The sequence below is a fragment of the Salvelinus alpinus genome, chromosome 5 (assembly GCF_045679555.1).
Source record: "Salvelinus alpinus chromosome 5, SLU_Salpinus.1, whole genome shotgun sequence".
Taxonomy (NCBI): Eukaryota; Metazoa; Chordata; class Actinopteri; order Salmoniformes; family Salmonidae; genus Salvelinus; species Salvelinus alpinus.
Window position 1 is genome coordinate 27295278 of NC_092090.1, and position 144179 is coordinate 27439456.

The following is a 144179-nucleotide window of genomic DNA, read 5'->3' on the forward strand; positions in this document are numbered from 1 at the left end:
GTGGTAGGCTACGCTGACTGTGAGTGTGTGCTACTGTTAACCTGTCCTCGGGGCAGATTAGATGCTGGGTCGTCCTCCACCAAACCCTGCTGATTAGACAGGAGAATCGGCACTATTTACAACAATACCACTGTCACACTCACTGCTATATAATGAAATTGTGTGTGTGTGTGTGTGTGGCAAAATACCCCTGTAACAGATGTGATGGTGACATCTTAGACATTTATCATCATTTATCAGTCTTTGATAATAGAAGGGGATCTTACAACCCATGATTAAACCACCCAGAAGATCATTATGTCGTGTTAAGTATAGAGACATGGTGTGTGTGGACAGGAATGATATATGAAATGTCAATCTTGTGGAGAGCACACACTAACAAGCCAATACTGGTAAAGGATACATGACAATATGTTCCATATCTCTCCAGTGAGGAGAATGCCCTGAGAATATTTTATTTCACTGATCGAAGATCTACATTTAAATTACACCAGAGAAGCAAGAAATCTCTACCAGTATGATGACAGATATAAGATATACACACAGCTCACTGTACACATGACCAGCACAATAACCATCAGTGGAGCTTTATAGGCTACTGTGTATTTCCAAATATACAGTGTAATACAATTTTAGATACAGTATGTCCAGAATTTCCCCTTTACTTTATTGGCTAATTAACCTTAGAGACAGGCCAGCTCTGTTTGAAAAATGTATCAATGGATTGTTACAGTGCGTGGCGATGATATCCCAGCAAATTAAATTTTTCATAGGTCAATTAGGTCCTTTGCTTCTCGTTGTACAAATTTTGCTTCTTTACTGGAAACCTGGCTGCCAATCTTAGAGTAATATCAATATCAGTGGTCATAGATCATTTATAACGTGATACACCACAGCTGTGTGTTGGGTTTACACACAGAGACAGAGAGAGACAGAGAGAGAGAGACAGAGAGAGAGAGACAGAGAGAGAGAGACAGAGAGAGAGAGACAGAGAGAGAGAGACAGAGAGAGAGAGACAGAGAGAGAGAGACAGAGAGAGAGAGAGACAGAGAGAGAGAGAGAGAGAGAGAGAGAGAGAGAGAGAGAGAGAGAGAGAGAGATGGGGGATGGGGAGAGAACACACCATTGAATGTCCCAAGCCATTAGAACAAGGGATATTTCTGGTTGACTGAGCAATTCATTCTCGACATGTCACATTGAATTTCTTCCATTATAAAACACTGCTGCCTTCTCCACGCTAAAGGCAGATTGCCTGCTCCTGTTTCACCCAGTAAAATATTGCCTCTCCCTCAAACAATATTTTTTTATCCTAGTTATGAGGAAATTCAGAACATAAGATTGATCTGTCTGTGTTCATAATGTGGACGGATTATTTGAAAAAGTCTCACATTATTTTATTAGATGGATAAATATTGAAAACCCTAATGTTATCATGCCATCCTTATGAAATACATGTATACCATTCTTGTATAAAAATATAAATTGTAAGCCTTACATTTGTTCACATTTTAAAAGAAATAAGCAATCCAAATCCATTTACAGTAAAGCCAGTCTGTGTACTGTCATTTTATGACATGGTTTCTGGTGTTGTACATCACACACCTGTCCATTTTCTCTGTTATCTGTGTTATTGGACATCAAAAAGAGAATCCATCTGTGACTGTCACCATGTATGGGGCTTTAGTGCTAAAGTCTGTTTTTCACTGAACCTGCCCCATGACACATGGAGTAAAGAGTAGGATTGAGTCTCTTCTATCTGTCGACCAGCGGTATCATATCCTCTCATCCTCAGCAACATCTTGTGGTTAGCTGTTAGCTCCACCACTTCACAGCATCTCTCTTTTAGGAGCCAGGCTTTATTCTGTGACTCAGACAGTTCTGACAGCCCTGCAATACAGATTGATGTTGCCCAGATCGAACCGGGAAGGAAAGAATGCCAATTATGTCTGCCTCAAAGAAACCTATGTCTGTGTGTGACGATACAAAGGCCTCCTCACTACATTGTTATCATTCTCAATAACCCAAACAATGTTTGGGAGTAAATTGACTGTCTGCAGACATCTTTCCCTCTATCGTCTTCTCCTCCTTTCTGTGTCTTCCACCTCTATTCTATAATGAATCTTTCTTTCTGTTGCTTTGGGTAACATGAAGTCTTTCTGTCTACAAGAAATTGAATCACTGTTAAAAAAAATTATAGTTGTTGGACACGAGTTTGCAGATTGAATACTATTGATACACACGCAAGACATCGTTGTAAGAATTGGGTTTGTATACAGTAAACAAACATGTATGCTTAAACCTGACCACAAAATGCTTGAATGGTTGTCTTTATCTACAATAAGCCGATACATGAACTAAGATAAACAAAAGAAGTTGTTAGTTCTGGATAAGTACAAGCCCTTTATCTGTGGGTAGCTGACAGCATACTGTATATGGGATTTCTGATACATTATGTTCTAAACAGAGAATGATCTAAAAGCTATTATTATTCCAAACCCCAGATTCCATCAGTTAAGAGCACATTTTGGATAGTGTCCAAGTTGTAGTCGGAATATGCTCTCATCTCTTTTAGTCGTCATTAGAATAACAAAGGAGGTCACATGAGATAGTTCTGCGTGATATGTACACTATTCAAATGACTAGTCAGAAGCCTATAGCTGATTACTGAAAATATAATAAACCATAAACATCAAATCCTGTACTTGTCCAAATAACACACTAACACACAATGGGAAGGGTGACTGAATGTATCTGACTGAGCCTCTGATCCTTCTGTGCTAATGGAAATGACAGTTGGGAGAGACAGACAGAGATAGTAGCAGTAGGATCCTGGCTAAGATCCAGATCCATCCACCCCTCTGTCTGCATCCCAAATAGCACCCTATCCCCTAAATAATGCACTAATTTTGACGAGAGCCCTAAGGGTTCTGGTCAGAAGTAGTGCACTAAATAGAGAATAGGGTACAATTCGGGACGCTACCTCTGTTGTTCCCCTGTCTAAACATGGCTGCCCTCCCTCTCTCCTGACCGAGCCAGTTCTCACAGAGCTTAATATGACACTCCACTGGTGTCATGGCAACCCTAAAGCCACACGGTAATTACTGCTGTGGAAATCAAATATCTGTATTGGGTATCAGATTAGATTGGTTGTCATAGAAAAACACTACCAATTTGTACTGACTTGTTAGTTATATTACCATACAAGATACAACCTAATCTGTTTGTGCCCTCAACAGTGTAGCTACTATTTACCTCAGCATGTTGCTTGTGTTTAGGAGCGATACACATAGAAATAGAATTACAGATGTAGGATTTTAATTTGATCACCCCGTTGCAGAACAACTTTCGTGCCAGTCCATTAATTATAATCCACATAATAACTAATATTTCCTGTTGCTCCAGGATTATTTTGCTGCTGTAGCAAACTGGCTCAAATTAGGATCCTACATCTGTACATCATTTGAATAGAATGACAGTCAGATAGAATGACATTAGTCAAATAGAGTGGCATGAGTCCAGAGGACAGGATTCTATTCCATTCTATCAGTAGGAATGACAAAATGTTGAGTTAAACGATAGCACGCCGGATTAGGATTGAAATTAACTACTTGCTACAAATCAAATATGTGTCACTCAAACAGGGACAAGTCTGGGGCTTTCTTCTCTGGCAGACTCATCGATTTCAGCAAATGACACATTTACATACAACAGAATATGAATTCACATTTTGTTTTACACTTGTGTTGACATTTAATTCAAAAGACAATGGGCCAAGAGGACAACTCCATTCTCAGGCTACTGTTTAATGTGTTTGAATGGCTATTGTAAAGACAAGCCCTGATCTCATTGAGATAATGGCCAGAAAAGTGGATTCATAATTGGTTTGTAGTTTAATGTATTATGTTGTCAAAAATGTGGATCAACGCCAACAGGAAAACATATCAAGATGAGACATTTATACAACCAAGTAGGCAGTGCTATTCTACTGCTCTTCTATCTATTGAAACAGTACAATTAAAGGGTCCCTTTCCAAGACCAGTGTCCATACCATATCACATATAATTTCCATGTGATCAGATTGCATTTCATCAATGCTCAGGGACCAACACTACAGTAATAGTCAAGGCCATGGTAAAAGCACAACATAAATACACTATTCAACAGCTATCGCTACTGGACACCTATGGGTAAGATAAAGTCTTCATGTATTGTTTTAAATGAGTTTCAGATTAAGCCAGCCTACAGCCGCTAGACTCCTGTGAGCTTTTCTATCCAACGGGCTATATGTAATATTCAACGTACAAGGCAGAACAGCTAACAGCAAACAGCCCTCAAGCTGTGCAATAGTGAGGGGTGAGTAGTGTTCAACTGCAGTGTTGCATAAATATTGATGAGATTCCTAGCTACAAACCTATGATATAAACATCAGAAAATGACCAGTGACAGCCATTAGAGAGTGGTCACACTGAATCAAACAGAATAGCCTGTCTTTGATGCCAGTTGTCAGCATTATCACTGCCATTAGTGGACACATAAGAGGAGAAAATGATTTTCTAAATAGACTCTGACTCTGGCACTCTAGCCTTAGATTAATGTTTTTGCAGCACCTTTCATGTGTGCTATGGAGATGAGGGGGTTTAGCAGCCAGTGACCCTGGCAACTCTTAGGAAAAAAAGGGTTCTTCGGCTGTACCCATAGGATTACCTTTTTTGGTTCAAGGTAGAACTCTTTTGGGTTCCATGTAGAACCCTCTGTCGAAAGGGTTCTACATGGAGCTCAAAAGGGTTCTTGCTGGAACCAAAAAGGGTTCTCCTATGGGGACAGCCGAAGAACCCTTTTAGGTTCTAGATAGCACCTTTTTCTATGTTAAAGTGATGCCAACACGGACTATTTTTATTTTACCTTTATTTTACCAGGGAAGACATATTGAGACCTAGGTATTTTTTTCAAATGTGCCCTGCACAATACAACAGAAATATACACATTATACACAAAATATACACATACAGTACCAGTCCAAAGTTTGGACACACCTACTCACACAAGGATTTTTCTTTATTTTTACTATTTTCTACATTGTAGAATGATAGTGAAGACATCAAAACTATGAAATAACACATATGGAATCATGTGGTAACCAAAAAAGTGTTAAACAAATCAAAAAATATTTTATATTTGAGATTCTTCAAAGTAGCCACCGTTAACTTAGATTACAGCTTTGCACACTGTTGGCATACTCTCAACCAGCTTTATGAGTTAATCACCTGGAATGCATTTCAATTAACAGGTGTGCCTTGTTAAAAGTTAATTTGTGGAATTTCTGTCCTTAATGCCTTTGAGCCAATCAGTTGTGTTGCGACAAGGTAGGGGTGGTATGCAGAAGGTAGCCCTATTTTGTAAAAGACCAAGTCCATATTATGGCAAGAACAGCTCAAATAAGCAAAGTAAAACGACAGTCCATCCTTACTTAAAGATATGAAGGTCAGTCAATCCGGAAAATGTCAAGGGCAGTCGCAAAAACCATCATGCGCTATGATGAAACTTGCTCTCATGAGGACCGCCACACGAAAGGAAGACCCAGAGTTACCTCTGCTGCAGAGGATAGGTACATTAGAGTTACCAGCCTCAGAAGTTGCAGCCCAAATAAATGCTTCACAGAGTTCAAGTAACAGTCTCATTTCAACATCAAATGTTCAGAGGAGACTGCGTGAATCCGACCTTCATGGTCGAATTGCTGCAAAGAAACCACTACTAAAGGACACCAATAATAAGAAGAGACTTGCTTGGGCCAAGAAACATGAGCAATGGACATTAGACCAGTGGAAATCTGTCCTTTGGTCTGATGAGTCCAAATTTGAGATATTTGTTTTTTGTGAGACTCAGAGTAGGTGAATGGAAGATCTCCGCATATGTGGTTCCCATCGTGAAGCATGGAGGAGGAAGTGTGATGGTGTGGGGGTGCTTTGTTGGTGACACTGTCAGTGATTTATTTAGAATTCAAGACACACTTAACCAGCATGGCTACCACAGCAGTCTGCAGTGATATGCCATCACATCTGATTTGCGCTTAGTGGGACTATAGTTTGTTTTTCAACAGGACAATGACCCAACACACCTCCAGGCTGTGTAAGGGCTATTTGACCAAGAAGGAAAGTGATGGAGTGCTGCATCAGATGACCTGGCCTCCACAATCACCCGACCTCAACCCAACTAAGATGGTTTGGGATGAGTTGGACCGCAGAGTGAAGGAAAAGCAGCCAACAAGTGCTCAGCATATGTGGGAACTCCTTCAAGACTGTTGGAAAAGCATTCCAGATGAAACTGGTTGAGAGAATGCCAAGAGTGTGCAAAGTTGTCATCAAGGCAAAGGGTGGCTTCTTTGAAGAATATAAAATATATTTTGATTTGTTTAACAATTTTTTGGTTACTACATGATTCTATATGTGTTATTTCATAGTTTTGGTGTCTTCACTATTATTCCTCAATGTAGAAAATAGTACAAATAAAGAAAAACCCTTGAATGAGTAGGTGTGTCCAAACATTTGACTGGTACTATATATATAGTGGGGAGAACAAGTATTTGATACACTGCCGATTTTGCAGGTTTTCCTACTTACAAAGCATGTAGAGGTCTGTAATTTTTATCATAGGTAGTTCTCATATCGTAGTTCTGGGCTGATCCCTCACCTTCCTCATGTTCATTGATGCCCCACGAGGTGAGATCTTGCATGGAGCCCCAGACCGAGGGTGATTGACCGTCATCTTGAACTTCTTCCATTTTCTAATAATTGCGCCAACAGTTGTTGCCTTCTCACCAAGCTGCTTGCCTATTGTCTTGTAGCCCATCCCAGCCTTGTGCAGGTCTACAATTTTATCCCTGATGTCCTTACACAGCTCTCTGGTCTTGGCCATTGTGGAGAGGTTGGAGTCTGTTTGATTTAGTGTGTGGACAGGTGTCTTTTATATAGGTAACGAGTTCAAACAGGTGCAGTTAATACAGGTAATGAGTGGAGAACAGGGGCTTCTTAAAGAAAAACAAACAGGTCTGTGAGAGCCGGAAATCTTACTGGTTGGTAGGTGATCAAATACTTATGTCATGCAATAAAATGCAAATTAATTACTTAAAAATCATACAATGTGATTTTCTGGATTTTTGTTTTAGATTCCGTCTCTCACAGTTGAAGTGTACCTATGATAAAAAATTACAGACCTCTACATGCTTTGTCAGTAGGAAAACCTGCAAAATCGCCAGTGTATCAAATACTTGTTCTCCCCACTGTATATGTACACATTAAAATAAAAAAACACAGTCATGGGAAGCACAAGTAAAACATTACAAATCACCTAGAAAAAACAGTTACTTTCCTCCACAAATAAGTCCCCAATCAATACTCTAAACTGCCCGAACTGCGCCAGAACATTAAGATGAAATGTATTTTTGAATTTTGTTCCAGCAATACAGTGCATTAAAACTAAAAGCATATTACCTAGCTCGGTGTAGACCCTAGGAACCTCAAGAGTTAAGCAATCCTGTGAACGGGTTAGGCAACTCAGGTGTCTATACTTCAACAGGAAAGTTATATAAGACGGAAGTTTATAAAGTAGGGCCTAGGGCTGTGGCAGTCATGAGCCGGTGATTGTCAAGCAAATAACTGCCAGTCTCAAGGTAATTTACTGTATTTAATATAAACTCATTTAGCATCTCCTGGCTTCCACGCATAGCCTACAAGCCACTGATGCAGACCTTTGGAACATCTACATTTTAAAAAGTAAAATCCATTTAATATAGTCTACACCATAACAATAAATCCATTATTTATTTTAGAAATGTCTAAAGAAACATGATATTGTAAGGGTGTGAACTGGTGGCAGAGAAGTCAGACGCAGGAGAGAAATAACTGTGTTTCCAACGGCTCAGTTTATTTACAAAAACCCACCGGAAAACATAATAAAAAAAATCAATGGGTAACATAACCCGACGCACACCAGTACAGATGTACACATACACAAAACAATCACTGACAAGGACATGAGGGGAAACAGAGGGTTAAATACACAACAAGTAATTGATGGGATTGGAACCAGGTGTGGTGGAAGACAAAAACAATGGAAAATGCATTTTTCATTTTCCATTGGTTTTGTCTTCCACCACACCTGGTTCAGCGATCAGCGATGGCTAGAAGGTCGGTGACGTCGACCGCCGAACACCGCCCAAACAAGGAGAGGGACCAACTTCGGCGGAAGTGGTGACAGATATGAAGAAAATGTTGTCTATTTCAGAAGAAGAGAATAGAATACTCTGACTTGTCCATGTGTTAGGCCCTGATCTTGCTATGCCATGTGGTTGTGGGCTACACTAGTTCATTTAGCAGTCAAGATTTGCGTAGAAACACAAAAACAGACACGTAACATCACCACACGTAACAACTAATAAGCCCGCACAAATACTAGCGGGCAAAATGAACCTAAATAGTACCCATCCCAAAACCCCAACAAGGAACAGGTGAAAACAATTAGACAGACATAAACGAAAAGGAAAAAAGGATCGGTGGCAGCTAGTAGACCGGCGACGACGACCGCCGAGCGCCACCCGAACAGGAAAGGGAGCCACCTTCGGTAGTATTCGTGACAGTTAGGCTCTAAACCAGTTGTAAAGCGGATTAACTTCTACTTGGTCACAATCCCGGATCCGGGAGCACCCTCATCAGTAAAAAAGCTGTCTAGCATAGCCTAGCATAGCGCCACAAGTAAATACTAGCATCTAAATATCATGAAATCACAAGTCCAAGACACCAGATGAAAGATACACATCTTGTGAATCCAGCCATCATTTCCGATTTTTAAAATGTTTTACAGGGAAAACACAATATGTATTTCTATTAGCTAACCACCATAGCAAAAGACTCAACCGCATATTTTCAAAAAAAAATTACCGCATAGGTAGCTATCACAAATTCGACCAAATAAAGATATAAATAGTCACTAACCAAGAAACAACTTCATCAGATGACGGTCTGATAACATATTTATTGTATAGCATATGTTTTGTTCGAAAAATGTGCATATTTCAGGTATAAATCATAGTTTTACATTGCAGCCACCATCACAAAATCTCACCAAAGCAGCTAGAATAACTACAGAGACCAACGTGAATTACCTAAATACTCATCATAAAACATTTATGAAAAATACATGGTGTACAGCAAATTAAAGACAAACATCTTGTGAATCCAGCCAATATTTCAGATTTTTTAAGTGTTTTACAGCGAAAACACAATATAGCATTATATTAGCTTACTACAATATCCAACCACACAACAGCATTGATTCAAGGCAACGCTAGCGATAGCGACAAAACCAGCAAAAGATATGAATTATTTCACTAACCTTCATAAACTTCATCAGATGACAGTCCTATAACATCATATTACACAATACATATATGGTTTGTTCGAAAATGTGCATATTTAGCGGCACAAATCGTGGTTGAACAATGTGAATACGTAGTGAAAATGCAGAAATATTGTCCGGAGAAATCTTGGAGAGGCACCTATTCTAATCAAATAACTAATCATAAACTTAACTAAAAAATACATGTTGGAGAGCAAATTAAAGATACACTAGTTCTTAATGCAACCGCTGTGTTAGATTTTTTTAAATAACTTTAGTACGACATACAGCTTACGTTATAGCGAGACAGCGCCCAAAATCTGGGCGGAATATCCGTCTAAACATTTTCGACAGAAATACGAAATAACATCATAAATGATTCCTACTATTTGATGAGCTTCCATCAGAATCTTGTACAAGTTGTCCTTTGTCCAGAATAATCGTTGTTCGGTTGTAGAATGTCGTCTTCATCTGTAGAACGCTAGCCAACAGTAGCCATGCGGCACAGAAGTGTCCAACTCACCAGAACGCATAACAAAGAAAATACAGAAAATCGGAATAAACTTATATAAACTGATATAAGTCGGTTTAATATAACTAGTTCATGATGTTTTTAACACATATATCAAATAAAATCAGAGCCGGATATATCTAACGCCTATAACGAAAGCTTTTCAGAACGCAATCCTGAGGTCTGTCTCGCGCCAAGCCGAACGGTGAAAAGACTACACCCACCGTTCCAAGAGCTCTTGTTCGGCCTCAGATAGAGCTATACACCCCATTCCAATTCTCACTGCCTACTGACATCTAGTGGAAGGCGTATGCAGTGCATGTAGACCCATAGATTCCATGCAAATTGATAGGCTGACCCTGGAACAGAGCCCCCGATTTCAGATTTCTCACTTACTGACAGGAAGTTTGCTGCAAAATGAGTTCTGTTTTACTCACAGATATAATTCAAACGGTTTTAGAAACTAGAGAGTGTTTTCTATCCAATAGTAATAATAATATGCATATTGTACGAGCAAGAATTGAGTACGAGGCAGTTTAATTTGGGAACAATTTTTTACAAAGTGAGAACAGCGCCCCCCCCTATTTAATGTGCTTAATTTTAAGAAGTTATTTGGCCACTTTTGTTGTGATACAGACCTTATCAAATAGGCTTATAGGCTAGGCTACATGAGGTGTGCAACTATGATTTGAGAAAGTCAGGGAATAAAGGTATGTGCTGTTTCTTGCCTTACTGCACACAAGCTGGGCATCATTCACAAGTGATAATACATAATTCACTAGTGATAGGCTTATATCACCCATCAGCATATTCTTGATTTAATCTTGTCTTTACCTATACTAAATAATATATGTGTGAAATTTGTTTTGATTTAGAATGGACCATTATCATGCACCTGTCTCTAAACAGGGGCAGGGGGAAAAAATAAATGTAATCTATGCACTTAAATAGCGAATGGAGGACACTTTTCCCGTGTTTCATTTTCATGCTAGCCAGGTAGGCTATACTCCTGTTGTAAAGAGAAGAAACCTTGTTTCACTGCCATTTTTTTTAACCATCTAGTGTTCAGCAAAATAACAACACAATGTCCAATCACATTAACCTTTACTCTCTCATGTGAAACCTTCACTCTTGCACAGACATTTAGAAACCAAACATGACAATTTGAAAAATAAGCCACGGGAGTTTTTTGAGCGAGAATAAAGATGACATTCAAGTAGTAAGACATGTATAAAAACAACAGATACCATTACTATGAAGGGTCTAGAAGCGTCTTAAACATATTTTTGGGCTATAGTTGTTGCACCCGTGAGTGAAAGTGCTGTACCAATTTAACTGATATGTGGTAGTAGTGCCCCATCAATTTAAACTATATAGGGGACAGATTGGAGTGGCAGCAAGTCTTAAACCTTTAATGGTTGAGCATTTTGCCATGTCCTTGGTTTGTTTTGCACTGTAGTCGCTTTTCTCCATCGTTGTATGTTTTTTGTGTGCAAATGAACTCAAGCTTACGCACAATGTCAAATGTGATATAGCAAAGCACCTGAGTGAGCTGGGTGCTCAATTACTCAGGTACTTTCCCGAAACGGATGACACAAACAACTGGATTCGCTATCCCTTTCATGCCTTGCCTCCAGTCCACTTACCGATATCTGAACAAGAGAGCCTCATCGAAATTGCAACAAGCGGTTCTATGAAAATCGGGCTGTTAAGACACTGATGCCCTTTGCAACCATGTACCTATGTGAGAGTGGATTCTTGGCCCTCACTAGCATTGGAACTAAATACAGGCACAGACTGTGTGTGGAAAATGATTTAAGACTGAGACTCTCTCCAATACAACCCAACATTGCAGAGTTATGTGCATCCTTTCAAGCATACCCTTCTCATTAACCTGTGGTGAGTTATTCACAATTTTTTAACAAATACGGTTTTATATGTAAGAAGGCTAAAATAAAGAGCAAAATGATTGATTATTGTTATGTTATTATTTGTGCTCTGGTCCTATAAGAGCTCTTTGTCACTTCCCACGAAGTCACGTGTGCTCCCTCTCCGGCCTCTAGGTCACCAGGCTGCTCATTATGGCGCACACCTGTCACCATCGTTACGCGCACCTGCGTGTCATCAGACTCACCTGGACTCCATCACTTCCCTGATAACCTTCTCTAAATATTGCACTCCCTTTGGTTCCTTCCCCAGGTGTTATTGTTTCTGTTTCAGTTTCATGTCTGTGCATTGTTCGTGTCTCTTGTTTTGTATTATGTTGTGTTTATTTATTAAAGCACTCACTCCCTGAACTTGCTTCCCGACTCTCAGCGAAATCGTTACATTGTGACAAAAACTCACACTCATTCTTATGTTTCATAAATGTATCGTATAGTGTGTGTGCGGCAGGCTTACAATGATGGCAAAAAACAACATTTGAGAGTGCACTGACCCTGGTGCTAGAGGGGTACGCAGCTGGAGGTTGAATGTTTGAAGGGGTACGGGACTATAAAACGTTTGGGAACCACTGGATTAAGCGATGTCATTTACAAAATAGCCTCCAACACTCTACTCAGCAAACTGGATGCAGTCTATCACAGTGCCATCCGTTTTGTCACCAAAGCCCCATATACCACCCACCACTGCGACATGTATGCTCTAATCGGCTGGCCCTCGCTACATATTTTGTCGCCAGACCCACTGACTCCAGGTCATCTATAAGTCTTTGCTAGGTAAAGCTCTGCCTTATCTCAGCTCACTGGTCACGATAACAACACCCACCTGTAGCACGCGCTCCAGCAGGTATATCTCACTGGTCATCCCCAAAGCCAACACCTCCTTTGGCCGCCTTTCCTTTCAGTTCTCTGCTGCCAATTACTGGAACGAATTGCAAAAATCGCTGAAGCTAGAGACTTATATTTCCCTCACTAACTTTAAACATCAGCTATACGAGCAACTAACTGATCACTGCAGCTGTACATAGCCCATCTGTAAATAGCCCAACCAATCTACTTACCTCATCCCCATATTGTTTTTATTTACTTTTCTGCCTATTTGCACACCAGTATTTCTACTTGCATTTCATCATCTGCACATCTATCACTCCAGTGTTAATTTGCTAAATTGTAATTACTTGCTACTATGGCCTTACCTCCTCATGCCATTTGCATGCACTGTATATTGACTTTCTTTTTTTTCTATTGTGTTATTGACTGTACGCTTGTTTATTCCATGTTGTAACTCTGTGTTGTTGTTTGGGTCGCACTGCTTTCCTTTATCTTGGCCAGGTCGCAGAACTTGTTCTCAACTAGCCTACCTGGTTAAATAAAGGTGAAATAAAAAATAAAATAGAGGGACAATAGAGTGCTGAGTACCAGGCAGTTAGCAAGTTTGGTAGGCTACTAATGACCATCAGCAGCTTCAGAGCTTGGAGAAGCCTAGTTACCACGACTAAACGGTCACGTGGAATTTGACTGCGGTCATGACTCGTGACCGCCGGTGTGGCGGTAATATGGTCACTGTAACAGCCCTAGTAGGGCCTTGTCATTCTTTTAGCACTGTTGTACAAACTGAACAGCAACATGTTGCCATGAAAGTCACTAGCAGAATGCATTGCTTACCATTATGGCAGAAAGAATGCGTTGACATGACATACTTGAATTATAGACAACAATAGGATCAATGTAGATGGGTATTTATGCAGGAGGGTGACAGCAAGCCTGTAAACATGCTAATTTGCTTAGTTAACGATGAGATGAAGAGAATACATTTTCATTCAGAGCACTGATGGGGAACAGACTACACAAAGACGTGCAAAGCAAATTGTGGTAGAATAATTGATTTAATTTACCAAAATGGCAACCCCAAACTATCCATCAAAAGAGGATGTGGGTAGAAATCGTATTATGCTGCAGCATTTGGAAAATAAGCTCTTTGGGAGATAGCTATTTCTTATTTTACCTCAAGACAATCTTTGGTTTCTTGTATCTGTCAATATTGTGGGTAGATTAGATTGTATACAAAGAAGTGCAGGCATTACCCTTATACAAAAATACCATGTAAAAGAGTCAGATAATAGGATTCTTTAACTTTAGTATCACGCTGACATTAATATGAAGTCCTTGTGGAGGGTTCTCACAATTATATGTTTTACACACAAATTGCTGAAAGCCTTGTGAAATATGAAATTATTATAAAAACACTGAAGCATATAATGTAATTACTTCCCCGAGTTTTTACAGAATGTCAATCAGCATCATATCTCTGCATCATTTAATGGGATATTGAAATATCCTCTTACAGCATGAGGCACTGGAGGCTGCTCTACTAATTAGTATGAATGACGAGCGCTAAGATGACTAATGCTGCTGAGGAAAGGTTTTAATTGAGAATAATATAATGAAGTATCCTGTAGATTTGTCAGAGTTCTCTAGATGACTTTTCATTGGTCTACTTGGGGGTTATGAGAGGGGTAGCTAGTGTTATTTAGGTCCTGTATACAGTAATAACTGTATAATAACAATATTAACAGCAACAGTGGTTACTGTGTAACATGTTACTTATAAACAATATTTTTGTCATTGTTTAAAAGGGCAGGGGAAATCAATTTGTAGAGGTTGCAATTACAATCTTCTTAATGTACTCGAATAGGGGATGGCTTACTTTGAATGATTAAACTGTCTCTGAAAATAAATACAATGCTGGCCACTTAGGAGGGAACTCAAGTCATGCATATTAATTAGGGTGCTAGTATGCACTGTATTTTGGGATGGGGTGGAGCTGAGTGGAATGGAGTTTCAGCACCTTAATATAGAACATCATTCAATGAAAATTGAATTGGTTTCTGGTAGACATCATCATTGAAAAGCTACATATTCTAGAGACAGATTCATCTCCCATTTCATGTTCATGTTTGAACATTTCAACAACAGTCAATGAAAATAACTGTTTCAGTAACAAATAGTTCCTAGAAACTGTCCTTTGAGGCGTTAATGGTATTACATATGTTCAAATGCAAATGTAGGCTCCGCGGATATGATTCAGCATTGAAAGACATGTTACACAAACATGCCCTGTAACATTACCGCATAGGCCTATCATCTTAGAGGAAGGGGATGGTTCAGTTTGGCTTTAATCTTTAATCTTCTCATCATTACCGAGTAGTGTAATAGAGGCAATGGTCCCCAAGAGCATGGCATGACACGCAAACACAACACAGCACATCTAAATCTATCTCCTGCAGGATGAACGATGCTGGCTGCTAGATATACTCAGGCTAAATGGTACCCTATTCCCTATATTGTGCACTATTTTTGACCAGGGCCCATAGGGCTCTGGTCAAAAGTAGTACAGTATATAGAGGATGAGGTGCCATATGGGACGTCGTGTACCAGTCAGAACCAAGTCCTCCGGCTGCATTTAAAACAGACAATCAGCTCAGGAGACATTCAGGTTGGACTGGAAATATTACAGCCGTATGATAGGCAATGAGCTCATGTCAGACTGCATCACGACCAATCTGATTTTAAAAAACACACATTCCTTTTTTTAGAACACTGTAGCTGCATTTACAAAGGCAGAGCAATTCTGATCGTTTCCCAATTATAGGCAAAGGATATGATCTGATTGGTCATGGCACAGTATCTTCTTCTGTGGTGGAGGTATTCAAAAGGAGCTAGGGATTAGAAAGATGCTTAATGACTTAATGACTGTCCACAGCTCAGGAGGCTGTCTCTTTCTCTGTGTGGGGTTTGGGTCTGCATTATCCACTTCATGTTTACTCCTCAGTGGCTAGCTGCAGGCCACTATTTATCTCCTAGGAGTGTGTGTCAGGGAGGTGTATATGTGTGTGAACTGACTGAGTGATCACCAACAGTGCACTGTAATAGAAAACTGTCATTTATATGTTAATTTTGGGTATAATTAACAGTAAAATACAGTGAAACGGTGAACTGCAGCATTCTGTAAAGAATTGCTGTATTTCAAATGGTACTGTATTCAAGCCCACAGAATACAGTACCATACTGTATTATTGGAGCAGGAAAAACCTTTGACCAGTAGTGGGTGCATGGTATTGTTGTTTCTGGGTCATTAACATATTTTTGGGCTAAATTTGTTGCACCCGTGAGTGAGAGTGCTGTACCAATTTAACTGATATGTGGTAGTAGTGCCCCATCAATTTACATTGTATAGGGGACAGATTGGAGTGGCAGCAAATGTTAAACCTTTAATGGTTGAGCATTTTGCCATATCCTTGGTTTGTTTTGCACTGTAGCTGCTGCCAAGTGGAAGCTATTGTTCAGGCCTCTAGTACAAGTGATATAAAACACCAAATATCCATTGATATGCTGTGTTAACACATTACCTAGCAGCCAACCTGCTTGCATCATTCAATATAATTAAAGTAAAATACTGAAATACAAATCTCCTCTCAATGAATTTCATTTATTCATCCATTCATTAATTACAATTACAGTAAAATGAAGTCCCTTCTACAGTATTACTAGACACTACTTGTTGTGATACTACCGAGATTACAGTAGGTGTCCTACAATATAAAATACACAAACTAACTTACCACTAGCTGCCTGTAACTTACAGTAAAATTCATGGCAACCCCTTTACAGTGTGTACAGTCACCTTATGCATGTCTTACAGAAGCACTGCTAGCTCATGGGCAGCCAATGTCCTCTCCAATGACAGACTCTCCTGAACATTTAGTGTTCTCTTTCTGTAAATGAACACATTGTCCTGGTGTGGTGCTTCTTAACCAAGCATGTCCATTCTATGTTACACAGCATGTACAGTTGAAGTCTGAAGTTTACATACACTTAGGTTGGAGTCATTAAAACTTGTTTTTCAACCACTCCACAAATTTCTTGTTAACAAACTATAGTTTTGGCAAGTCAGTTAGGACATCTACTTTGTGCATGACACAAGTAATATTTCCAACAATTGTTTACAGATTATTTCACTTATAATTCACTGTATCACAATTCCAGTGGGTCAGACGTTTATGTACACTAAGTTGAATGTGCCTTTAAACAGCTTGGAAAATAACAGAAAATGATGTCATGGCTTTAAAAGCTTCTGATAGGCTAATTGACATCATTTGAGTCAATTGGAGGTGTACCTGTGGATGTATTTCAAGGTCAACCTTCAAGCTCAGTGCCTCTTTGCTTGACATGATGGGAAAATCAAAAGAAATCAGTCAAGACCTCAGAAAAAAATGTAGACCTCCACAAGTCTGGTTCATCCTTGGGAGCAATTTCCAAACGCCTGAAGGTACCACGTTCATCTGTACAAACAATAGCAGACAAGTATAAACACCATGGGACTGATTGAGAACCATACTTAGGTAGCCTTTTCCCACCTGTGTTCGGTGGGTAATTATTTTCCGTGTGTGTTTGTGTGCACCTCGGTTGCGTCACGTTCTTTGCTGTTTACCTGTTTGTTTTTTGGTTGTTTCGGTTTCACTTTCATTAAAAGATGTGGAACTACATGCACGCTGCGCCTTGGTCGATTTATGACAGGGAGTTTGAGGATAGCGAGCGTGACATATCCACAGTAAAACAAGTCCTTTATTGACATATCCTGAAAGGCCGCTCAGCAAGGAAGAAGCCACTGCTCCAAAACCGCCATAAAAAAGACAGACTACGGTTTGCAACTGCACATGGGGACAAAGATCGTACTTTTTGGAGAAATGTCCTCTGGCCCGATGAAACAAAAATATAACTTTTTGGCCATAATGACCGTCGTTATGTTTGGAGGATAAAGGGAGAGGCTTGTATTCCGAAGAACACCATCCCAACCGTGAATCACGGGGGTGGCAGCATCATGTTGTGGGGGTGCTTTGCTGCAAGATGGACTGGTGCACTTCACAAAATAGATGCATCATGAGGAATGAAAATTATGTGGATATATTGAAGCAACATCTCAAGACATCAGTCAGGAAGTTGAAGCTAGACCGCAAATGGGTCTTCCAAATGAACAATGACCTCAAGCATACTTCCAAAGTAGTGGCAAATGGCTTAAGGACAACAAAGTCAAGGTATTGGAGTGGCCATCACAAAGCCCTGACCTCAATCCTATAGAAAATTTGTGGGCAGAACTGAAAAAACGTGTGCGAGCAAGGAGGCCTACAAACCTGACTCAGTTACACCAGCTCTGTCAGGAGGAATGGGCCAAAATTCATCCAACTTATTGTGGGAAGCTTGTGGAAGGCTACCTGAAATGTTTGACCCAAGTTAGGCAATGTAAAGGCAAAGCTACCAAATACTAATTGAGTGTTTGTAAACTTCTGACCCACTGGGAATGTGATGAAAGAAATAAAAGCTGAAATAAATAATTCTCTCTACTATTATTCTGACATTTAACATTCTGAAAATAAAGTGGTGATCCTAACTGACCTAAAACAGGGATTTTTTACACGGATTAAATGTCAGGGATTGTGAAAACTGAGTTTAAATGTATTGGGCTAAGGTGTATGTAAACTTCCGACTTCAACTGTACATTAAGATCCTATAGTTCAACTGAATGTCCACTGAGTATACACACATTCAGAAAAATTTGCTCTTTCCATGTCCTAGACTGACCAGGTGTATCCAGGGTGAAAGCTATGATCCCTTATTGATGTCACTTGTTAAATCCACTTCAGTCAGTGTAGATGAAGGGAAGGAGACAGGTTAAATAATATTTTTTAAGCCTTAAGAAAATGTAAACATGGATTGTGTATGGGTGCCATTCAGAGGGTGACAAAAGATGTAAGTGCCTTTGAAAGGGGTATGGTAGTAGGTGATAGTTTGTATCAAGAACTGCAACGCTGTTGGTCCACCACCCAAAGGACATCCAGCCAACTTGAAACAACTGTGGGAAGCATTGGAGTCAACATGGGCCAGCATCCCTGTGGAACACTTTTGACACCTTGTAGAGTCCAAATTGAGGAAATCAGTCAATTGAAATAAATAAATTAGGCCTACAACTTTAATCAAGTAAATGCAATTGTGTTCATTGTCCATAGATTATTCCTGCCCATACCATAACCCCACCATGGGGCACTCTGTTCACAACGTTGACATCAGCAAATCGCTTGCCCACACAACCCCATACAAGTGGTCTGCGGTTGTGAGGCCAGTTGGACATACTGCCAAATTCTCTATAACAACGTTGGAGGTGGCTTACGGTAGAGAAATAAACATTAAATTCTCTGATAACAGCTCTGGTGGACATTCCTGCAGTCAGCATGCCAATTGCACGCTCCCTCAAAACTTGAGACATCTGTGGCATTTTGTGTGTCAAAACTGCACATTTTAGAGTGGCCTTTTATTGTCCCCAGCACAAGGGGCACCTATGTAATGATCATTCTGTTTAATCAGCTTCTTGATATGCCACCCCTGTCAGGTGGATGGATTAGCTTGGCAAAGGAGAAATGCTCACTAAAAGGGATGTAAACACATTTGTGCACAACATTTTAGAGAAATAATATTTTTGTGCGTACGGAAAATGTATGGGATTTTTTATTTTAGCTCAGGAAACATGGCACCAACACTTTAAATGTTGCATTTATATTTTTGTTCAGTATACAAAGAGAAATCAAATGGATGAACGCTATGGTGCACATGCACAAAACAACCATTGGCTGGATAGATAGAGGGTTAACTAACCAATGGCCCGACAGAACAACCACAAAGCACAGGAAGCCTCCAGGTGTCCCATGTCAAGGTGAGGTTGTAGCCTTGGAAATAGTGTTACAGTAGGTTGTGGATTTAGTAGAATAGTATGGAGATAAAACATTTGTATATTGTTATTGTGTACATGGTGCCCTTCAGTAAGGATAAAATCTTCTGCAATGAAATCTACATTTTGTTTTGCTGTACATGTAACAGTATTATGTTATATGTTTTGATACAATCATCTATTCTCGTCTTAGCAGATGTAGCTTGATAATACATGTTCTGCACATCACATTTGGTCAGGTGTTAGGGTTGCATATCTTATGTCCAACGTATGTCAGTAATTCATATAAGTTCTCCACTTTCCTCGAATAGATTGACATTCTAACACGTATGCTGATGCAGCTGTATCCATCATGCACAATATGTTCTCTATGGGTGAATGAGATGATAATCATAACAGATCTGGGTATGAAATGTACCTGAGCTGTTTTTAATATGAGATGGGAAAGAGATGGGAAATAATGAGCATTTGATTTCACTAATGTAACACAGGATGAAAAACAAGCACGAGAATTCAGTTACAAATATCCAACAGCAGTTATTTGTTCAGGTTGCCGCACAATGGAATCCCATACTTAATATGAGGAGGATCATAAATAAAGATTATTAGGTTAATTAATTATTTTGCATTTATTTCTCTTTTGTACCTCCACATAATTACTCAGCACTGATTTAATTGAATTTGAACGAGAGCCAGCGGAAGATAATTTGTTTTCAGGTTACCAAATGGTTCCAATGTTGCCTGAGAGAGCTGAGAGAGGGAGAAATGACACATGATTGCATCCCAATTGGCACACTATTCCCATCCCTAGTCAAAAGTAGTGCACTATAAAGGGAATAGGGTGCCATTTGGGACATATCCATGGTAGCAAGGCATAATTCATCAGGCTGGGACACTGACACCCAACCAACAATACGGAAATGAATTCAGCTCCGCAGCTGCATGGGCGAACAACATTAAACACAGAAATAAATAACAACACCAACCCAAAGACCTGCCGGAGCCAGAGCCGTGCTTTATTCAAAACCAAAACATATCTAATAACCATGAGCTATTGAATTAGAAATGTAGTGTGGCGGGCGGTGGCACTCTTATCTGATAGATTATGTGGGAGATTGTGTGGGTTTTTATGTGTGTGTGTGTGTGATAGTGAAAGAAATGTGATTGAGTGTATATATGTGGGTGTATCTGTATGTGTTTATGCATAATGCTTTTTTAGGCATGTTTGCAGTTTAATCATCCAGGAACATAACATAAAAACATCCACCTTGGGTCAACGTATCCATAATTGCAAAGTATATTTTCTTTGCGAAGCTACATGGATTTTTTTACATTTTGTTAACCATCTCAAAGCAAGCGTTGGATCGTTGGACAGCGCTCAAAACAAGGATTATCTTCTAGCATGGGCATACAGTGATGTACAGTATTTCTTTGATTCAGTCTTCAATAACACATGCTGAACACCTCCCACATTCAGAATATCTTATCAAATGAAAACATACACCAAACCTTCACCCACTTGGGACCACAAAGGAACCTTAGATCTGAGATGTTCAATAACGCAAGCTCTCCATTTCTTTAACACGTATGGCAGTACTCCATGTTTAGGTATATGTGTAGGTATGTGTTTACATACAAGAAGAATACTTTGTCCTTAGATGTTTATGTGTGTGTGTGTGTGTGTGTGTGTGTGTGTGTGTGTGTGTGTGTGTGTGTGTGTGTGTGTGTGTGTGTGTGTGTGTGTGTGTGTGTGTGTGTGTGTGTGTGTGTGTGTGTGTGTGTGTGTGTGTGTGTGAGTGAGTGAGTGAGTGAGTGAGTGAGTGAGTGAGTGAGTGAGTGAGTGAGTGAGTGAGTGAGTGAGTGAGTGAGGGATAGAAAGGTAATAGAAAGCCCTTTGTCCGGGGTCTCTTTGTGGTTGCTAATAAGTGATGCCCCTCATTTTCATCTCTCCACTGGTCAGTATGTATGCAGCAGGCCTACTATCCTGAAGAGATAGATGTGCAGGCAGGTGGTTGAAGTATCTAATAGGCCATGTCTCTACATGGGGCCGTATATGTTTGACTCGGCCTGACAAGAAATCAGGTTATCATTATATACATAAGAGGCCGAGCACACATAAAGTATATCTCCTCCAATCCCTGTAATGGGAGATTGACTGTTAGTTCAATCTTTTCAGAGGAGAAAATAAACAAGTAGGGCTACACATCATTGAGACATGATGATTATTGTAAATAGACTGTTTGTATTCATTCTACTGTCCCATGTGGTCATATTAGGGAGGGGGCCAACAAGCTGCTTCAGGCTATAGCGATCCCTAAGATTGGATTGGCTTTCAAAACCAATGTTTGTTTGTTTTGAAGAGATTTTCATTAAGAACAATGTTTGATTTAGTTAAGCACATATAAACAATTATAGTAATACGGTTTATAAGGTTAATAAGGGTTTTGCTGCGGCAGGTAGCCCAGTGGTTAGAGCGTTGGGCCAGTAACCGAAAGGTTGCTGGATTGAATCCCGGAGCTGACAAGGTAAAAAGCTGTCGTTCTGTTCAGGGGTAGGATGTCATTGTAAATAAGAATTTGTTCTTAACTGACTTGCCTGGTTAAACAAAATACATTTAAAAAATATGACCAGTATTACAAACATAAACAATTCTCAATTCGAGCAACTGCTGTAAAAACGTGTATATTGCTGATTAAGTATTTTTATATAAAATCTGTCAATCAAAGTATCCCCAGAGACTGAAAGCAGTGTAAAATGTAACTATCTAGTGTTTTCATTGAAACAGATGCTGGCTAAATGGGAGTGGCGTGCTGTGTTCGGGGAGTAGCCCGGGTTGTTCACACATTGTTCATCAACAGAGCCAAAGACTGAACTAAGCATCTATCTAGTGTTGTATAGCAAATCTACTAATTCCACATTATTGGTTGACCGCACAAATTTATAATTTTTTGTCCCGAAACCCCACTCTCCACTGGTGGAACGCTGTAGCAGAATTCCAGGGAATACAATATCCTCACTGCTTTATGCTACCTTCGCCAACTACTGTCCAAACTTGAGGAACAACAACTTTTGCGGGGAAACGAGCGCTTTTTACGTGGATAGTTACTCTCCTGTGAGCCGGACGTCTTATTATACACATATTATAACGTTAGTTCTGTTTTCAATTTTGTTTCGCAAGCTGAATAGGGGAAAGACGATTGTGCAGTCTGTCCCTGCCGGTCGCGTGGCTTCTTTGTGTACAGCAGCTGCCTCTAAATGCATGGGCAAACATCACGGCTTGGCGCAGATATCATAAACCTTGAGGACGAGCTTGGACATAGCTCAACCGTTATTTGGGTTTCAAAACTATGAACAGCTTCTTCAACGAGAAGAAGAGGAATAACAAAACTTCCTATTTTATCCCTTACCTCTTCTTATCCCGCTTTCTATTTCTTTGATTTACGGTCCCGAAAAAGCTTGCGCGTCTCGCCGCCTTTCTCTCACTCTGTGCGCGTGGATTGTAAAAAGGTAGAAACAAATTGAGCTCTGTTCACAGTACAGCTGCGCTGTTGCCTGATACATCATGGATGTACGGTTTTATCCGATTGCCGGAGGAAATCCTATTCCAGGAGACCCACCAAACCTGGATTTTCCCCACTGTTTGGGCTACTACAACTATAATAAGGTGAGCTATTGCGTTCTACATTGTTTTGCGTACTTCTATCTTGTTTCTGCACACTGTATTCAAACCCCATTCCTCTGGAGTCCGGACAGACTAATATAATGACAAATGGTGTTGTACACGATTGGGAAGGTTTTCTTTGATGATTAATTAGGCTTCTCCATCATCTAATCCTATTCTGCATTGGCATTACAAAGCTTTTATAAAATAGACAGAATAACACAATAAGACAAGAGGCAGTTTTACCAGTGCATTACACACTTTTATCAATTAGGCAAGTTACCATCTTCCTTTGGTGCTGGAGTTCTGCATGTCATAATGTTTACACGTTGAAATGCTTTCTCATATAGCACATCTCTCAATTGGATGAAGTTTTGGTATCCTATCTCTTGCAGAGTAAGCTATTCATGCCAGGTGGCAGTGACACTGCTACTTTACAATGAGTGATCAACTTGATTACATGTGTGACAGAGCCTTTAAAAAGTGACTTGATCCATAATCATTTAATCATTTAATGGGCAGTGTTTATAATTTATAATTCCATCATCATCAATCAACATGCAGTTCATATGTTTTAGATTCACTGAAGACACATGATAAAGTGATGTCACTACCTATAGAGCTTGTCATATTTCAGGGCAATTCATGAATTGTGAAAGGCATTAATTATCCTTGAAGTGAGCAGGTTGTTTATGTTGATATCTGATGTCTGATTCAACTGCAGTTGTTTCAGATCGGGATCCCTTCTTTTGCTCACAGATAATATGTCCCTGTTTACTGATGTGTTGCAGTGTTTTGAAAAAATGTCATACTGTCCCTAGTAGGGTTATCCTATGTGAGATATCCTTACACAAACAGTCCCAGACAGACAGGTGGTTTGGTACACAACCAGCAGCAGATATTTGGTATTTTTGTATCACAAGCACAAATGAGTATTTGTTTTGAAAAGGATAATGGCTCTATTTGACAACATGTTCAGGATGTGGAAGCATGGTAAGCTGCCAAAAGAGAGAGACAGTCCATATCAAATGAGTTTCCAGACTTTTCCCCAGAACATCCTCTAAAACTGTTCTGAGAACCAATAGAAAACATACTATAATCCTGTTCTGAGAACATTCTGAGACCAGAGCAGTGTTTGCGTCTGCTTGGCCAAATAGCCCAGGCTTGTTAAAGCTCCCAAGTGCAACCACATTTGTTTGACTGTCCTATAATAGATAAAGTGTGGTTTTGTGTTTGCTTGAAAACTCCCCGGGCCAAAGATTGAGAAAGGAAATAGTCTTTCTGTCAGGGATAGGCCAAAATGCAATTGTAGTCTGAGAGGGAGAGGAAATGAAGCGCTCCCTCTGCTACATGTCTCATCACAAACCACATATCACATGCCAATTCAGAAGCCTCTGCATACTGAGTGGAAGGGAGATTTGCATGTGTTTGCATAATGCAAGACACATCATCCCCAAATTGATTCGACCAAACTCATTGAGAGGAAACATTAGTCATCCAGATGATGTGTCATGTTTTCAAGTTGTATAGACTCAAATTAACTTGGGTTGATAACAGAGTTATTTATTATAGCTTTCATGTCAAGTTCCCACTCCAAGAAGCTGTGACAGTGCCTTGGTCAATGTCAATGGGTACTCAATGTGATGTATAAACAGTAACACCCTCAAAATGTTGTCTGAGGAAATCATTCAGATTTAATCACAATGGGGCCCAGAGGCACTTTCAAACATCACAGATTTTTTAAATCTACAGAAACATCCAAACGAGTGGCACAAACTTAATTAGGTACTACAGTCATCATGATTCATGCCTAATGAATCCAGCCGTGATTTGGCAATGAGATAAAGGGAATATGTTAATATCATGTACTTTACAAGGGAACATGAGCTGCTAGTAATCTAGTAGAATTGAACCTCAGACCTTGATGATGAATGTCATTAAGAGCTGATTTAAAGCACACTTCATATAGGCTACATATTATTCTATACCTTTTTAATATTTAATGGTGTGGATTGTGTTCAGGTGTATGACAGGGCAGTCTCAGCAGGGTGCCTTTGGTAAAGTGCTTTGATTTAACTGGGACACAAGGCAACTATGTTTAGGGGTATATACCCACAGGGACTCTTTTTAGCCACTGATTGGTTGGTAGTTGGTACTTCAGAAATTGTGTGCAGTCTTACATTCAATTTATCTGGGATAATGACTTGGCTTTTACTGGCTCTTTGGTTTATACTGAGCACATGTGGTCTTAGTCAGTGAAATTTACAAGAAGCCCGGCTTCACTTCTGAAACCTTATGAATACACGCCTAGATTATTTTTGGTCATCAGGGTGTATTTTCTCTCCTTTTCTGTCACAAAAGTTGAATATTTTATATGTCCCCCTTGGTTTAAAATGTGGGACATTTTGTGGTCTACATAACTGTGCATGCTCTTCAGGTTGGACACTACTAAAGGCTTTGAGCTTTTTGGGTATTTTCTCAACTGTACTGGTTTACATTTAGCATGTCTAAATGATTTGACCGTTTGATTGACTGAAATGCCTTTGTTCATGAGTGTGCAATTCATGAGTGTGCCCCCCCCCCCCCCCCCCCACACACACACACCTCCCCTGTTACTGGCACATTTATAGTCCTGTGTTATACTCCCCTGAAGTTTAATAATGTTTTAGATGTAATATACATTTCATTAGCTGCACTGGTAGAGGTAATTAGTTGGTTGTTACCAGATGTAACTGAGGAATGGGTTGCACCTGCAGCACTGCCACTACTACAGAGCTTCAGTTTGTGAAACTATTACTAATACTGCCAGTAAGTGATTATAAATTGTGGATGGCTATGTTCAGATCCAAAGATTATGTAATATGCATTAGCATTGTTTTGACTGTGATTGACTGAATTTTTCCACTGTTCCGTAGCCATACTTTTCTGTTGGTTTAAAAGGTGTCATTACGGAAGAGTGATTGATTGTCTTCCAAGAATCCTTTCAGTGACAACCGCTGTAAACAGGAAGTCTGTTTCACTAAGTAGGGTTGATAGTAACAGCTGATTGGCTCTGATGACAAATGGCCTCTGAGACTACCAAATATATATGTTTCCTCTTATTCAAGGAAGCGCTTATCAATGGATTATATTTCAACTTTGAGTTGTATCAACCACTCGTCTGTCATACGTAATAGACTACATACACTGTAAGAACAACAAATGGGAAGTTATTCACAGCATAACACATGAGGATGGAAGGCAGCAGCTGCAGCCGGCATACTCTAGGACTTTATTGAGCCTTTAAATGAGTCATGTAGGTGAAACAAAAGCCTGATTGAGGATGGGTTGGATCCTATTGTTCCTTGCATATGTATAGGAAACAAAGCAGAAAGGACATAAATGGACTCAGAGATGCTACATTACAGTCCCTTCACACCAGAAAACCCTTGGGGCAATATCTCCCCATTGTCCCCTACAGCCAGATTGGCCTAGCCTCCCGTGGTCTTTGTTGTCCCGTCTGTGGAGTGGTAGTGAAGGGGTTAAGACTCTCTTCAAACACACAGTGGGCCGTGTGCATCTTGTCAGTGTACACAGCTGGTGCCATTTCACCACACACACATTGTAAACATATCCAAACACTACTAGGACTCTAAATCGCTGGTACCCCGAGAAGCTGCTTACTTTGCCCTTTTCTAAAGTTGATGGATGTAACCGAAGTTATATGTTTCAAGGTTTAAATGTTGAGGAAGTGAAAAGCTGATTTATTTCCTGGGCATTTTAATTGCAGTTTGTCGGACGCCTAGTTCAACAGATTTATTAAAGACCCGGTTTTCCATTTGAGATTGGGGAAGTTCATTTTTAGCTCGCTCACTTGAAGTACAGCACTTGGAACCCCTGAGCTAATGGATGCTCTGTCCGAAAGTGAGTTACTCTGCAGATTCAGACAATTTCCCCAATTCATCTGGTTCTATCTACATTAATTAAACTGATGTGTGTATGTGATTAACTATGTAGTGTTTACGTTTTTGTCCTAACTCTGAACTTTTATCAGCTCAGTAAAGCTTCCTGCATGGAAGACCCTAATAGTTGTTGCTATGGAAGCTGTGTCCGGACTGTGAGTCATATACTGTATATTAGAGGTGGCCTTGTGGTGGAACATTAGTAGATCATACTCTCTGTTTTCTATGGCTGTGCCGTAGATGATCTAAGTTATTACACACATCATTCCTTGCAATGTGCACACACACACACGCACACACACACACACACACACACACACACACACACACACACACACACACACACACACACACACACACACACACACACACACACACACACACACACACACACACACACACACACACACACACACACACACACACACACACACGACTAGGGAGTCCTCCTGTTTGTGTTTGAATCTCTCTGCGGTATGCACTTTTGAATTTTACATTGACGTAAATCAACACTTAAGAGGCCTCGTCTATATGTCCACTGAACCTGTGTGCAACATTGGGACCGATTGACTGTCTTTACAAGGTGGATTTGGATAGAGAGGCTGTGGTTGGTGTTGAATATGTAAATCTCATGCTGACACAGTCCATTACCCTGATCAGCTCTCATGAAGACCATCTTTAATCCAACCACCACCCAGTGCTCATGAATCCATTCCATCTCCTCTTCTCACATCACCATCATCAGCCAGCAGGCTGCATGTAGATAGAGTTCACACAGTATTGCTACATTTTAATATCCACACTAGCATACTACTTAGAATGAAACGATGTAATGGGCATGCACGGCAAGCGGTACCGATGCACCAAGTCTGGAACCAGCAGGACCCTGAACAGCTTCTACCCCCAAGCCATAAGAATGCTAAATAGTTAGTTAAATAGTTAACCAATAGCTACCCGGACTATTTGCATTGACCCTTTGTGCACCAACTCTTCTGACTCATCACATACACTGCTGCTATTGTTTATTATCTAACCTGTTGCCTAGTCACTTTATAGCTACTGATATGTACATATCTACCTCAATTACCTCGTACCCCTGCACATTGACTCAGTACTGGTACTTCCTGTATATAGCCATGTTATTACCTCGTACCCCTGCACATCGCCTCAGTACTGGTACTTCCTGTATATAGCCATGTTATTACCTCGTACCCCTGCACATCGACTCAGTACTGGTACTTCCTGTATATAGCCATGTTATTACCTCGTACCCCTGCACATCGCCTCAGTACTGGTACTTCCTGTATATAGCCATGTTATTACCTCGTACCCCTGCACATCGACTTAGTACTGGTACTTCCTGTATATAGCCATGTTATTACCTCGTACCCCTGCACATCGCCTCAGTACTGGTACTTCCTGTATATAGCCATGTTATTACCTCGTACCCCTGCATATCGCCTCAGTACTGGTACTTCCTGTATATAGCCATGTTATTACCTCGTACCCCTGCACATCGACTTAGTACTGGTACTTCCTGTATATAGCCATGTTATTACCTCGTACCCCTGTACATCGACTCAGTACTGGTACTTCCTGTATATAACCAAGTTACTCATTGTGTATCTATTTTTCTATTATCTCTCTTTTCTTTCTCTCTGCATTGATGGGAAGTGCCCATAAGTAAGCATTTCACCTTTTGTTTACCAAGCATGTGACAAATAAAATGTGATTTGATTTTGGAATGTCCACACTAGCCTACTACGTAGAACACATGCCCGATACATTGCTTCCTTTTAAGTAGTATGCTAGTATGGACATGGGAACAGAGAGACTGTCTCAGAAGGTTCTGTTTTCTCTCTGGACAATCCAACAGCCGTGTCACTGTTACAGCTCCACAGCACTCAGATATAATAGACGGGTAGTAGCTCAGAGCTGAGGTGTCATGCTCGGTGTAGGGTTACGGTCATTTATCATGACACACCTGCAAGTGAATGAGAGAGAAAGGCCTCATTTAACCAGTATTGCTTAAACTGTCAAAGTTCTGAATCATTTAACAAAGGTGTTGTACCATGGAAACTTGAGCTGTAGCATGTCCTCTGCCTAAGGGTCCTAGATGGACCTTCTTTAGGCTTCAGAACCACAGCCAAGCGTTTGCCTGGCTACCCATCCACATCGCTCTGGCCAACTGATGTTTCTTCTCCACGTTGAGTCTGGATTTGCCTCTCTCCCCAACAATTTCTAGAATGTGAACACATTCTGTCCGTTCTAATTGGTCTCAGAAACCGATGGATTGGTCCAGAGCCGGCCTACATGATGACATCATTAACTTTGGTACTCTGATTGGTTAGACTGTTAGAGAAGATCCAATCGCTGATTAATTTGTTCTGTACAACGCCCCTCATTTTGAAGTCACACAAACAACAGTTTCAGACTGAATGCATAGAGCGATTGATAGAGCAGAGGAATTAAATTCAGGGTGAGTCGTTAGGCAAGCCTAACATGTCTCTTTATATCACACCAGGGTCTACTAACTCACCATGAGACCTACTTTTTTCACCAGGATCAACCATTTCAATCTGTCTTTGTCTCGCTACATCTCTGACAGCATCAACCTCACTGACTTATTAAAGATAGAATCTGTTCACCCCAGCGCCATTGTTATTGTTTTTGTTTTGTCGACTAAACGGAGGTGAGCAGCGTCCAAATGGAAATGAGCAGCGTGGTACAACAAATTGCGCTACATCAGTGGAGACTGCTGAGGGGAGGACGGCTCATAACCATGTGGAAACCATGTGTTTGATGTATTTGATACCATTCCAGTGATTCCGCTCCAGCCATTACCACGAGCCCATCCTCCCCAATTAAGGTGTCACCAAACTCCTGTGCAGTACATATTCTGCTGTTCTATCGAAGCGTGCAGTGATGTTTGAGGCAAAACAACTGTGTTCGTTGTTTGCTGTAACTTCTTGTGTGTTATAGTATCCCAAATTGATGTGGCAGTTTCACCATTAAGGATTCCATCTTTAAAGAGAATAATTTATTCTCTATGTGCCACAGAAACTGCTTTTACTGTGGAATTAAGCAGTAGGACCAGTCAATCAGTTCTGGCTGGGTGATTCAATAAATTGTGTCCTATAAATGATTAGCCTTGCAGTTAAGACACCTACATTTATTTTTAAAGCGCTGTTGCAGTGAGGCAGCCATCACATTTTTCACATAACTACTTTCTAATGCCTCGTAATGGGCTGACGGAGGACTCTATCAAAACATTTAACTGATCTCCCCTGGATTTAACCTTTAATCCAACACAGATTTAATTAGTAGATAGATTAGAAATGTGACGTTTTACAAAATCAAATATGCATGACCCCCTTCACTCAACACGTGAATATGAGGTCCTGTCAAGAAAACGAGACTTAAAAGTTCAATTGTTAGAATTTCTGCCTGTGCTATTTTTCAGACCATCCCTTACTGTTCAGAATGGAAGTATTTTCCATCTCATCAAGGTATTGCTGACTGTTATTATGACGTTCATTTGCAGGGCAGTGTGTTGTCGTGACTGTAAGTGTGAAATGTCACCTCATTAGTGAGCTATGTGCTGTAGGGACTGAGAGAGAGATATTACGCACAAGGCAAAGGAGATTTATGTGCATCCAAAATGCCACCTAATTCCCTTTGCACTACTTTTGACCAGGGCCCTGGTAAAACAATGTGCACTATATAGGGAATAGGGTGCAATATCAGACGCAGCCATACTGTGGTGATTAGTCCAGCTATCCTTTGTTCAGCTTCCCGTAGCGCCACCACGACCATGCAACGTTCCCATAATGCTCAGTGTGTGTCACCACCAGGTCGTCCTTTAAGGAGAAGACAATGGCAGCAGGTGGGCAAATATCCATCAGACCTGCTGAACAAAGAGCACAGAAAATGTAGTAATACAACAGCTATTTGAATGTTTAAATGGGAGACTGAAATGAACCACAGTAACAACGTACTGTTTTTCGATAGATGATTTAATGTGACTTGGCCCTATGCCTTGGTTACTGTAATACAGTAGTAAACAAATCATCTGTGTCACGTTTAGAACACATTGACTTTAACGGCTATGTTTATCTTAATTTCCAAACTGTTTTCTTACATTTTCCCAACCAGTGTGGAGGTCCCCAAGCCAACAGCTGGAGTCAGTGTTATGGAAATAGGGGAGCCATGTTGGCCTCAGAAGGTCATAGTCATTGATCGTAGATCGCCGCTCCCCCAACGTTATATATGTGGTAACAGGGTAAATGTTAAAATCTCACTGCTAATCCAATTTTACTGCAGCGTTAATACTGTAGCATTTAAAGTCATCTTCACCTAATAAATAAACTTTAATAGTCTCCTCAAAAGCTAATATAAATTGGAAAAGCGCCATCACACTCTGCCAGATTTTAATTGGATCTTTTATAGACGTGCATTAGAATGATAAGAATATTCTATTGCAGAAAAGTCCTTTGTTTTTCCTGGAAATTTAATTTGCCATCATTTATGTTAGAATTAAATGGTAGCAGAGATCTACAGTACATAGGCACTGTTCTGACATGGGCTTGTCTGTCTCTCTTCTCTGTGTAGGCCTAGCTCTGAGAGTTTTGAAAGAGCTGTTCTTGGGAGAATGTCGCTGTTTCTTGTTGTTTATTTATGGGTTTAAATTGTTGATTGTGTCCATTGTTCTTTAACTGGATAGTAATGTACAGTAATATTCATAATTTATCCACTCTGTCAGAAAGAGTTCATCTCATATATGGATACTTTGTATTCATTTCTTTGTGTACAGGTACACAATTCTAGTTACAACTCCTGCCTGTAGTTTCCAAAGCAGTCAGTTCACAGTGATGTCTAGAATGTTTTTCTGAATAAAAATGCTTGACTGTACAACCCAAAACAATTCATCATTATGCCAACATATGAAATTAGACACATGGTGAGTGAGCCCCAATATCAAAACAGGGAAAGAGAAAAACCGAGAGAGAGAAAACAATATTTTACTAAAACATCAAACTCTCTCTAACATATTCAATAATCATAAAGTTGTTGTCAGCCTATGGGGTGCACCATTAGTCTCAATAAAATAACACGTCTGGCAACCACACAAATCCCTCTCACATATCCGCTCTGAACCCTTCTTTTGAGATGTAACATACTCCCCCCAAGTAGCATTTCCCTATCTGTTCTCAATGTACCACACATTTACTGTAAATCACTATTTAGTTGGAGTGCATTTTTATATATTGGAGAAAAGATAAAGACATGTAGTGTTTTGTAGAAAGCACAAGCCTATGGATAGATTTTTTTATCCACCAAGCAACATATGGTTTCTCTCATGCTCTGGCTCGGCTCTAATATTTATTTCATACGCATATTAAAACTGGAAAGTGATCTCTTTGTAGATGGTTTCCAAAAATGGTACAGTGATTGCTTCATTGCTGATTTTTATTGGCCTCAGAAGTACTGTGTGTTAAACAAAAAGCGTGCCTCCCCTTTCCCCTGCCGTAATTCAATGTTGGTTTTAGTATGTACCAATAAAGGCCCAATAAGGGGACACTTTGCTGCTGGCCTCCATCTGGATCTCTGAAAGCAGTATTGATGTGGAGGGAGAAGATTCTGAAAAGTAATCTGCTAGTTGGTTTAGATCTCTTTTGTCTCTTGGCAACCATTCTTGTGGGGTTTAGAGGTCGCTGGTTGCAACCTCCAATTGTTTGCAAACTGATGACTTGATGAGAGGGTTCTACCATGTATTTGTCTTATGAAGACTCCCCTAGTACATTTGGGAAAAGAGCTGATATTTTAGGCTTTTTGTTGGAGCTCATCTCTTTGTGGCAGTGCATTGCAGGGGGACTTAATGCACTGCCACTGCACTGTGACCCGGTGAACACTTCCTCACAGGTGGCTGTGGTGTGGGATGGCAGTGGTAGGAACCAGGCCAAGGAGAAAGAGGCCTCAGCATTGAGGAGTCCTTTAGTTTCCTCCTGAGACTACATGCTATTGACAAGTCTTTCATACTCCATTCCTTTCTAGGAAAACGATCTAGTTTCTCTGACAATAGGCAATAACCCTGAACCTTCCTCTCTCCTCTTCGGAAGCTTTTACTTACGTGTGTCTTTCCAGACACATGCAGATCCTGGAAAAGGAGCTTGCTCTCTTTTTCTCTCTTTCTATAATGAGACACAGGTACGTTTTTCCTTCCTACCCGCTGATAAATGAGAAGTAGAAGCAGAATGATTACATTGTATCAGAGACATTACAGGCAGTTGATTAAAGCGTTAGTTGGGGAGTTAGCCAAGGTTAACAATCCATAATGAAACACTGTGAAAATAATGATACGCTGCATGGTTTTATGAAGGCTTGTGGCTGCTCAGCAGAGCTGCGTTGACCTTCAGCAGTTACACAAGCTAATCGTGGTGAACCTTCAGCCCCCCTGTAGTTTCCAGCAGACTCCATTAGCTTCTGATATGCATCTTCTAGGAGAGCAGCCTAGACCTTACAGAGTTTTGGCTTTGGGATTGGGATTGTTCTAGTGACATTGAGATTACGGGCTATTCTAAAATAGCTCTTTTAGGTAGTATCATAAGTTGTTCTTCTGACGTATACCAATACTTAGGGGTTTACCCTTGATACACCACACTTCCTTTTACATGGGTGTGGCTGGCTTGAATGGCAACAGTTATTTAAATGAATCAAGTATTTCTTTGTTGTGGTTTGTTTTCAGTGAAGTCTATTAGAGTGCCATTGATTCTCCTGGAGAGAGCCAGAGATTGGTCACTGTCCAATGTCAGATCCTTTGTGTATGTTGAAAGCAGTTGTCTGGTGTTACTAAAGTCTCAATTTGTGATGCTGTCAAAACAGCAGCATATCTGTATGCTTTGGACAGTAGCTTGGATCATGTTCCTACTGCTTTATCCAGACCATTTGCTACTCAACAGGCCATAGTGCTAGCGGCCTAGCACCATTAGCTTTGATCACTGACTAATAAAGCGTTCTACTATCTAGGGATCCTGTTGCCACAAAACATTGAGGATGTCAGGTGATGTCATATTTTGATTGGCCTGTAACGGTAAGTCTTTCCTATTGGCTAATGACAACATTAACCTGTTGCTGACCAAAATAGTAACTGTAAGACATCATGGATTACACCTACTTCTCCTCCACAAACTATCCTCCAGGTGCTAATAAGATATTTAAGCAATACTTAGCCTATATAGCGATGAACTATTGCTTCAAAAGATAACACATTTTCTCGGCCCAGATGTGTGAAATCACAGAAACACGGCATTGTTTACTGAAGCATGTTCCAAGTGAAGCTTCATGCATGCATACCAACATCTGTGAGAAGTGAGTATTGTAATAAACTGTGGATGAGGCGATATGCTAAAGTTAGACGGAGGAGCGTGAGTTACGTCTATCTTTCTGTAATTACCTCAGTGATTGTCCGCTCCTTTGGTTCTTATCAGACATAAACTTGAAGCACATTCCTCTGTGTAATTGTGCTCGCCATTATTACTGCAATTACTGTAAGTTATTACTCATATTGTTCTCTGTTGGACTGGTAGTTTGCTAGTTGCCAAATATGGACTCTAGGGTTGGGGAGTATTCAGGTTTTCATACATTCATACCGTTTCTGTAACCTCCCAAAAACATTTATTTTATTTTTGACACAAACAATTTAGGCAACAGGGATCTTCATCCAGGGGGGAATTGAATGCCTCTGCTGTAACCAAGAAGCTTGATCTTGACATCTAGAGAATTAGCCTGCAAACCAAATGCATAGCTGGAGCCCTGAGCTGGATATAATTTATTTGACACATCTTAGATTTCTTATAGTTATACTAAACGTATAGTTATAAGCAGTGGTGTAGCATGCACCCCCACAGCCACCACGAGGCAGGGATGCCCCCACGTTTCCACTTCACAATAACAGCACTTACAGTTGACCGGGGAAGCTCTAGCAGGGCAGAAATTTGACGACATGACTTGTTGGAAAGGTGACATCCTATTTTAGTGCCACTTTGAAAATCACTGAGCTCTTCAGTAATCCCATTCTACTGCCAATGGTTGTCAATGGAGATTACATGGATGTGTGCTCGATTTTATACATGTGGCTGAAATAGCCTAATCCACTAATTTGAAGGGGTGTCCACATGCTTTTGTATACATACAGTGCCTTCGGAAAGTATTCAGACTTTTTCCACATTTGATTACGTTACAGCCTTATTCTAAAATTGATTAAATAAAAGAAAATACTCAGCAATCTACACACAATACCCCATAATAACAAAGCGAAAACAGGTTTAAAATTTAACAGACACCTCACAAGTCCTCAACTGGCACCTTCATTAAATAATACCCGCAAAACACCAGTCTCAACGTCAACAGTGAAGAAGCGACTCCTTGATGCTGGCCTTCTAGGCAGAGTTGCAAAGAAAAAGCCATATCTCAGACTGGCCAATGAAAATAAAATATTAAGATGGGCAAAAGAACACAGACACTGGACAGAGGAACTCTGCCTAGAAGGCCAGCATCCCGGAGTCGCCTCTCCACTGTTGACGTTGAGACTAGTGTTTTGCGGGTATTATTTAATGAAGGTGCCAGTTGAGGACTTGTGAGGTGTCTGTTTCTCAAACTAGACACTCTAATGTACTTGTCCTCTTGCTCAGTTGTGCACCGGGGCCTCCCACTCCTCTTTCTATTCTGTTTAGAGCCAGTTTGCGCTGTTCTGTGAAGGGAGTAGTACACAGCGTTGTACGAGATCTTCAGTTTCTTGGCATTTTCTCGCATGGAATATCCTTAATTTTTCAGAACAAGAATAGACTGACGGGTTTCAGAAAGTTATTTGTTTCTTGACATTTTGAGCCTGTCATCGAATCCACAAATGCTGATGCTCCAGATACTCAACTAGTCTAAAGAAGGCCAGTTTTATTGCTTCTTTAATCAGCACAACAGTTTTCAGCTGTGCTAACACAATTGCAAAGGGTTTTATATTGATCAATTAGCCTTTTAAAATGATACAACTTGCCATTGGAACACAGGAGTGATGGTTGCTGATAATGGGCCTCTGTACGCCTATATAGATATTCCATAAAAAATCTGCCGTTTCCAGCTACTGTAGTCATTTACAACATTAACAATGTCTACAGTGTATTTCCGATCAATTTGATGTTATTTTAATGGACAAAAAAATAGCTTTTCTTTCAAAAACAAGGGCATTTCTAAGTGACACCAAACTTTTCAACGATAGTGTATATATATAAAAAAAAGGGGGTTGTGGGCTGCCTCGTGGGGGCTGTGGAGGTGTGTGCTACACCACTGATTATAACTATAAGTTATGTGTAACTATATGAAATCTAAGATGTGTCAAATAAATGAGATCCAGTTTCGGGCTCCAGCTATGCATTTGGTTTGCTAGTTAATATATCATTTGTTTTTGTGTTTTAGAAAATAATACCGTCTGTATTTCAAAATACCCCAGTATATGGTGTAAACGGTATATCGCCCAAGCCTAGTGGACTCCCTCAAAGAATTAAAGCATCTTTCCAATTATTTACAGATTGGACATGCTCAAAGAATTCAAGCATATTTACATTTTTTTTCTCCAATATATATATATATATTTTTTTTGTTGCCTGTGGATAGTACATTCAGCAGATGGACTAATGATTACTTATACAGCATCTAGTGGCTGCAGGTAGCCTAGTGGTTAGAGTGTTTGGCCAGTAACCGAAAGGTTGCTGGATCAAATCCCTGCGCTGACAAGGGAAACTTCTGTTTATTCTGCCCCTGAACAAGGCAGTTAACCTGCTGTTCCCTGGTAGGCTGTCATTGTAAATAAGAATTTGTTCTTAACTGACTTGCCTAGTTAAAGGTTAAACATTTATTTTCTTATCCACCATACAGGATGTGTAATGTTTTCATAACGTTAACACATTTTCCACCAGTGTCCACCACATACCAGGCCTATTTATTAAATTCCAGGATCTCTTTCATTTTATGAACTAGCCTAATGTGCAGGGGGTTTCAGATCACGTTAGCGGATCAAAGCACAAATTCCCTTTCTATGTTTTTCTCCAGCATGTCTAACTACAAACAAGCTCTCATATTTTCCGGTTGCAGTTTTATTTTGTTTACTCAAAACAGATGAAGAGGTCCGTGACACTCCAGCACGAGAGTGGGCTGTGCTAATATCTCTCCAGGCTAAAAGGATGTCTGATAGAGCCATGATATTGAGGCTAAATCACAAGTGTGTGCACTCACATTAGCAGGCTACAGTTGGACAGCCACAAGGTTGAGTACTAATTAGTGTTTTCAAAAGCCAATCAGTTCCGCACGATGGCTGCTTACTGCCGTCCAAAAGTGCCATTTTATTTAATCTGGGTATCAAAGTTTATCCAGCAATGGAGTGTCATTGCAAATACAGGCAGATTGTTTTTGGTTTAATTGTGAGAAGGCGGAGACTGGGAAATGATAGGACAGAGAGAGAGAGCCTTATGTTCAGACTGGCTGTTGTGGTGTATTGTGGGTATTGACATTTTCAGAGAGAATATATTTTTAACAGGAGCTAATTAATAAATAAGAGTAAATGCTCCATCCGCATATTCATCACCAGGCAGGGTCATCTCTCTCACAACACAACAGGCAAGCCTTAAGCAGGAAAAACAAAGTAGTACATAAATCAAAGAGGTTTTCTCTGGCAAGGCGGAACCCCCTGGGACCTACCTTGGTGCTTCATTAGACTCCAGAAGGATCATGTTTTAAGTGGAGGTGAGCGAGTTCTGAATAACAATGACAAATCATGCTTCAGAGCATTGGGTGTTTAGGGAACATAAAAGCAACATATCCCTTTTCCTAAAAGTGAATAAAATATTATTTGAGAGAAAGGATATTCACTGCACTACATCATATACGTACAGTAGGGATATAGACTATAGTTAACGTAACGGCTACTATTGCTGTTTCTGGCAGAGTTTCCCAAATTGAGGTTGAGCATATTCCATTCATAATTAACCATATGGGATTACAATGAATATATACTCTTTATTAGACTTCAGTGTGATGGCTTCACGTTTTAGTAATTTAAATTGTTGTCCTTTTTTGCATCTCGTTATATTTGACCACATAATTCTATTCACTTAACTCACCCCACATACAGTACTTATGTGAGGAAACACTCATGGATAATATATGATCAGTATCACGTTTCTCTTTTAATTATAAAAACATGATGTTTCTCTGCAGAAAGTGATACTAACATAACTGAGAGAATATGCAGCACTCTATGTAAAGCTTGTAAGATAAAATACATCCAGAGTTTGTTACACAGGCTTTCAAACCACTGTGTGCTGACATAGAGGCTTTTAGAGCCCAGTCAGGCAGGCCTCTGGCTATTGTTGTTCCTGATCTTTGAATTCCTGGATCTGACAACTCTACACTGACCGGCCTAACCAGCACTGATGTCTGATGGTCTGTGGGCTAGAGAGAGCCAACAACAAATCTGAGGGTAACAAATCATCATATAAAAATGATATGGATTAAGGATATGGATTCAGATGATGCTAGTGAGAAAGAGTCACTGAATTATAATATATCACAATTTGCGATGTGCGGCTGCCTGTTAAGAGAGGCCTTTACAAATAAGTAATACATTAAATAGAAAACCTTGTGTAGCTGAGTTATAATAAGAAAGCCATTTCCAGAGTATAAATCTGCTCAATTACAGACAGACAGGAGAGATATGCTGGAGCAACATTCCCATGGCTATTCAGTCACACTGAATATCCACACATGGCAGATTTGAATAAAGAGATCGGGATTATTATTGCTTCCCAGTGTGGTGGTAGCCTCGTTTTCCAATCCAGGCCTTTATTTTGATTTTGGGGCCAGCATGATAGCAGTAATGCTCCCGATTTAATAAAAACTGTGAAATACAAGGAGCTAACAGTCAATACTGTTGGAGAGCTGATTTGGTCGATCTCTTCAGGTTACATGAATGAAGTGATGAATTATCTCTGTGTCCATTGAATCTGCCCCTCTCTCTCCAGGTAAATTGGCTGATGACAGGCAGGGTGACAGCTTGTTCTCTCCCTCTCTCTCTCTCAAAGAAAGTGGCATTTTCTCTCCACCTGTCCAGCACAACTGTTTAAAAGCCTCTCACTCTCTGTGTCTTTAAAGAAGGACTTCTGTGAAGGATAGTGAGTAGGACAGTGTAGAGTAGATGAGATGTGGGCTGCTACAGTATGAAGGAGCTGCAGCTGCTCCCAGTAGACCCTATACTTACAGAGATGTGGAGAAACAGTTCAAACACAAGCTTAATGAAGACGAATGGAGAGGCATGTTGGTACACACACACACACACACACAGTGGGGAAAGTGCTTGGGTTCGTTGTAGAACGTATGGTGGAACCCGACCTTAACTGAACTGTCTCATTTATTTTGGTGCAGAAACTCACAGCGCGGTTCCCATTTGCCCCTAACATAGAGGTCAAGGCTCAAATACAGCATATGTCACTGTCTGACCCCTTTCTCATCTTCCTGGACTGTTAGAAATTGGATAAAACTGCTCTGAGGGAGTTGTGGTCAAAGGAGGAAGTCAATTACTTATTTTTCTATAGACACTTAGCAGACCTTGCTGCCTCAGAGGTGGAGTAGTGTACAAAATCAAATGTGCAGTGTTATTTTTAAGCGTGGAAAAATTGATACTTCCTATCTTAGAGTAGTTGTTTAAAACAAAATGTACACTACTTAATCTCTGTAGTCAACTTAATTAATACCCAGCATTAAACTGTCCATTAAAGCACCTCTACATTTCAATAAGTAGATCCTCATGTTCTAGAACAACCTACCAAATCTAATTGAACCATGATCTTAATGTAATGTATTTCACTTCATCTAGTATACTCAGTTGAAAGGGGTTGGATAGACTAATGACATTACCATGACTCTCCTACTTTCCATTCCAGACCCAGATGTTGGTTTATGGTTGTAATGTACTGTATGCGCACATGACTGACTTTATGAGTTATACCATTGGCTCATACATTAGTCGTAAAGGCAAACGCTTAGTCTCATATTATCCAGAGGAAAATCCACACTTTTAAGTGTCATGGCTGTATTTGATAGGTCACATGCTTTTTACGTGTCAGCCTCACCAAGGATATTCTTGAGAGAGAGAGAAAATCACACAGACACACAAAGAATTTGAAAACAAATCAAACATTGATAAACTCCCATATCTGTGCAGTCATGGCAGCAAGATTCGTGGCCCGTTGCCGTGAGAAAAGGGCAACTAGTAGAGCACAAACAACATTGCAAATACCACCAATATTTATCTATTTATCTTCACCTACTATTCGTACTACAACTATTTGCACATTACTAAAACACTGTAAATAGCTGATAATAAAACACTTGAAAAGTATTTATCTTTTTGAAACCTTTTTGAGTGCAATATTTACTGTTAAATTCTAATCGTTTTTTGTTAATGTTTTGTGTCTTCTCACCTTTGTTTATTGTTTATTTCACTTGCTTTGACAATGTAAACATATGTTTCTCATGCCAGTAAAGCCCCTTTGAATTGAATTGAGAGCGAGAGAGACGATGAGACAGACAGAGAGAGAGGTATATTTTCTCCTTCACCTTTTTCAATGCTTTCCTAGCTAAGTTTAGCTTCTATTTTTTCCTTCCCTGTAAAAAAGAAATCCTCTAAAACATAGTGGGGTTCCATTAACTCTGTGGACTGTCATTTTCAGGTTCACTTTGATCTCGCTGTTCTTTCTAACATTGAGGAAAGGAATAATTTTACATTGTGTCTAAACAGATGTGGATTTCTTCTTAAGCTCTCTAAATGTCACTGGCTGCTGTGATGTGAAATAAATAGTGAAGATTAAGTCTTTGTAATTATTCAACAGTAGGTATCATAATCTTACACTTCCTTTGAAAAGTGAAATGTTAAAATGGCACTTCAGGTGTAAATAGAGTGAAAAGCATGAACAGATCATTTAGTCTTGATGGCTCCTGTCACATAACGAAAACAATATCTGAAACTCAACAGACGCTTGTTTTTTTTGTTTTATTGGAGGCCCTGTTGCCAAGAATTGTCAGTCAAATTGCTGAATGGAGGGTAGTATGCTGGAAAATACATACTTGAAATAGCTAATATGCAGGTCTAAACAGCTGTTTTTTGTCCAGAGTTGTCTTTTGCAGCTGTCCTTTCATTGTGGAATACAACAATTAATAACATGCTTGGCAGTGCACTAACATTGACTCTTGTGCTATAATGGGTGTGTATGTGATCTTACACACCAACCCCCAACGATTGTGTAGAAGAAAGATACTGTAACAACTAACAACGACTGGCAAAAATGGCAGGCAGGTATATGTCGCTCGACAACCCGAAAGAAAACATCATTATCCATAGTATTTCCATAATTTCAGCCAATTTGCTCCAGTCATTGCGTTAATCTGTGCCGACCTGTTGATTGTCAGTTTTCCAGACACATTTCTGTAGCCGAACACAAACAGTATTTGCAGCAGGACCTCTCTCTGTTCTGTCAGTAGTGCCAAGCAACACAGCCACAAATTGGAATGTGGTAGAGCTCTGGGAAGGCAGCCAAGATTGAAATTAGACAATAACCTTTGCTCCCCTATACTGGCTCTCTCCTCCAGCTGCAGGCAGATCCATTTGTTTAATACAGTCAGCCCTGTAGTGTATAATAGACTGATATATGAGTCACCGCTCAGCAGTTTGTGTTTCTCAGATTTATAGAGATTGAACAACTGGTCGGTTTCTACTTACTGTAGTCTTATGGAGAAAAAGACATGGAAAGGAAGGATGCATGCAGCCAGCACAACACAGGGTAGATAGATACAGTACACCCACGCCAGTTTACAGCTGTATCTTTACAATACATGCATGGAGATAGACACAGGTATTTACCTAATCCATTACTAGCCTAAAGAGTTTTGTTTTTGCGAGTAAGAAGAAAAGCATGAAAGCTTAACAGGTAATACTACAGATCCTACTGATTGTACACAATGAATTTGCTGTTGGAATAATTTGTTGGTACATCAGATCTATTTACATAAGCATTGGATGGTAGAATACTTTCATACTGTCACTTTTAATCCAGGAAGCTTTTCTGCCTGAGTCAAATTATAACGGTAGCCTGGTTTATAAACGTTGTTTCAACCTCCTGAGTTAAATAGAATTTTCATGCAATTACTCTCAAAGAATTAGAGGATTAGTTTCCAGTGAGTCCCTGAAACAGTGACTGGTACCTGAGTTTTGCAGTGTGTACAGAGGCAAAACCGTTCTAATGAGTGTGTTAACCAGTAATAGATAGTGTCCAGGGAATAGAGAAATGTGTCTGTTCTGCCAGCGCAATAGGAGAAGACTCCATTCTCCGCAGCCTTCAATAGGGATGGGTCCAGGTCACTGAGCCCATACCCACCTGTCATATCTAGTACAGCAACACCACCATCAGCACTAATACCACTGAAACAAACCCATCTACTGTGGTGAAAAGCTTTCCTGTATGGCGATTAAACAATGCATTATCTCAGATAATGACACCTAAAACCACAATAGCTGTAGACCAGAGAGCTAAGAGTGCAGTAAAAGGAAGCCTGGTTTAAATGATAGCATCTTGGAGCTGGAGTTACTTCAAAGTTGTCCCAAAGTAAACAGCATCTAGACATTCAAGGTTTAGAGGCGAATGCAAGACAACACCACCACCAAGTTGATTTGGACTACTCTCATGTCATTTCCTTAAAGGTCCAATGCAGCCGTGTTTATCTCAATATCAAACTGAAAACTAGCTGTTATTGGCAGAGAGGTTTGGAACTCTCTTTCTTATTGGTCTATTAAGTAATGTACATCCTGGCCAAAACTTCATCCAGCAAAATAAGCTGAAATTTCAAGTGCTCTTTTCAAACAGCTCTTACACTAAAAGGGCATTGTCATCATTGTCACAATTTTACAGTATTATTCCAACCTCATAGTGTGGAATTACTGTATATATATAAAACACAGGAAATCACATTTTTGACTGCACTGGGCCTTTAACGACTTGTGTGTCTGTGTCTGTGCTACTAACAGCAGGCATTGTGGGAAAGCTTCCCCATGTTTCTGAGGCCTTATACTCTTCTCCTCAGCCCTAAGCCCCTTTGTGGCGGCGGGTCAATGGCTTTGCACCCCGCTAGATCAAAGATGAAACCCCTCATTCAGCTACTGCTTTCTTTTAGGGTTTGCTCTCGGGAGTGTGGACCAGACCAGACTCAGTGGCAAAGGGAGAAGAGGAGAGGGTGGTTCATCTACATAGTATGTAGACTAGCTGGATTGGACCCAGGCTAAGGACACAAGTCCATGTTTACCTAGTGCTAGAACAGATGCTTTTGGTCATTATTGGTATCAACTAGGGCTGTGGCGGTCACGAAAGTTTGTCAGCCGGTGATTGTCAATCAAATAACTGTCGGTCTGACGGTAATTGACCATTAATTAACATAAACACATTTAGCATCTCCTGTCTTCCACACATAGCCTACAAGACACTGATGCTGACCTTTGGAACATCTACATTTTAAAAAGTCTAATAAATCCATGTAACATAGCCTACACCTTCACAATAAATATATAATTTGTTTTAAACAGGTTTAAAAAAACATAAGAAGAAAATGTAGTCTATTTCAGAAGAACAGAATAGCATACTCTGAGTTGTCCTTATGTTAGGTCCTGATCTGGCTATGCCAAATGGCTGTAGGCTACACTAGTTCATTTAGCAGACAAGATCTGCTTAGAATTCCGTGCCATTATTTTATAGTATGAAGAATACAATTGAACATAGCTGAATAATTCTCCAAATGATTTGACGGAGTGCGCTCATGCGGCTATTCTGTATTGAACGGTTAACAAAGCAATAGTTATTCCTATATGCTTAATTTAAAGTTATTAATGTAACTTTAGTTGTTCAACAAACGTTGGGCGATGTGTTTTGATTTTTAATACATTGTAAGGCGGCATGATGCGACTTTAATGATGATTTGAAAACAGTTGCTTGAAAGGCATGATCTCTGCTTTGTTTTTTTGCGTAGGCTGTACACACTACATCAGTCACTCATTCACAATTTGACAAGCACTTGATAATGCCTAGAATTTAATGGCGGCATCGCCTTTGTGTGGCCGTAATGCACCCTAAAAAGATCCATGCCTTTTGCAGCCGGTGGCTGTTGTGCCCTCGCTGCGTGCGACATGCTCCATCACGTGAGTTGGTCTTTCTCACAGGCTACAAGTGAAGACAAACACATCGGGGACGCAACTGCGTGCATCCTTATCCAATTCCAAGGTGCATATTGAAGATATTGGAAGAACTGTCCACATTTACTTTTCGTCAGCTAACAAGATGAGTAGGCCTGACGAACAGCAAAACCACGAGCATATGTCAATCTACTATTCCCCATAGTACAAAGGTCGACCTACTCTATTCTGTGCAAGAAATAAATATTCCGAACATAGTCTGGGACAGTTGTGGGATGCGATAGATCCCAAATTAATACAACCACTACAATCAAAAAAACATAGCTGATGCAACAGCTCAGAATGTTTAGCTTAAAATGTTGATAAACTATTAGGCTATTTCTTCACATTATAAGCGCAGCAAGGCTATAAGCGCGAATGTTCCATCAGTGCAAAACACCACTATCAAAAGTGACCGCAACTGCAATTATGCATGTAATGCTTTTATTATAAAGGTGCATTTTTATTGTGAAAATTATCTTCCCCAAACTTGAAACTCACGTGCTGCTTATGTATGGCAGTTAGGCTCTACACCCCTTGTGAAGTGCAATAATGTGCTTAATTTTAAGAAGTTTGGCAACTTTAGTTGTGATAGAAACCTTATTAAAACATATAGGCCTATGGGCTAGGCTACATGAGGTGTGTGACTATGATTTGTTTTCAATCGCAAAAAAAGTCATTGTTTCTTATGCTGGGCATCATTCACAAGTGATAATATATAATTCACAAGTGATAGGCTAATATTGTCACCCATCAGACTATTCTTGATTTAATCTTGTCTTTAAATATACTAAATAATACATACGTGTGAAATTTGTTTTGATTTAGAATGGACCATTATCATGCACCTATATCAAAACAGGGGCAGCGGAAAAAAATACATGTCATCTATGCACTTAAATAGCGATTGGAGGACACTTTCCCCGTGGTTTATTTTCATGCCAGCCATGTAGACTATACTCCTGCTGTAAATATAAGCAATGTGCTTAATGTTAGGAAAGATTAAAAATAAATATAGTAGGCCTAGCCTATAGACAGCTGATCCTCCTCTTTTCAGTAGAGGCCATCACTCTGTTTTCTCATGCAATTGCATAGCCTATTGAAATGTGTGTTTAGTTTTATTTTCGAATACATTTGCATTGATGTCAGAGTGATTAGAGGGACAATAAAGTGTTGAGTACCAGGCAGTTAGCAAGTTTGGTAGGCTACTAATGACCATCAGCAGCATCAGAGCTTGGAGAAGCCTAATTACCATGACTAACGGTCACGTGGAATTTGACTGCCTTCATGACTCGTGACTGCCGGTGTGACGGTAATGTGGTCACTGGAACAGCCCTAGTATCAACTACAGTGTTGAGGTTTTGGTGTGCATCTGTCACAGATCCAATGAATTTCTGACATACTTTGTGAATTGTTTTGACTGTAATGGAAGTAGCTTTGTGTCATCATAATTCCGAACATGTGGTTGATTGATACAGCCTTTTTATCCACATATTCCATATTCCTGAAAGATCAGATCAAGCATGGTTTGAGTCATAGGGGACATTTTTGAATATGTGACACCAGTAATAACAAGCAAAATGTAGCTACCTTTAGCACTGGCCGTCATACGGAACCAAACCACAACTCTCCTCGGCCCAGTGTTTGTTATGTTTGCTCTGCAGAGAACATGACAAAAGATGTCTGCGTCACTAACCTCAGACTTTTACTTACAGTCTGTCTCTCAACACTACCAAAACAAGCTGGACCAGAGAAGAAACTTGAAAACGAAGTACACTATAATATCATTCAATCTCATTTCCTTTATTTTCTTAATTGACCACTTCAGTTTGTTTCCAAGTGTAGCCCATGTTCCTTAAGCCAGCAACAAGGAAGCAGTAATGTTCTTAGTTATGCCATGTACTGTAACATAGTACCTGGGAGGTTCTACTTAGGTTTAACTCCCGTCCCAAATAGACACATCTATATTAGGTGCGCTCACATTTCAGAGAGAGCACCCTTGGGACTGTATCTTTCATATACGTTAAAGTGAGCTTACACAAAATCTTTATGCCCATGAAGTCTTTCTGAGGGGACCTGCACCTGAGACCTGAAACTCAGTTTTATTAATACACTCAACCCCACCGAGGCTGCTTCCCAAATGGGACCCTATTCCCTACATAGTGCACTACTTTTGACCAGGGCCCATAGTGCTCCCATAGGGCTCTGGTCAAAAGTACTGCTATATAAGTAATAGGGTAATATTTGGGACGCAAGACATCAAACACTGGTAGAGTATAAGTGAACAGTGAACAGGTGGTCTTTTATAGCCATGTTGATTTCCCAGCATGGGGTTAAACAATTCCATCAGGTCTGGTCCAGATTTATTAAAGCAAACAGGGCAGACTCACAACACAATGGGCATGTCCCAAATAGCAACCTATTTCCTATATAGTGCACCACTTTTGACCAGAGACCTATGGAATAGTGTTCCATTTGAGACGCAAACAATGCAGTGCCAAGCAGAAGAGAGTGGTCAGGCTGTGAAAGAGAGAGACAATCAGGACACAGACTGAATAAAACTGTCATCTCTTAGATCCAGACTTCTGATAACACAGACTCTTTCTCTCTCAGACCTGTTCTACTGCTCCGTTTTAATCTAGTGAGGGGTGAGAGATAGGCTTGAATGGTATACCGTATATACCGTATACCGGGGTATTTGAAAATAGCCACGGGATGTTTATTCGATACCGTGAATACCATTGAAACTTTCTTTTAAGTTTTAATACATTTAAATATTTGTAGCTACTTTTTAAGTAAATACCTACGGTCAACTTGTACGCTACGTTAGGAGATTAAGAAGATGGTGTTCTTCATTTCAACTGTCACGTAATTTTTCATTATAGTTCCCAGTCACGTGGTGATTGTTTACAAGCACACAACAACGAGAGACTGGAGCCTTGTGAGTCACTCACTGGTGTGCATCATGCGCCAGGTGATCTAGTTACAGCATGGAATTCACAACTAAATGTTTGCCAGCTAGATATCTTATAACTATTAAGTTAGCTGTCTAAAATGTTTTAAATGCTATGCAGTTGTGCTTTTCATTTGCTAATTTAGTAGCTAGTTAACTATCTAGCTAAGTGGTTAGCTTATTCCAAAATCAAGCTAAGATTGGTAACAGCAGAGAATCCCTTGTTGGAGCCATGTTGTCTATTATTTGTTTTGTGCGTGCAACAAACTGTGTAGCATTTTTTTGTATAACTTTATGAGCTGGGATGTCTGTCCTGCAAATAATTTAGGTCAGAGATTGTATAAAATGTTCGCAATAAGCTTTTTAGCATTCTCTATGCAATGTTACAGTTGAAGTCGGAAGTGTACATACACTCCACACTCCACAAATGTCTTGTTAAAAAACTATAGTTTTGGCAAGTCGGTTAGGACATCTACTTTGTGCATGACACAAGTAATTTTCCAACAATTGTTTACAGACAGATTATTTCACTTATAATTCACTGTATCACAATTCCAGTGGGTCAGACGTTTACATACACTAAGTTGACTGTGCCTTTAAACAGCTTGGAAAATTCCAGAAAATTATGTCATGACTTTAGAAGCTTCTGCTAAGCTAATTGACATAATTTGAGTCAATTGGAGGTGTACCTGTGGATGTATTTCAAGGCCTACCTTCAAACTCAGTGCCTCTTTGCTTGACATCATGGGAAAATCAAAAGAAATCAGCCAAGACCTCAGGAAAAAAATGGTAGACCTCCACAAGTCTGGTTCGTCCTTGGGAGCAATTTCCAAACGCCTGAAGGTACCACGTTCATCTGTACAAACAATAGTACACATGTATAAACACTATGGGACCACGCAGCCGTCATACCGCTCAGGAAGGAGACGCGTTCTGTCTCCTAGAGATGAACGTACTTTGGTGCGAAAAGTGCAAATCAATCCCAGAACAACAGCAAAAGACCTTGTGAAGATGCTGGAGGAAACAGGTACAAAAGTATCTGTATCCACAGTAAAACAAGTCATATATATAGACATAACCTGAAAGGCCGCTCAGCAAGGAAGAAGCCACTGCTCCAAAACCACCATAAAAAAAGCTAGACTACAGTTTTCAACTGCACATGGGGACAAAGATCGTACTTTTTGGAGAAATGTCCTCTGGTCTGATGAAACAAAAATAGAACTGTTTGGCCCTAATGACTATTGTTACGTTTGGAGGAAAAAGGCTTGCAAGCCGAAGAACACCATCCCAACCGGGAAGCACAGGGGTGGCAGCATCATATTGTGGGGGTGCTTTACTGCAGGAGGGACTGGTGCACTTCACAAAATAGATAGCATCATGAGGTAGGGAAATTACGTGGATATATTGAAGCAACATCTCAAGACATCAGTCAGGAAGTTGAAGCTTGGTCGCAAATGGGTCTTCCAAAGGGACAATGACCCCACGCATACTAACAAAGTAGTGGCAAAATGGCTTAACTTCTTATGGCTGCAATCCTGTTAACGGGATGATATGACAACAGCCAGTGAAAGTGCAGGGCGCCAAATTCAAACAGAAATCTCATAATTAAAATTCCTCAAACATACATGTATCTTATACAATTTTTAAGGTAATCTTGTTGTTAATCCCACCAAAGTGTCCGATTTCAAATAGGCTTTACAGCGAAAGCACCACAAACGATTATGTTAGGTCACCGCAAAATCACAGAAAAACACAGCAATTTTTCCAGCCAAAGACAGGAGTCACAAAAAGCAGAATTAGAGATAAAATGAATCACTAACCTTTGATGATCTTCATCAGATGACACTCATAGGACTTCATGTTACACAATACATATATGTTTTGTTCGATAAAGTTCATATTTATATCCAAAAACCTCAGTTTACATTGGCGCCATTTTCAGAAATGCCTCCAAAATATTCAGAGAAATTGCAGAGAGCCACGTCAAATAACATAAATACTCATCATAACATTTGATGAAAGATACATGTTTTACATAGAATTAAAGATACACTTGTTCTCAATGCAACCGCTGTGTCAGATTTCAAAAAGCCTTACGGCAAAAGCACAATATTCAATAATCTGAGAACAGCGTTCAGCCACAAAAGGAAGCCATACAGTTACCTGCCAAATTGTGCAGTCAACAAAAGTCATAAATAGCATTATAAATCTTCACTTACCTTTGCTGATCTTCGTCGGAATGCCCTCCCAGGACTCCCACAAGAAATTTTCGTTTTGTTCGGTAATGTCCATCATTTATGTCCAAATAGCTATTTTTGTTAGCGTGTTTGGTAAACAAATCCAAAGTCAGGAAGCGCGTTCACTAATAGCAGACAAAATGTCAAAAAGTTCCGTAACAGTCAGTAGAAACATGTCAAACGATGTATTGAATCAATCTTTAGAATGTTTTTAACATAAATCTTCAGTAACGTTCCAACCGGAGAATTACATTGACTTCAGATGTGCGATGGAACAGAGCTCCCTCTCATGTGAACGCGCATGGTCAGAGCATGGTCAGTTCATGGTAGACCTGACTAATTCCTGTCTCCTTCGGCCCCACTTCACAGTAGAGGCATCAGACAAGGTTCTACAGACTGTTGACATCTAGTGGAAGCCGTAAGAAGTGCAAACTCATCCATATCCCACTGTGTATTCAATAGGGGCTGGGTTGAAAATCGACCAACCTCAGATTTCCCACTTCCTGTTTGGAATTTTTTCTCAGGTTTTTGCCTGCCATATGAATTATCTTATACTCACAGACATCATTCAAACAGTTTTAGAAACGTCAGAGTGTTTTCTATCCAATACTAATAATAATATGCATATATTTGCAACTGGGACTGAGGAGCAGGCAGTTTACTATGGGCACCTCTGGGCACCTTTCATCCAAGCTACTCAATACTGCCCCTGTAGCCATAAGAAGATATTAAGGACAACAAAGTCAAGGTATTGGAGTGGCCATCACAAAGCCTTGACCTCAATCCTATAGAAAATGTGTGGGCAGAACTGAAAAAGCGTGTGCGAGCAAGGAGGCCTACAAACCTGACTCAGTTACACCAGCTCTGTCAGGAGGAAGGACCAAAATTCACCCAATTTGTTGTGGGAAGCTTTTGGAAGGCTTTTGTAACCAAATACTAATTGAGTGTATGTAAACTTCTGACCCACTGGGAACATGATGAAATAAATAAAAGCTGAAATAAATAATTATCTTTACTATTATTGTGACATTTGACATTCTTAAAACAATGTGGTGATCCTAACTGACCTAAAACAGGGAATTTTTACTAGGATTAAATGTCAGTAATTGTGAAAAATTGAGTTTAAATGTGTTTGTCTAAGGTATATGTAAACTTCCGACTTCAACTGCACATGTACTTGTTAGCATTGCTAACCTTTGGATTTTTTTTATTTTACTAGGCAAGTCAGTTAAGAACAAGTTCTTATTTACAATGAAAGCCTAGGAAGAGTGGGTTAATTGCCCTGTTCAGAGGCAGAATGGCAGATTTTTACCTTGTCAGCTTGAGGATTCGATCTAACAACCTTTCGGTTACTGACCCAACGCTCTAACCAATAGGCTACCTGCCGCCCCGGATTATAGAGGCGCAGTGGGATTTTGTTCATTGCCGGTATTACAGAATATTCCGGGATGGCACATGGTCGGTATGAAAATCTGGATACCGCCCAAACCTAGTGTGTAAGGGACAGAGAGAGTGGGTAAGGGACAGAGAGAGTGGGTAAGGGACAGAGAGAGTGGGTAAGGGACAGAGAGAGAGAGAGAGAGAGAGTGCGAGTGTAAGGGACAGAGAGAGAGAGGTAGAGAGAATGAGAGAGAGAAGGAAAGATGGGAGACAGACAGACAGAGAGAAAGAAATTCACTTTCATGTTACTTCTTGTGTAGTCCTGGACCAGCAGTCAGTTACTTCTGATGGGAGGGAACAGTCTGCTGTGCTGTGAGAGTAATGATTTTAGCTTTAAACTGAATTACGGATCGATTCTTCCTGCAGATCAGAACACGGCTTGTGAGCTGACTGTGTGGACACGCTGTGCACTGGAGTCGCTTTACACATTGACTGCCGAACACATAGTGAGGAAAATATATATATCTATATGTGTCAGCTTGGCACTGCATGTATGGGGGCATGCTGGGGGTGAATAGCCCCTATAATCACAGGAGGGTCCAGCTGCAGACTGTTTACGCTGAATTGGGTGGTAAATGAGCATGTATTTGGTGATGAGGACCCAGGGAATCAGAGATTGGTGTTTACCCAAGCTGCAACTGGCCTGGTGGAGGTTGGGCAGAAAGGAAAGTGTTCCGTTTGTATTGCTAGTCTTGGTCTCCTCCCCTTCTGCTAAATGAAAGGGCCAAAGCTACAGTGGCTGGCATCTTAATGGAAATATTAAAATAAATAAAAACAACAGAGCAAATTACTTGTGGTTATACTCTGGACTGAACTGGAGGCGTAGTGTATTTGCAAGTTGACTGGTGTTTTATCCTTCTTACAGAGAGATGACTGGACTGGAGAACACATTAGCATAAGCATTGTGTCCCGGAGAACAGAGGCTATGCTGTGATTACTGAGCGCATAGTTGAACTGTAAAATTGCTTGTCAGCAGCTGATATGTTTCTGGCAAATGTCTGCTCTTGATTGAATTAGTTTTTGGTGTTTCTGTGAGGAGGAGGGAGGAGGAACACGGCCAAGATGCTTACCTGCTGTCAAGTGGGGACTGATACTGATGGCTTTGGATTGTATTGTGTAACCTAAGTAGCCTATATTCTGCTCATTCTGTGTCTCGTCCATCACAGAGTAGACATTGTTTTTTTTACATAGCCAATCACTTATTGTGAGGTCATTTCATTTTGATTTATTCATGAGAGTCAACTTTGGAATTGAATAGTCTAATGTGCAGATGGAAAAGGAAGATTCTAGACCCTTTGTATTAAATTTAGTATGGAATTTTGCAGTCCAGGACTTAAGCAGAAAAAAAATACTTGATTTATTCTTAGAAAATTATGTATTTTCTCTCTGTTCATGCTCTTGTGAATCTGGACTGTATGTTGACCAAACCAGCACAACAGTCCAAGCTGACTATACCAAACAGTTGTCTTATTTTATCTCCACATTTATGAGCATCATCATATGACACTTTAAACAGGTCAACATTCACAAGGCCGCAGAGTCAGACGGATTACCAGGACGTGTACTCCGAGGATGCGGTGACCAACTGGCAAATGTCTTCACTGACATTTTCAACCTCTCCCTGTCTGAGTCTGTAATACCAACATGTTTCAAGCAGACCACCATAGTCCCTGTGCCCAAGAACACAAATGTAACCTGCCTAAATGACTACCAACCCGTAGCACTCACGTCTGTAGCCATGAAATGCTTTGAAAGGCTGGTCATGGCTCACATAAACACCATTATCCCAGAAACCCTAGACCCACTCCAATTTGCATACCGCACTAACAGATCCACAGATGATGCAATCTCTGTTGTACTCCACACTGCCCTTTCACACCTGGACAAAAGGAACACATATATGAGAATGCTATTCATTGACTACAGCTCAGCGTTCAACACCATAGTGCCCTCAAAGCTCATCACTAAGCTAAGGACCCTGGGACTAAACACCTCCCTCTGCTACTGGATCCTGGACTTCCTGACGGGCCGTCCCCAGGTGGTAAGGTTAGGTAGCAACACATCCGCCACACTGATCCTCAACACGGGGGCCCCTCAGGGGTGCGTGCTCAGCCCCCTCCTGTACTCCCTGTTCACTCATGACTGCACGGCCAGGCACAACTCCAACACCATCATTAACCTGTTTAGGCCAGGGGTGCCGCTAGCGGCACTCCTCCCACATTCCATTGAAAAGGCAGAGCGGCAAATTCAAAAAAAAAATTCTTTGAAATATTTAACTTTCACACATTAACAAGTCCAATACAGCATTTGAAAGATAAACATCTTGTCAATCCAGCCAACATGTCCGATTTTTTAAATGTTTTACAGAGAAAACACCACATATATTTATGTTAGGTCACCACCAAATAAAAAAAGACAGACAGACATTTTTCACAGCACAAGTAGGCTGCAGGTAGCATGCACAAGCCAACCTAACTAACCTAGAACCAACCTAAATAACCTAGAAAAAACTACCTCAGATGACAGTCCTATAACATGTTACACAATAAATCTATGTTTTGTTCAAAAAAATTGCATATTTTAGCTATAAATCAGTTTTACATTACTGCTACCATCATAGCTACAGTCAGAAATCGCACGGGAGTAGCCAGAGAAAATACAGACACCAACGTCAACTACCTAATTACTCATCATAAAACATTTCAGACAAATATATGGTGGATAGCTAATGAAAGACAAATATCTTGTGAATACAGACAATATTTCCGATTGTTGAAGTGTTTTACAGCGAAAACACAATATATCGTTATATTAGCTTACTACAATAGCTAGCACACAGCAGCATTGATTCTAGTCAAACGGTAGCGTTAGCACAGTTCGACAGATATATGAAAAAGCATCCCAAATTGGGTCCTTATCTTTGTTGATCTTCCATCAGAATGTTCTCCAAGGGGTCCTTTGTTCAGAAACGTCTTTATTTCGATCCAGAACGAACAATTTCCCTCTTGAATTAGCAAGCACACTTGCCGTGCGATGCTAACCTCTCATTCTTGAACCAATTCTTGCGTCGCATCACGTCTAAAGTCCAGAATAAATTTCAATAATATAATTAAACTATATTGAAAAAACATACTTTAGGATGATATTGTGACATGTATCAAAGAAAATCGAAGCCAGAGATCATATTCACCTTTAAAAAGGTTCTTCCATGAGCCGAGTACAGATCCAACTTCGCGCCTTCCAAAAAAAATTAAAGTGCGCACTTCTCACTCCAAGATGTTGTATACAACCCCTGAACGAGATAATCAACTGATTTCTGCTCTGACTTCCGCATGACACCCAGGGGAAGGTGTATGACGTGTTTCTACAGTCATAAGTGACATGCCCTTTTATAGACAAGGTCTTAAAGAGAGACTTCGCATTTGGAAATCTCACTTCCGGATAGGAAAATGTCTGTAAAAAGAGTTCTGTTTCACTTAGAGAAATAATTCAAACGCTTTTAGAAACTAGAGACTGTTTTCTATCCAATAGTAATAATAATATGCATATTGTACGAGCAAGAATTGAGTACGAGGCCGTTTAAATATCATACGATTTTCTCCAAAAGTGAAAACAGCACCCCCTTGTCCTCAACAGGTTAAGTTTGCTGATGACAGAACAGTGGTAGGCCTGATCACCGACAACAATGAGATAGCCTTTAGGGAGGTAAGAGACCTGACCATGTGGTGCAAGGACAACAACCTCTCCCTTAACGTGATCAAGACAAAGGAGATGATTATGGACTACAGGAAAAGGAGGACCGAGCACGCCCCCATTCTCATCGACTGGTCTGTAGTGGAGCAGGTTGAGAGCTTCAAATTCCTTGGCGTCCACATCACCAACAAACTAATATGGTCCAAGCACACCAAGACAGTTGTGAAGAGGGCACAACAAAACCTAATCCACCTCAGGAGACTGAAAATATTTGGCATGGGTCCTCAGATCCTCAAAAGGTTATACAGCTGCACCATCGAGAGCATCCTGATGGGTTGCATCGCTGCCTGGTATGGCAACTGCTCGGCCCCCGACCGCACGGCCCAGTACATCACTGGGGCCAAGCTTCATGCCAACCAGGAACCTCTATACCAGGCGGTGTCAGAGAAAGGCCCTAAAAATTGTCAAAGACTCCAGCCACCCTAGTCATAGACTGTTCTCTCTGGTACAACACGGCAAGTGGTACCGGAGCGCCAAGTCTAGGTCCAAGAGGCTTCTAAACAGATTCTACCCCCAAGCCATAAGACTCCTGAACAGCTAATCAAATGGCTACCCAGACTATTTGCATTACCCCCCTCCCCACCCTCTTCTACGCTGCCGCTACTCTCTGTTATTATCTATGCATAGTCACTTTAATATCTCTACCTACATGTACATATTACCTCAATTACCTCGACACCGGTGCCCACGCACATTGACTCTGTACCGGTACCCCCTGTATATAGCCTCGCTATTGTTATTTACTGCTGCTCTTGAATTATTTGTTATTCCTATCTCTTACTTATTTATTTTTGTAGGTATTTTCTTAAAACTGCGTTGTTGGTTAAGGGCTAGTAAGTAAGCACTGTAAGGTTGTTCGGCACATGTGACAAATAACATTTGATTTGATCCATTTGGTTCCTACCTCATACTGGAGGTTAGATGGGGTCATACTGGTGTAATATTGTGTTTGGTATAATAGCTGCTAACAGCTTATTTCCCACCTGACATATTTTCATACAAATATTCTTGAACTACGGTTATAAGATCCTGGCAGGTTGGAAATCTAGTTTTGAAATGACACAATATTATCAGTCATACAATGGCTTTACAAGGGTTATCAAATGTACCTGCTTGTGGATAGACTATTGGCAGAATATCAGTTTGGAAATATATATGCATGCAGGAAAATGTGAAGAAAAGATCCTAATACAAGTTACTGGGTGGAAAGTCTTTCCAAATAAAAACAAACCGATGAACTACTATGGTATTTACAGTACATGGAGAAAGCAAATGCATCTCAGCAAATGAAGATGTAAAGAGCCACCATCTCCCCTCCTCTTCCAGCTCTCACAAGAGCTCATCATAGCACTATAATGTGAGAGAAGACTGCCAATTGCAAAGGATTGGGTATTCTTTCCCTTCTCAAAACACAGAGAGAAATTAAATTAATCTCTTCATCTGATTCACTGTGAGGAAAGCTTAATGCTTTTCTGTCTCTCTGAGTGTTTTCCCAGACAGTACAGCATTTAGTCTTTTCACGGCAGGATCAGGATCATGTAAGCTCTTTAATTCTCTCTTCTCTGAAACATTTATTTAAGAAAGAAATGTTCTGCTAGTGCAGATAGAGAGGAAGTGGCTGGGAGTGAAAACACTAGGTAGATGGCCGGTCAGTCAGTGTGTTTTCTCTGCCGTTTCTGTCTCTCTCACACCGTCGAGGCTCGTGTTACACAGAGCTCCTTTGGCCATGGATCCACTCTGTTAATAAAAGCCTTCTATCCCAAGGATATTTTAAAGCTCTACTCTACTCTACTGCTGCTTGTTCCCCTCTGCCAGATAGAGCCTATAGGAGATAGAGAGAGTGAGAGAGAGATTGGGAGAGGGAAAGAGAGACATCACTTGTTTTTCAAACATGCTGAGCTTGGAGCTTGAATGTGCAGGGCTGTCTAATGCTTAGTAACAGGTTTGCCTGGCCTGTTGCTGCTGTGCTCTTATGTTCCTACAGATTTTTCACCCCCAGTTCCCTGGTTCCTGTAAGAACACCCCATGATAACATTTCTGTAACATTTACTCTGTCATGTTCAGGTGATAATACCCCAGACAATCTTAGTTCCACCAGTGGCAGATTTCACTGCTGCCAAAAAGCTTCCTGTGTAACATATAGTGGTTTGGTTTTGTCCTAACGAGGGCTGTAGCAGGCAGAGTTTGTTCATCCATCCTGCTCATCTCATCATTTTAATTACAGAGCGCTCATTGTCTGCTCTGACCCATTTTAGTGCAGGCTCTGCCGTCAGCTGCACAGTCCTTCCAATCACACTTAATTTCATCTGGCATTTGACTCAATCAGAGCCGGCCGTGAAACATGAACATTAAACGCCGGCGTTCCACCAAATGAATTGGGAGCAACAATATAACAATAACAAGATCCGATCGTGTTGCTACTCCCTGTCCACTGAGGATGTGGCCAAGCGACTGCCACGGTAGGGTAGAGCTCTTAATGGTCAAGATTGATACTGGTGGCTGGGGACTATTTCCAATGGTGTTGGTGAGAGACTAGGATGTGTCCCAAATGGCACCCTATTCATTTTATAGTGCACTGCTCTTGACCAGGGTCCAAAAGTAGTGCACTACATAGGGCATAGGGTGCCATTTAGGATACAACCTAGTTCTCAGAGGAGAGTTGGACTTGTACCAAATGTGCCCTGGAACTGGAAGCACAATAAAACACACCTTGTTACGTTCCTGACCTGTTTTCTCTTGTTTTGTATTTATTTAGTATGGTCAGGGCGTGAGTTGGGTGGGTTGTCTATGTGTTGTTTTCTATGTTGGGGTTTTGTGCGTTCGGCCTGGTATGATTCTCAATCAGAGACAGCTGTCAATCGTTGTCCCTGATTGAGAATCATACTTAGGCAGCCGGGGTTCACGTGTGTTTTGTGGGTGTTTGTATTTCGTGTCAGTGTTCGTGCCACTCGGGACTGTTGTTCGGTTAGATTATCTTTTGTTATTTTATTTTGTGTAGTGTTCAGTTTATTGTGAATAAAACATGGACACTTTCCACTCTGCGTTTTGGTCCGATCCCTACACCTCCTCTTCTGACGAAGTGGAGGAAATCTGCCGTTACACACCTCATGGAAATGGGGCAGTCTTCCTTAAGAGTTTCACAATACTAATTAATGGCCTTTCCTTATTGCAGTGTTTTCACTGAAACTAAATTACTGGAACTCAGGCCAGCATCAATTGTTGTTGGTTGTTTTCCTATTGTCTCACCTTAGAGCGTGGTGCTTGTGTTATTGAGGTATAAATTCACCATGTGTTGGGAGCACACACCACAGAGGCGGTAGTTTACAGATCTTAATTTGACCTGTATTGTCACAGCAAAATAATCCTGTGCAACAGGATTTTAATGTTTAGTCCATAATGTTACTTGATCGGTGGTTAGGCTATTAGCTGGTCAAAATGAGGCTACATGAAAAGTGGAATACTGTTAATATAACCACGTGTTAGTGCTGGTTTTCAGTGAATTTGTGTATATCACGAAGCTCATCTGCATTTTCTTCGGCACAGAAAAATATTCAGCATCAAAAGAGTGATGAAATTAAGATCCTACATCTGTATGTTGCAGGTAGTAATTGCATTGGGAAACGGTTGGATGTTGATGACATTAATGAATAACTAAACACTGACAACCAACACACTCAAATCTACCTGCATGCTCTGGGAAGACATAGCCTACCTCCGCATCAGTTCTTGCCATTAGAAAGCCCACAATAACAACAAAATGATGTATTCACCTTCTTAGATCCTTATGTTCTCTCTCAATTTCCCACAATGTTCAGAGTTCTCTTGGTTCCAGAGCTATTGTTTGTTCACCCCCTAACGTCTCACTCACCAGAAATAACCCAGGGGGGTTAGGAACAGAGGTAGCACTACACAAAACCCTCCTATCTCTCCCCACATCAACACAATGTTGCCTGTGTTTCAATAGAGAGAGATATCTCTGAGGCTTCAATTTGTAATCTAAAAGAAGAAGGGGACAGTGTAACACTTCACAGATAAGCCCAGGCTGCGTTGAGGTTAATTACTAGCCGAGTGCTGCTCAGAATGCCAGATGTGTGTGTGTGTGTGTGTCCGTGTCTGTGTGTGCTTCTCAGAATGCCTGATGTACCCTGGCCATGTCAGGTCTGAAAGTACAGAAGGGGGAAGGGAGGACCGCTCCTTATTGACAGAGGTTTCAGTTGAGGTTATCTGCAACACTCTGTGGTGTGTGTGTGTGTGTGTGTGTGTGTGTGTGTGTGTGTGTGTGTGTGTGTGTGTGTGTGTGTGTGTGTGTGTGTGTGTGTGTGTGTGTGTGTGTGTGTGTGTGTGTGTGTGTGTGTGTGTGTGAACCCCCGTGCTCAGATGCAGTTCAGTGGGACAGCTCCAGGTAAAGGGGTCTACAAACGGGTTGTGTTGAATGTATCAAAGCACCTGCTTTGCCAACTGCTAGTGTGGCTTCCCTTCTCATTGGTGCATTACACTGTTAACATTGCTGCTGATTCTACACGCTCTCTCTCCAAGGCATAGGCTAATTAATGGATACCATTCGTAGTTGATTAGCCGCAGTTCTTTCGGTAATTACATTCGCATACTAACCACTCACAAGAATACGAGGGGAGAAAAAAACTAAGGAGTGGAAAATAAATTAATGCACTTCTCATCTCGCTCTGATCTTAATTTGTTTCCACTATTGTTTGGCTTCCGCTTAAGATAAGAAACCATTTTTTCTCTCCCGCTATATTTGAGTTGTTCCACCTTCATAATGTTTCACTAGAATGACTTTGAAATAAATACACAAAAGGAGATTATTCCAGTGCTTTGTGCCAATGGAGAAAGTGTCTCACAGAGGGAGGACTCATGAAGACACAAACTTCTTCCCCTCTTCCTCCCTGCCCGGTGTAGGCTGGGGTTTGTGCTGCTGCTCTAGCCTGGTCACAGAGAGGTGCATTGTGCTCTAGGGCCCAGCTGCTAGTGCATAATTCTTCATTCTGTCTCCCATTGTTCCTACCTGTCAACACGCTTGTGTATCCGAAGAAAGGAAGTGGCAGCCATTTTGCTAGGAGGGCTGTGTGCGTGGGTTTAGGGGGCTCGTCATGAACACAAAACACAGCGCTGTTGCTATTTCTTAACTAAACTAAAGGACATATTTTTTGATAGCTCATCTAGCTACACTTACCCCTTACCCCCTCCACTCATGCTTGCCTTTCACCAATCCAAAAAACCACAACCGCTCCATGTCCTATTGGTACTCTCCCACCATCTTTTTTTAGTTCCTTGGCAGCATCCTCCTCCCTTGGGTTACTTGAAGTTAATAACCTGCCAGAGCATCTTGATACTTTGCTTTGTGATGCAAACCCATGCTTAATTACCATCCCATAAGGCATGAATAGCCAGCCCAGATTTTCATTACCTTGCAGTGAATTGGCTACAGCCTCTCGAAATACATATTTCTACTATGTGACAATAGAGCAATGTCACCCAAGCAGAAACAACTAGGACTAAACTCAACACGTGAACGTGAAAAACATAAACTCAAGTGACACTAATTGAATGGATCTGTGAAAGGAAATATCTCTGTGACACTGATTTGACATCATCTTGGTACGAGGCCAGAGGTATAATGATGATCTGTTCTCTTCTCTTGCAGTTTGCCAACAACAACAACTACATGAACATGGCAGATGTCGCTGGTGGTGGTGATGTAAGTATCCCTTCTCCACTTTCCTCAACTATCCCATCTCCACTTTCCTCAACTATCCCTTCTCCACTTTCCTCAACTATCCCTTCTCCACGTTCTGATCGCTTCTCCACGTTCTGATCTCTTCTCCACGTTCTGATCTCTTCTCCACGCTCTGATCCCTTCTCCACGCTCTGATCCCTTCTCCACGCTCTGATCCCTTCTCCACTTTCCTCAACTATCCCTTCTCCACGTTCTGATCTCTTCTCCACGTTCTGATCTCTTCTCCACGTTCTGATCTCTTCTCCACGTTCTGATCCCTTCTCCACGTTCTGATCTCTTTTCCACGCTCTGATCCCTTCTCCACGCTCTGATCCCTTCTCCACTTTCCTCAACTATCCCTTCTCCACATTCTGGTCTCTTCTCCACGTTCTGATCTCTTCTCCACGTTCTGATCCCTTCTCCACGCTCTGATCCCTTCTCCACGCTCTGATCCCTTCTCCACGTTCTGATCTCTTCTCCACGTTCTGATCCCTTCTCCACGTTCTGATCCCTTCTCCACACTCTGATCTCTTCTCCACGCTCTGATCCCTTCTCCACGTTCTGATCCCTTCTCCACGTTCTGATCCCTTCTCCACGTTCTGATCTCTTCTCCACGTTCTGATCCCTTCTCCACGCTCTGATCCCTTCTCCACGCTCTGATCCCTTCTCCACGCTCTGATCTCTTCTCCACGTTCTGATTGCTTCCCCACGTTCTGATCTCTTCTCCACATTCTGATCGCTTCTCCACGCTCTGATCCCTTCTCCACGCTCTGATCCCTTCTCCACGCTCTGATCCCTTCTCCACGCTCTGATCCCTTCTCCACGTTCTGATCCCTTCTCCACGCTCTGATCCCTTCTCCACGCTCTGATCCCTTCTCCACGCTCTGATCTCTTCTCCATGTTCTGATCGCTTCCCCACGTTCTGATCTCTTCTCCACATTCTGATCGCTTCTCCACGCTCTGATCCCTTCTCCACGCTCTGATCCCTTCTCCACGTTCTGATCCCTTCTCCACGCTCTGATCCCTTCTCCCCGCTCTGATCCCTTCTCCACGTTCTGATCCCTTCTCCACGCTCTGATCCCTTCTCCACGCTCTGATCCCTTCTCTACGTTCTGATCATGTCAAGGCCAATAATGGAGATGTAGGGAAGTCAATGAATCAGATGTCAAAGATAACAGCTACTATTTGTCCGACAGTGGACCGGCATACAAGCTATAGTAAATTATAGACTACAATTGTTTTTAACATCGAGTAAGGCTTTGTTGTATTGCTGTTAAATTGCTTCATACTGAAGCAAGACCCTGCATAGATTGATAGTAAGATTAGTCAAGTTCAATATAGAGCCCTCTCTTCTGAAAGCCTTGTGATGTGTCTAGCTTGACAGGACTCAGCAAGCCAAGGTGAGGTGTCAGAAAGTTAGGGATGTAAACACCTGTTTTCCCTCGTGTTCCAAGACATGATCAAGGAGCCTGAGGAGAAACACGTGCCATCACTCACAAAACCACTCTCTGTCTTGCCTGGCAGTTCCAATGCCTTGAATGTCATGTGGCATGACTTTAGAAGTGTCTGAATGATCTGTGTATGTTAGGGTAAGGACACATAGAGAAGGTTTGGGACTACTTCTGATGAGCTGCCGAACTCACATTTCATGTCCCTCTGAGCGTTGGTGACAGGATTCAACAGTGTGCTAAATATATCAGTGTAGTCGACCTCCACCCTCTCTCCTGCCCTGTCATTAGGGAGAAGTGCACCAAAAATACCCATCATCCATCCACAATAGTTCAAAACAGGGCAACCTCATACTGTTTAGTGTACCAGGGTGCTTTCTAAAGAGAGACTGATCTAGCCTGCTCTCTCAACCATGTACCAAGCAACCACAGTATTGCCATAGAGAAGAGGAAAACAGATGCCTTTGTAATGTTACACATCACATCTCTCTCCATGGTTGAGAAAGCTATAGTTTCTTAACTCATTAGCTCAATGGTGATGCTACTCAGTCAAGCAGTTACAGTACAGCAGGGACTGCACAGACTGACCCAACTACAAAGCTTTAATTAATAGAGTCTTATAGGGAGATGTTTCATTTGCCAACACATTTTCTCAAACTGGGTGCATCCATCCTCCATGTCCAGGGGCTGCTGAGGCCAAAGAAATATAATTACTAGAACCTGCATCCTCATGCAACTCAATGTGCCATGGTCAAAGGGGCTTTTCTAGTTACTCTCTTTAGTTACTCTAGTTACTCTACTTCTATGGCTGAGGCCCTCTGTGGTGAGGCGAGTGGAGGCCACACCATCACAAGCTGTTCAGAGATCGTTCAGCCCAAGCTGTGAAAGCCCAGTGTGGCTGGACTGGCTGGGTGGGGGCTGGTGGTAGGGGGAAGGCAGGAGAGTTGAATAGAACAGCCAAGCAGCTCATTTGCATTTGATCAAAAGGAGCAACTGTTTCCAGTGTTACAGCGCAGATGGCATTGTACTTCAGCCCACATGTTGTGTGTGTGTGTGTGTGTGTGTGTGTGTGTGTGTGTGTGTGTGTGTGTGTGTGTGTGTGTGTGTGTGTGTGTGTGTGTGTGTGTGTGTGTGTGTGTGTGTGTGTGTGTGTGTGTGTGTGTGTGTGTGTGTGTGTGTGTGTGTTTAGAGATATAGAAAAATATGTCTGAGTGTAACCACAGACAGAGCACAGATTATTATTTTTTTCTAATGAAAAAAGGATTGGAGTGTGTGAAGTATTGTTTCTTGTAACCTGAACTGAGGAGAAATTTAAGTGACTTTCCACTTTGAGTTGTGTAATTTCACACTAAAATGAGATTTCTCTCTACTGTAACGCTGTATTAATCAAGTTAATGTGACAGGCCTTGGCTCCGGGTGCACTGGAAGGGAAGGCTTCTGTACCAGCACCAGCCAAAATGGATCTGGCTCCATGATGAATGAGTGACTTTGACAGCAGCTAAATATATACAACTGCATTCTGCATAGACAATTGAGGATAACGGTAATTGTATAAAAAAAAACATCCAGTTCTCTTGCAACTCTTGTATAATACAGAACACTGAGTCATCTCTACACAAACACTACTGGCTATTTACTCACTGGTATACTCAAACTCAGAGGACATCTTTAAATTAGCCAATATGCTTATTCAAATAGATAAAACAATATTAAATACTTAGATGACTAGTGTATCAAAATCAACCAATATGCTTATCCAATAGATAAAATAACGTTGGATATGTAGATGGCTGGTGTATCAAAATCAACCAAAACGTCATATGCAAAAGATAAAATAACATTGGCTATTTACTGTAGATGGCTGGTGTGTTATTACCTTCTGCACTTACAGAATGAGATAAGATGACCTTGGTGTGCTCCTGTTAAAACACCCATCCTAACAGGGAGAATTGACTGCTCTCCTTAGAGAGTATACTGTACACCGAGATTCAATTCCCCTCAGCGGTGGATATCACTTCTCCCTTCCAATCAAATTAGACAGGAGTAATGATCTATGTAGAAATGGATTCGAGAAATTCGTAGAAATGGATTCGAGATGGTTACAAATTTGAAATGTTGATTACGGGCCCACTGTGATGTTATCATTTGAGTAGCTTTATGCTCCTCTGCCTCTCTAGATGTTGGAAACTGGAGTCTCAATCCTGGCTCTATTGATCCCGGGGCCTATTATATTCAGTAATTGCATGGCTCTGCCTTTAACAAGTCTTGGTTATTGCATCAGTGAATTGGATTACAGAAGTTTATTGAAAGGCTGGCGATATTGCCTCAAAAGCTTTTTCTTGCTGCTGTCTTCGATATTGGGAGTGAGAACACCATACATGTTCTAGGTAGAAGGAATATGAGAGAGAGTGGAGTCCTCGATGGTTCACAGAAACACATCAGATCAGAAGCATGTGAAACTCAACCATTAATCGTCTCATGCTTTTCCTGAACATTTCCATAATCCTTGCCTGTTAGCTCCAATAGTCAACACTTTAGCAGTGAGCCAATGTGTTTGTCATAAACCTAATGGCCTTTTCACCATGCACGTAATGCTGCCTGTGAATTAACAACACATTACATCATACAACACTGGGGCTCTGTGGCTGCCTGGGAGATTCCCTATACATCTGCCCAGACATGCTGAATTGATCTGGTCTGGGCTCAGCTCCCTCTTACAAGCCCTGCTCTGCCCCGTATGCCATCGGACCCACGCCTGCCCATGGAACGACCCGTCACACATGCACGCACACACACACACACACACACACACACACACACACACACACACACACACACACACACACACACACACACACACACACACACACACACACACACACACACACACACACACACACACACACACACACACACACAGTGACCGACATGGACACACACACACAAACATGAAGCCAGCATCTGGTTTGCTTGGCACTTGGCTGTGCTGAGCTTTCATAACAATTTAAATGGATAACCAGGCTGCTGATGTGAAGGAAGTGGATTGTGCGTCTCTTAGTCTGAGATCAGAGCGACTCTAAACTGCTCCTGGTGCAGAATTAGCCAGGCTTTATGTGAAGTGACACCAGTCAGTAATGCTGCAATGCTGTAACAGTGTGTTACTCTCTGGGCTCCACCAGCCATCCAGGCAGGCAGGCAGGCAGACAGGCACTTCTAGTCTGGCACCTCTCCCCCCTGAGGATTTAAAAAAAAATATATATATATCACCTTTATTTAACCAGGTAGGCTAGTTGAGAACAAGTTCTCATCTGCAACTGCGACCTGGCCAAGATAAAGCAAAGCAGTTCGACACATACAACAACACAGAGTTACACATGGAATAAACAAACATACAATCAATAATACAGTGCAAAAATCTATATACAGCATGTGCAAATGAGGTAGGATAAGAGAGGTAAGGCAATAAATAGGCCGTGGTGGCGAAGTAATTACAATATAGCAATTAACACTGGAATGGTAGAATGTGCAGAAGATGAATGTGCAAGTAGAGATACTGGGGTGCAAAGGAGCAAGATAAGTAAATAAATACAGTATGGGGATGAGGTAGATTGGATGGCCTATTTACAGATGAGCTATGTACTGGTGCAGTGATCTGTGAGCTGCTCTGACAGCTGGTGCTTAAAGCTAGTGAGGGAGGTAAGAGTCTCCAGCTTTAGTGATTTTTGCAGTTCGTTCCAGTCATTGGCAGCAGAGAACTGGAAGGAGAGGCGGCCGAAGGAAGAATTGGCTTTGGGGGTGACCAGTGAGATATACCTGCTGGAGCGCGTGCTATGGGTGGGTGCTGCTGTGGTGACCAGTGAGCTGAGATAAGGCGTGGCTTTACCTAGCAGAGACTTGTAGATGACCTGGAGCCAGTGGGTTTGGCGACGAGTATGAAGCGAGGGCCAGCCAACGAGAGCGTACAGGTCGCAGTGGTGGGTAGTATATGGGGCTTTGGTGACAAAACGAATGGCACTGTGATAGACTGCATCCAATTTGTTGAGTAGAGTGTTGGAGGCTATTTTGTAAATGACATCGCCGAAGTCAAGGATCGGTAGTATAGTCAGTTTTACGAGGGTATGTTTGGCAGCATGAGTGAAGGATGCTTTGTTGCAGAATAGGAAGCCGATTCTAGATTTAATTTTGGATTGGAGATGTTTAATGTTAGTCTGGAAGGAGAGTTTACAGTCTAACCAGACACCTAGGTATTTGTAGTTGTCCACATATTCTAAGTCAGAACCGTCCAAAGTAGTGATGCTGGACGGGCGGGCAGGTGCGGGCAGAGGTTGGTTGAAGAGCATGCATTTAGTTTTACTTGCATTCATGAGCAGTTGGAGGCCACGGAAGGAGAGTTGTATGGCATTGAAGCTCATCTGGAGGTTAGTCAACACAGTGTCCAAAGAAGGGCCAGACGTATACAGAATGGTGTTGTCTGCGTAGAGGTGGATCAAAGAATCACCAGCAGCAAGAGCGACATCATTGATGTATACAGAGAAGAGAGTCGGCCCAAGAATTGAACCCTGTGGCACCTCCACAGAGACTGCCAGAGGTCCGGACAACAGGCCCTCCGATTTGACATACTGAACTCTATCAGAGAAGTAGTTGGTGAACCAGGTGAGGCAATCATTTGAGAAACCAAGGCTGTTGAGTCTGCCAATAAGAATGTTGTGATTGACAGAGTCGAAAGCCTTAGCCAGGTTGATGAATACGGCTGCACAGTATTGTCTCTTATTGATGGCGGTTATGATATTGTTTAGGACCTTGAGCGTGACTGAGGTGCACCCATGACCAGCTCTGAAACCAGATTGCATAGCAGAGAAGGTACGGTGGGATTCAAAATGGTTGGTAATCTGTTAGTTAACTTGGCTTTTGAAGACCTTAGAAAGGCAGGGTAGAATAGATATAGGTCTGTAGCAGTTTGGGTCTAGAGTGTCTCCCCCTTTGAAGAGGGGGATGACCGCAGCAGCTTTCCAATCTATGGGAATCTCAGACGATACGAAAGAGAGGTTGAACAGGCTAGTAATAGGAGTTGCAACAATTTCGGCAGATAATTTTAGAAAGAGAGGGTCCAGATTGTCTAGCCCGGCTGATTTGTAGGGGTCCAGATTTTGCAGCTCTTTCAGAACATCAGCTATCTGGATTTTGGTGAAGGAGAAGTGGGGGAGGTTTGGGCGAGTTGCTGTGGGGAGCGCAGGGCTGTTGACCGGGGTAGGGGTAGCCAGGTGGAAAACATGGCCAGCCATAGAAAAATGCTTATTGAAATTCTCAATTATAGTGGATTTATTGGTGGAGCAGTGTCTCCTAGCCTCAGTGCAGTGGGCAGCTGGGAGGAGGTGCTCTTATTCTCCATGGACTTTACATTGTCCCAGAACTTTTTTTGAGTTTGTGCTGCAGGATGCAAATTTCTGCTTGAAAAAGCTAGCCTTGGCTTTCCTAACTGCCTGTGTATATTTGTTCCTAACTTCCCTGAAAAGTTGCATATCACGGGGGCTGTTCGATGCTAATGCAGAATGCCACAGGATGTTTTTGTGCTGGTCAAAGGCAGTCAGGTCTGGAGAGAACCAAGTGCTATATCTGTTCCTGGTTCTACATTTTTTTAATGGGGCATGCTTATTTAAGATGGTGAGGAAGGCACTTTTAAAGAATAACCAGGCATCCTCTACTGACGGGATGAGGTCAATATCCTTCCAGGGCCAGGTCGATTAGAAAGGCCTGCTCGCTGAAGTGTTTTAGGGAGCGTTTGACAGTGATGAGGGGTGGTCGTTTGACCGCAGACCCATTATGGATGCAGGCAATGAGGCAGTGATCGCTGAGATCTTGGTTGAAAACAACAGAGGTGTATTTGGAGGGCAAGTTGCTTAGGATGATATCTATGAGGGTGCCCATGTTTTTTAGGATTTGGGGTTGTACCTGGTGGGTTCATTGATAATTTCTGTGAGATTGAGGGCATCAAGCTTAGATTGTAGGATGGCCGGGGTGTTAAGCATGTCACAGTTTAGGTCACCTAGCAGCACGAGCTCTGAGGATAGATGGGGGGCAATCAATTCACATATGGTGTCCAGGGCACAGCTGGGGGAAGAGGGTGGTCTATAGCAAGCGGCAACAGTGAGAGACTTGTTTCTGGAAGGATGGCTTTTTAAAAGTAGAAGCTCGAATTGTTTGGGTACAGACCTGGATAGTAAGACAGAACTCTGCAGGCTATCTCTGCAGTAGATTGCAACACCGCCCCCTTTGGCAGTTCTTGTCGGAAAATGTTATAGTTAGGGATGTACATTTCATGGTTTTTGGTGGTTTTCCTAAGCCAGGATTCAGACACTGCTAAGACATCTGGGTTGTCAGTGTGCTAAAGCAGTGAATAAAGCAATCTTAGGGAGTAGGCTTCTAATGTTAACATGCATGAAACCAAGGCTTTTACGGTTACAGAAGTCAACAAATGAGAGCACCTGGGGAGTAGGAGGGGAGCTAGGCACTGTAGGTCCTGCATTAACCTCTACATCACCAGAGGAACAGAGGAGAAGTAGGATAAGGGTACGGCTAAAGGCTATAAGAATAGAGGCCTGCCCTGCACTGACAGCTGACACACTCCCTCCGTACCCCAGACGGGCCTTAGCTAACTTCATGTCTCAATTTTCAGCTCCCAACTCGTGCAGATGTTAATTTGGATCATCATTAAGGACGGGAGACGAGGAACACAACCACAGTCTTTGATAGCGATCTCACTTCCTCTCTCCCTCCCTTGCTCCCTCCCTCTGTTACACTATTTAGCAGAAACTAGGAAAAAAACATTCTCTATTCTCTATACTCTGTTTATCTTAAAGGTCACAGTCACATTTGCTCTGTTTTACTATAAAAATGGAACTCACCTTTGCTCACCTTCATCTAAGGGAAGGCTGTCTCAATCCTCATCCTACTTGCATCTATAATTCAGGCCACAATGCCTCAGCCTACGGTCCAACATCCCTATCCAGCTCTGTTCACTGTCCTGGTTTAGCTTCTTCCACACAGATCTTGGCAAGTTGTACCCATATGAAAAGGTCAGAGAGTAATACAAATTAATGTAATGTTGATGTCCTTTTTTCCTCCCCTAAAGTATCCTTCTGAGGCCTGTGAAACCAGCCAAACAAACAGAGAGGCCCTTTTTACTGCATATCATTCTTCTCTAATGACAGGTTCAGATTGGTAAGGAAGCCTGTGATGATGATGTTCTCTCCTGATCACTGCCATGTGGCCCTGGCTGTAGCTCTACACCGTTGAGTCATGACAGTTCCCTTTTTACACTATTTATGTTTTAAACACTTTGTGTTTTCATTGTTAGGTATGGAGACAAAACAGGTTCCAGTGCTTTTTCAGTGACGTTAACATGAAATAAGATGGCAGTAGTAGAGTAGAGCACAGTAAATGGTTTGTTTAAAGCTTTCTGTAATTTATCCTGCTCTCCTCTACACTCTTAGAAAAAATATATATCTCAAACCTTAACTGGTTCTTTGGCTGTTCCTATAGGAGAACTCTTTGAAGAACCCCTTTTGAAAAAAGGGTTCCAAAAGGGTTCTTTGGCTGTCCCCATAGGAGAACCCCTTTTGAATCCAGGTAACTCTTTTGGGTTCTATGTAGGACCTTTTCCACAGAGGGTTCTACATGGAACCAAAAATGGTTATCCTATGGGGACAGCCAAAGAACCCTTTGGAACCCTTTTTTCTAAGAGAGTATAAACGTGTCCGTATGCTTCCCAACTGAAACAGTTCATGCATATATTATGATGACATTCTGTGACATTTTTGTTTGTTTTGGCCTTCGGCAAGAGTTTTTTCGGCTGTTTATGGACACAATATTTTTTCTCAAGGCGAGCCGAATCTGTTCCCCTTCATCTGTAATTGGTAAACAGTAGGGATTGTTCAATGAAGTGTTTGTTGTCATTCAAAAATAGACGACTAATTTTCATGCACATTTTTTCACTTGAGAAATACTAAACCCATCATACTAGTTAGACGTAAAATTGCGCGACTAAGATCTCCTTGGCAAAAACATCAAAATGAATGACCGTTTTTTTGTTGTTGTTGTTATCTTAGATTAGTCTTTCATTTTGAGGAATTCTATACTGGCTACGGCATCTCAAGATGGACTAACTAGTAATATTGGTATTTTTTTCAAATTTTTCAAGCGAAGGTCGAAGGTATGCGAGCACACTAGTTTGCGAGCACACTAGCCGAGTCCTGCTAGGCGCCCTCCAAACCGAAGCATGAGGAAGCCTTAACCAGAGTCCAGAGCTGTGATGAACATGCAGTGGCTCCTTCAGAAAGGAGAACTGATTGAACTGCTGTGAAACAAGCATCAGAAAGTTTAAAAGTGGTCTGAAACTAGGGGAACAGGAAAATACAACTCTATTAGCTGTCTCTGCCTCTGGAATTCATCAGTGCTTGTCAAGACAGCTGCCCTGAGTAGGCATTGCATTAGTTTCAAGTGTCTGTGTGCTAAAGCAAGCAACAGAAATATTACTACTCTCTAATCAAGGACTAGGCTGGCATATTCCCTCTGCTGCCATTGCCTTGGGTTTTTTCATTGCCTGTTCTAGAGAAAGGGAGAGAGAAAGAGAGAGAGAGAGGCTGATGGACTTCTGTTCTGCCTCCCCTGTAAGCTTGCCCTGGTAAAAAGTGTATTAACACTGATATCAACACACTGACCTAAAGCTAACAGAAATATGTTTTTCAACTCGATTTAAGACCTTTGATATTGAGGAAAGAGTATCTTCACTGCCATGCTAGTAATGGCTATATCCAATTGTGTCGCGTCCTATATGCATGTAACTCAGATGTGGTCATTGTGGGTTGCTATGTGAATACGTTGGCCTTTTACAGAGTGGCTTAAGGAATGTGCCAATGAAGACAAGACCAGCAGTAGGTGAGCAGAGCAGTTGGTACCATCTCCAAGAATCCAAATAAGCTAATTAAGTGTGACCAAAAAGCTTGAATTCTGCAGGCAGAGGGATTAGACTGTTTGATGAGCAGATTTAAAGGTTCAACCAAGGGGAACAATGAGAAACCCTTCTGGCCAAGCGTAATATTTCTCAGAACATTTTCTTTGAACCCATGTTTCTGTGACGTGTATTTTCTTTGCACTTCAGACCCAACATCTTCCATCCCTGAGATTAAAGGGCTTTTATCATGTATCCTCTCCTCTCTCATGATTTCTTAACTTTTTTGCAGTTGCTTTTTTCCCCCTCTTCCCTCCTTACTTTGCTCAGAGTGGACTTTAATGGGTTTTAAGAAATGTTACATCTCTGTATGGTTATAGACAAGTGTTAGTACTACTCCACCTAACTTCTCCTCCTTTAAACAATAAATCCCTGAATGGAAGGCTTCATGCAGGTATGAGAGATAAGAATGATTCCAACTCGGATTGAAACGTTGTCTGTTTTGTGCGTCTGATTAAATCTCCATGGGAGCATAGCAGAGTTGCGGATATTCCTTTTTTCCTTTGATTATAATTAATGGTCATTTTTGTAGGGTGTGACACATTTTTCATAAGGAAAAATCTACTCTGAAATTTTGAAGTGGAAATTACAAACTTCAGAATCATTTTTACACCTCAAATACACTACACGTTTAACATTTCCTGCATTGCAGGAAGGTTCTCTGTAACATGATCATTGGGATCATTCCAGAGTTGTGGACATGTATTCTTTCTTTGATACGTTCTTCTGGCCTGCACCTGATAAATTGGATGTGCATATTTTTCTATTATTTCCATGAATTATAATCCACATAATAATTCACATTTCCTGTTGCTGCAGGATTATTTTCCAGCTGTAACAAACTGGCTCAAATTAAGATCCTACATCTGCAGATAGTTTAAGCTAAATGTCATTATAAATTATCTAGGCTTGTAGCGACAGTACACATACACTGATTATAAATTAATCCATTGATGTGACAGTGTGCTTTTCCTTCCTTTTTCTCGCTCAGCCAACATTCACTACTAGTTTCCTATACAGTACACATGATCTGTATTTATTCGTAAACATGAATCCAATGATATGACCGTGTTCTTCCCTCTCCCTATCTGCTCTCTATGCTCTCTCTAGACATTCCACACCCCCAGCCTGGGAGACGAGGAGTTTGAGATCCCTCCCATCACCCCTCCTCCAGAGACAGAGTCTGGCCTGGGCCTATCGGATGTGGACTCCCCCTTCCCGGGGCACCCTCTCCAGCACAGGGGACCCTTCACCCCCCAGTTCCCCCCTCAGAGCCTTGAGCTGCCCTCCATCACCATCTCACGCAACCTCATGGACCAGGAGGGGCTCTCCAGCATCAACGGCCTGCCATTGGTGAGTACTAGACTGGACCAACACTTAGGGTTGAGGGGTTTAATAGATACTACGGTCACATGCATAGGCATCAAGTACAGCGTGCTATTAGGTCATGCACCTCTTCAATAATTATAGGGGTAGGGCGGGTATAAGGTGTCAATCTGATGGATTTGTTAATGCACAGAGAAAATAGAGTACCAAGCACCAACACTTGGGTACAGGATCAAGGTGCTGTCATATAAACATATAAATAAAAAAGGTCAGGAGAGCCCATGTGACCATTACAGTATGATCTGAGAACCAGGAGAATACCCTTACCCTTTATTAGGCCATAGAGTAACCTTCACTGCACTCAGTGCACACCTCCAGTTGTTACTGCATCTGGCACAGCATCTGGCCCGTTTATAAAGCTGGAGGATGGAATAGTATCACAATGCCAGCTAGACAATGGTCACAGTATGTAAATACTGAATTCTGTTTGGGTTTATAAAGGAAAAACAAAGCCTACTAAAATAACCCTCTTTGTAATAGGAAAAGATATGAATGGATCATGGGCATGATGGCACAATGTATTTTCCCCCCACAGGGAGTGGTGAAAGTGAGTCCCCAAAAAGTGCCACTGTTTCATGGGTCCGTATACAGTATTATGTATGTTGGTTCCAGAAACCCTGTTCTGTAGATGCTGATGAATCATTCTGTGCTGTCCTGTCCCCTCCACTGTCACATGATGTGTTTCCATGCCTTTATCTACATGTTGTTATGCTCAGAGCCTGAATGCACTCAGTCAACTGACAGACAGAGCTTTGTTTGAGTTCAGAATCCCAGGTTTTGTATTTGGTTAAATAACACGATGCTACTAGAATTAACCTTTCGGTGTGAGTACTTAGAAAGGGAGTCAATGAATGGATATCCAACTTAGCCTTCCTGTCCATTGATGTGGATGAGACTGTGGAATGGTTCCGGAACCCGGTAATCACTTTCTTTATGTTGATAGAGTTTTATGTTATAGATTCAAAACATTTTGATAGAAAAAGCATTCTTAAATGCCATTGAGGATGAAATGCATTGAGGAGGAAACGTGGAAATGTCACTTGCTGAGAGATGATGATATTGATGCTGCGTTTTTTGGGGCTGAACTGCAAAAAAATCATTACATTGAACAAAAATATCATGATAGTTTTAGCCATATTATCCATGTAAAAATGTATTTCAGACCACCCACTTTTAAACATGACACATATGGTGAATCGCATATGATATTACAGAATATGTATTTACATTCCGATATGGGCAGGCACTGGAACATTTTATTGCCTTTTTTCCTCCCTTCCATGCTGCTGGCATGTTAAATAATTGCAGCTTTTAAAATATCTGTGCTGCATAACCGAGCCCCGGAAGGCTTTTGCCTAAAGAATTTTCATTTCATGGTCAGTTAAGCTTTTTTACATCTGGAGAAGAAACGGAACCTTGACACAATTACGGTCCTGACTGTTCTCACGACTTGGTGGAGGATTAGATTTGATTCTCCAACATTATTCCTCTTTAGCACCATTTGCATGGCTCATGTCTCTGATTGTAAGGAGACTCTATTAAAACTACAGGGAAAGAATGTGAGGTTTCTGCTCCTTTGCCTCGTGGCATTGTCACTGGGAGACTGTTGCACACTGCTCTGCTCCTTTATCACTCAGCAAACATTGGACCACAGACAGAAAGGCAGAAAGGCTTACCGACCGTGAACTCCATTATGTTCTGGATATGGGATTGATCCCCAAAAGTCCTGAACACAGAGACAATGCAGGGAAATTACATTGATCTATGCCATTGTCTTTGGTTTGAGATTTGAAAAGGGTTGAGGGAAGTAACTATTTTAATTAAACTATATAGTGTTTATGAAAGTGTTATTACGTTTTAGGTTCATTTTGTCAGTGGAATGACATTGGGGGACAACATTATGTACACTACACTGTTGTGTATCTCTTATTTGAAACGTCTGCAAGGACATATAAATAAACCATGCAAATAAACCATAGTAAGTACGTTTCCCAACCAGCCACAGTTTTCATATTCCCCAAATAGTTTTCTCTGTTCTCTTAGCTCTGTGGCAGTGGGTAATTCGTAACTGTGATAGCCTCTCGCTACACCACCATGACAGAAAAAAAACAAACCAATGGGTGTACAATGTACCTGTACCATTTTCAAATCCCCCTCCATGTAGTTGCTCTGCCAAGTGTTCCACTAATTCCTTTCCCCTAATGCTCCATGTATGTCTAGCAAATTGGCCACAGATGCTATAGTTCTACAAAGAGAAATACATGTCTGTGGGCTGGCAGAAAGCAAGTCATTATTTATTTAATCTGCTCTCCTAACAAGCTTCTGACTGTCATTTGTGTCTCACAGCATGTGTCCTGCTGATTTGTGATTTGGTCTGTGTCAATAGTGCCAAATACTATTGGAGGTGGAACTGCCAGTATCTATTTATTTAGAGCTCCCTTCATTCTCGCTTTCTTTTTCTCTCTCGTTCTCTCTCATTCTCTCTCTCTCTGATGCACTGCACAGGCCTCTGGGTGCTATTTCAGAAAATCTCCCTGTCTTCTCTACTGTATCTTTGCACAGAATTAGACTTTTCCTGTGTTTCCTCCCTTGTAAGAAAGTAAAAGCATGGGTGGATATGAAAAAGGTCCCTTCTATGTGTCACATCTTCATAATTGGGTTAGAAATAGCCCAAATATCCCGCTTGAATAGAAATGAATATAGAGTAAAATGTATCTTTCTAGGTTTGTTGCCCAAAATTGATGCAGAGATGCATGTTTATTGTATTTACATGAATACATACTGACTATTTGCCAAAGTGTAGTCAATAGGAATCTAATCTGCATCATTTGCGCTACGTTCACCCTAATGACTTATTACACACAAACATTTAGCCAGCTAGACTAGTACATTCATCCACAGTTGTTTTGCTCTATAGCCAACACCCAGCAATGCTATGCAATTGGGTCTGACCTGGAGATTTGTAGCTGACTGTATGTACAATACAGTTAATTACACCCTGATATTGTACAGATAGTCTATGAATGTAATCCCCTAGATTCTGACCCGTCACAAACCACTGTGTCTTGAATAAAATGGAAAATATGACCAGTGTTGCAGAAACAATGTTTTTTTTTACACTCTCTTATCTTCCTTCCAAGCTGAGTAGCACTGACATCAGTTGTACATCAATTTAAGAGAGTGGATTTTTTTGTCATTTTTTTCTTCGTCCTGTTTCTTTTCTCTTTTTACTTTCAGCCAGACAGATGTTGTGACATATTGGGTCAGTCAGAAATGAAAGATATTCATGCAGGCATGCAATACTTGTAATGAAGTCTCAACCTGACCTTCTGTATGATTGATTCTGTAATTTAGTTTTCTCAGGCAGCCAGCGCTTGAAATGAAATTATATCATGTTGAACAACTTTTAAATACCCACAGTGCACCGGGAAAAATGGGGGAAGGAAGGGGGAAGGAAGGGTTTTGGGAGGGGGGGCATTAATTGTGGGAGAAGGGGAAGGGGATGTGTAGCCCTTCAAGGTCAAGTAAAATGGGGTTATGGAAGGGAAGAATTTGTTATTGAGCTGGTGGGTTGGATGGAGAGGGGATAGTCAGTGGACGGACTGTGACTGTGTATATGCACAGCAGTATACTGTGAGGTTTGTTAAAGCCAGAGACAGGAGAGAGGAGTCGAAAAACAATTTATCTTCATGCTATTATAGCCTTTACCAGCATTCTAAATTCCATTTTTCTCATTTGGCTTAAGCACCAAGGTTCTGCGGCCAGGGAGCCAAAAAGGGAGTAAGAAAATAAGATGTACCCGTTTAAAAGCATATGCAGTAAAGGACTATGTGCAGAGGACTGATAAACTATCTTTAATAGGACTGACCTTTCATGCTGGCGAAAGTTACTGGGGGATTCATCCTTATAATTACCATATAGATGATTTTACCCCTCTTCTGCAATGGAACATTTCCAAGAGCCTCTGTCGTTGATTGAATGGAAATTGAACTTGTTAACATTCTTTTCAGACTGTTACGGCTCACACAGTGCCACTGGTAATACATTTCCCACCTCCCCAAATTCTGATTCCAATATCTTCAAGAACAGACCCAAGGCTCTTTTCATTGACATCGCTGCTATTGAGATTTTTATCTCTGGTACTTCTGAATGAGTAATATTGCATTTTCAGTCCAGCTGCTGTGTTTATTAGCCAGTGTGTTGTGGAAGGGTCTCGGCTATTGTTGGGTTTTTTATTGCATCTTATACATAGTTGTTGGGATGCTTTGGTGCAGGGGAGAGGATAGGATGTATAGTCAAAGCCAACAACCTTCTATCAAACAAGCCAATATACTTGTGACAGCTCGACAGGTACACATGACTTGCTGTGTATCATTTTGCTGCTGGCTCCTCGAGCTTGAGTTTTTTTTAAAGGCATAGATGTTGAGAGACTCCATCTCAATATTTCCATCACAAGCCTTATTGATTGGAGAGTAGATTGCATAGACTCTGGGTTTACTTGTGTTTGATACACATGTCCATGTACACACACACACACACACACACACACACACACACACACACACACACACACACACACACACACACACACACACACACACACACACACACACACACACACACACACACACACACACACACACACTAGTTGGATGGAGCCTGATAGGGGAGAGAAGAGAAGGGGTTGGCTTGTCACATCTGGCCACTGTGCATTCGAGATAAGGACTTATTTACAGATTTATGATGACTATCAAGCTATCTTCTTAGATGTCTGCTGTGACTGCAGACAATATCTGCGTTCCAAAGGCACCCTATTCCCTACATAGTCCACTTTGGGCAGTGGATAAAAGTATACACTATATAAAGAATAGGGTGCCATTTGGGATGCAGCCAATATTCCAATTAAAATGCAAATGAGAGGACAGAAGGACATAAATTAACAGACTTGTTGCAGATTCACACATTACAATCACAGCCACTGTAGCTGGAAATGATGTATATCCTTTCTCAGGGACTAGTATTATCCAGGGGTGTTTGATAGCATTGTTAACATAGATGTGTTAACATTAGGCCTAAGCTAGGGTATGTTCGTCTACTCTATAATCATGCACTCCTCTTCGGAGGACAACAGTAACTTTGTTTGTACAGCTTTTTTGTTACATACAGCATATATGTTACACACATTTTACATACATGGTACTTTTTTAACACTGTAGTTACATAGCAAATATATATATTTTTCATATAGATTACATTAATCACTCACTCTTTTAGGTAAATAGTTGGGCTGTAAAGAGCCGTAGATGTATTTGTAGCCACCAGTCCAGTTTATAATATTATACCACTATAGTCTGTATAGCAGGCTGGGTTATGTGATATTATTGTAACACTAGTGTAAGCTATTTCACCACAAACCCATTTACAAAAAGGCCAGCTATCACTAAAGCCAGCAAACACAAGATACATTTTGAAAGGCAAACGATCTTTGAGTAGGGCAGGGCCATAGCTGTTATGAAGAAAACTCAACATTTGACACAAATGGCAGGATGTGTCATTGCTCTAAGTGATATTGCATCATTGTGATATTGTGTTGAAATGTTGTTACACAGATGGTCATGGCTAAAGAGCTCAGTGTGTTTCATCTGTGATGCTCTCAATGAGCAGAGAGTCACTCTGAGAGCACTCACTGTAGATCACTACTGGAGGTGACAATGAGACTTACACATCAAGTGGAATAGTTTCAAACTGAAGATATGTAAATCAACATTACATCGCTATCCCATTGCTCAAGTTTATTTCACCATTTATTCAAAGAGAGAATTGAATGGTTGGCATGTTTTATTTCACTATTTATTCAAAGAGAGAATTGAATGGTTGGCATGTTTTATTTCACTGTTTATTCAAAGAGAGAATTGAATGGTTGGCATGTTTGCATCATTAAATTGTATTCTATTCCGTCTCTGGCGGAGTATTTCTATGTAAATATTGAATACATTTCTGCCTTGTAGACTGTTTTGTGATAGGTAGTAGACATGGCATATGAGAAAGATGGGAGACAAATGGATTGTAAATTCAATGTTTCTGTTCTGAGAAGGTGTTTGAATATTGTTTTGAAGACAGGGTTCGTAAGATTCTCTCAATAAGGCAAGGTGTGTGGATATATGATGTGTTGATGTTGGGAGAGATGGAGTTTGTGCTGCTGCTGAATACCAGATGGATGTTACTCAGGGAGAACACACGAACACACACACACACACCACACAAACACACACACCTCCCAAACAAATCACATTTTTGTTGTGTTCGGTTATTTTTCACTATTCCCTGTCAGCTCTGCTGCACCACTGATCATTCTCCCCTCTGAGAGAATGGCAGGCCATGTAATTCCATCCTCAGTGCAATCAATGCAAACACCTACCTCTTCCTCTCTCTTTACTCAAAGAGCTTTTGAAAACCATAATGTTTTATCTGGAAAATATATTAGAAAATATGAAGATGGTATGATATACCCACAACGGTATAAAGAGGAGGAAAAATGCCCATGACATGCCAATCGTATCCCTTCAGCCAGTTGATTTATAGAGTTGATTATATAGAAATATTTTTTCACTCTTTGGCAGTTAAAGTATGATCTATGAAACCTGCCAGCAGATAGCATTTAATCTCTAAACATACTGGAGGAGGTATCATTTTGTGCCCCCATCTGCCAGCCAGGGGAAATGTATAACCTTCAAAATGTCAGACTTCACAGAAATGTATAGCATTTTTATTTGTTGCATGGGCATTAAATCCAATGTAACGGCGGTCCTCCTCCTCTTCATCCGAAGAGGAGGAGCAGGGATTGAACCAAGGTGCAGCGCGTTGAAATGACATGAATGATTTATTAAATAAACAAAACGAACAAACACGAAAACGAACTATACTTGAATAAACTAACAAAACAATAAACGGTGTAGACAAACCTAGACGACGAACTTACATAAAACAAGAAGAACGCACGAATAGGAAACATAGGCTACACAAAACGAACAAACCGTAAACAGTCCCGCGTGGTGTACAGACACAGACACGGAAGACAATCACCCACAAACAAACACTGTGAACAGCCTACCTAAATATGACTCTCAATTAGAGGAACGCCAAACACCTGCCTCCAATTGAGAGCCATACCAGGCAACCCTAAACCAACATAGAAACAGATAACATAGAATGCCCACCCAAACTCACGTCCTGACCAACTAACACACAAAACTAAACAGAAAACAGGTCAGGAACGTGACATAACCCCCCCCTCAAGATGCGTACTCCGAACGCATCACCAAAAAGTCCAGGGGAGGGTCTGGGTGGGCATCTGACCACGGTGGTGGCTTAGGCTCCGGGCGTGGTTCCCACCCCACCATAATCAATCCCCGCTTCCTTAGCCTCCCCACAATGACCACCCTCCAAATAACCCCACCTAAATTTAGGGGCAACACCAGAATCAAGGACAGCTCTGGGACAAGGTAGCTCAGGACATAGGGATAGCTCAGGACAGAGGGATAGCTTAGGAGAGAGAGGTAGCTCAGGATAAAGAGGTAGCTCAGGATAGAGGGGCAACTCCGGACTGAAGGGCAGCTCCGGACAGAGAGACAGCTCTGGACTGAGGGGCAGTTCTGAATTACTAGCCGCTTCTGGCTGAGGGACAGCTCATGGCTGACTGACGGCTCTGGACGCTCATGGCAGGCTGACGGCTCTGGACGCTCATGGCAGGCTGACGGCTCTGGACGCTCATGGCAGGCTGACGGCTCTGGATGCTCATGGCAGGCTGACGGCTCTGGACGCTCATGGCAGGCTGACGGCTCTGGACGCTCATGGCTGGCTGACGGCTCTGGCTGCTCATGGCTCTCTGACGGCTCTGGCTGCTCATGGCTCTCTGACGGCTCTGGCTGCTCATGGCTCTCTGACGGCTCTGGCTGCTCATGGCTCTCTGACGGCTCTGGCTGCTCATGGCTCGCTGACGGCTCTGGCTGCTCATGGCTCGCTGACGGCTCTGGCAGATCCTGTCTGGCTGGCGGCTCTGGCAGATCCTGTCTGGCTGGCGGCTCTGGCAGATCCTGTCTGGTTGGCGGCTCTGGCAGATCCTGTCTGGTTGGCGGCTCTGGCAGATCCTGTCTGGTTGGCGGCTCTGGCAGATCCTGTCTGACGGGCGGCTCTAGCGGCTCCTGTCTGGCGGACGGCTCTAGCGGCTCCTGTCTGGCGGACGGCTCTGTAGGCTCATGGCAGACGGGCGGCTTTGCAGGCTCATGGCAGACGGGCGGCTTTGCAGGCTCATTGCAGACGGATGGCTCAGACGGCGCTGGGGAGACGGATGGCTCAGATGGCGCTGGGTAGACGGATGGCTCAGACGGCGCTGGGGAGACGGATGGCTCAGATGGCGCTCGGGAGACGGATGGCTCAGATGGCGCTGGGGAGACGGATGGCTCTGGCCGGATAAGGCGCACTGTAGACCTGGTGCGTGGTGCCGGAACTGGAGGCACCGGGCTAAGGACACGCACCTTCATACTAGTGCGGGGAGCAGGGACAGGGCACACTGGACTCTCAAAGCCCACTCTATACCTGGTGCGTGGTACCGGCACTGGTGACACCGGGCTGAGGGCAAGCACATCAGGATTAGTAGGGGGAGAAGAAACAGTGTGTACAGGGCTCTGGAGACGCACAGGAGGCTTAGTGCGTGGTGCCGGAACTGGAGGCACCGAACTGGATACACGCACTATAGGGAGAGTGCGTGGAGGAGGAACAGGGCTCTGGAAATGCACTGGTAGCCTAGTGCGTAGTGTAGGCACTGTAGGTACTAGGCTGGGGCGGGGAGGTGGCGCCGGAAATACCGGACCGTGCAGGCGTACTGGCTCTCTTGAGCATTGAGCCTGCCCAACCTTACCTGGTTGAATGCTCCCGGTCGCCCGACCAGTGCGGGGAGGTGGAATAACCCGCACCGGGCTGTGTAGGCGAACCGGGGAAACCATGCGTAAGGCAGGTGCCATGTATGCCGGCCCGAGGAGACGCACTGGAGACCAGACGCGTTGAGCCGGCCTCATGACACCTGGCTCAATGCCCAATCTAGCCCTACCAGTGCGGGGAGGTGGAATAACCCGCACCGGCCTATGCACACGTACAGGAGACACCGTGCGCTCTACTGCGTAACACGGTGTCTGCCCGTACTCCCGCTCTCCACGGTTAGCCTGGGAAGTGGGCGCAGGTCTCCTACCTGCCCTTGGCCCACAACCCCTTAGCCCCCCCCCAAGAAATTTTTGGGAGTTACTCACGGGCTTTTCGGGCTTCCGTGCAAGACGCGTCCCCTCATAACGCCGGTTCCCTTCTCCGGTTGCCTCTGTTCTCCTCAGTGCCTCCACCTGTTCCCATGGGAGGCGATCCCTTCCAGCCAGGATCTCCTCCCATGTGTAGCAACCTTTACCGTCCAATACATCGTCCCAAGTCCATTCCTCCTTCTTTCGCTGTCCCTTACTCCGTTTACACCGCTGCTTGGCTCTGGATTGGTGGGTGATTCTGTAACGGCGGTCCTCCTCCTCTTCATCCGAAGAGGAGGAGCAGGGATTGAACCAAGGTGCAGCGCGTTGAAATGACATGAATGATTTATTAAATAAACAAAACGAACAAACACGAAAACGAACTATACTTGAATAAACTAACAAAACAATAAACGGTGTAGACAAACCTAGACGACGAACTTACATAAAACAAGAAGAACGCACGAATAGGAAACATAGGCTACACAAAACGAACAAACCGTAAACAGTCCCGCGTGGTGTACAGACACAGACACGGAAGACAATCACCCACAAACAAACACTGTGAACAGCCTACCTAAATATGACTCTCAATTAGAGGAACGCCAAACACCTGCCTCCAATTGAGAGCCATACCAGGCAACCCTAAACCAACATAGAAACAGATAACATAGAATGCCCACCCAAACTCACGTCCTGACCAACTAACACACAAAACTAAACAGAAAACAGGTCAGGAACGTGACATCCAAAATGTCTTCGAGGTAGTCATTGTGCATACAAATGTTTTTGTCCTGGCATTTGAGGTTATGTAGCCTAACCATCTCAAGGGTACTAACTCAGTCCATTATACACCAGGGTCTGAGCAGTCAAAGCTGTGCCACAGATTTCCATACAATAGAGTGTTGTGAACCGTATCAATTGAGCTGTGAAGCCATCTATTAATGGCAGATCAAACTGGCGACTCAGGTTTCAAGATAATTCATCATAGTTAATAATGGGAGAAGTTAAAGACCCAGGGCCATGTGTTATGTTATGTGATGCATTGTGGCCATGTGACAGTCTGGAAGAATGTGATGACCAGATTATTTTACTGCTATGCTCTGGTCCAATATCTGTTTGTGCTGTATAGCCAAGTCCTACTTGGTTGTGATGCCAAACAAATGGCTATATAGCACAAACAGATCTGGGACCAGGCTACAGATACAGTACAGTCTCTTACAAGATGCTGTCATATTTACTGACTTTTCCCTCTCTTTCTCCTCTGATTCAGAACATGCAGGGCCACCTCCGCCAGTACCCCCCTAACCCCGCCATGGTCATGAGATCCATCATCAGCATGAACAACCCCAATGGTATGATGTCCCGGAACCAGCTGACCACCATCAACCAGTCCCAGCTCAGTGCCCAGCTGGGCCTGAACATGACAGGACCCAAAATCCCCCATACTTCGCCCTCACCACCAACCAGCAAGTCGGCGACGCCCTCACCCTCCAGCTCTATCAACGAGGACGAGCAAGACCAGGACAATAGGGTGAGTGAGGAAAACTATGAAAGGGCCTTAAATAAAAACACATTTTAAAGAAGGCTGCACTAAGACTGTGCTCACTTTAGTGTGAAATAGACCTGATTGAATAGCACAGTGACTGCTTGATATTCATATACATTTGTTGAGGGTGGTTGTGTTAGTAAAGTGTCACATGCACATTTGGGCTCCTGAGTGGCACAGCATCTCAGTGCAAGCGGCGTCACTGCAGTCCCTGGTTTGAATCCAGGCTGCATCACATCCGGCCCGTGATTGGGAGTCCCATAGGGCGGCACACAATTGGCCCAGCGTCATCCAGGTTTGGCCGGGGTTGGCCGTCATTGTAAATAAGAATTTGTTCTTATCTGACTTGCCTAGTTTAACAAAATAAAATTCATTTGGCACTACAACAAGTCACCATTGAATTACATTAATCTGTCTAAACCAGATCACTCTTCTTGTAACAGGTAATGGCAGGAGAGAAGCGCCCAGCACCAGATGCTGGGAAGAAGCCCAAGACCCCCAAGAAGAAGAAGAAGAAGGACCCCAACGAGCCCCAGAAGCCAGTTTCAGCCTACGCCCTGTTCTTCAGAGATACACAGGCCGCCATTAAGGGTCAAAACCCCAACGCCACCTTCGGAGAGGTTTCCAAGATAGTGGCCTCCATGTGGGATGGCTTGGGAGAGGAACAGAAGCAGGTAAACCATCACTATCTGTCAGAACAGTCCTACACTAAAACGTTTACACCACTGGGTCTGCATTCACAAAGGCTGTGTTTACACAGGCAGCCCAATTCTGATCTTTTTTTCTCACTAATTGGTCTTTTGACCAATCTGAAAAAGATCTGATGTGAAAAGATCTGATGTGATTAGTCAAAAGACCAATTAGTGGAAGAAAAAACGAATCTGAATCGGGATGCCTGTGTACACGCAGCCATAGCATCTCAGACTAGGAGTGTTGATATAGAATCAGTTTAGCCTTTTAGATCATACTGAATACGATTATATATGAACAGGACAGGGGAGACTTACCAGATCCTGAATGAGCACTTCTACTCTGAGATGCTTTGTGAATACGGGCCCTTGACTTTTATATCTTATTGAGAAGCAAATGCATGATGATCAGTAATTAGCAGTAATTCCTCTAAGGGGATGCATGAAGTCAGATTGTATAATTTCTCAATTTGTGGAGAGCTACAGAAATAAATCGATGAATATAGACATCAAAAGTAGAAGGCTTTTTAGTCAGTTATATTGTGCTGCCTATGCCTGCATTTAGATGTTGTATCTCTTTACAGAGTGATCCTTTGTTTGTCACCTGTCGTTCACTCCTGTCGGTCTTGTCATAACAGGGCTATAAAAGCAAAACAGAGGCTGCTAAAAAGGAATATTTAAAAGCCCTCGCTGCCTACCGTGCCAGCCTGGTTTCAAAGGTGAGACACTGCTTTCACTTTTCAGCCAACAGAAGTGTGAACTGCTGGGAAGAAGCCCAAGAACCCTACTTTTATTTCTGATTTTCTGACTGTTATATTTTTGATTTGACTTGATTATTATTGATATTGATGTTTGTACTGCATTGTTGAGGAGCGCTGCATTTCACTGTACCGTTTATACATGCAGTATCCTGTGCATGTGACAAATAAACATTGATTTGATTTGAATTTCATTATGACAAGTAGTAAACTTACAGTTGAAGTCGGAAGTTTACATACACTTAGGTTGGAGTCATTAAAACTAATTTTTCAACCACTCCACAAATTTCTTGTTAAAAAACTATAGTTTTGGCAAGTCGGTTAGGACATCTACTTTGTGCATGACACAAGTAATTTTCCAACAATTGTTTACAGACAGATTATTTCACTTATAATTCACTGTATCACAATTCCAGTGGGTCAGACGTTTACATACACTAAGTTGGCTGTGCCTTTAAACAGCTTGGAAAATTCCAGAAAATGATGTCATGGCTTTAGAAGCTTCTGATAGGCTAATTGACATAATTTGAGTCAATTGGATGTGTACCTGTGGATGTATTTCAAGGCATACCTTCAAACTCAGCGCCTCTTTGCTTGACATCAGGGGAAAATCAAAAAAAATCAGCCAAGACCTCAGAAAAAAACTTGTAGACCTCCACAAGTCTGGTTCATCCTTGGGAGCAATTTCCAAATGCCTGAAGGTACGACATTCATCTGTACAAACAATAGTACGCAGGTATGAACACCATGGGACCAGGCAGCCATCATACCACTCAGGAAGGACACGGGTTCTGTCTCCTAGAGATTAACGTACTTTGGTGCGAAAAGTGCAAATCAATCCCAGAACAACAGCAAAGGACCTTGTGAAGATGCTGGAGGAAACGGGTACAAAAATATCTATATCCACAGTAAAGCGAGTCTTATATCGACATAGCCTGAAAGGCCTCTCAGCAAAAAAGAAGCCTTTGCTCAAAAAAACGTCATTAAAAAGACAGACTAAGGTTTACAACTGCACATGGGGACAAAGATCGTACTTTTTGGAGAAATGTCCTCTGGTCTGATGAAATAAAAAATAGAACTGTTTGGCCACAATGACCATTGTTATGTTTGGAGGAAAAAGGGGGATGCTTGCAAGGTGAAGAACACCATCCCAACCGTGAAGCACGGGGTGGCAGCATCATGTTTTGGGGGTGCTTTGCTGCAGGAGGGACTGGTGCTCTTCACAAAATAGAAGCCATCATGAGGAATGAAAATTATCTCAAGACATCAGTCAGGAGGTTAAAGCTTGGTCGCAAATGGGTCTTCCAAATGGACAATGACCCCAAGCATACTTCCAAAGCAGTGGCAAAAAAGCCCTGACCTCAATCCTATAGAAAATGTTTGGGCAGAACTGAAAAAGCATGTGCGAGCAAGGAGGACTACAAACCTGACTCAGTTAAACCAGCTCTGTCAGGAGGAATGGGTCAAAATTCATTGTGGGAAGCTTGTGGAAGGCTACCCGAAACGTTTGACCCAAGTTAAACAACTTAAAGGCAATGCTACCAAATACTAATTGAGTGTATGTAAACTTCTGACCCACTGGGAATGTCATGAAAGAAATAAAAGCTGAAATAAATCATTCTCTCTACTATTATTCTGACATTTGACATTCTTAAAATAAAGTGGTGATCCTAACTGACCTAAAACAGGGATTTTTTACACGGATTAAATGTCAGGGATTGTGAAAACTGAGTTTAAATGTATTGGGCTAAGGTGTATGTAAACTTCCGACTTCAACTGTAGATATTCAAATGTTCCTGCACGAGCTGCATCAACATCATGAATCTTTTCAAGATTACAATCTCGGAAAAGTAAGAGGCTTTATAGCTTTACGTTGTTACCTCAGGCTATTGTCTAAATAAACATATTTGTTTAGTGAGTAAGTCTAGTGTCCATTCCTAGTCTGTATCTAACATGCTGTTGTTTCACTTCCAGGCTGCCCAGGAATCAGCAGAGGCTCAGACCATCCGTTCAGTCCAGCAGACCCTGGCCTCCACCAGCCTGTCCCCAGGTCTGATGCTGCCTTCGCCACTCTCCCAGCACCCGTCCATGTCCTCCATGTCCTCCATGGCCCAGGCTCTCCAGAACGGCATGCCACGGGCCATCGCCCCCAAGCCGCTGCAGATGAGGATGGGGGGCAACCAGATCGTGACCTCGGTGACGGTGCAGCACCAGAACATGCCCAACGGTGTGCCATCCCAGCTGCTGAACCAGATGGGTGGAGGTGGTGGAGGAGGGGCCATGGTGGCCGGAGCCCAGCCCACGGCCGTGTCCCAGATGAGCCCGCCCATGCAGGGTGGCGTGGGGGGGCACATGCAGCAGCTGCAGCAGCAGCAGATGCAGCAACACCTGCAGCACCACCAGATGCAGCAGCAGCAGATGCACCACCAGCAGATCCAGCAGCAGATGCAGCATCAGCATTTCCAGCACCACCTCCAACAGCAGCTGCAGCAACACAACATGCAGCAACAACAGCAGCAACAACAACAGCAGCAGCAGCAGCAGCAGCAGCAGAGGCATGACATGCAGCAACAGCAACTGCAACTCCACCAGATGCAGATGCAGCAGCTCCACCAGCAGCAGATGCAGCAGCATCTCCAACAACAGCAGCAACAGCACCAGTCCCAGTGTTCCCCACCACAGCACTCACCCAGCACGCCTCAATCAGTGGGGGGCTCCGCCTCCATGGGCAGTCCCCAACCCGCCCCCCAGCAGCCACACCCCTCCCAGATCCAGGCCCATGCCCAGGTTCTGTCCCAGGTCTCCATCTACTGAGCCAAATGAATGGAAGATATCTATCTTATCTCAAAGAAGAGGAATAGAAATAAAAGCATATTTTCCACATTGCTTTTCTAAGTTACACTTAAGAAGTGTGTAAGAATTAGAATGTTTTACAAAGAACTTGTCCATTGTTATAGACGGATATGAATACCTACGTAGACATGTAAAGGGGCAGATACCTTAGCTGGATTTTGTCTATAAAATAGGCTGCGCTATGAGGAAAAGTCGGTAGGCAAATGCCCATTGATTGTTTATTGTTTGTTTGTTTGTCTTTCTCCGCTCAATAGTCAATTCAAAACTGACTTTGGGCACATTTGTGAAAAGACTGGTATACCTGACTCACACAGGGGAAGGAATGCCCTGTTTTTATTTAACGATAGAGCTTTATTTATGAGGTCAAAGTTGTCAGTTCAGCCCAACTACTGGACACAATGAATGGATTTCAACAGGCATTTTTTGCAGCTCTAACCTCTCCCAGAGAAGAACACCTGAACTGAATGACTTACAGGTACAATACTGGAGACCAGTAATCCACACATTAAACTTGTTTCCACACTGGCCATTATATTATGGGACTTTCTACCTTTTTCCCATTTTTCTCTTGCCCTACATTCCTGCAGATGTAACTGTTTAACAAATTGTCTAATGGAAACTCTCCATTAAACCATCATGCATTTCAGGCCAATGTGATATCTGAGCGCATTCATCCTATGGCATGAAGGCAAGAGACAATATCTTAAGGAAAAAGGGAACTGACAAATGTCTTGGGGATGGGGGATTGTGGGGGTTGCTGGATGGAGGAATGGAGGAATGGACAGACTGAGAGACATAAACTGCCATAAGATCATTTATGTCATCATATGTCATCAAACTGTAAATGTAACCTACTGTAAGTGTTTTGTAGAGTTGGGGACCTCCTCTTTCCACTAAAATACCCATTTGCTCAAAAAGTGTGTGTAAAACTGGCACTCCAAAAAAATCCTCCTTTTATGTATTTGTTTTTACCTCAGATGTTTAACAATTAAATTATGTTTTTTTTTGTGTGATAAAGGGGATATTTTATGGTAAATGAAAAACTCCACGATCAAGGTTGATGGTTTCATGATTGATTGATGTATTTTTACACTACGTACTCCTTGATACTACAAAACTTATCAAAAGTAAGAAGAAGTAGCAGAGACACTTTGTTGCACTGTCAGAGCCAATTGAAAAGGCAATGGGGGTATTTTCTTGCCAGATGAAGTGATATATCCATGATGAAAAGAGAAGCGTTGTACATTTTTCATATCACCTGTTGTAAAGTTTTAATATGTGAGGCTGTAATTAAAACATTGGTAAAATGACCTCTATGATTACTATATCACGTAGTGCATTTCTGCTCTTTTATACTTTTTTATGAGTTATAATAGCAGCAATTCATTTGTTTGTATTTTGCTTACAGATAAAAATCCAACTGATTTTTGAAAACTGTCCATAGAATAAATACATTTCAGTATGAATATTCTACTTGTTTTTGAGCTCTTAATAGGACATTCAATTTAACATTTGAGCTTAAATGAAAACATAACCAGAGACATTCCATCTATTATATGATACTAGCCATAATTTTGTATGACGTCTCCTTATTGTTAGCTATTGAAAAATTTAAAGAGAAAAACTATATTTATGTATATAATTATTTCAAGATAATAATAAAAAAAGAGATTTGTATGCTTTGTATGGAGTAAATAAGACGTATAATATAATAATAATAATAATAACGATGCAGGGATATAAAACCTACTTCTCATGTTGCCATTATTATAGTGTGTATATGTTTCTCTGTGATTTCAACATGGAGTACCAACCATTGTAACTGTGTCAAACAAACAGTGTTGAGACTGGAAAGAGTCAGCATGTAACTGGTGCTTGTCTCAATAACAGTCCTCATTCTCACTGACAAATGTTTTGGATTCTTTCTTCACCAGGAACTAACCGTTTCGTACCACCACATATTAACTACTTCATTTCTAAGATAGCCTATCTTCAGGGGGCTCTGAGCTTACATCAACATGGAGAGTGAGTGGGGGAGGGAAGGCTGGCAAACAATAATTATCATATATCCACAATGAGCAGCAAAGCCATTAGACTACGTAGGGGGGAGGGACATTTATTTTAAACCAATTGTAAAATAAATCTGAACCTGTAAAAAATTGTGAAATAAAACTCATGCATATTTTATACCGTCGATTTATATAATTTTCAAATTGTGGCTTTGTATTCAATTAGTTAGTTTGAAAAGGCATTTGTAATTTGGATTTTGAGGGCTGGCTGCTATTGCTTAGTGTGTAGTGATTGGCTCTTCATCTCTGTGTGGAGCAACAAAGTCCATTTCTCCGTCCGGCGTGATTAATTGCAGCATCTGTCCTGTCAGAAGGCAGTAGTGAAGAGGTCCGCAGGAAAACTGCAAATAAGATCTGGCAACAGTCTAAAAGCGCTTATGATGAAATGAAAATGAAAAACAGCAAGTGCCGTCCATGACCTGAATCTCAATAGGAGGGAGGTGGGGGGGAAGGAATGAGAGAAAATGTAGAGTGGGGTGTCCATGGCGACCAAACACATGCTTAAAAACACAGTAATGAGGCGGAGGGAAATGGCTAATATTATTCTGAACAGATTCGCGGCGGAGCTCCCATTAATAATGCATGGAGCACCTTGTTATTCCATAACCCCACAGCACGGTCACTGTGTGGACAAATATCTCACAGCCAGGGATGGGAGTTTTGGGACTGTTCAATAAAAAGGTTACAGATTTATTTTCTAAACATTGTTAGTAGCCTACATCCTCAACATACATTTTAAATGATTACTGTTGAGTAAGTCTTCTTTGGGAGACTGACTGGATTAGATTGAAGACCTAGCTGAATATATTTCACTTGCTTTCAGTGGACTTCCATTGAGGTTTTCTGCAGGCATTTACACTACATCATAACCAGTGTATTTATCTACATTTGCAGAAGTAGGCTAGTGCAACATTTATAATAAATGATTCCTCCTCACAATTTGACAGTTTTGATAACAAACATAACATAATAATAAGTAATATGTTAGGCTATATCAGGGATGGGCAACATTTGAAGGTCTTCTGATAAATTTCCACAAAAAAAACTCAGTCGGGGTCTCAACTTACTGTTACAAGTTAGAATCGTAGAATACACGAGGTGCAATTTCGAAATGTGGTTGTGCATCAGCAGTTTTTCTCTTGTTATGTCAGTAACTGATAGTCACTCAATTAGCCCATGTCAGCTAATTTGTTTTCGATTGGTAAGTTAGTCTAGCGGCCAGCTATCTAAACTTAATAAATCATGGTTAAATTACCGGCTGGGGGGCCCCCATTGATTTTGTTAGTCAGTCTTACTCAGATGTCATATCAAAAACTGCAAACATTTCTCTCCACCCTATGGCAAAATGTGTAGAATTTTTGTAAATTAGCTGTAAAACATCACATGTTCCTCTCCGACCCATTGCAAAATGAGTAGAATTGCATGAAATTAGTTATAAAATTGCAAATTCACTCCGCCCTATGGCAAAATGTGTAGAATTGCAGCAAACTTGCTATAAAACTACAAACTTGTCTCTACGCCTGATGTCAAAATGTGCAGAAATTAACTCTAAAAAAATTCTCTGTTCTCTCAAGAGGAGGGGCTGCTAAAATGTTTTGCTCGCAACTGCTGCCCCTCATGATGCGTTCAGATTTTTTGGGCCCCTACCACCATCAAAGTTGCCCAACCCTGGGCTATATGCTTCATGCATAACCTGAGCCAGTTGCCTTCATCCTTATTCGGGTCTTATGCCTCATATGCTTGGCGTTGTGTTAGAGGAAGCCTGAGGAGCCAGATGTGGAACCTGTATGATCCCTATATTTTAATGATTTATTTGGGTCCTGTGTTTTCCTGTTCAATGCACAGATACAATGTAGCCATAACAATAGCCCTGCTGCTACTGACTCCTAGTCCCCCAAACACCCAGACCCACGTAGACTTGGACCATACCCCACACCCAAGCTACAGCCAATATCTGTGTCTGGACTTGGACTCCAACTCCGGTATGCAGAGTTACTGACCTGACACTTTGCCTATCAAAACTATGTCTAATATAAAAAGCACACAGCCTTTGGGTGTGTCTGAAATTGCACCCTATTCCCTTTATACAGATGTAGGATCTTAATTTGATCACCCTTTTGCAGGAGAACTTTCCTGCACTAGAGGAAATGTAAAACTTGTAGTGTGTTTGAGGTTTAAAAAGGCTTCTGAAGTTTGTAAATTCACCTTGATTTCAGATTTGATTTTCCCTTACAAAAAATGTATTAATCTCCGATAAAATGTCAGTTAATTATAATCCACATAATAATTCACAATGCTGCAGGATTATTTTCCTGCTGTAGCAAACTGGCTCAAATTAAGATCCTACATCTGTAGGATACAAACGGACTATACTAAACGAGATAAATGTCTTACCTTTGATTAAATGTTTTCCCTACTTGGACACTGGGTCCCCACAATTTCCCAGTCTTCCACATTGAAAACCTATAGACACAGCGCTCTTCTCGCAGGGTCTATTTCCCTACGTGGGATTTTTTACCTGGTTACATTGACCAGCACAGCAGCTTTTTGGTATTTGTTGTTATTTCTGTATAACAAAAAAATCTACGCTGAAGTTGGCTCTTTTACAATGGGGGTCAATGGGAAAGAATGTTTGTTTCCCCCGATTTGTGGGCGAAGTCGAGGGGAATATCGATTCGGGGTAGAGGCTGCCATTTCAGATTCTGCCTTTAACTCCTAACACCTGGTCCTGGAGAGATGACAGTTGACCATCCAAGTCCAATGGCAAAGCTTTGTTTATGGGAACCGTTAAGCTCAAATGTTTAAAGTCCACTGGTGATCTTTGTTTAGAGAACTATTGACCCCATGGTTCAATGATGAACTTTGTTTAGGGGGGCTCGCTGGCTCTTCAGGTTTTGGGAAGATTCATTCTTGACTCCCCTGACCAATGGTAACCTTTGTTTAGGGAACTTTTGACCCAGCAGACCATGGATGGACATAGTTGAGATGATAAGCAACCTCTCAGGATGATAAGACTAATTTAGTGTCTGTGGGAAGCTTGTGATAACCCCATACAACCCCTGTAAAACTTTCACTGATGCGTATCCATGATGTTAGTGTGTGGCATTTGCATTTTATTATCGCTATAATGAATTTAGACCTACTAAAAAGAGTATAATGACTTGGGTTAGGGTCCTTTGCTCAGTTTTTGTAAAGCAAAAGAAACCACAGCATTAGTTTGCCGTATTGGTAGTATAACCAGCACATTGAAACCTAGCACACAAACACACAGGACACACACTTGCACACACACATTCTCAATCATTGGTGACAGTGATTCAGTCTTTATGCTTATCCCCTCTTTTGTTGAATTCAGTGAATGTAAGGCTGAACTGGCCACTCTACTGACCTTGGTTGGTCTGAGATTCATGCTATCTCACACTATATCACAGGCCTACTATTTGCATTAGTTTACCATACAAATATAAAATACCATATTTAGAGGGGTACCCAGCTCCAGACGTGTTTTAAAGGTTTGTAATCAGACGATAATGTAGGCTTACAAACATCCTTACTAATCCAGCGTAGAGTCTACCTCCTGAAATAGAACCAAATACAAAACTGGAAATCCACTCTGACAGTATACATTGAGTATACAAAACATTAGGAATACAGTTGAAGTCGGACGTTTACATACACTTAGGTTGGAGTCATGAAAACTAGTTTTTCAACCACTCCACACATTTCCTGTTAATTAACAAACTATAGTTTTGGCAAGTCAGTTAGGACATCTACTTTGTGCGTCATTTTGCTTGACATCAGAGGAAAATCAAAAGAAATCAGCCAAGACCTCAGAAAAAAATTGTAGACCTCCATAAGTCTGGTTCGTCCTTGGGAGCAATTTCCAACCGCCTGAAGGTACCACATTCATCTGTACAAACAATAGTACGCAAGTATAAACATTATTGTACCACGCAGCCGTCATTCCGCTCAGGAAGGAGAGCCCTATATCGACATAACTTGAAAGGCCGCTCAGCAAAGAAGAAACCACTGCTCGAAAACCACCATAAAATAGCCAAACTACGGTTTGCAACTACACATGGGGACAAAGATCGTACTTTTTGGAGAAATGTCCTCTGTTCTGATGAAACTGCTGCTGGAGAGACTGGTGCACTTCACAAAATAGATGGCATCATGAGGAATGACAATTATGTGGATATATTGAAGCAACATCTCAAGACATCAGTCAGGAAGTTAAAGCTTGGTCGCAAATGCTTCCAAATGGACTATGACCCCAAGCATACTTCCAAAGTTGTGGCAAAATGGCTTAAGGACAACAAAGTCAAGGTATTGGAGTGACCATCACAAAGCCCTGACCTCAATCCTATAGAACATTTGTGGGCAGAACTGAAAAAGCGTGTGCGAGCAAGGAGGCCTACAAACCTGATTCAGTTACACCAGCTCTGTCAGGAGGAATGGGCCACAATTCACCCAACTTATTGTGGGAAGCTTGTGGAAGGCTACCCGAAACGTTTGACCCAAGTTAAACAATTTAAAGGCAATGCTACCAAATACTAATTGAATGTATGTAAACTTCTGACCCACTGGGAATGTGATGAAATAAATAAAAACTGAAATAAATCATTCTCTCTACTATTATTCTTACATTTGACTTTCTTAAAATAAAGTGGTGATCCTAATTGACCTAAGACAGGGGATTTTTACTAGGATTAAATGTCAGGAATTTCCGACTTCAACTGTACCTGCTCTTTCCATGACTTAGACTGACCAGGTGAATCCAGTTGAAAGCTATGATCCCTTATTGATGTGACTTGTTAAATCCACTTCAAATCAGTGTAGATGATGAGGAGGAGGATACAAGATAATGAAGGATTTTTAAGCCTTGAGACAATTGAGACATGGATTGTGTATGTGTGCCATTCAGAGGGTGAATGAGCAAAACAAAATATTTAAGTGCCTTTGAACGCGATATGGTAGTAGGTGCCAGGTACACCGGTTTGAGTGTGTCAAAAACTGCAATGCTGCTGGGATTTTCACACTCAACAGTTTCCCGTGTGTATCAAGAATGGTCTACCACCCAAAGGACATCCAGACAACTTGACACAACTGTGGGAAGCATTAGAGCCAACATGAGCCAGCATCCCTTTGGAACGCTTTCAACACCTTGTAGAGTCCATGTCCCAACGAATTGAGGCTGTTCTGAGGGCAAAAGGGGGTGCAACTCAATGTTAGGAAAGTTTTTTTATTATTTTTATTTCACCTTTATTTAACCAGGTAGGCAAGTTGAGAACACGTTCTCATTTACAATTGCGACCTGGCCAAGATAAAGCAAAGCAGTTCGACACATACAACAACACAGAGTTACACATGGAGTAAAACAAACATACTGTCAATAATACAGTAGAAAAATAAGTCTATATACAAGGTGTTCTTAATGTTTTATACACTCAGTGTATGTAGGCCTAATGAAACTATTCTATGAACACAGTCACTACACATCACTTCAGTTTGTTTAAGTTCTCATGTCTCTTTAAATCCAACCATCATGTGAAGCAGCAGCTCCAGAAGAAACTTTAGGGCGAACACAAACAAGAACGAAAACACATTCCTCAAGTACAAGGCAAGGGAACATTCCAGAATCGTTACTGTCAACTTCTGCAAAGATCATCGAACAAACATCTGAAGTCAAATATCAGTTGGACAAAAATGCCATCAAGCCTGCCTATAGTCCCACCATGCTGTGAACTGGATATACATTGAGACCACCCACTGGGCACAGGCGTCAGTTCTATGTCTAGTTTTGATAGAAATTTGGTTGAGTTGTCAACTAACGTGAATTCATCGTGAAATCAACCAAAAATATCACAATTGTCATTGGATTTAGGTGAAAAGTTGGATGGGGAAAAAACCGAAATTCCCTTACGTTATTGAGTTTTTGCAAATCCAATCAGTTTTCCACGTTGAGTCAACGTCATCACATTGAATTTTTTTGTTGAAATGACTTTGAAACAACGCTGATTCAACCATTTTTTCCCCTCCTGGGCTTGACTGGCTACCCATCCACATTGCTCCGGCCAAACGCCACACCCTCTGGATTTGTTTCCTCCCCGATGACTTCTCAAACTGATCTGATTGGTCCCAGAAACCGATGGGTTGGACCAGAGCCGGTCTACACGAATCATGAATCACATAATTTTTACGTCAGCACAAACAATTTCTATGACGGTAGATTGAGACTGATGTATGGAGCAATCGATAGAGCAGTGGAATTAAATTCAGGATGAGTTGTCAGGCAAGCCTTCTGAAGTTCTAATGTATTTTGCAGTATTTATTTTTTGTAGCTATGAGTGATAAGTCATTTATGTCAGTGATTTGAGAACTCTGGCTACAGTATACTGTGACAGAACATCATATCCCAGAGGTGTTCTGCAGAGTTGCCCATACTCTGACATTGCCTTTTATTGCAACTTACTTAGTCTGTTTATAAGCTATTGCTGAGCTCACATGTTTCTATGGCAACAAAACCAGACCAAAGTGATAGCTTACATGTGCGTGCTGTGTCATATCCAATTAAGTCAGACTGACTATACACCACCATTATGTGTTCCTCTGCTCTGGAGGAAAATCAATAAATATGGACAGTGCCCAACAAGGTCCCCCTTGTATCTTTTTCTTATCCACTTTGGACTAGCAGATAAACAGGGAGACTAAGATAGATCAAGCCACTAGGATGTCTCTGATGCTACAAGAGGCAGGTGCTCTGTAGACACCATTCAAAACTTGGCCTATTCAGTCCGAACTCCTCTAACGTCCATTCATGCACAGAAAAACACCATCTGCTGCTGTTTTGCCTGGAGCATTCACAGCTGACCAAAAAAAACATGATACCAGCTGTTGCTAAACAAAAGCCAAACAAAGGGGGCAGGAAAAGGTTAGACACAAGTTCGACCGTGCTGAAGATTACTCAGTGGAAAGAGGGAGAGAGCGAGAGAGCGGATAGATAGAACATTTTTGTTGGCTCCCTCAAATCATCAGAGTAAGAAGGGTCTTTTCAGGAACAGTGAGTGTAAAGGGTTAAACATGAGATATTTAATCGCTTAGTCTAGAAGAGCCTTAAAGCATCAGTGGGTCAGGTGATAATAAAGATGGATACTGTGGATGAGGATGGTTTCACAGTTCACACAGTCACCGTCAGGGGGGAAACATCATGGTATATTATCACTGTCCTGGTGCCTGCTGTAGCACGGAGGGGCTAGTAGGAGAGCATGTAAAACACAGGTGTTAAATGAGACTGAATTTAACAAGCAGAGGGCCAGAGGGGGAATCACATGATAGATAATTATTCTAGTGAATATACTAGAAATGTGTAATAGTTGACAAACCTGAGAACTAATCATAAGACCACATCAACACATTAATTCACATCCAAAATCAACAAATAGAAGGAAAATCGAATGATCCACTGAAGAAGAACTGTTATTTTCAGTGAATATTGAAATGTATAATAGGTAACATACCTTGTCGCCAGACCATATCAACATATCTTTATACTTAAGCTAAATAAACAGATTAGGTAAACTAATATAAATACAATCAGAGAGGGCTGGGTCACAACCTAAATCAGTGCATCACATTCCTTTCTTCCTTATTAAGGGGCTCTAATTGTCCCCATCAGTGTGATGCTCATTGCTCTGTATTGTAGAGTGATTGGCACCAGTTCCTGGACCCTGTGAGACTGATCCTGCTCTAATGTATGGCTGGTTGACCTGGGGGAGGAGCAGCAAGGAGATGTGAAAGACTGAACAGCTTGCGTGCCTTCAGACTTCAGCTGTCCATGCAGACTGTATCTGCGTCAGAAATGGCACCCTATTCACTTGTGCACTGCTTTTGACCAGAGCCCCATTGTGGCTCTTGTCAAAAGTAGTGCACTATATAGGGAATGGTGTTCCATTTCGGACACAACCTGACAGGGTTGGGCTCAATTCAGAATTTTTAAATGGACTCCTATTCAACTTATGAGTTGAAAATTGAATTGGCCACACCCCACAGGATGTAGAATAAAAGTTTTAGTGACAGGAAGTAGAGTTTAATTCGGTGCAATTCAAGGAAATTCCACCCACACATAGAACATGAGAGTTTTATTGAATCTGACAGGTCACACTTTCAGATACCAACAAATACATAACTTCTGTCTAGAAACAATCTCCATGTACTCTTTTAACTTTAGTGCTTAGAATAGCAAATTATATTTCCACCAACCATTTAATTTGTTTGGCTTCTTTTTGAAGGCCTCAGGGTCAACTTGAGGGTTAAACTAATGCATTCTGGGAAATGTTGTATTTTCTCCCATATTGAACAAAATGGAGGAAGTGATTTATGAAATTAAAAATAACTTAGAATATTCATATACAGGTTTTGTTTTCCTTAATCATTCATTTTAAGAGTTTTTTCTGAAAATCAAATGTTCAAACAATATTTTATATGCATGTATATAACGACATGTTTGATGTTTTATGTACCCAATGTATATTGGGTGGAATCCAAGATGGCGTAGCAGTAGGACGTGTCTTTGTCTTGTCTTGTCCCGTGTAAATAGTCTTCGTATTTTTCGTATACATTTCGTATATATTTTAATTTCACTTTCCATCTAGGAACTGAATATACATTCCTACATTCCGCCTCACCCAATGTGGTACGGACCTGCTATTTTTTATACTTTACAACCGTAACCCCAATCAGAAGCTAGCCAGATAACTAGCTACTAGCTAGTAGTCAGTTAGCCACTGCTGCGGTCTTCACCCTTAACTCGGACACAGCCAGCTTCAGCTCGGGCCAATACCTGCCAGTCTGCAAGCGCGATATCAACCCAGAGCATATAGGACTGCTTTTTCTCTACCACATCACCGGATTCCTGACGCAAGCTCTGGACAATTACACCGTATCATCACAGCTAGCTAGCTGCAACCGAGTGGCTACTACTGGCTAACACCTCTGTCCCGAAGCAAGCACCAGTTAGCCTTGAGCTAGCCTCGAGCTAGGCCCATCTGCCGGCTAGCCGAAGAGGTCTACCAGCGAATTCTTGGGCTACAATACCTCTTTTGCCAATTGGACTGGACCTTTTTTGCCGAAACAGAGCCCTGCCAATCCATCACAACTGGTCTAAATCAGCTACAAGCTAATTTAGCCATTTTTTTGCCGCTGCTAGTAGCTTTTACCTTCTGCACAGACACCAGCCCTGTTATTAGCCTGGATATTACTCACCAATTTACCAGCATCGGACTGTCTCTCGACAACAACGCCGGATTCCTGCCGTAATCCCTGAGCCACTACTTCTGATCCTCACAGCTAGCTTGCAGCTAGCGCAGCTAGCGCCACTGCCACGAAGCTAGCACCAGTTAGCAAACACAATTCTACGATTCACAACCTCTCTTTCGCCATCCGGCTTGGATTCTCTGTCGACACGACCACGTCTGAGCAGACCCCCTCCGTCTGAGCAGACCACCTCCCGGGCTACTAACTTTAAACGCCGCGTGCTAGCTTAGTGGAGGCCTCCCTGCTCCATCTACGGCTGCCCCCTGGACACTATGATCACTTGGCTACATAGCTGATGCATGCTTGACTGTCCATTAATTCACGGTACTCCATTCTGTTTATTTGTGTTTTATCTGTCGGCTCTGTGCTTTAACTCAGGATCTGTGTGTAGTTAATCCGACCCTCTCTGCCTAGTCGTCGCCATTTTTACCTGTTGTTGCTGTGTTAGACTAGCACCCTGTTATTGCTGCTGTTATCTTACCTGTTGTTTTAGCTAGCTCTCCCAATCAAGACCTGCAATCACTTTATGCCTTATTGTATGTCTCTCTCAAATATCAATATGCCTTGCATACTGTTGTTCAGGCTAGTTATCATTATCATTGTTTTGGTTTGCAATGGACCCTGTAGTTCCACTCTCCGTACCTCTGTTACCTCCTTTGTCCCACCCCCCACACATGCGGTGACCTCACCCATTGAGACCAGCATGTCCAGAGATACAACCTCTCTTATCATCACCCAGTGCCTGGGCTTGCCTCCGCTGTACCCGCGCCCCACCATACCCTTGTCTGCACATTATGCCCAGAATCTATTCTACCACGCCCATAAATCTGCTCCTTTTATTCTTTGTCCCCAACGCTCTAGGCGACCAGTTTTGATAGCCTTTAGCCGCACCCTCATCCTACTACTCCTCTGTTCCTCGGGTGATGTGGAGGTAAACCCAGGCCCTGCATGTCCCCAGTCACCCTCATTTGTTGACTTCTGTGATCGAAAAAGCCTTGGCCTCATGCATGTCAACATCAGAAGCCTCCTCCCTAAGTTTGCCTTACTCACCGCTTTAGCACACTCTGCCAATCCTGATGTCCTTGCCGTGTCCGAATCCTGGCTTAGGAAGGCCACCAAAAATTCTGAGATTTCCATACCCAACTATAACACTTTCCGTCAAGATAGAACTGCCAAAGGGGGAGGAGTTGCAATCTACTGCAGAGATAGCCTGCAAAGTTCTGTCATACTTTCCAGGTCTATGCCCAAACAGTTCGAACTTCTAATTAAAAAAATTAATCTCTCCAGAAATAAGTCTCTCACTGTTGCCGCCTGCTACCGACCCCCCTCAGCTCCCAGCTGTGCCCTGGACACCATCTGTGAATTGATCGCTCCCCATCTAGCTTCAGAGTTTGTTCTGTTAGGTGACCTAAACTGGGATATGCTTAACACCCCGGCAGTCCTACAATCCAAGCTTGATGCCCTCAATCTCACACAAATCATCAAGGAACCCACCAGGTACAACCCTAAATCCGTAAACATGGGCACCCTAATAGACATTATCCTGACCAACCTGCCCTCCAAATACACCTCTGCTGTCTTCAATCAAGATCTCAGCGATCACTGCCTCATTGCCTGTATCCGCCACGGGTCCGCGGTCAAACGACCACCCCTCATCACTGTCAAACGCTCCCTAAAACACTTCTGCGAGCAGGCCTTTCTAATCGACCTGGCCCGGGTACCCTGGAAGGATATTGACCTCATCCCGTCAGTTGAGGATGCCTGGTCATTCTTTAAATGTTACTTCCTCACCATATTAGACAAGCATGCTCCGTTCAAAAAATGCAGAACCAAGAACAGATATAGCCCTTGGTTCACTCCAGACCTGACTGCCCTCGACCAGCACAAAAACATCCTGTGGCGAACTGCAATAGCATCGAAGAGCCCCCGCGATATGCAACTGTTCAGGGAAGTCAGGAACCAATACACGCAGTCAGTCAGGAAAGCAAAGGCCAGCTTTTTCAAGCAGAAATTCGCATCCTGTAGCTCTAACTCCAAAAAGTTCTGGGATACTGTAAAGTCCATGGAGAACAAGAGCACCTCCTCCCAGCTGCCCACTGCACTGAGGCTAGGTAACACGGTCACCACCGATACATCCGTGATAATCAAAGACTTCAACAAGCATTTCTCAATGGCTGGCCATGCCTTCCTCCTGGCGACTCCAACCTTGGCCAACAGCCCCGCCCCCCCCGCTGCTACTCGCCCAAGCCTCCCCAGCTTCTCCTTTACCCAAATCCAGATAGCAGATGTTCTGAAAGAGCTGGAAAACCTGGACCCATACAAATCAGCTGGGCTTGACAATCTGGACCCCCTATTTCTGAAACTGTCCGCCGCCATTGTCGCACCCCCTATTACCAGCCTGTTCAACCTCTCCTTCGTATCATCTGAGATCCCCAAGGATTGGAAAGCTGCCGCGGTCATCCCCCTCTTCAAAGGGGGAGACACCCTGGACCCAAACTGTTACAGACCTATATCCATCCTGCCCTGCCTATCTAAGGTCTTCGAAAGCCAAGTCAACAAACAGATCACTGACCATCTCGAATCCCACCGTACCTTCTCCGCTGTGCAATCCGGTTTCCGAGCCGGTCACGGGTGCACCTCAGCCACGCTCAAGGTACTAAACGATATCATAACCGCCATCGATAAAAGACATTACTGTGCAGCCGTCTTCATCGACCTGGCCAAGGCTTTCGACTCTGTCAATCACCATATTCTTATCGGCAGACTCAGTAGCCTCGGTTTTTCTAATGACTGCCTTGCCTGGTTCACCAACTACTTTGCAGACAGAGTTCAGTGTGTCAAATCGGAGGGCATGTTGTCCGGTCCTCTGGCAGTCTCTATGGGGGTACCACAGGGTTCAATTCTCGGGCCGACTCTTTTCTCTGTATACATCAATGATGTTGCTCTTGCTGCGGGCGATTCCCTGATCCACCTCTACGCAGACGACACCATTCTATATACTTCCGGCCCTTCCTTGGACACTGTGCTATCTAACCTCCAAACGAGCTTCAATGCCATACAACACTCCTTCCGTGGCCTCCAACTGCTCTTAAACGCTAGTAAAACCAAATGCATGCTTTTCAACCGTTCGCTGCCTGCACCCGCACGCCCGACTAGCATCACCACCCTGGACGGTTCCGACCTAGAATATGTGGACATCTATAAGTACCTAGGTGTCTGGCTAGACTGCAAACTCTCCTTCCAGACTCATATCAAACATCTCCAATACAAAATCAAATCAAGAATCGGCTTTCTATTCCGCAACAAAGCCTCCTTCACTCACGCCGCCAAACTTACCCTAGTAAAACTGACTATCCTACCGATCCTCGACTTCGGCGATGTCATCTACAAAATAGCTTCCAACACTCTACTCAGCAAACTGGATGCAGTTTATCACAGTGCCATTCGTTTTGTTACTAAAGCACCTTATACGACCCACCACTGCGACCTGTATGCCCTAGTCGGCTGGCCCTCGCTACATGTTCGGCGTCAGACCCACTGGCTCCAGGTCATCTACAAGGCTATGCTAGGTAAAGTGCCGCCTTATCTCAGTTCACTGGTCACGATGGCTACACCCACCCGCAGCACGCGCTCCAGCAGGTGTATCTCACTGATCATCCCTAAAGCTAAAACCTCATTTGGACGCCTTTCCTTCCAGTTCTCTGCTGCCTCCGACTGGAACGAATTGCAAAAATCTCTGAAGTTGGAGACTTTTATCTCCCTCAACAACTTTAAAAATCTGCTATCCGAGCAGCTAACCGATCGCTGCAGCTGTACATAGTCCATCTGTAAACTACCCACCCAATTTACCTACCTCACCCCCCATACTGCTTTTATTTATTTACTTTTCTGCTCTTTTGCACACCAGTATCTCTTCTTGCACATGATCATCTGATGATTTATCACTCCAGTGTTAATCTGCTAAATTGTAATTATTCGATTTATTGCCTACCTCATGCCTTTTGCACACATTGTATATAGATTCTCTTTTTTTCTACCATGTTACTGACTTGTTTATTGTTTACTCCATGTGTAACTCTGTGTTGTCTGTTCACACTGCTATGCTTTATCTTGGCCAGGTCGCAGTTGCAAATGAGAACTTGTTCTCAACTAGCCTACCTGGTTAAATAAAGGTGAAATAAAATAAAAAATAAAAAATATTTGTATAGGCTACACCTAAAATAGAATAGAAGAGGCATTTGGAATTAATTAATTTGAATTGAATTGGAATTTGAGGCATTTTCAATTCAATACTGAATTGTGCCCAACCCTGCAACCTGTGAGCTGTAAAAACACTATTAGAGCCACACAGACCTGTTGTCAGAATAGGGCAACCATCTACAAAAGTAACAAGGTGTCACAAATAAATGCAGTGCAGTGGGCACTAACAATATACTACCACCAGTACACAAAGAGGGAAAGGGGAAAGGGATACCTAGTCAGTTGCACAACTGAATGCATTCAACCACAATGTGTCTTCCGCATTTAACCCAACCCTTCTGAATCCGAGAGGTGTGAGGGGCTGCCTTAATCAACGTCATCAGCGCCCGGGGAGCAGTTGTTGTTGGGGATTAACTGCCTTGCTAAAGGGCAGAACGGCTGGGTCAGGGATTCAAACCAGCGACCTTTTGGTTACTGGCCCAATGCTCTTAACCGCTAGGCTAGCTGCCTAAAAGGTGTGTGTGTGTGTGTTGGGATACTGAAAGTTTGATTCATGTTGACAGCAAAAAAATATGACATTTTTTACCTTTATTATTTATCTGAGGCTGTATATATTTTAATTTTCCCTTTATTTAACTAGGCAAGTCAGTTAAGAACAAATTCTTATTTTCAATGACAGGCTAGGAACCCACTGTTCCTAGTCTGTCATTGAAAATAAGATTTTTTTCTTAACTGACTTGCCTAGTTAAATAAAGGTAAAATTGAAATATATATTTTTTTGCTGTCAACATGAATCAAACTTTCAGTATCCCAACACACACACACTGTTAACTGCCTTGTTCAGGGGCAGAATGACAGATTTTTACCTTGTCAGCTCAGGGATTCAATCTTGCAACGTTTCAGTTACTAGTCCAACGCTCTAACCACTAGGCTACCTGCCGCCCGAATGAATGGTGCTATTTCCTTTTCCATCTGAGGCTGTAAGAGAGGTGTCTATTGGTGGAACTTACATTTACAAACAGACATTGTTGATAATGCAATTTGACTAACAAATGCAATTTGACTAACAAATGCATGCAGGTGCTGTTTTTGCATCTGATTGTCAGTTTGTTATTTATACTGTCTCTTCCAATAGTCCAATAGATGTATGTTGTTCAATAGATTGATCTTGGAAATTCTGCTTCAGGAAAAGGAGTATGTGGAATTTTTAAAAATTTAAATTATGAATCTTACAGAATTAGATCAACTTTCACCTTATTAATTTCTATATCTACTGTAGCTAAGTGAAATGACAGTATGTCTGTATGTCTGGAGTGAGAGGGGAGAAGGAGGAGAGAGGGACAGGCTCCAGTCTGTAACCATTAGCCTATTAGAGGTGATTTGGCTGCTGTACTGATTTCAGTGCCTGCAGTTTTATCAGTTTAAAGCACAGGCAGCGTTCATTATTTATTTGCCGGGAGGGTCAGCCTCTCTTCAGCAGAACAAGTGTGGGTTGTGTTTCTGTCAAAAGGGGGGTTTAGTGCTTGACCCGCAAAGCCATTCAGCTCTCAGAGTGATCCATTGTTTGTGTCCTCTCTTTGTTTGCACTGTACAGAAGAGAGAGAGAGTGAGGGAAGGGGCCAGTGCAGGGGGAGGGAACAAGGGAAAGAAGCCGGGGTCTTCAGTGCAGTGCCAGAGGTTGCACTCTTCTTCCCACTCTACACACACAGATCCAAGACTACAGTAGGCCTACACAGTTTCCTCTAAGTCCATGCTCTCAGAATGTCAGCCTGAACTCCTAGTAGGCGTGATTATCAACTACGACGAGACAGCCTACAAGGAGGAGGTGAAAGCCCTGGTAGAGTGGTGTCAGGAAAATAACTTCTCCCTCAATGTTGACAAAACGAGGGAGCTGATCGTGGACAACAGGAGACAGCAGAGAGAGCACGCCCCCATCCACATTGACAGGGCCGCAGTGGAGAGGGTCAAAAGCTTCAAGTTCCTCGGTGTGCACATCACTGAGGACCTGAAATGCTCCCTTCACACCGACACCGTGGTGAAGGCGTAACAGCGCCTCTTCAACCTTAGGAGGCTGAAGAAATGTGTCTTGGTCTCTAAGACCCTCAAGAACTTCTACAGATGCACCATCGAGAGCATTTTGTCAGGCGATATCATCGCCTGGTACGGCAAATGCACTGCCCGCAACCGCAGGGCTCTCCAGAGGGTTGTGCGGTCAGCCCAACGCATCACCGGGGGCACTCCAGGAAATCTACAACACCCAGTGTCACAGGAATGCCAAGAAGATCATCAAGGATCTTAGCCACCCGAGCCATGGCCTGTTCACCCCACTACCGTCTAGAAGGTAGAGACAGTACAGGTGCATCAAAGCTGGGACCGAGAGAATAAACAGCTTCTATCTCCAGGCCATCTGACTGTTAAACAGTCATCACTAGCCAGCCTCCGCCCAGTACCCTGCATTGCACTGTAGAGACTTCTGCCCTACGTAGTCATTGAACACTGCAGTGACGGTCGGTGATGTTTAAGATGAGGGAAAACAATAAAAAAAATGAAGAGCATTGCCTTCTTTCTATTACAGCATATTGTATTATGTAAACTCTCCTTTCAGACTCACATTAAGCATCTCCAATCCAAAATGAAATCTAGAATCGGCTTCCTATTTCGCAAACAAAGCATCCTTCACTCATGCTGCCAAACATAGCCTCGTAAAACTGACTATACTACCGATCCTTGACTTCGGCGATGTCATTTACAAAATAGCCTCCAACACTCTACTCAGCAAATTTGATGCAGTCTATCACAGTGCCATCCGTTTTGTCACCAAAGCCCCATATACTACCCGCCACTGCAACATGTATGCTGTCGTTATCTGGCCCTCGCTTCATATTCGTTGCCAAACCCACTGGCTCCAGGTCATCTATAAGTCTTTGCTAGGTAAAGCCCCACCTTATCTCAGCTCACTGGTCACCATAGCAGCACCCACCCGTAGCACGCGCTCCAGCAGGTATATTTCACTGATCACCCCCAAATTCCTCCTTTGGCCGCATATCCTTCCAGTTCTCTGCTGCCAATGACTGGAACAAATTGCAAAAATCACTGAAGCTGGAGACTCATATCTCCCTCACTAACTTTAAGCATCAGCTGTCAGAGCAGCTTACAGATCATTTCACCTGTATATAGCCCATCTGTAAATAGCCCACCCAACTACCTCATCCCAATATTTTTTGTTTGTTGTTGCTCCTTTGCACCCCAGTATCTCTACTTGCACATTCATCTTCTGCACATCTATCACTCCAGTGTTTAATTGCTAAATTGTTATTATTTTGCCACTATGGCCTATTTATACCCTTACCTCCCTAATCTTACTTTATTTGCACACACTGTATATAGACTTTTCTATTGTGTTATTGACTGTACGTTTGTTTATTCCATGTGTAACTCTGTATTGTTGTTTGTGTGGCACTGCTATGCTTTATCATGGCCAGGTCGCAGTTGTAAATGAGAACTTGTTCTCAACTGGCCTACCTGGTTAAATAAAGTTGAATTTTTTTAAATAATTACTGTCATTCATATTCCATTCACCCAGCTCAATGTAACATCGATAGGTTTAGGATACTACATGATACTCACATTTTCCCTATACCCAGCATGAGGTTGCTACAACCTTGCCTATGAATGAACGTTTAATTGATTAAATTGATTGATTAAAATGTGATTAATCAATGTGACAGACAGTGACACATTCAATACCGCCTTGCACACTCTTGCCTGCATCTAGCTGATCTAGTGTGAAATCATTAGTCCAACAGTTGCAAACAAGAGTTATTTTGGACAAATTCAGGTATGTTTATCCCTGTTTCATTCAGTTTGCTTCTGTTAAATGTTTCTTTTTTTTACAGAATCAGTGGAATGAATACACCCCTGATCACACGCAAACACACTTCACTTTTTGTCACTACTCCCGGTCCTCCGCTCCTCCACTCCGGCATTCGACATCGCCGGTTTACTACCCACCGGTACTGGGAACCATCATTACGCGCACCAGGCTTTAATCATTACGCGCACCTGCGCTTCATCATTAAGCACACCTGGACTCCATTACTTAACTCATTACCTCCCCTTTACCTCCCATTTACACTTCCATAGCAGCCACATACAAACAGCATAATAATTTAGCTCGTTGTTTAATTCCTTTTCGAATCTACACGTTCTCCTCCTCTCACCTTTTCCCTTCGCTTGTGGACTTCAGTGCACAACACATCAGCTGTCTGTTACCAGGCAAAAAACCTTTCCAAGCCAAACCTTCATATCATAACCTGTAACCGCTACACACAGCTTAAATAGTTTCACCATATTAGCTAACGTCATAGTCAACATAGCTACTAGAACTAACGCGTTAGTAAATACACTACAATCATGCAGTACAGTGCACAGTCAGCAAGCAGTTTAGCAGTTACACCGGAGGACCACAGTGGCAATAAATTAATAAAACCAAAAGCTTACCTTGACTTGGAAGAGTTCCAGTGTTGGATAGCCATAGCCAGCTAGCTAACATAGCATCCCTCTCTGTTTGAGCAAGGTGTTTGAGTATGCTAAACTAGCTAACTGCATATAGCTAAGTGAATGTGAAAAAAACACACTGAAATCTCTCTCTCTCTCTCTTGCTTCTCCTTCATTTTTAAGCGCTTCTCTCTCCCGGATCCGGGATCCTCCTCATCAAAAAAGCTGACTAGCATAGCCTAGCCTAACGGGACAGGGATATCATATAATATAATTTTCATGAAATCACAAGTCCAATACAGCAAATGAAAGATAAACATCTTGTGAATCCAGCCATCATTTCTGATTTCTTAAATGTTTAACAGCGAAAACACAATATGTATTTCTATTAGCTAACCACAATAGCCAAACACACAACCGCATATTTTCACCATGTTTCCACCGCATAGGTAGCTTTCACAAAACCGACAAAATAGAAATAAAATTAGTCACTAACCAAGAAACAACTTCATCAGATGACAGTCTTATAACATGTTATACAATACATTTATGTTTTGTTCGGAAATGTGCATATTTGAGGTATAAATCATAGTTTTACATTGCAGCCACCATCAAAAATAGCACCAAAGCAGCCAGAATAATTACAGAGAGCAACGTGAAATACATAAATACTCATCATAAAACATTTATGAAAAATACATGGTGTACAGCAAATGAAAGATAAACATCTTGTGAATACAGCCAATATTTCAGATTTTTTAAGTGTTTTACAGCGAAAACACAATATAGAATTATATTAGCTTACCACAATAGCCAAACACACAAACGCATTTATTCACCGCAAAGGTAGCTTTCGCAAAAACCAGCAAAAGATATAAAATTAATCACTAACCTTTGGACAACTTCATCAGATGACAGTCTTATAACATCATGTTATACAACACATTTATGTTTTGTTCGAAAATGTGCATATTTATAGCTACAAATCTTGGGTATACATTGTGAATACGTAGCAACGATTCACCAGAATCTCCGGAGATATTTTGGACACTCACCTAATCTGACCAAAGAACTCATCATAAACTTTACATAAAAATACTTGTTGTATGGCAAATGAAAGATACACTGGTTCTTAATGCAACCGCTGTGTTAGATTTTAAAAAATTACTTTACCATAACATACAGCTTGCGTTATTGTGAGACAGCACTCACCAACACGGCGGAGAATAGGAGTCAACATTTTACACAGAAATACGAAATAACATCATAAATGTTTTATTACTTTTGCTGAGCTTCCATCAGAATGTTGTACAAGGAGTCCTTGGTCCAGAATAAATCGTTGTTTGGTTTTAGAATGTCCATTTCTTCTGTCGAATTCGCGCCACAATGCTAGCCAAGGTTGCTAACATTCCCATCCTCTCTTGGCGCAAAGAACGGAAAATTCCAAAAGTCCCAATAAACGTTGAATAAACTGATAAAACTCGGTTGAAAAAACCTACTTTATGATGTTATTATCATATGTATCAAATAAAATCAGAGCCGGAGATATTCGCCGTGTATACCGAACGCTTTTCAGAAGACAATGTCGAGCTCCCCAGCGCGCCTTCGAAGACAAAGAAAATACCGGACCTGTCACTCCAAAAGCTCTTATTCGACCTCAGATCAAGCTAGACACCCCATTCCACCTTCCACTGCCTGTTGACATCTAGTGGAAGGCGTATGAAGTGCATGCATATCGATAAATAAAAGCCAGTTGAATAGGCAGGCCCTGAAACAGATTCAGATTTTTCACTTCCTATATGGAAGTTTGCTGCCAAATGAGTTCTGTTTTACTCACAGATATAATTCAAACAGTTTTAGAAACTTCACAGTGTTTTCTATCCAATAGTAATAATAATATGCATATTGTATGATCTAGAATAGAGTACGAGGCAGTTTCATTTGGGCACGATTTTTTCCAAAGTGAAAACAGCGCCCCCCTATTGACAAGAAGTTAAAGAAATTCATTTGAAAACTGTTCAACTATTATCTTTCTCTCTTTGACTGAACTACTCTTCGCATTGTATGCACTGTAGTGCTAGCTAGCTGTAGCTTATGCTTTCAGTACTACATTCATTCTCTGGTCTTTTTATTGGGTGGACAACGTGTTAGTTCATGCTGCAAGAGCTCTGATAGGTTGGAGGATGTCCTCCAGAAGTTGCCATAATTACTGTGTAGGTCTTGTTCCCCAGTTTCTGTGTTGTGGGTTTGTATGTGTTTTTGTATGTATTTCAGGAAATGGCTTCCTGAAGTCCAAAAAGCTTCTGGGTATGCCCCAGTATTGTTTGTTGCTCAGGGAGAGCTTATTGGTATGTCCTGTGTTGGTTGTTGCTCAGAGGCAGGTTTTGTAAAGTATTTTGTAGCCGGTCCTGCAGACGTGTATGTCAAAAGGACTGTTTTTGATTATTGAAATTTTTACTTACGATTGTAATTATTCTGTTTTTGTTCGCAGAAGGGAAGGGGAAGGCACCTCGGGAGTGCTTAGGCAAGAGGCCTGCGGGCATACATATACCCGTAGTATGCACTCTGTCTATGCACACTAGGTAAGACCTGGACGGACCATCCCCTGTATTTTGGTTAGTGCGCCAGGTGGTGCTAGTTAGGTAACTTCACAAAATAGTTGGCATCATGAGGAATGAAAATTATGTGGCTATATTGAAGCAACATCTCAAGACATTAGTCAGGAAGTTAATGCATGGTCACAAATGGGTCTTCCAAATGGACTATGACCCCAAGCATACTTCCAAAGTTGTGGCAAAATGGCTTAAGGACAACAAAGTCAAGGTATTGGAGTGGCCATCACAAAGCCCTGACCTCAATCCTTTTAAACATTTGTGGGCAGAACTGAAAAAGTGTGTACGAGCAAGGAGGCCTACAAACCTGACTCAGTTACACCAGCTCTGTCAGGAGGAATGGGCCAAAATTCACCCAACTTATTGTGGGAAGCTTGTGGAAGGCTACCCGAAACGTTTGACCCAAGTTAACCTTTTATCAATATAGGGGGTGCTGTTTCAACGTTACATTTATCGTTCCCAAATTAAACTGCCTCGTACTCTATTCTTGCTCGTACAATATGCATATTATTATTACTATTGGATAGAAAACACTCTCTAGTTTCTAAAACCGTTTGAATTATTTCTCTGAGTGAAACAGAACTCATTCTGCAGCTCACTTCCTGTCAAGAAGTGAGATTTCTGAAATTGAGGTCTCTGTTCCAGGGTCGGTTTATAAATTCCCTTATAAGCTATGGGGCTACATGCACTGCATACGCCTTCCCCTAGATGTCAGTAAGCGGTGAGACTTTGAATGGAGCGGATAGCACCATCTGTGGGAGTATAAAACCTCTTGTAACGGAAGTACCGACCTTTTCGACGAGGCGCCTGACGCAGGAGGGAAACCGGCATGGCGTCTTCAAAAGCTTTCGGTTTAGCAGTTCTTTATCTCCGGCTCTGATTTAATTAGTTTTTTGTCTTAAAAACTTCATAAGGTAGTTAATTTAAACCGACTTATAGCAGTTTATAGCAGTTTATTGCGATTTTCTGGAGTTTCTTTGTCAGGCGTTATCACGAGTTGGGCACCTCTCCGGGTACATCGGAGTTAGCAGCTAATTTCTACAGGAGTAGAGGACATCTTTCAACCAAAAGACGATTGTTCTGGACAAAGGACCACTTGCCCAAGATTCTGATGGAAGATCATCCAAAAGTAAGAGCTATTTATGATGTTAATTCGTATATCTGTGGAAAGATGTAAAATTATTAGTTCGCCATTGATTTAGGCATGGTCTCGCTGTAACGCACGCTGAATGTCGAGTAACGTTAATTTTAAAAATCTAACACAGCGGTTGCATTAAGAACTAATGTGTCTTTCATTTGCTGTCCAACCTGTATTTTTTAGTCAAGTTTACGATTAGTTATCGATTAGATTAGGTGCCTCTCCAAGATGGCGCCGGCCAGATTGCCTGAAATGTTGCTACTAATCACATTGTATAACCACGATTTGTGCTGCCAAATATGCACATTTTCGAACAAAACCTATATGCATTGTGTAATATGATGTTACAGGACTGTCATCTGATGAAGTATATCAAGGTTAGTCAAAAATTATATATCTTTTGCTGGATTGTTACGATCGCTAACCTTTGCTACTGGTAAACGGCTTGTGTTTCCGGGTATTGTGGTAAGCTAATATAATGCTAAATTGTGTTTTCGCTGTAAAACACTTAAAAAATCTGAAATATTGGCTGGATTCACAAGATGTTGGTCTTTCATTTGCTGTACGCTGTGTATTTTTAAGAAATGTTTTATGATGAGTATTTCGGTATTTGACGTTGGTCTCTGTAATTATTCTGGCTGCTTCGGCACTATTTCAGATTGCAGCTGCAATGTAGAACTGTGATTTATACCTGAAATATGCACATTTTTCTAAAAAAAACATATGCTATACAATAAATATGTTATCAGACTGTCATCTGATGAAGTTGTTTCTTGGTTAGTGGCTATATATATCTTTATTTGGTCGAAATTGTGATAGCTACCTATGCAGGAAATAAATGGTGGGAAAAAAAAGTTGTGTCTTTTGCTATCGTGGTTAGCTAATAGATTTACATATTGTGTCTTCCCTGTAAAACATTTTAAAAATCAGAAATGATGGCTGGATTCACAAGATGTGTATCTTTCATCTGGTGTCTTGGACTTGTGATTTAATGATATTTAGATGCTAGTATTTACTTGTGACGCTATGCTAGGCTATGCTAGTCAGCTTTTTTACTTTGGGGGGTGCTCCCGGATCCGGGATTGGGACCAATTAGAAGTTAAACAACTTAAAGGCAATGCTACCAAATACTAATTGAGTGTATGTAAACTTCTGACCCACTGGGAATGTGATGAAATAAATAAAAGCTGAAATAAATCATTCTCTCTACTATTATTCTGACATTCAAATATAAAATAGATTTAGATTTTTTTAACACTTGTTTGGTTACTACATGATTCCATATGTGTTATTTCATAGTTTTGATGTCGTCACTAATAGTCTACAATGTAGAAAATAGTACAAATATAGAAAAACCCTTGAATGAGTAGGTGTGTCCAAACTTTTGACTGGTACTATTCACATATTTATATTCCGGACTCTGGTCCGGAAGCTACATTCCTGCAATTCTATCCATTTTGCCATGGGGTTTTGTACTGTGTATTTAAATACTGTATTCTCGACATAGCACGTTGTAATATTTATTCTACTGTACATTGCATTTTACAGTAGTTACACTGTTTATATACACCACATATGTATTTATGTACTGGATTCTTAACACCCCTTGACTTTTTACAGCCTGAATTTAAAATGGATGAAATTGAGATTTGTTGTCACTGGCAAGATCCCAAGATCCCATAATGTCAAAGAATTAATTTGTTTTTGGAGATTCTTACAACTTAAAAAAAAATGAAAGCTGAAATGTCTTGAGTCAATAAGTATTCAACCTCTTTGCTATGGCAAGCGTAAGTTCACCGGTACAAATGTGCTTAACAAGTCACATAAGTTGCATGGACAATAATAGTGTTTAACATGATTTTTGAATGACTACCCAATCTCTGTATCCCACACATACAATTATCTGTACGGTCCCTCAGTCCAGCAGTGACTTTCAAACACAGATTCAACCACAAAGACCAGGGAGGTTTTACAATACTTCACAAAGAAGGGTACCTATTGGTAGATGGGTAAAAATAAAACAAAAAGCAGACATTGGAAATTCCTTTGAGCTTGGTGAAGTTATTAATTACACTTTGGATGGTGTATCAATACACTCAGTCACTAAAAAGATACATGCGTCTTTCCTAACTCAGTTAGGATTTCACCATGAGGCCAATGGGAACTTTAAAACAATTACAGAGTTTAACGGCCGTGATAGGAGAAAACTGAGGATGGATCCACAACATTGTAGTTGTGAAAAGAAGGAAGCCTATACAGAAAACATTCATCCTGTTTACAATAAGGCACTAAAGTAAAACTGCAAAAAATGTGGCAAAGAAAACAACTTTATGTCCGGAATATAAACTGTTATGTTTGGTGCAAATCCCACACAACACATCACTGAGTACCACTCTTCATATTTTCAAGCATGGTGGTGGATGCATCATGTTATGGGTATGCTTGTCATCGACAAGGACTAGGGAGTTTTTTCATGATAATAAGAAAAGGAATAGAGCTAAGCACAGGCAAAATACTCTAGCAAAACCTGGTTCAGTCTGTTTTCCAACAGACACTGTGTCATGGCCGATGCTGGAAGAAGACCAAGGTTCAGCGTGGTGAGCGTACATTTTCCTTTTTATTTAAAATGTCGCCAACAAAACAACAAACAGAAGAAACAACCGTGAAGCTTACAGGGCATTAGTGCCACAAACAAAGTTAACTACCCACACCGAAAGGAGGGAAAAAGGGCTACCTAAGTATGGTTCCCAATCAGAGACAACGATAGACAGCTGTCCCTGATTGAGAACCATACATAGAAACACAAAATCATAGAAGTAAAGGACATAGAATGCCCACCCAAATCACACCCATACCAAACCAAAAAGAGACATAAAAAAGGCTCTCTAAGGTCAGGGCGTGACACACTGAGCGACAAATTCACCTTTCAGCAGGACAATAACCTAAAACACAAGGTCCAATTTACACTGGAGTTGCTTACCAAGATGCCATTGAATATTTCTGAGTAGCCGAGTTACTGTTTTGACTTAAATCGGCTTAAAATCTATGGTAAGACTTGAAAATAGCTGTCTAGCAATGATCAACAACCAACTTGACAGAGCTTGAAGAATTTTTTTCAGGTGTGCAAAGCTCTTAGAGACTTATCCAGAAAGGATCACAGCTGTAATCACTGCCAAAGGTGATTCTAACATGTATTGACTCAGGGGGTTGAATACTTATCTAATCAAGATACATTAGTGTTTTAGATTTCATATTTTTTCTTCCACTTTGACATTAGAGTGTTTTGTGTAGATTATTGACAAAAAATGACAATTAAAACCATTTAAATTTTACTATGTAACACAACAAAATGATTAAAATTACAGGCCTCTCATCTTTTTAAGTGGGAGAACTTGCACAATTGGTGGCTGACTAAATACTTTTTTGCCCCACTGTATATGAATTTCACTGCACCCGCTATAACATATTAAACTGTGTACCTTGAATGACCAATAAACTTAGATTTGATTATTCGATTTTGGCCTAGGCTGACATAAACCATGCAGGTAGGTTCAAATTAAACAAAAATAATAAAATATTTGGAATTTGACCAAATTCAACTTTTTTTGCTTGCTGTTTCATACACATCTATGTGCTTTTACGAAGAAAAAAAACATGTAGGCTATATGGATTACACCAAGTTAGGCATACCTAATTTCAAAATAGGCCATCATCACTGTCAATTGTAAATGATTATTATTCACATTTTACTGGTCAAACTGCAACAGCATGCCAATTATTTGATTGATCTCAATCAGTTTCATGGGAATAGCCTATGCATTTTGATCTCCTTGAATTACTCTTTAATGAGTGAAAGAAATCAAGCTTTTGGGGTGGTGTATTCATGCATCTCAATAAACCAGTGGCGATATTTTAACATCTTGGTGGGGCAAACTCCAAAACATTTTTAGAAGCATGCCAGCAAAGCCACAACAACACTGAACAATACATGAATTGCACTATAACGGTGACAAATGGTGCCCATAACTGTAAGGGCCAACATAAAGCTGTCCCAACAGCAGAGATTTCTTTTCAGCACCATGGAGTGAATCCTTACCACTGCTACACCTGGCTATCAGCGGACCTTGTCTGGCAGCAAAACAGTTCATTCAGCCTCATTTACTGCCTTTTAAAAAAACATAGCTGATGTGGCTGAATTGCTTCAACAAATGTGGTTTCCACTGACAATTGAGATGTACAAACTATGGCATAAGAGGACAAAGAGCAGATAAGTGGCAATGCGTAATTTCGATTAAGACATTAATGAGCGAGCTAGGATGGACGTAGTCAATATAACTATTTGTTCAGCACTTTTGAAATGTACAGCGACAGAATTCAGAACATGGTCTGTTCTTACAGTATTCTCCCTGTACACCAAGTCAGAACCGTAGGATAAATAATGGTGGCATATAAGCAGACAATGAAAGCAGACAAAATTCAATGATGACATTTCTCTAAAACAGGCTATATGCTACATGTGCACCACCAAGTCAGAACAGTGGGCTAAGTTAGGAGGGGGAAAGGGACCAAATTATTAGGGTGAGGCACATGGGCTACTAACAGCTTACTACAGAACATACACTTAGTATTACTTTCTTAGCTACAGTACACATATCTCCCTGACATATTACATAATTTATGCAGCAGCATTCAATACTTATTTGGACTCACCTTGTTGTGCTGTGCTCACTTGAACAGGAAGGAAAAAAACAAGGTTGAATCATGGAGTCAGTGTTCTTCAGGTCAGAACTCTAGAAAGAGGCCAGAGTTCCCGACTTGGAATTCGGAGTTGGATGACCATTCAAAACTTATTTTCCCAGTCGGAGCTCGTTTTTTTCAGAGTTCCCAGTTGTCTTGAACTCACTGAAGTCTGAAATTTCCCAGTTCAGAGTTTCCAGTTGTTTTGAACACAGAAGAAGTCATGCTGGATTGACAGCATGGCCAATGTATTCAACCTTTTCTGGCCCATCTTGTTGAATGTTTATCCTTTTAAGCTTAGAAAAGAGACCCTTAAACCCAGACATGGACACCCACTCCACTGAATAGCAGGACAGTGATTGCTTGACAATGCTTGCAGTTAGCCACTGATTCCTTCTAAACCACTCATTGCTGAATTTGCAATTTCCAACTTGTTGTGTAATGTTTATGTCCAATGACCGACGAGCACTGATACATTTTATCTATCATTTCTCTTCATAATTTCTCTTCATATGACAAGGATTGAAAACGATTTGCCAGTAGATTGTTGACTTGATTCATAATGACGACTGCTAGCTACGATTTTTAAAGTATGATGTTGACATGATCAGTCAAATCTACAGTAGATATAACGCGATTGGACATCATTTTATCTGTGGCCAATGACCTTGAGCCTTCTTGGATGGGCACTTTTAATGTACAGTGCATTCGGAAAGTATTCAGACCCCTTAACTTTTTCCACATTCTGTTACGTTACAGCCTTATTCTAAAATTGAATAAATATTTTTTCCCCTCCTTAATCTACACACAATACCCTATAATGACAAAGTGAAAACGTGTTTTTAGAAATCTTTGCTAATTTATATAAAAACGGAAATATCACATTTACTTAAGTATTCAGATCCTTTACTCAGTACTTTGTTGAAGCACCTGTGGCAGCGATTAAAGCCTCAAGTCTTCTTGGGTATGACACTACAAGCTTGGCACACCTGTATTTGGGGAGTTTCTCTCATTCTTCTCTGCATATCCTCTCAAGCTCTGTCAGGTTGGATGGGGAGCTTCGCTGCACAGCTATTTTCAGGTCTGTGCAGAGATGTTCGACCGGGTTCAAGACCGGGCTCTGGCTGGGCCACATTGAGACTTGCCCCGAAGCTACTCCTGCGGCTGTCATTGTCCTGTTGGAAGGTGAACCATCACCCCAGTCTGAGGTCCTGAGTGCTCTGGAGCAGGTTTTCATCAAGGATCTCTCTGTACTTTGCTCCGTTCATCTTTGCCTCAATTCTGACTAGTCTCCCTGTCCCTGCCGCTGAAAAACATCACCACAGCATGATACTGCCACCACCATGCTTCAACGTAGGTATGGTGCCAGGTTTCCTCCAAATGTGACACTTGGCATTCAGGCCAAAGAGTTCAATCTTGGTTTCATCAGACCAGATAATCTTGTTTCTCATGGTCCGAAAGTCTTTAGGGGCCTTTTTTTTCAAACTCCAACCCGGGCTGTCATGTGCTTTTTACTGAGGAGTGGCTTCCGTCTGGCCCCTCTACCATGAAGGCCTGATTGGAGAAGTGCTGCAGAGATGGTTGTCCTTCTGGAAGGTTCTCCAATCTCCACAGAGGAACTCTGGAGCTCTGTCAGAGTGAAAATCAGGTTCTTGGTCACCTCGCTGACCAAGGCCCTTCTCCCCCGATTGCTCAGTTTGGCCAGGCGGCCAGCTCTAGGAATAAACTTGGTGGTTCTAAACTTCTTCCATTTAACAATGATTGAGGACACTATGTTCTTGGGGACCTTCAATGCTGCAGATATTTGTTGGTACCCTTCCCCAGATCTGTGCCTCGACACAATCCTGTCTCCGAGCTCTACGGAATTCCTTTGACCTTATGGCTTGGTTTTTGCTCTGACATGCACTGTCAACTGTGGGACCTTACATAGACAGGTGTGTGCCTTTACAAATCATGTCCAATCAATTGAATTTACTACAGGTGGACTCCAATCAAGTTGTATAAACATCTCAAGGATGATCAACTGAAACAGGATGCACCTGAGCTCCATTTCGAGTCTCAGAGCAAAGCGTCTGAATACTATTGTAAATAAGATATTTCAGTTTTTATTTTTAATACATTTGCAAAAATATTCAGAATGGTGACATTTGCGCGATCGGTTTTCTATCGCTTATTTGCACGTCGCGTCAATGATATCATGTCACCATGTGGGACTGTGGGTCAATTAAATTTGTCGGAGTGGGCGCCCTGATTCTAGTTTGTGAGCTAGGTAGGCTACTGCCTGGGAAGGTCTCCCACTCAGAAGTACGAGATGGGGAGGGGGCGGGGGTATGTTGATCTCCCCACTGGAAGCCAGAGGTAGGGGGAGCGGGGGAATCTATCAAATAGCTAACTTTGTACAGTACTAATAAAGTTAGTAATGCAGTTAGTTGTGCAATTTAGTTTGTGTGTTTCTTGTTTGGAGCGCAATAGTGTAATAATCAGGTTCTCTTCTTTATAAGTGTGTTAATCTATTTGTGTGATATAGGATTTGTGCAATTTAGTTTTATTTGTGTGTTTTTTGTTATCAAAAGGGTAATACTGTAATAATTTGACTCTTTTTTATTTGCAATTATACGCTGCAATTTATTTATATTTGTCTTTGTTACTTATTTTTCATATTTATGAGTCTTATTTTTGTATATATATTTATATCGTTTTAAATGTTATGATTATTTATTTGTGTAGTTCCAAATGTCTGAAAAAAAATTACAGTAAGTACAGAATGGTGCTTTTTTGGGGGGGGGGGGGGGCTGAAAAGGTGGTTCGCCCAGGGAACCATACAAGCTAGAACACTGGTCACAAGGCATATGAACTAACAGGTTATAGAGCAAACAACCCAATTATCACAACACGTGTTGTAATATGGCATTTTTTTCTGGCTTGGCTTCCCTAGTGATTTTCGCTATAACTAAGTGGTCACATATTTTTCTGGGTTCCACTGTGCAAGAGGGGGTCTGTGGAGTTTTATGAACATCAAGGCAGACACACTGCATTTTGAAATGGGAAAAAGTGAGGCCTTCGCGCTTCCCCAGTAATACAGACCTGTTCTCGACATAAACGTTGTAGCTTTAACCAGTGGGATATTTTTCCGTGCGCATTTGTAGGTTAAATCATTTCGCGGGTCAATGTGAGACTCGCACCATCTTCCTTTGAAGTCAACAATACCGGTGTGATTTTTGGATGCGGGAATAAACAGGAGACAGACGTACAATTCCCGTCAGTGCACCAGGTAGGTGGCTTTGGACACCATAATTAAAGTTTTGAACCTAGAATGGGTGCATTTTATGGTGAGTAAAGTCAAGTATCTATAAAAACTATTTCACACATTAGCAGCCTATACGCCCATTTATTGCAAGGAAAATGTACTATGAAGGAAAATGTTGGGAACGTCTCAAATATATGGCGCAAATAGGTTCATTTTGGTGTAGCCTACAAGTTACCAATAGGCCCAATAACTATAACCTTACGAATTAGAGTTGGCATGCTTGGCATGCTTGCAATATTATGATATGGATGAGTAGGTTAATTGCACATTTTGCCCTCACACTGCTACCAATGGGTCAGTTGCTTAAGCCACTAACTAGGTTCAGGAATCAATATGGCTATAGTTGATGGCCAATTCCTCCCATACTGCACTGTGGTCAGGGTTCATCTGAACATGTTCATGTTCCTTGCTTCCACTCCCTCAATACCAATGTAGCCCAATTGGAGAATCTGGACAGTGTGGGTTGAGAAGTGGAGGCTTGGTGATTTGGGTGACAGCCAGGATTCATGCAAACATAGGCAGCCTAGGCATGCTACTGACTGGAACCAGTTAATCAGTGGGTGCAGTCAATTTGTCTTGGGCTTTGATGTGATGGTGGGGTCTGGGTGGGAGAAGGTAGGTCTACTGCACTAATTCTGTGTTCATCATCTGCAGCAGTATCATCTATCAATGTCAGGTTGGATGACCCCTACCCCAACCAAGCCTACCCTCAAAAGCTGTTCTCATACATAAGGGGTCTTTTTTTCACTATGTCCTTAATATTAGAATTGCACTCCATTTTAACAATATAAATGAGAATGCACTGCCACAGTTAATTAATGGAATAGTACAAGCACTGCTATTCCCCATCCCCTCATCCACGCATATGGGTTATTAAATGATTTACTGTATTTGGGATGATTGGAGTTGTAAGAGCTGTAAGGCTTTGCCATAGTCAGTGATGTAGTGGTAAAAAAAGCAAGTCGGTAAATTTTTCTGCAAAGGGTGGGTAAACTGTCAAGCAAAAAAAACAACAAGTGGGGATGACCATCCTACTCAGTGCATTTCATAAAAATTAAAATAGTGAAACATTAAACTTTTTAGATAAAACTATACTAAATATATTCACGTCACCAAATAACTGATTAAAAACACACTGTTTTGCAATGAAGTATCCTCAACAGCACCCTGTAGGGGAGCACCAAAGTAGGACAGCTATTTTCCGTCCCCCTCTTGGTACATTGACTTCAAAACAATATCTATGAGGATCATGGTTCTAGCCCCCTTCCATAGACTTACACAGTAATTATAACGACATCTGGAGGACATCCTCCAACTTATCAGAGTTCTTGCAGCATGAACTGACATGTTTTCCATCCAATCCAAGGATCAGAGAATGAATCTATACTGAATCTATACTGTTAGTCCCATGTTTTGTCACACAACACAATGCCACAGATGTCTCAAGTTTTGAAGCAGCGTGCATTTGGCATGGTGACTGCAGGAATATCCACCAGAGATGTTGCCAGAGAATTTAATGTAAATTTTTCTAACAAGCTGCCTCCAACATCGTTTTAGAGAATTTGGCAGTGCGTCCAACCGGCCTCACAACCACCAACCCCGTGTAATCACGCCAGCCAAGGACCTCCACATCCGTCTTCTACACCTGCGGGATAGTCTGAGACCAGCCACCCGGACAGCTGATGAAACTGAGAAGTATTTCCATCTGTAATAAAGCCCTTTTGTGGTGAAAACTCATTCTGATTGCCTGTGCATGGCTCCCCTGGTGGGTGGGCCTATGCCCTCCCGGGCCCACAATGGCTGCGCCCCTGCTCAGTGATGTGAAAGCCATAGTTTAGGGCCTAATTCATTTAGCTAGGACTGCAGTGCATAAAATGTAATGAGTAGTTGAATCAAAGAGAAAGACAATAATTGTATTTTTCCATATTCTCTTTCACTTACTTAGCTAGCTAATGCAGTTAATTTAGCCTACTCAAGAACAACCTGACTCAAACAGAGAGGAAAGCTGTTTATGCAGGCTAAGGCAATCTAACACTCCTAACTCTTTCAAGTCAAGGTAAACTTTCGGTTGTATTTATTTATTGTCACCGGGGCCCACCGGTGTAACTGCTAAACTGCTTGCTGATTGTACACATGGATTGGATTGTGGGTTTATTAATGCATTAGTTCTAATAGCTATGTTGACTATGGTGTTAGCTAATATGGTGACAACGATGTAGGCTTTGTGTAGCGGTTAGCGGTTATTATATGAAGGTTTGGCTTGGAGAGGTTTTTTCGCATGGTCACAGACAGCTGTTGTATTGTGCACTGAAGTCCACAAGCGAAGGGAAAATGTGAGAAGAGGAGAGCGCATAGATGTGATGATGATGTTGTATGGCTGCTATGGAAGTGAACTGTGTCTGCACAGGTGATCAGGGGTGTACTCATTCTGCCGATTCTGTTGCAAAACATTTCTTAAAACAAAACGTGGATGGCCCTACCTGAATTTGTTCAATAGAAACTCTTGTTTTGCAACTGTTTGGACTAATTATTACATCCTAGATCAGCTAGATGCAGGTAAGAGTGTGCAAGGTGGTAAAGAATGTGTCACTGTCTGTCACCGGTCACTCCAATTTGTCTCTCGACCTATGTTATATACTTTCATTTGTAGGCTATGTGGTAGGGACCTCATGACGGGTATAGGGCAAATTAGAGTATCATGTAGTAGCCTAAACCTAGAAATGTTACGTTGACCTGGGTGAATGGAATATGAATGACAGTCCTCCAATATGCTGTAATAAAAATAAGGCCATGATGATCATAGAAAAATGTGTTTTCCTTAATCTTAAACAGCACTGACCGCTACTGGATTATTCACTACCCTGTATCAGATGAAATTGCATGCTGTCATCCTGTGAATTATTTAGATAAAGCAACAATCATTTTTTATTAACCAGTATGATAAACCTAGAGGCCCCATGTTATAGTTAGTGTCAGACAGTACCCCAAAAATGCATCAAATGCATTCAAACAAAACTTTGAGACAAAGAGTCAGAGTGGCGAGACCTGCATTCTGAAAAGATTAAAGGTGATGCAGCTAATTTAGCGGGCGTGCGTCAAACATGAGCGCTGGCTATGACCTTTTCTGTGGCTATGAGAACAGGCCACCTCACAAGACAAACTGTATTAAAAATAAATGGAGGAGCTTTGTGGAAAGGTCAGGACACATGTTTCTGAGATGTCTGGTGTAAGTCTGTCTATAAGTCTATATACCTTAACGGCTCTCAAATAGCCGCCTGTCCCTTCTAATTCCCCGACAATGTCACACATTTCAGCAAATAAATGCCTGTTTCAAATAAACGCCTTGTCTAAATGAATTGTTTATGAGGTTACCATGAATTACCATCAATTGTTTCCAATGTTTAACATTTGATTTGTTACATTAAAGATGCACTCTGCAGAAATCACTCTCCCATTCCTGGTTGCTAAAATTTGAATAGTATGCCTAATTTCAGTTTGTGACAAAACAAGCTAGTATAGCGTAGAGCAGTGGTTCCCAAACTTTTTATAGTACCCGTACCCTTTCAAACATTCAACCTCCAGCTGCATACCCTCTCTAGCACCAGGGTCAGCGTACTCTCAAATGTTGTTTTTTGCCATCATTGTAAGCCTGCCACACACACACTATACATTTATTAAGCATAAGAATGCGTGTGAGTTTTTGTCACAACCCGGCTCGTGGGAAGTGACAAAGAGCTCTTATAGGACCAGGGCACAAATAATAATATAATAATAATCAATAATGTTGCTCTTTATTTAACCATCTTACATATAAAACCTTATTTGTTTACTGAAAATGGTGAATAACTCACCACAGGTTAATGAGAAGGGTGTGCTTGAAAGGATGCACATAACTCTGCAATGTTGGGTTGTATTGGAGAGAGTCTCAGTATTAAATCATTTTCCACACACAGTCTGTGCCTGTATTTAGTTTTCATGCTAGTGAGGGCCGAGAATCCACTCTCACATAGGTACGTGGTTGCAAAGGGCATCAGTGTCTTAACGGCGTGATTTGCCAAGGCAAGATACTCTGAGTGTAGCCCAATCCAGGGATAACGAAAGGGATAACGAATCCAGTTGTTTGTGTCATCCGGTTCGGGAAAGTACCTGCGTAATTGCGCTCGCAACTCACTCAGGTGCTTCTCTATATCACATTTGACATTGTCCGTAAGCTTGAGTTCATTTGCACACAAAAAATTCATACAATGATGGAAAGACCTGTGTGTTGTCCTTGTTAATGCAGACAGAGAAGAGCTCCAACTTCTTAAGCATAGCCTCAATTTTGTTCTGCACATTGAATATAGTTGCGGAGAGTCCCTGTAATCCTAGATTCAGATCATTCAGGCGAGAAAAAACATCACCCAGATAGGCCAGTCGTGTGAGAAACTCGTCATAATGCAAGCGGTCAGACAAGTGAAAATTATGGTCAGTAAAGAAAACTTTAAGCTCGTCTCTCAATTAAAACAAATGTGTCAATACTTTGCTTCTTTATAACCAGCGCACTGCTCTATGATCTAAAAGCGTTACATGTTTTTTTTAATGTGAATCACATTTTTATTTGGGGTACCCAAAAGATTTTGTATTTTCAAATGTTTTAGACTGGTGTACAAAACCGAAAGGAAAAGAAGCAAATAAGAAACTTGAAAACGGGAAGCATAGAAATAGCGCACATAGAACAGAGCTACCGCTTCTTAGAATTGCTTTCAATGAGATTGACAGAGCTGTAACTCACATTACTATGTGAATTTGGTCAGGTCTCCCAAAAAGTTACATATTGCAACTTTAAGCTTTACAATACATTTTTTATATTTTCAGATGATTTGGATATGATGGGCGAAAATGTTAATTTCGGTCCCATTACTTGAATGGGATTTGCGCCACAAATGCTAAAACATTTATATACTGTATAACGTGTATAAGTCAGTCTATATACTGTAAAACTTCAATTAAACGCCATGTCTCAAATAGAGCCTGTCACTTATAATAGCCGGGCAATGTCACACATTTCAGCATAAACGACTGTTTCAAATAAACACTGGGTCTAAATGAATTGTTTACGAGGTTACCATGAATCACCATTAATTGTTTACAAGGTTTAACGATTGATTTGTTACATTAAAGCTGCGATATGTAACTTTTTTGGCGACCCGACCAAATTCACATTGAAATGTGAGTTATAGATCTATCATTCTCATTGAAAGCAAGTCTAAGAAGTGGTAGATCTGTTCTATGTGCGGTATTTCTTTGCTTCCCGTTCTAAAGTTTCGTTTTTGTGTCTTTTACTTTGGGTTTTGTACACCAGCTTCAAACGGCTGAAAATACAATATTTGGGGTTATTGAAAATATATTTCCCAGGGGTTTAGATGGTACAATGATTCTCTACACTATACATAGCTTGTTTTCTTACATAAAATTAAATTAGGCACACTTTCAGAATTTTAGCAACCTGGAAATGGCAAAGCATTTCTGCATATTGCACCTTTAAAGAATTCTGTATTGACTTGTAAGACCAGTAAGAAACTGCTAGCCATTGGCTGCTAACAGCTGAAAACTGCTAGCTAACTGGCAAGCACAAGACAGTCAACAACTTTGGGAGTTCAGACACATAGAAATCGGCTGATCACCTTCCAGTGGTGAAAGTAAGAACTGCCGAAAATACACAGTCAAAGAGGAGAATAATTATTCTAAACTCAGCAAAAAAAGAAACGTCCCTTTTTCAGGACCCTGTCTTTCAAAGAAAATTCGTAACAATCAAAATAACTTCACAGATCTTCATTGTAAAGGGTATAATGAACCATAAACAATTAATGAACATGCACCTGTGGGTCGTTAAGACACTAACGGCTTACAGACGGTAGGCAATTAAGGTCACAGTTATGAAAACTTAGGACACTAAAAAGGCCTTTCTACTGACTCTGAAAAACACTAAAATAAAGATGCCCAGGGTCCCTGCTAGTCTGTGTGAACGTGCCTTAGGTATGCTGCAAGGAGGCATGAGGACTGCAGATGTGGCCAGGGCAATAAATTGCAATGTCCGTACTGTGAGACGCCTACAGGGAGACAGGATGGAGAGCTAATCATCCTCGCAGTGGCAGACCACGTGTAACAACACCTGCACAGGATCGGTACATCCGAACATCACACCTGCGGGACAGGTACAGGATGGCAACAACAACTGCACGAGGTACACCAGGAACGCAAAATCCCTCCATCAGTGCTCAGACTGTACGCAATAGGCTAAGAGAGGCTGGACTGAGGGCTAGTAGGCCTGTTGTAAGGCAGATCCTCACCAGACATTACCGGCGACAACATCGCCTATGGGCTCAAACCCACCGTCGCTGGACCAGACAGGACTGGCAAAAAGTGCTCTTCACTGACGAGTCGCGGTTTTGTCTCACCAGGGGTGATGGTCGGATTCGCGTTTATCGTCGAAGGAATAAGCAAAGGTGGAGGTGGAAGTGGAGAGTCCGTCGTGGTCTGGGTCGGTGTGTCACAGCATCATCGGACTGAGCTTGTTGTCATTGCGGGAAATCTCGGTGCTGTGCGTTACAGGGAAGACATCCTCCTCCCTCATGTGGTACCCTTCCTGCAGGCTCATCCTGACATGATCCTCCAACATGACAATGCCACCAGCCATACTGCTTGTTCTGTGAGTGATTTCCTGTAAGACAGGAATGTCAGTGTTCTGCCATGGCCAGCGAAGAGCCCAGATCTCAATCCCATTGTGAACGTCTGGGACCTGTTGGATCGTGCCATTCCCCCCTGAAATGTCCGGGAAATTGCAGGTGCCTTAGTGGAAGAGTGGGGTAACATCTCACAGCAAGAACTGGCAAATCTGGTGCAGTCCATGAGGAGCAGACTCACTGCAGTACTTAATGCAGCTGGTGGCCACACCAGATACTGACTGTTACTTTTGATTTTGACCACCCTTTTGTTCAGGGACACATTATTCCATTTCTGCTAGTCACATGTCTGTGGAACTTGTTCAGTTTATGTCTCAGTTGTTGAATCTTGTTGTGTATATACAAATATTTACACATGTTAAGTTTGCTGGAAATGAACACAGTTGACAGTGAGAGGATGTGTTTTTTTTTGCTGAGTTTATAAAGGATTATTTTATTTTTAATGTCTACAGGCATACTAAGACAAAATAAACGTGACACAGTGTGTAAATTATAACATATTAGTGCAGGAATTGAAGAAATTTATTAAAATGCTGGAAGTGAACAATTAACAATTATCAATGCAAATGAGCAAAAGCAATATGCATTAAGGCAATAGGGAGAAAGGGAAAACAAGATGGTCAAAGACATTTTAATGAGTCGTTGAGAAATAAATATCTGTGGATGTGTAAAATGTTATTTTAGAGGTTGAAATCTTTTATGTTTTTAATGCAATACATTTATTCTGTTTAATTAATATTTTGACTTGATGGAATGGATAATTGCCATGTTTTGGTATTTAGTGCTGAAGTAATTTAAACCTAGATCATTAGAATATTTTTACCATTTATAATCAAAAGAAGTATGACGACGGTAGCTTGTAGGCCTGATTGCTGGAATACCACATGAATCTCATTGAACATTTCGTCTTGCTTTCCTGCCGGCCTACGGGAGATTGTAGCTTAGTGCCACAGGCAGTCACACACCATTGCAGGAGAGGGGACCTACACCTACAGTAGGATTTGGAGTGGACCATCTCAGACCTGCAGCTACACTATGAGTAGGAGCTGTGCTCCATAACATCTGTCTTCCTTTTCCTAGTAACATTAGGACTATCTGACATATTTCTTTCCTTTGGGAGGTCAGTGGGTGTGTTTAAGGGTCATTGGTTTGGGGAAGGTCGGAGTTTACCATTGTGGTTGGCCATTGTGGATGCTCCATAGACTATAACAAAGTGTCCACCATAACAGCTGCTGCAGTGTTGAAATGAACTGACCATTTAAGCCCTGATGAACTTGGGTCTTTGTCCCTCCTCTTTGGATCCCTTGATTTTGATTTCCTAGGCCATATTGGTTTTTGATATCATCTTATGACTGAATTAAGATCCTGCTGTAGGCCTAGTTATCGTAAAGTAGTGCACAAATGAGTGTGGCTTCTAGTAACTTGAGTCAAGCAAGGTTTTGATTATGTCACTTGTTGAATGAGCAGATCCTTTTTGTGTCTTTGTATTCACACACAAATCAAGATTGATTAGACAGCAATTACCATCTGCTGTGCAAAGCTTTTGAGTGATTTGAGTTTAAAATGCAGTAGCACACTCAATTTCAAAATGTGAATTTTATTCAAATTGTCACTTGAGCAGGTAATGGGTCACTTCCAATGCTGATTTAAACAGTGGTTTATGCAGCTTAGCACTAGGCTACTTTACGGCTATAGCATATGTCCACCGGGGTGTCAGTAGGCTTCATGGACAGCAGACCTGGACAGAAAATAGTTGTATATAAATGTTTTCAAATACTTGAGATAGTCTAATATAGTTTATGTAGTTTCAACTAAAAGCCAACTACAGTATTTTCTTTGATATATAATACAGGTCTCAGTAAACCAAATAATATTTGAAGGTATTTGAATATATGTAAGGTATTTGAAAACATTTATTATAAAATATTTATTTGATGGCTGCCAAATATTTAATGAAAAACCAAAAACTACAATAGTTAGTTGAATTCATGTAAATATACTGAATGATCATTAGCACATGGTTTGGAGGGCTCTTAGATATGAATCTTAATATAGACTATAGCTAGAATTACATTAAATACATGAGGGACATTGAATCATCACAACTTTAGAGTAGACCACTTTTGCTGCTTAAGAATGACACATATATTTTCATAATAACTTGTCATGACGTTGCCTGTTTGGGTACATCAAGCCCCATCCCCCTCTCCCTGCCACTCCCTGCCTCCCCCTTTCCTCCTTCAACCCATGCTGTGGCCAGAGAGACGTCGTAAATTCCTGAGAATCTCCTCATGGACACACAGTATAGCAGAGGGTAAAACTTTCATAGAGAACAAAGGGGTTTCTTCCACCTCACAGAACTTGAGGTACGAACAGATTTCATGTTCCGGAAAAAGTATAAAAGATCGGTGAAGATTCCAGCTGTTAACTGTCCGTTTGTCATAACTTGGGAAACTCATGGGAGACTGTGTGGCTACATTACCATACCGCTGTTTATATAATAGCCTCAGATATGAGGTTTACATCTAATTGTTGTATAAGATGAATGAGTGAGTATGATACTGTTTGTATAATTGTGTAATATGATTTTGGACTGTTTAATGAAGAAAAATCCAATTCCTTTTGATTTGAACTAAATCCGAGGACCCGCCCCTGAGCCCAGTTGGGTCAGACATCCTGGGACCGCCCCTTTCTGCAATCCTAATAAAAACCCAACTCTGAGAAATGATCACTAGACCATGTTTTTCTCCATTAGGAGGGGAACGAAGGTTGTGTACCATTGCTGAATCTTTTAACCATACCACGTGGTTAAACTCTTAGACTATACCGACAGAATAAGAACAAGTCTTTGATATTGACTACTAGTCTGCAGCTAGGAATTCGGTATCATTGAACGCGAAGAACGACAACCGCCGAAACATCCACTCGATAACGAAACGAATGAATGTCCCTCTGAACTATCTCCTCTAACCAAGACAGAGAGAGAGAAAGACGGACGAAACTCTCCAACAGAAACTAACTTTTCTCCAGCGATCAAGACGACACACTGAGCGTAAATATATATATATTGATTGCAATTGTTCCCGAATGAGTGAGCGTTCATATGTAAAGGATTAGCATGTCAATTGTTATAATTATGAACTCTGTAGTGACTTCTTAGTCGACCCCCAATTTTCCCTTTGTCTAAAAAGCCGCCATGCCGGTTCAGCCCACTAGGGCATATTTCTCCTATCATTTCATGTAAACATTTTAAGTTTGTTTGTTTGTTTATGCATTTCTGTGAATTACTTAGTTAGTAATAAATAAATGATTTAAGACAATTGATGTATGGATGAATCATAGTGAAGACTGGGTTCGTGCAGATAACCAACAATTTACGACGTTTGGAATGAGACTAACGTGAGGTAAAATAAATAAATCATTAATCAGAAGACTATCGATCAGATATGAAAATATCTGAAAGGTTATATTGGGAAATTAGAACTTTGTAATCTGAATACTTTCCCTGGTGCCCCAACTTCCTAGTTAATTAGTTACGTTATTATTTAGTTGATCGCGTAATAACTAATTACAGAGAATCTTTGAAAAAAAACTATAAGTCTTCAATTTAATGACAGTAAAGACATGACAAACTGAGACATAAGGTAATGCGGTAACACTTGACATCAAGTTCCTATACATGTGTAGTAACTTTGTGATTATTACAATAGCAACATTGTTGTTACATAGGACTTTGGAAGTTGCTTTATAATTGCATAATAATGGAGTTATTACATAAGGGGAATATGGAACAGTCACTGTTCCTCTTGTGTACAGTAATTACAAAAACTCCGCTCATTGCTATGGAATTAAAATATAATTACCAAAGTATTATGTAACAACATGCTAATAAAATGTTGCTCCAAAGTTAATGACAGTTTTATTACACAGGCACAAGAACAGTTTCATGTTAAGTGTTACTGAGAGTTCAAAAAGTAACGAAATATGGCTATTAAGTGTCGAAAGGAAACTAAATATCCCAAAACTGCCTTCTTTAATCAGACTCCAGCCAAGGTAGGTGGAAAATCATGTTATTTTGTATTCGGAGTAAACTCTCCTTTTAAAGATGGTATAGTGTGTGTTTGAAACAAGAACACTTAGGCCTACCCTCAGATGGACAAAGAGGTTTGAAATTGTGTTTGCTAAGCATCAACTTGCTGTTTGCAATGTTTGCAAACGGCTTTGAATTACTCTGCAGTATATACACTGAACAAAAATATAAATTAAACATGCAAACAATTTCAAAGCTTTGACTGAGTTACAGTCCATATAAGGAAATCAGTCAATTGAAATGAATTCATTAGGCCATAATGTATGGATTTCACATGACTGGGAATACAGATATGCATCTGTTGGTCACAGATGCCTTAAAAAAACATTGGGGCGTGGATAAAAAAAAAAAGGTCAGTATCTGGTGTGACCACCATTTGCCTCATGCAGCGCGGCACATCTCCTTCGCATAGAGTTGATCAAGCTGTTGATTGTGGCCTGTGGAATGTTGTCATACTCCTCTTCAATGACTGTGTGAAGTTGCTGGATATCGGCGGGAACTGGAACATGCTGTCGATCCAGAGCATCCCAAACATGCTCAATCGTTGACATTCTGGTGAGTAGGCAGGCCATGGACGAACTGCAACATTTTCAGCTTCCAGGAATTGTGTACAGATTGTTGCAACATGGGGCTGTGCATTGTCATGCTGAAACATGAGGTGTTGGTGGCAGATGGATGGCACGACAATGGGCCTCAGGATCTCGTCACGGTATCTCTGTGCATTCAAATTGCCATCGATAAAATGCAATTGTGTTCGTCGTTCGTAACTTCAGCCTGCCCATACCATAACCCTATATCCACCATGGGGCACTCTGTTCACAACATTGACATCAGCAAACCGCTCGCTCGCACAATGTGGTTGTGAGGTCAGTTGGACGTACTGCCAAATTCTCTAAAACAACGTTGGAGACGGCTTATGGCAGAGAAATTAACCTTAAATTATCTGGAAAAAGCTCTGGTGTATATTCCTGCAGTCAGCATGCCAATTGCACGGTCCCTCAAAACTTGAAACATCTGTAGCATTGTGTTGTGACAAAACTGCACATTTTAGGGTGTCCTTTTTATTTATTTTGTTTCACCTTTATTTAACCAGGTAAGCTAGTTGAGAACAAGTTCTCATTTACAACTGCGACCTGGCCAAGATAAAGCAAAGCAGTGTGACACAGACAACAACACAGAGTTACACATGGAGTAAACAATAAACAAGCCAATAACACAGTAGAAAAAAGAAAGTCTATATACAGTGTGTGAAAAAGGCATGAGGAGGTAGGCAATAAATAGGCCATAGCAGCAAATAATTACAATTTAGCAGATTAACACTGGAGTGATACATGAGCATATGATGATGTGCAAGTAGAGATACTGGTGTGCAAAAGAGCAGAAAAGTAAATAAAATAAAAACAGTATGGGGATGAGGTAGGGTGGGCAATTTACAGATGGACTATGTACAGCTGCAGCGATCGGTTAGCTGCTCAAATAGCTGATGTTTAAAGTTGGTGAGGGAAATGAAAGTCTCCAACTTCAGCGATTTTTGCAATTCGTTCCAGTCACTGGCAGCAGAGAACTGGAAGGAAAGGCGGCCAAATGAGGTGTTGGCTTTGGGGATGATCAGTGAGATATACCTGCTGGAGCGCGTGCTACAGGTGGGTGTTGTTATCGTGACCAGTGAACTGAGATAAGGCGGCGCTTTACCTAGCATAGACTTATAGATAACCTGGAGCCAGTGGGTCTGGTGACGAATATGTAGCGAGGGCCAGCCGACTAGAGCATACAGGTCGCAGTGGTGGGTGGTATAAGGTGATTTGGTAACAAAACGGATGGCACTGTGATAGACTGCATCCAGTTTGCTGAGTAGAGTATTGGAAGCTATTTTGTAGATGACATCGCCGAAGTCGAGGATCGGTAGGATAGTCAGTTTTACTAGGGTAAGTTTGGCGGCGTGAGTGAAGGAGGCTTTGTTGCGAAATAGAAAGCCAATTCTAGATTTGATTTTGGATTGGAGATGTTTAATATGAGTCTGGAGTTTACTGTCAAACCAGACACCTAGGTATTTATAGTTGTCCACATATTCTAGGTTGGAACCGTCCAGGGTGGTGATGCTAGTAGGGCGGGCGGGTGCGGGCAGCGAACGGTTGAAAAGCATGCATTTGGTTTTATTAGCGTTTAAGAACAGTTGGAGGCCACGGAAGGAGTGTTGTATGGCATTGGAGCTCTTTGGGGGTTAGTTAGCACAGTGTCCAAGGAAGGGCCAGAAGTATACAGAATGGTGTAGTCTGCGTAGAGGTGGATCAGGGAATCGCCCACTGCAAGAGCGACATCATTGATATATACAGAGAAAATAGTCGAGAATTGAACCCTGTGGTACCCCATTTACATTACATTTAAGTCATTTAGCAGACGCTCTTATCCAGAGCGACTTACAAATTGGAAAGTTCATACATATTCATCCTGGTCCCCCCGTGGGGAATGAACCCACAACCCTGGCGTTGCAAGCGCCATGCTCTACCAACTGAGCCACACGGGACCCCCATAGAGACTGCCAGAGGTCCGGACAACATGCCCTCTGATTTGACACACTGAACTCTGTCTGCAAAGTAGTTGGTGAACCAGGCGAGGCAGTCATTAGAAAAACCAAGGCTATTGAGTCTGCCGATAAGAATACGGTGATTGACAGAGTCGAAAGCCTTGGCCATGTCGATGAAGACGGCTGCACAGTACTGTCTTTTATCGATGGTGGTTATGATATCGTTTAGTACCTTGAGCGTGGCTGAGGTGCACCCGTGACTGGCTCGGAAACCGGATTGCACAGCGGAGAAGGTACGGTGGGATTCGAAATGGTCAGTGATCTGTTTATCAACTAGGCTTTCGAAGACTTTAGATAGGCAGGGCAGGATGGAAATAGGTCTGTAACAGTTTGGGTCTAGGGTGTCACCCCCTTTGAAGAGGGGGATGACCGCGGCAGTGTTCCAATCTTTAGGGATCTTGGACGATACGATAGAGAGGTTGAACAGACTGGTAATAGGGGTTGCAACAATGGCGGCAGATAGTTTCTGAAAGAGAGGGTCCAGATTGTCTAGCCCAGCTGATTTGTAAGGGTCCAGGTTTTGCAGCTCTTTCAGAACATCTGCTATCTGGATTTGGGTGAAGGAGAAGCTTGGGAGGCTTGGGCGAGTAGCTGCGGGGGGGGGGATGGAGCTGTTGGCCGGGGTTGGAGTAGCCAGGAGGAAGGCATGGCCAGCCGTTGAGAAATGCTTATTGAAATGTTCGATTATCATGGAGTTATCGGTGGTGACCGTGTTACCTAGCCTCAGTACAGTGGGCAGCTGGGAGGAGGTGCTCTATATGGACTTTACAGTGTCCCAAAACTTTTTGGAGTTAGAGCTACAGGATGCAAATTTGTGCTTGAAAAAGCTAGCCTTTTATTGTCCCAAGCACAAGGTGCTCCTGTGTAATGATCATGCTGTTTAATCAGCTTCTTGATATGGGACACCTGTCAGGTGGATGGATTATTTTGGCAAATGAGAAATGCTCACTAACAGGGATGTAAACAAAACTGCCCCAAAAATATTGAAAAAAGCTTTTTGTGCGTGTGGAACATTTCTGGGATCTTTTATTTCAGCTTGAAAGAGTAATACAGTAGTTGATCATCACAATTTATTTATACTTATCTGTGCAAAATATAATTGATTAATTAGTTTGACTTGATTATATACAGTACACCTGGGGCAATGGACATTCAGGAGAATGGACATTTTCAGAATGTTCAGATAGAAATGTATTGTGCAGATCAAATATAACTGTCAGATAGATTGAAATAGATTAGGAGATTGTGTGTGCGCTATTCATTCTATTTCTGTCTTCAACATGCAGTTCCAGATACAGACCTGCCATTAGTTGAAGGCAGCCAATCCAATAGTTTCAGAAAAGTAGTCACTTCTTGAGATCTGTATTCAAATATATTTTTTAAGTAGTTGATTTCTCAGGTCTGTATTCAAATAGTTTTGAAAAGTAGTCACTTTCTGAGATCGTTATTCAAATAGTTGTAGTCATTAAATCAGGACATTCACATTTTTTTACGATATGACAGTATTTGTCTGTATTTTATGTTTTTGAGTAATACAAATTTTATATCCATAAATTAAGTGATTTCAATGGGGCATTCCTCCATTCTGACTGTTTTATACTGTTCAATCCAACTTCAATCAAAAATAATTGTCAGCATTTTCATCAATTTCTCCATTTCCTGCACTTTTCTTATAATTTCAACAATGTGTCACGTAGGGCTGTATGATGGATATGGGTAAACATTCTAGGCCTACAGTAGGGTGTTAGGGGACAAAATTAAACTTTAGTTCTGGTGTTAAACTTTGTATTCCATGGTATAGATAAGCTTTTCATGAACCTAGAACACTTTATTTATTTCATGATGATAGAATTTACCATTGCTGAGCTATCTTATTTTCAAGTTATCGGAAAAGGTCAAAAGGGTCGTGGACAGGTCAGTGTTAATCCCTAGTCAATAATGGCAACAAATGGCACCAAATCGACTGTCTGGATTCTTAAATGCAACATGTTTTGTCCAATATCTCAAGATAGGGTGCTCATATTGTTATGACATTTTCAGGGCTGATGTAGAACACAGAGATGGTTGAAATAAAAGTAACATTTATTAAATTGAAATGCTATATTATGTAAATTAGGCAGTACGGAAGACATAATTACAGTAATTCAAGCACAATAATTTAAGGTAGGGTGATCATATTATGAACTTTATGAAAAACTGAGAGTTTGTTACAATTTGTGAAATGTATGAAATAAGAATACATATTTTTATTCTACTTTATTTTAATTAGATAGTTAATACACACACACACTTCTCAGCATCCCCACACTCTCACATAGTACCCCCACCAACACACACACACACACCATATCACACTTAGCCGAACACGGACACACACAGCCTAACAGAGACACACACTTCTCACTAAGTCTGTAACACAGAAGGCTACTAGTAAAAAAAGATAGGTGTAGGCCTTTCTTAGAAGTAAGATGAGTTGGGTTACATTGTAATGTTATTTTTGGTGTTGATGAGATACTCTGGTGATGGGAGGATAAACTGCAGCAAAAAATATGCCGAGGCACCGAAGTGACAGAGTGATCTGCCTTCTGTCCAGCTGTACAGAAAGATAGATGGGACACATTTTCAATTCACTGGTATTTAGTTATGTTTTAAATAGGGATGCACAATATATCGGTGAGAATATCAGAATCGGACGATATTAGCCAAAAATGGCAACATCGGCCCGATGTCTAGTTAAATGCCGATGTCGAAAACCAATGTCAAAGCTGAAGTGCAAATATATATAACGTAGGTAGGTGACATAATGACGCCACGAAAAAGCACAGCGCTACATGTGCAACACAGCATTCCTAACCTAGCCCACAATGTCTGCGGTGTGGATCTATTTTGAAGTTTCAAAGGAAGATAACAAAAAGGCCATATGCAACGTTTGTGCTGCTATTATTTCCTGAGGAAGGGAGAAAGTGAAATCTTTCAATACCACAAACGTAATTACTCATTTGAAAGTGCATCACCCCCAGACGTTCAGCGACTACTTGGAACAAAAGCAGAAAAAAACTAATCTCACACTTCCAACAACTAAACAAGTTCAAGTCGAGCACTCATTTGAAAGAGTAAGAACATTTCAGTGAGACAACTCAAAGGCAAAATCCATTAATGCCAAGATAATGAAATTCATGGCCCTTGACAATCAACCGTTCTCTGTTGTGGATGATGTTGGCTTTCGCCGACTGGTTGAGGACCTCGAGCCCCTACCGGAGTTACACAGTATTGTTGAATCGCACATCCACGAGCTACTTGCTATGGGCGTCGCTGCTATTAGCTTCACGACTGATATTTGGACCAGCGACGTCAGCGCCATGAGCATGCTGAGTCTGACAGCACAGTGGGTCAACGAGGATTTCGTATTAAGGAAAGCTGTAATGCATGCTCAAGAATGTGCTGTTTCTCATACCGCTGATGCCATTTCAATGGCATTTGAGAAAATTTTTGAAACTTTTAAAATCCCCAAGAACAAAGTCCACGCTGTGCTACGTGATAATGCACTTAACATGACAAAGGCTTTGAAAGAATGCGGAGTCGCCAGTTTGCCATGCATGGCACACACGCTGCAACTGTGAACGAAGGTGTTTTGGACCAACGCAGCATATCTGACACAGTGGCAACAGGTACGAAGATAGTGGGTAATTTACACTCACAGCTAGCATACAGCCACCTGCAAGCAGTAGACGAGCAGCTTGGAGTGAAAATGAAAAGGCTTAAGCAAGACGTTTCCACCAGATGGAACAGTACTTTACATGATAGAGAGCCTGCTGGAACAAAAATAGTGCTTGACGTGTACGCAGCTGACTACTACAATCAGTACAAACCAGTGGACTCTCATTGACAACATGGACACACTCCTAGCTCCATTCGAACAACTGACTCGAGAAATAAGCTCTTCAACTGTGTCTGCAGCAGACGTGATACCCTCTGTCATGGCATTGAATCGCCTGCTCAACAAAACGTCTGACACAGACTGTGGGGTTAAAACTTGCAAAAGTACTCTAATAGACGCTGTGAACAAGCGATACGGTGGCATTCTCTCTGAGCCTCTTTACTAGAGGTCGACCGATTATGATTTTTCAATGCCGATACTGATACCAGTTATTGGAGGACCAAAAAAAGCACATACCGATTTATCGGCCGATTTTTATATAAAAATGTTTATATAAAAATCAGCCGATAAATCAGTATCTGCTTTTTTTGGTCCTCCAATAACCGGTATCGGCATCGGCATTGAAAAATCATAATCGGTATATATATAATATATACATAATATGTATATTAATATTAATATAATACATAAATAAAATTAATTTAGTCTCAAATAAATAATGAAACATGTTCAATTTCGTTTAAATAATGCAAAAACACAGTGTTGGAGAAGAAAGTAAGAGTGCAATATGTGCCATGTAGAAAAGCTAAATTTAAGTTCCTTGCTCAGAACATGAGAACATATGAAGCTGGTGGTTCCTTTTAACATGAGTCTTCAATTCTCCCAGTTAAGAAGTTTTAGGTTGTAGTTATTATAGGAATTTATAGGACTATTTCTCTCTATACCATTTGTATTTCATATACCTTGGACTATTGGATGTTCTTATAGGCGCTATAGTATTGCCAGCCTAATCTCAGGAGTTGATAGGCTTGAAGTCATAAACAGCGCTGTGCTTCAAGCATTGCGAAGAGCTGCTGGCAAACGCAGGAAAGTGCTGTTTGAATGAATGCTTACGAGCCTGCTGCTGCCTACCACTGCTCAGTCACACTGCTCTATCAAATATCGAATCATAGACTTTTATAATATAATAAAAACACAGAAATACGAGCCTTAGGTCATTAATATGGTCAAACTATCATTTAGAAAACAAAACGTTTATTCTTTCAGTGAAATACGGAACCGTTCTGTACTTTATCGAACAGGTGGCAACCCTAAGTCTAAATACTGCTGATACATTGCACAACCTTCAATGATATGTCATAATTATGTAAAATTCTGGCAAATTAATTACGTTCTTTGTTAGGAAGCAATGGTCTTCACACAGTTCACAACGAGCCAGGCGGCCCAAACTGCTGCATATACCCTGACTCTGCTTACCCTGAAGGCAAGAGAAGTGACACAATTCCCCTAGTTAATATTGCCTGCTAACATTAATTTATTTTAACTAAATATGCAGGTTTAAAAATATATACTTGTATATTGATTTTAAGAAAGGCATTGATGTTCATGGTTAGATACATTGGTGCTACGATTGTGCTTTTTTCATGATAGAACCTTTGTTAAAATAGGGGGGCGCTGTTTTCACTTTGGAAAAAATCGTGCCCAATTTAAACGGCCTCGTACTCTATTCTAGATCATACAATATGCATATTATTATTACTACTGGATAGGAAACACTCTCAAGTTTCTAAAACTGTTTGAATTATATCTGTGAGTAAAACAGAACTCATTTGGCAGCAAACTTCCATACAGGAAGTGAAAAATCTGAAAACGAGGCTCTGTTTCAGGGCCTGCCTATTCAACTGGCTTTTATTTATCGATATGCATGCACTTCATACGCCTTCCACTAGATGTCAACAGGCAGTGGAAGGTGGAATGGGGTGTCTAGCTTGATCTGAGGTCGAATAAGAGCTTTTGGAGTGACAGGTCCGGTATTTTCTTTGTCCTCGAAGGCGCGCAGGAGAGCTCGACATTGTCTTCTGAAAAGCGTTCGGTATACACGGCGAATATCTCCGGCTCTGATTTTATTTGATACATATGATAATAACATCATAAAGTAGGTTTTTTCAACCGAGTTTTATCAGTTTATTCAACGTTTATTGGGACTTTTGGAGTTTTCCGTTCTTTGCGCCAAGAGAGGATGGGAATGTTAGCAACCTTGGCTAGCATTGTGGCGCGAATTCGACAGAAGAAATGGACATTCTAAAACCAAACAACGATTTATTCTGGAAATAGGACTCCTTGTACAACATTCTGATGGAAGCTCAGCAAAAGTAAGAAAACATTTATGATGTTATTTCGTATTTCTGTGGAAAATGTAGAATCCAACAGGGCGGAGAATATGTGAGCGCTGTCTCACAATAATGTATTTTGTATGTTGTAGTAAAGTTATTTTTAAAAATCTAACACAGCGGTTGCATTAAGAACCAGTGTATCTTTCATTTGCCATACAACAAGTATTTTTATGTAAAGTTTATGATGAGTTCTTTGGTCAGATTAGGTGAGTGTCCAAAATATCTCCGGACATCTGGGAAAATGTTGCTACGTATTCAAAATGTATAACCACGATTTTCAGCTCTAAATATGCACATTTTCGAACAAAACATAAATGTATTGTATAACATGTTATAAGACTGTCATCTGATTAAGTTGTTTCTTGGTTAGTGACTAATTTTATCTCTATTTTGTCGGTTTTGTGAAAGCTATCTATGCGGTGGAAACATGGTGAAAATATGCGGTTGTGTGTTTGGCTATTGTGGTTAGCTAATAGAAATACATATTGTTTTTTCGCTGTAAAACATTTTAAAAATCGGAAATGATGGCTGGATTCACAAGATGTTTGTCTTTCATTTGCTGTATTGGACTTGTGATTTCATGAAAATTATATTATATGATATCCCTGTCCCGTTAGGCTAGGCTATGCTAGTCAGCTTTTTTGATGAGGAGGATCCCGGATCCGGGAGAGAGAAGCGGTAGAGGTTAAATCATCACCCGTTTGGCGAAGTAGGCTGTGATTTGATGATAAATTAACAGGCACCGCATTGATTATATGCAACGCAGGACAAGCAAGTTAAACTAGTAATATCATCAAACGTGTAGTTAACTAGTGATTATGTTAAGATTGATTGTTTTTTATAAGATAAGTTTAATGCTAGCTAGCAACTTACCTTGACCCCTTGCTGCACTCGCGTAACAGGTGGTCAGCCTGCCACTCAGTCTCCTCGTGGATTGTAATGTAATCGGTGTCCAAAAATGCAGATTACCGATTCTTATGAAAACTTGAAATTGTCCCTAATTAATCGTCCATGCCGATTAATCGGTCGATCTCTACTTTTTACTGTGTCGCCACCATTCTCGATGCAGACAAGAAACAGGGTTTGCGTGAAATGTTACATACACAGCTGGACAAGATGGAAACGGACGCAGTGAAAGTGCAAATCCGAAGAAGAGGATCCACGACAGAAGAGTCCACGGACAGACAGTGCTGAAACTTCACTGCTTGACGTATATGATGAAATCCTAGTTGAGATTGAAACGACTGAACAAATGAACAACGAACCGCACAGCAAGTAAGTGAAAGAAATAGGTTATGATTATGTTTTACTGGTAATGGGGACATACGTAAATGCCAACAAAATAACCTTTTGGTGTGCGTGTGTGTGTGAGAGAGAGACTCATTGTATTTTCATTTTCTGTTACTACATCGGCCAACAATGTTGATCTATGCCTAATGATCCTATGGAATGCAAGAATAATATGTTGTATTAAATGTACTAACCCCCCCACCCCTTTCCCATTATTTGCAGATACTAGGATACCTGACAGAACCTACTATTCCCAGGAATGAAGATGCACTTGGATACTGGAGAAGTAACAAGCACCGTTTCCCCATCCTAGCTCAAGCTGCACGCAAGTATCTTGGTGCTCCCTGTACTAGCGTGGACAGTGAGCACCTTTTCAGTGCATCTTCACACATTGTAGACGAAATAAGAAACACTCTCTTGTGACAAAGCCGAGCAGGTCCTCTTTGTGATGAAAAACCTCCCCCAGGTGATAAAATTGTAAATGGCCAGTCATATTGTAACCCAGCCATCTAGAGGTACTGGAAAAATGTTTACTAAGCCCAATGGCTTTTCTGTTGTTCATTCATGGCTGGTATAGGTTAAGATTTTAATTTAATTTAAAACAAAGCAGTTGTGTTTTTTATTTTATTTTTATTTCCTAAATTAAAGATGAGATGATCTGTTGTAAATTTGCTCTCATTTTACTAGTTAAGTTAGTTGAGCACATTTGACATTTTAAGTTGTGCCATTTATAGCAGTTTTTGACAGCCTAGAGACAGTAATTTTTTCAAGCAGTTAAAGCTAAAATTATTAACTGCATTTTAGTTTAAACCAATATTTCTTTCAAAGCATTTAAGTTTCTCCATACAGTCCAGATTGGATAGTAAGAAGAGCCACCAACAACTTAACCATCTTTGTAATGCGGGGCAGCTAAAATATTTGTCTCATGAATATCTGTTGTGCGATAAAATACATTCATGGATGTGTAATTTTTCAAATGTACAAGTTATTAAACAATCTGTTCCTAACTGAACAAATGAAGATATGACACTTTGTGTAAACTATTTAACTGTACTAGAATGCTTAAAAGGCTGCTAAAATGTAAGATATCGGTTATCGGTATCGTTTTTCTTTGCCAAGGAAAATATTGGATATCGGTATCGGCCAAAAATGTCATAGCGGTGCATCGCTAGTTTTAATCGATTGTAGGGCTACAGCCACTAAATTCTGGCAGTTTTTGCTTGAAAGATAAAAGCTGGTGTCACGCCCTGACCTTAGAGAGCCTTTTTATTTCTCTATTTGGTTAGGTCGGTGTGTGATTTGGGTGAGCGTTCTAGTTTTTCTATTTCTTTGTTGGCCCGCGTATGGTTCCCAATCAGAGGCAGCTGTCTATCGTTGCCTCTGATTGGGGATCATACTTAGGCAGCCTTTTTTCCACCTTTAGTTGTGGGATCACACTTTGTGTGTAGTTGCTTTCTGCACTGCATGTAGCCTTACGTTCGTTTTTTGATGTTTCTTCGGTGTCATTTAAATAAAATAAAAATGTACGCCTACCACGCTGCACCTTGGTCCGCTCATTTCAACGAACGTGACAGCTGGCACAATACAGCCAATGCTGCGCAGAGCTGCCTTTCGCCCGGCTCGTTGCCTCAGCCAACGGCGTCAGGCACTACCACACAGGTACAGTAGCAAGATTGTTCTCGTCATGGAATTGGGGTTGGCGAAACGTGAATTTGGACCAGTCGATGATGACCAATACATCAGAACGTAGTTATGAAGCTCTACTTTGTAACCCGCTGTTTTTCGTGTCTCTGAAAACATCTGAATGACAGAAGTAAAGGATGAACGTTTTACCTTATATTTTAGTCAAAAGAAGTCCAGTGATCGTGAAACAAGCTCAGGACTTTTCCAAAGTTCTTAGCAATACAATGCCACATAAAATTTTACTTGTCACTTGCTCTGTAGACTAACATTGAAATGCTTACTTACGGGTCCCTTCCCAATAATGCAGAGAGCAGAAAAGAGAAATAACAGAAAAATAATAACACGAGGAATAGATGCACAATGTGTAAAGATAACATGGCTATATACACAGGCTACCAGTACTGAGTCGATGTGGAGGAGTACAAGGTAATTGAGGTAGATATGTATATTATCATTTTTTTAATGTAACTTTTATTTAACTAGGCAAGTCAGTAAAGAACAAATTCTTATTTACAATGACGGCATACCAAAAGGCAAAAGGCCTCCTGCGGGGATGGGGACTGGGATTGAAAATAAATTCAATAAATATAGGACAAAACACACATCACTACAAGAGACACTACATAAAGAGAGACCTAAGACGACAACATAGCATGGAAGCAACACATATTTCATGGTATATATAGGTAGGGATAAAGTGACTAGGTAACAGGATAGATAATAAACAGTAGCAGCCGCGTATTTGATGAGTCAAAAGAGTGCAAAAAGGGTCAATGCAGATACTCCGGGTAGCTATTTGTTAACTATTTAACTAACTATTTATCAGTCTTATGACTTGTGGGTAGAAGCTGTTCAAGGTCCTGTTGGTTCCAGACTTGGTGCATCGGTACCGCTTGCCGTGCGGTAGCAGAGAGAACAGTCTATGACTTGGGTGGCTGGTCTTTGACAATTTTTAGTGCCTTCATCTGACACCGCCTGGTATAGAGGTCCTGAATGGCATCACCACAGTGATGTACTAGGCAGTACGCACTACCCTCGGTAGCGGATGCCAAGCAGTTGCCATACCAAGCTGCTGCCAGTCAAGATGCTCTCAATGATGCAGCTGTATATCTTTTTGAGGATGCCAAATCTTTTCAGCCTGTCGTGCCTTCTTCCCGACTGTGTTGGTGTGTGTGGATCATGATAATTCCTTAGTGAGGTGGACACTGAGGAACTTGAAACTCTCGACTGACTCCACTAAAGCCCCGTCGATGTGGATGGGAGTGTGCTCGGTCCTCGGTTTCCTGTGGTCCATGATCAACTCCTTTGTCTTGCTGACATTGAGGGAGAGGTTGTTGTCCTGGCACCACACTGCCAGGTCACTGACCTGTCTATAGGCCATGTGACAAACTCATTCCACGAAAGGCTGAGTGTCTGTGGGTTTTCACTCTTCCCTTGTGCTTGATTGATGAATTAAGGTCACTGATTAGTTAGGAACTCCCCTCACCTGGTTTTCTACGTCTTAATTGGACACAGATTGAAAGGAAAAAACTAAAATCAGCAGACACCCCTGCTATAGGCTGTCTCATTGTCATCAGTTATCATGCAAACTAACATTGTGTTATCAGCAAACTTAATGATGGTGTTGGAGTCGTGTGTGGCTACGCAGTTGTGGGTGAACAGGTAGTAAAGGAGGGGACTAAGCACGCACCCCTGAGGGACTCGTGTTGAGCGTCAGTGTGGCGGATGTGTTGTTGCCTACCCTCACCATCTGGGAGCGGCCCGTCAGGAAGTCCAGGATCCAGTTGCAGAGGGAGGTGTTCAGTCCCAGGGTCCTGAGCTTAGTGATGAGCTTGGAGGGCACTATGGTGTTGAATGTTGAGCTATAGTCAATGAACAGCATATTCACATAGGTGTTCCTCTTGTCCAAGTGGGATGCGGGCAGTGTGGAGTGCAATAGAGATTGCGTCATCTGTGGATCTGTTGGGACGATATTCGAATTGGAGTGGGACTGGGTGGCTGGGATGATAGTGTTGATGTGAGCCATGACGAGCCTTTTAAAGCAGTTCATGGCTACAGATGTGAGTGCTACAGGACGATAGTCATTTAGACAGGTTACCTTGGCGTTCTTGGGCACAGGGACTATGGCGGTCTGCTGGAAACATGTAGATATTACAGACTGGGTCAGGGAGAGGTTCAAAATGCCAGCTGGTCAGCGCAGGCTCTGAGTATGGTAATCCGTCTTGTGAATGTTAACCTGTTGAAAGGTCTTACTCA

At 41.4% G+C, this 144179-nt stretch overlaps 1 protein-coding gene across 1 annotated transcript; it reads left to right on the forward strand.

Moving 5' to 3' along the window:
• The first annotated feature begins 22422 nt into the window (after positions 1-22422).
• LOC139575828 (TOX high mobility group box family member 3-like) lies at positions 22423-88941 on the forward strand. Its single transcript, XM_071401174.1, has 7 exons — positions 22423-23285; positions 60586-60639; positions 72223-72465; positions 83056-83316; positions 83775-84005; positions 84659-84739; positions 86753-88941. Exons 1-7 carry the CDS (start codon positions 23184-23186, stop codon positions 87590-87592), a joined length of 1812 nt encoding a protein of 603 aa, XP_071257275.1. The 5' UTR covers positions 22423-23183; the 3' UTR covers positions 87593-88941.
• The last annotated feature ends 55238 nt before the right edge of the window (positions 88942-144179 follow it).

Bases quoted from the DNA above. Each gene is read 5' to 3' on its own strand.
- LOC139575828 (XM_071401174.1), top strand. From the start codon at position 23,184: ATGGATGTACGGTTTTATCCGATTGCCGGAGGAAATCCTATTCCAGGA. The intron at 72,466-83,055 runs GTGAGTACTAGA...CCTCTGATTCAG, and splicing joins GCATCAACGGCCTGCCATTG to AACATGCAGGGCCACCTCCG. The intron at 83,317-83,774 runs GTGAGTGAGGAA...TTCTTGTAACAG, and splicing joins AGCAAGACCAGGACAATAGG to GTAATGGCAGGAGAGAAGCG.